General features: G+C 43.3%; 6 protein-coding genes across 7 annotated transcripts; 4 read left to right on the top strand and 2 right to left on the bottom strand.

Moving 5' to 3' along the window:
• Positions 1 to 43020: 43020 nt before the first annotated feature.
• frk (fyn-related Src family tyrosine kinase) lies at positions 43021 to 52509 on the bottom strand. The gene is made up of 8 exons (XM_070849398.1): positions 52084 to 52509; positions 50007 to 50128; positions 47692 to 47855; positions 47372 to 47540; positions 46426 to 46584; positions 44658 to 44839; positions 43637 to 43802; positions 43021 to 43450 (listed from the first exon to the last, which is right to left on the bottom strand). The coding sequence occupies exons 1-8, from the start codon at positions 52479 to 52481 to the stop codon at positions 43242 to 43244; spliced, it is 1569 nt and encodes a 522-aa protein (XP_070705499.1). The 5' UTR covers positions 52482 to 52509; the 3' UTR covers positions 43021 to 43241.
• Positions 52510 to 54216: 1707 nt separating this feature from the next.
• Positions 54217 to 105709, top strand: nt5dc1 (5'-nucleotidase domain containing 1). The gene is made up of 12 exons (XM_070849399.1): positions 54217 to 54576; positions 55893 to 55984; positions 56129 to 56200; positions 56325 to 56434; positions 56565 to 56644; positions 56727 to 56808; positions 81191 to 81365; positions 85398 to 85495; positions 91595 to 91716; positions 97084 to 97257; positions 100310 to 100478; positions 103182 to 105709. Exons 1-12 carry the CDS (start codon positions 54484 to 54486, stop codon positions 103292 to 103294), a joined length of 1380 nt encoding a protein of 459 aa, XP_070705500.1. The 5' UTR covers positions 54217 to 54483; the 3' UTR covers positions 103295 to 105709.
• On the bottom strand, positions 56916 to 63003 carry col10a1b (collagen, type X, alpha 1b). The gene is made up of 3 exons (XM_070849397.1): positions 62917 to 63003; positions 62264 to 62393; positions 56916 to 59351 (listed from the first exon to the last, which is right to left on the bottom strand). Exons 2-3 carry the CDS (start codon positions 62376 to 62378, stop codon positions 57496 to 57498), a joined length of 1971 nt encoding a protein of 656 aa, XP_070705498.1. The 5' UTR covers positions 62379 to 62393; positions 62917 to 63003; the 3' UTR covers positions 56916 to 57495.
• A 4162-nt stretch (positions 105710 to 109871) lies between the features above and the next one.
• On the top strand, positions 109872 to 128584 carry dse (dermatan sulfate epimerase). The gene is made up of 5 exons (XM_070849754.1): positions 109872 to 110344; positions 116892 to 117145; positions 122542 to 122781; positions 125540 to 125747; positions 126523 to 128584. The coding sequence occupies exons 1-5, from the start codon at positions 109917 to 109919 to the stop codon at positions 128267 to 128269; spliced, it is 2877 nt and encodes a 958-aa protein (XP_070705855.1). The 5' UTR covers positions 109872 to 109916; the 3' UTR covers positions 128270 to 128584.
• Positions 128585 to 132336: 3752 nt separating this feature from the next.
• ndufaf4 (NADH:ubiquinone oxidoreductase complex assembly factor 4) lies at positions 132337 to 135584 on the top strand. 2 transcript variants are annotated; one of them, XM_070849491.1, is made up of 4 exons: positions 132337 to 132481; positions 132576 to 132664; positions 133497 to 133819; positions 135270 to 135584. In XM_070849491.1, exons 1-3 carry the CDS (start codon positions 132346 to 132348, stop codon positions 133800 to 133802), a joined length of 531 nt encoding a protein of 176 aa, XP_070705592.1. In that variant the 5' UTR covers positions 132337 to 132345; the 3' UTR covers positions 133803 to 133819; positions 135270 to 135584. The 2 variants fall into 2 exon arrangements, with proteins under 2 accessions (XP_070705592.1, XP_070705591.1); XM_070849490.1 differs by having other exon boundaries at positions 133497 to 135584.
• A 1205-nt stretch (positions 135585 to 136789) lies between these two features.
• Positions 136790 to 142858, top strand: gpr63 (G protein-coupled receptor 63). The gene is made up of 2 exons (XM_070849587.1): positions 136790 to 136964; positions 141436 to 142858. Exon 2 carries the CDS (start codon positions 141551 to 141553, stop codon positions 142781 to 142783), a length of 1233 nt encoding a protein of 410 aa, XP_070705688.1. The 5' UTR covers positions 136790 to 136964; positions 141436 to 141550; the 3' UTR covers positions 142784 to 142858.
• Positions 142859 to 144179: the final 1321 nt, after the last annotated feature.

Here is a 144179-nt window from a genome sequence, read left to right as displayed (position 1 = left end):
ATATAACACATAATGAGGACTCATTAAAAAAGTTGATGCTGTCCTGTTATTCGCTTGAAATTCCAGAAGACAGTGTTCTTCCACTGTTAAACTAGTAGAAGTGTGGAAAAGGTCTGTCATTCTACTGATTAACGCTGCTCATCATAATTATTTTCTGAGGTGGAAAAGCTTCTCGGTCACAAGAAATAAAAACCTCGTAGGCTCGACTACATGTCAACATAGGCTATGGTTGTGGAAATATTAACTTCTTAGAATAAATCTTCTCACATGGCTACAGATACCAGCCACTAGCTGCCTACAATTACCCAATAGCCATATGATCACTTAATTTATGATGAGACATATCTGTCTAAATGGAATGGTCCAACCATCAAGAAGTATCAATCGTTGACCAAAGTAAATTTGCTCTGATGTATCCTGGTTTTCCATCACTATTGGACAAAATTGTAAAATTGGCTATATAATTTACAGCCACATTGACAATACAAGAGAAGAGAAGTATGCTTGGATCTCATCTGTTCGGCACCTCAGGGTGCACACTGAAACACCAAGGCCACTGGGTATTTACTGCACCGGCGTTTCTATTGTGCTCTACTTGTCAACTTGACAATGGAAAATAAATACTTGCACGTAGCAGTGAAAGAATCTAAGGGCAAATATTCAATGCCAGGATATTAAGCGTAATCTCTGGTGCCTTTTGTCACGTTCTAACAACCTTCAGGGTCGTCAGCTCTTGCTTCACGGCCTCATCCATGTCTGTGGAGTATTGCACATGCTCAACCTAATGCTAGAAATACCAGGGTAAGCACAGGGGTTCTCAAGCCCCAAAATGCTGCTACTCTATTATATAATAATATAATCATAGCCAAAAATACCAACAACTCTCTGGTTCATCTTTTCTTAGCAAAGATCATTTAAAACCACCTATATTTGTATTATGGAAAGTATAGGAACTTATGGAAACTGGGCTTTTTCGTGTGATATGAAAATCTGCAGTGAGGAAGCAACACAAAAGTCCATTTTGAGGACAAAAGTGAAAGCTCTATTTCCATTTCTAAGATGTTGTTACAAACATTACACAAACATTGGTAATTGATTTTCATCTCAGAACAGGAAATGGATTAAAATGAGAGTACAAGGATTCAGAAGTAGGTTCCCATACTGAATACTGCATTTTTTGTAACCACATTGTTTTTTGGTAAGATGTTACCAAGGTCAACTAGTAGCGCATGAGGTTTGTTTGGTGGCCATCTTGAATAGATTGGCAAACAAACACAGATTTCTCCTAAACCGGGCAACATTTCAATATAAATGAAACCACTTTACTTATTACCTTGACAGCGGGAGTCAAATGGAGAGGTCAGTGACGTGGGAGAACCACTCTTTATTGGTGAAAAGTAGACAAATGACAAATTTTAGGCTCTCAACAATATAACTTTATTTTATTTTATTTTGCGATAGTTTCCAGCAAAGGCCAAATGCAGGTAGTTTATTCTCTTAACCCTTTCTTACATAGAGGTCACTACAGTGTACAGCTATTCAAAAGCTGTTTTCTTGTATTATGCATGAGTTTTGATGCCATAGTTGTACATCAGCCACTACAGTGGATGTTATAGCACCATCTCATACACTGACTGCTACCCAGTGGGAAGCCACTGCAAGTGAAAAAAAAAAGAGTGAAACCAAGATGGTTGACAGACAGACAGAAACACCAAGTTGCTCATTTCTTTCTGTTCAAACCTTCTATAAAAAGATAGAAAGAAAAATATGGTGACATCAAGTAACATGTAAGGAGTCATGCAATTGCTAAATTTTCCAAGTATTGATTTTATATTAGGAGGAAATTACGATTAACCACATGTCTACTGAAGTGTACATCATGCATCACTGGCTATATTTCAACTACTGGACATGTAAATATATCTTTATAAAATATGGGTTGAAAAAAAATAAAGTTCAAACTTTGTTTTTCGTGTGTAAAGATGAAGAAAAACACTTCTGACTTCCTGGTTATCATGACTCATGCATGAAAGGGTTAATAATTGTTGGTTATCAGCAATCACGCCAACTGACTTAGATAGTGATCTGATAATACTAGCTAACTGAGTCATCTAAATCCTGCTTCACTGATCATCATCCATCTCATCACCAATCTCTGCGTCATCCTCTTCCTCTTGCTGCTCCCTCCCCAGCCCTCATCACTGTAACTGACCACGCTACAGTCCACCTGCTGGATGTGGGGGATGAGTGAGCCATGGCCGGCTGCAGACGGTTTGTCTACCCCCACAGTCTTCTTGAGTATCGCGATTGACCGACAGTCTTTCTGATTTGTCAGTGTTTTGGGCGTATGTGCCGAGTCTACATGACCACAGCACACATCTACCTGGTGTTGTTTTGTTTTTGTCATCTACTAGGACTGCCAATCATTTTTTCAACTGATCGTTTGGTCTAAAAAATATCTAGATTCAAGATATTATATATTTAATATCTTTCATCTTTAATAGCTTTAATTGTCTTCTGTTGTCTGTTTACAATCCAAGAACAAATACATTTTAAATATATTTTCTATCAAAGAACTCAAAAACAGCAAATTCTCACATTCGACAAGCCTACCTTCACAAAGGCACGAATGATCAAAATGACAGCATGATTACAAACGTATCGCATTGGTAGCAACTACACGACCCCACTTGTCCTCTCCACTTTCAAATATATTCAACAATTTTAAATGAAAAATTGAACAAGAAAAAAAAGTATTCTCCTCTTTTCATTCAGGCTCCTTATCATCATGTTATTTGACTATAGAGGCTCCTTCACAGCTGTGAGCAATAAGTGAGAGCACAGTGCACAGTCTTGTACTCTGCTTTGACTGCATACAGGGGTCCATAAATAAAAAGAACAGACAATAGACCTTGGAGCGTACCGCGAAGATTATATTGTGAACATATACAATGGCGAGAGTGCAAACCTCCACCAAGGCCAAACATTTCACCGAGTTGCTCTTACAGGAAAAGACTGTCTTCCTCCAACCAACACTTCAGTCGCTTTCTAATGGATTTCTTTGCTCCGCATGCAGCCGGCGTTCTGTGACCTGTCAGATCCTGTGACCTGCAGCAGTGCAACACCCACTTCACCTTCAGGTAACGGTAAGCGCGTCATGCGTGCACGCAAATCTGCCGAGTTGACATTTGATGAGTGATACAGTAGAATTAGTGTTATTTCCAGTGTGTTGCTTTTAAGTACTAAAAACCCAACCATTCCACCCATCCGCCCTTGCAAGTCCACCAAGGTAAATAAATGTAATGTTTCATTCACTCAAAGACACATTGTATGTGAGCATAGACCAGAACATTATCTGGATACTGAGTGAAATGAGAACAGTACATAGAGAGGACGAGTAGAGAGATCTCTTCATTCCACTCCAAACTACCCTCATCTCTCATTGACCTGTTGGCTGCTGGCATCTGTGATGATGATGAGGTGGACATTAACGACGAGATGGATGATGATGAAGAAACTTCGAGCTGCCATTGAGGACATTTTCTTACATTTCGCCTCTTAATTATGGAAGTAAATGTCTGTAATCAGCAAAAAAAAAAAAAAATACTATCTAATTCAGCATTTTTCTGACCCGTAATCTTCAGACTTGCGGAGGATTTCCATGCATCATCAGGCTAAATAAGGCCTGGGCAGGCTACAGTTTTATTAGCAGCAACAGCAATAACCAATATTGCTGGGAGCACACCTCACCTACCAGTAAATACATCAGGCCGAATAGCAGCAGTGTGTTTAAACTGAGAGGAAGAGAGAAGAATTGTGTTGAAGGGGAGGTGGATGCAGCGAGGAAGAGAAGCAAGGCAGCTCCATTTATAGTCTCATTACTGAGAGTGAGTCTCTGCTACGCTCTCAGAGATGGCTGGAAATGGCTCTCTGCACTCACTGTGCACTGGAGCGTGGTGGCGCAGCTGACTGCAGCCGACGTGTCGACGCAGAGGAATGACAAAGCTTTGTTCACTCGTGAAGTTTGGATGCCACACGAGTAAGAGAAAGGAAGGAAGTTTATGAGAGCTAGAGGGGCTTACAAAGCACCGTTGATGGTTGCCAGGTTGCTTCCTCTATTGTTCAGTTATCACTGACAATATTCTGCTGCTGAAACAGAAGAAGATGGAGAGGAGAGGAGAGGGGAGGGGGGGGGGCAGCCACCACACATCAATATGAGAAAAGCAGATGAATAGATTTCCAATTCAAACACTCCCACAGTAGCTCTACTAATGACCCGGAGGGCTGTAATCCAAGGTGTTGGACATGGGAATGCACTCAGAGGGCTAGGTGCCATGATCAAATCATAGCCGAGGTGTCCTCCTGTCCCACATTCTCCAGAAACATCTTAAACAGACATTAATCTCATCTCCACGACTGACAGGACATTTCCTCTTTTTCCTCATCATGGGAGGTGATTCTGCAGTAACTGCCTTAGTTTTACAGGGAAGACAACGTGGTTTCTATTGTCTACATAAGATTCATTTCATTTCTCTGAGGAAACCTTCTACCCAGTCTTCCCTGCTGTGGTATGTGAATGTCACGCTCCTTGCTTATGAGTAGAGTTTTGCCCATGAATATAATCAAGGAAGCAATCAATTAACAATTTCCCCCAAACACGCATCAAGTAATGCAAATTAGTTATGAGTTCATTGATGATGTAATGTGTAGGAGCTATGGCCTCCAGCCAAAGCCAAAGAAAGCAATAACTTCAATTGACAAAAAGATTCTCCTCTACTACTTACTTAACTAAGATTATTCCATCCAGAAGTGTCTCCCTGTAGCACTTTCTGCAGCTTACAGCCCTGCTACAAACTCTGAGTCTATGGTTGCACTGTGTATGCGTTGTATGTATCAACTTAAATATTGTCAAGATTTGTGTTGATGCAGATTCTTCTTGAACAGTTTTTTGCTTTGGTTATGACCTTAAGGTTTCTTTTCTGTATGAAACCTATTGGTTGTAATTCCACTGTTTGTAGACCGCTCTCTGCACACAATAACGTTTGTAAAAAAGAAAAGAGAATGAGAGATGTTTGATTTTCCACTTTGCTACGCCTCCCATTCAACCCTGGAGAACGCAGAAAAAATGTTGAAGAAATCTGCAGAAGCCAGATTCTGTGGTCTCTCAGCATGATAGCACCCAGCTGAGTTTCTCCAAAGTACCTTCTTCCCCTTTACCTTCCCCTTATTTCATCCCTTGTCTTGTACTCTCTTTGCTCCTGGCCCACCCTAAAGCCTAACCAACAATAAGCAATAGGCTAATGTGGCACTGTGGTAATAAAATAAAGTAGGTGTAATAAATCCTCACCCAGTCAGTCATTTGTTGATTTGAAGGTCATCTATGGTCAAAGGGAGCAAAATGTGGTTATAACATTTACATATCATGGTGCACATGACCATTGTCCACTATTGCTTCACATTTTATTAGGAGTGGATCGACACTGACTTTAATTCATTAAAAGCTGAGTTGTTTATGGAGGGTCTCTGGAGCCGAATGGTTCCAACACATGTCACATCACGTCTCCTTCTCCCCCCCCCCCCCCACTGCTTGTCTGCCTCTTCACTGTCACTGTCTGAAAAACAGGTCATATAAAAGGTAAAAACTGCCAGAGAAATTCACTTGAAGAAGACAAAGTGCTGCTCTTTCTACGTAACCCTGCAGATCTAAATCGTCTTGATGTCTTTTAACTAATAAATCACCAGATCAGTGTCTTTAGCGCAGATAAACTGTACAATGGAAATGAAGACGTGTTGTTAATTCCATTGAATGTTTCACAAGAAAAAATGATTCTGATTTCTTACATTATGGGTTTATTTTCATAATTGTAACCATCCTTTCTGTTCATGTTAACACTGTATACGTCACAGTAATTGTCTGAGAGTAATGTGGAGTCAGATGGTCAGACAGGTTGTGAACAAGACAACTGTTTATTTGGATTATCTAAACCGAAATGAATAAAAATAGAAATAATTAAAAAAAAAAAGGGGGTGAGTTGTAATTAACAGGAATACTCTTTTAATTAATGGAAGGATAAGAGGTACATATTAATGATGGGTAAGACGCTCTCTGACACTGCTTATGTCTCAGCTGTCTGTACCTCAGACTTACGCGTTACACTACACAGATTAATGCCAACGAATTAGGAGTTAGTTCAAATCGTTCACACTTGCCTTTTTGAAAAGGTTAACAGAGAACAAGCAACAGCTGACTCACAATAATGACACAGGTGTTGCTTGTCGAGAGCAAGCCCAGTGGTGGAAGTCGTATTCAGATCTTTTATTTAAGTCAAAGCTATGAAAAGACAGCATGGCTGCTGACCCTGTGCTTTTGTCTTTCCACACAAACAATCATCTTCCATCAGTATATGCTCAAAGGAAACATTCCTCCGTAAGCTGGAGCATCACACTGATACGCATGATGATCTGCTGTACTCAGATTGACTATGTATGAGAATCATGTCATGGGCTCTCACCGTGTGCAAGGGAAGGAAGAGACTTATCAGAAGTGATTATATCAGAGCTGAGTGGGCAATTATTAGAATATCAAAAGGCCACGAGCACAGGAGAAAAGCAAAGTCAAGACATACTGTGAACAATTGATCGTTCAATCAGTCAGTCAATCAGTTTTAATAATTTATATATCATCCGTTCATAACAAATGTTATGAACAAAACTCCCCTTTAACAGGAAGAAACCTTGAACAGAACCAGGCTCAGAGATGGGGGGGGGCTTACTGTCTGTTGGGTGTGGATTGGACAGAGAGAGAGAGAGAGAGAGAGAGAGAGAGTATATTACTGATGAGGGGAATATGACTACAAATGAGCAGTATTGTAGCAGTGAATAACACGATGATAATGAAAATATGAATATAATAACATGACTATCTTTATTTGATCGTAAAGTTATTTGATATATTTGCATTGTGATATTTAAGACAATACACTCAATAGAAGACAAGAAGTAGTTAGTAGTAGGTAGTGAATGTGAAAGCAGCACTGTTAAAGTATAATCATATAAATGGTAAGTGATAAAGTATGGCAGTCGAAAAAACAATTAAGGATCCTTATTTTCCACTTTTCCCCTCAAAATAACGCTAAACTACCTTCATAATTCACAATAACCCTAATCATAGCTGAAACCTTTCATCTTGATGGGTTACTGTGTTATATTCCCGGCAAATAAATGTTTGCTATTGATTTAGAACACCTATAGTGTGACATTTACTATTTATGCAGAACACAATCAATCCTTGCCAAGATGCAATCCTTTGAGTATTATTAAATGGGCCTCGAGTTGCACGGCATCTTTATTCCTTCGCAGGTTGTGAAGGCTGTCACAGGTAGGGTTATTTAGGCTTTGATTTAAAGGTAATCCAGGCTTCTTGCCGCTGAATGTGTGAAAAGTCCCACCGTGAGGAAACACAGCATCGAAAACAGGTGAATGTCCTGCGGCATTCTTGAGAGGAAGAATATCGGCGCTAAAGCAACCTTGACCTTTTTGCTGACACTCTCTAATTTGGTCTGAGAGGTAATTGGACGGATGATGGATGTTTTGCTCTTTTATTATGTTGATTCATCCACTGGATCTCAAACTGTCTGTCACAGCTTCTTTTTATAATCCTTTATCATGGGCACTTTGAGTGCTAACAATCTATTTTAGTGGCTTTAATCGATGCCTGGAGGAGGCACTTTTTTGTGGGAGAAGCTGTTAAAGTTGTTTCTCTGCGTGCCATGTGATATTCATCACATAAAGGTGCCTAATTATTTGTTTTATAACATCGAATCAAAGAAGATCTAACATAGTAAAAGCAGCTTTTAGATTAATTACCATTATAAAACACAAAAGAATTGCTTGCATGTATTGGCCGGCTTTAAAGGATAACTCCTGTACTTTTAAAGCTGGACCCTATTTTTACATGTCGACTAGTAGGTACAAAAACTTTTGGAACTGATCCAGTCGAAGCTTCCAACGGCAGCCAAGAGCAGGCGGTGAATGAGCTACAGTTGCTGTAATGTAATCAGTCATGGCAATTTCTCTCGATCAAAATCACTAAAAGTGTTATCAGGTTGTCTGATAGCATTACAGGAAGGATCCCTACAGAGACATACAGAGATGTCCTTTTTGTTTGACTGGAAATAGCTTTTATATGGTTGGGTTCAAAGCCACTAGTAAAACAGTCATTTTACACGGGAGGTGCTGGTTCCCCCTGTCTCAATTAATTAGTTTGCTTGTGTGACTTTACTGTTTCAAAGGGTTTGTTCAAATGCAGCACGACATTTGTGTAACTCACAATACAGAATTCAAGGCAGAATCAAGGCAGCAGTGGTCAAGCCACTCCCAGCGTCCTCCATCAATGTTCTGCGAGGTAAAATGATTATTTTTGTAATGGAGTCTGTTGGGATTGAACAGCACAATACAATGTGGCTGTTACTGGTGAAACAAACAGGAGCTTGCAGGTCTGTCTCTGTAGGGATTCTTTGTTTAACATCGTTAGACTCATACATGAATAACAACCTGAGTCTGTCAGTGGCAAAACAAGACCTCTTAGATGACATACTTTGATTGGGCGCAATTGCTCTGCAGGATTGTGTTTCAGCTATGAGCTGCAGCCTCGTCATCACTTAGTCTCAGCTATCAGTGGAGGTGATATGTTGGTCCAATTCCCAAAGTTTTTGTACCTACTAATAATTTCAAACCCTAAACATGTAAAAAATAAGGCCCAAGTTTAAAAATACTTGAGTTATCCTTATAAATCACACATACACACATAGTTACTGCTGTAACTGATCAACTGACAGTTTTTAGAAGTCACATTATTCAAACACAGATCGCCTGTGTGTAGGAGTAGGGGGTTCCAGTTCATTGCAGAGTGACAGGTAACCTCTAACAACAACCACTTAATGGCTGGCATATGGTTAACCCATAGGTAGATGGAGCTCATTTCAGGTAGTGTTGAGTTCCTGTCCTGACAAACTTAATGCTGACAGGCTGACTTAAGATGGATCTTCCCTGTCCTCTTAACCCTCCTGTTGTCCTTAGGGTCAAAAATGACCCGCCACCATGTGGCAGCAGAGAAAACCCCCTAATCGCTCTGAGATGACTTGTGTTGTGATATATACAAATAAAATTGAATTGAATTGACTTGAATTGATGAATATCAGGTTGTTTCATCATGTAAACTAGATTTGGGCTTTATAATTCAATTAAGCTGCTTTATTTTAGGGGTTTAGTGAAGGGGGGTCATCTTTTACCCTTAGGGCGAGGGGAATATACAGAATGTTAAGACATCACAAGGGTTAACTTTGTGCTTTAACTTAAAGACCTGACAGTTTTTGTGTTTGAACTGTATTTTATGCTGGTTGTCTGTTTTCTTAATCATTTCCTGTAGTGAACAGTTTTTGTGACTGGTCTAGGAGCAGGTGCAGTGCACTGTCTTGTGGAGTTTTTACAGTAGTCAGGTAAACTTTTTGATACAATCACTGTATTTTTGAAGGATTGTCGGTTTTCATCGATTACACCCATAGATTAAAATTCTTTGTTATTGCAGGAAACCTGCTGCTGTTTTGTCCGGCTGTTTTATTTCTTCCATGCAGGACCGTTTGTATGCTTCTGGTGTTAATTCTGCAGGGCAGCCAAACTTCTCTCTCTCTCTTGAACTCTTTTGAACCGTTTCTCTCTGGCTGGACTGCAGCATAACAAAAGTCTGTTCCTGACTTACTGGGTGATTTACTGAGTGATGGAGTTACACCATTGGTCAGCTGAGTGTTGGAGTTTCCCCCAAAGTGACAGCCTTGAATTATGTACTGAGGCGGCTTTTAAAGTGAAGTGCAAACAGTCCTTAATTAAGTTTTTTTTTTTTTTGTGCTCACGTGAGAATGCGGAGTGGGCCAAGGCAGATGGTGCATGAGCTATGAGCACAAAGGGGAGTTTATGCTCAGTGTGCTACTGGTTTTCCACAACAATAGAGGGCGTACAAACAAAAGAAGAACACCACAGACCAAACATGGATATCACGTCAAAACCTCCACCATAATAATGAAGCACCTCCACAAGAAAGTGATTGAAAATCATAGGTCACAGCATGGATAGAAGTTCATTTCCAAGTCTCTGAACATCCCTCATAGTCTAATGAAATCCATGAAAGCGTGCAAAAAAGAGACAAGGGAGAAAAGGACTCCAAGAGACCTATGAAGTGCTTCACCAATCACAGCTTTATTGGATAGTAGCAAAGAGACATGTGAGATACTCTGAAGCTCTGGTGCCAGTTTTGGTCAATGGTCAGTGCTTCTTTAGCTAAGTTAGAGAGGATTATTCTATCAAACACATTCACAGTTTGGGTTCAGTATCTTATCCAAGGTCTTGGAGGAACCGGGGATCCAACCCACAATCTTCCCATTCCCAGTATTCACCTTTTTGGTATTTTACATTTGTAATTGATGATGATTGTAGATCACTTTGTAGAGATCTGTTATATACAGCATGAAAACCACCAAGGGGGTGGAAGTTTTTATAGGGACTGTAGATTTTCCATTAAAAGAACACATGGAAAAAAGGATGAATGAGGGCTTTCATTTGTAACAGCCCATCTTCAGGTGTGACTCACTGGCCCATTACAGCCCACTGTAATCCTGCCTATAACAGAAAGCACTACATTCAATTTCCCATACAGAGATAGGCTCTGCAGCCCAGAAACTCAATAACAGATGACAGTGTCCAGTTTCCAGCAGTGTGGAAAATGAAGACTGCCTGTGGAAGTAAGAAAAATCCGCTGGCTGTCCCCTGAGCGCACTGAGCCGGGCTGGGAGGGTAGTATCACTGTGGCGCCTCATAGCTGCTGCAGCATTAGCATAGCGACAGGTTCCTCTGTGGGTCTGCCTCGCTGTCTGTCTCCTCTGTGTCTGTCAGTCTGTGTCTGCCCTCTGAGACAGCGGGTCGTGGCCTCCTCCAAGGTTGGACAGGAGAAGATGGAGCTGACAGATGTGACCCTGCTGCTCTGGCAGGGTTGTTTTTTTTGCAGATTTCTGAAATGTCGCTGAGATGCATGGTGCTGCCAGCCACTATGATTGAGAGAGCAACTGGGCTCTGCCTTTCTGTGTAAATGAGCTGAATTTATTTCTATCCCCAGCTCGACTTATGTGTCCTTTAAAAGATGAACAGACAAGTGACCCCTGCATAAACTCTCAGAAGAGGAGTGAGGTCAGTTTCACTGAAGGGGAGGAAGAGCACCGTCAAGGTCAAACGCTCTCCTCCATCTTGTCTGGCAGAGTTCACGAGATATCTGGAATGGCCCAAGTGTCCTTTTTGCAGTGTGGGCTCAAAGACTCTCATATTACCAGGGGAAGGACTAATAGGTGGCTGTTTAGTGTAAGTACGGTGACACTGACATTCAAGTCATCAGGACATACAGACTAAATTGAGTTGGCATATAGACAGGATTAATCATCGATGGACTACTGAACAGGCCTATTTGGCACAGGCACAGTGGCCCCAAAGGGTCAGGGGGCCCCCAGGGCCAGAAGCTCAGTTTGAAGTGATTTAACATTTGTTGTCGGAAAGTCATAAAGCTCGATTAAAAGTAGGGATGGCCTCCACAAAACCGATGCAAAATTGCTAAAAGGAGTCAAAACAACTTCAATGATGTGCAAAATTACTACAAAGACAACAGCAAAGAGAAAAAACTACCACAAAGAGACACAAAATCACTGCAATGATAAAAAAACAAAACAGGGAGACATAAAAAAACGACCACAAAAACGCAGAATTACTACAGAGACATGCAATTACAACAAAGAGACTTAAAAAAGACAACAATGGGACAAAAAAAGAGTGATGACAACTATACAGAGATAGAATTACCACTAAGAGACACACAATTACTCCAAAGCACTAAAATGACCACAAAGAGATGCAGAAGAGATAAAACAGCTACAAAGACAAAATACTAGTGGTCCAGCTCCTATATATAGGAGGTTTTGGGGCCTCTTACATGTCTGTGGTCAGGGGTCCATTGTCTCAACCAGGGCATTAATTGTGCATGAAGAATCCTCATTATGGTTTAAGCATGGATGATTATGCTCTCTTCCTGCCAGCATGGGGTACATAGGGAAAAAAAATGTGATGACGCTGCTTAGTCACTTCTGAACGATCAGGTGACAATGAACTGGTTGGGAACATTGCACTGCAAACACTGCATACACCCTGAGCGGTCACCCATCTGCTACTTCCACTTGCCCAGCCGGGCAGAGCCTCCCCACCGATTCCAGTGTGTCAATCAAACCCCAACATGAAGACGGAGAGGCTTGCTTTCAGTATCACAGTACAGTCCCACCCTGCCCCTAGATGCCTAATTACAGCAGGTCCCATTAACATATGGTTCTGTCAGGATTCGTTTTCCACGTGTCTTCTCTCTACATGAACTAACTTCAATGTTTCTCTGACAGATCAGAAGCCCACATTGCAACTTCATGCAGGTTTCCCAACGCTGACGAGTAGAAACACCTGTGTTTATTGGTTTCATAGAAACTCTCTCAGCACTGTGAGGTCAAAGCGAAGGTCAGGTGGGTCAGTTATTCCGTCACAGATCCATAGCTACTCTGTTTGTGCCGCTCCGATCCTCAGCAGCCCTTTCTCCTACAATCGATTTTCATGCATCAATATGTAATCCAGAATACCTTTTATAGGAATCATAATGGCGGCTTGATTATGTTCTTTTCCAACATAACGAGGAAATGGTGGTGGGTAAATTAAGTAAAGTGTATAGCAAATAGATTTAGACAGATATAGACTTCGGACACAGCCTAGACTTGTTCATTGTTGTCCGCTCAAAGCACTTTGACACCACATTTGCATTCACACATCATTGATACACTGATGGCAAGCTGCCAGTCTTCCATCAGGAGAAAGCTAATCATTCACACGCAATTGAGAATTCAGTGTCTTGCCCAAGGACATGTAGACAATAGAACCCCCAATCTTCTGATTGGTGGATGACTTACTCTACCTCTGAGCCACAGCTGCCATTAGTTTCACAGTTGGTGATTTTTTTTTAATGGCAAGCCCATGCATCTCACCAATGTACTGTTCTTTTTTTAGAGGGACAGCGAGACTGAGCACGGGGAGCACCGGTGTAATGAGGCCAGCAGGATGGAAAGCTTTGGTAAGATCCTAGCACAGAAACAAAGGGTACGCAAAGAAATGAGTACACAAACTAAATTCATGTACAGGTGGCTGAGTATGGTTCACTTTTAGTTGTTCAGACAGTCTGGTGACACACTAGATCAGTGCCAGGTGTTCTTTTTGTCAGAATGGTTTCACTTTCCATGCTAAAAAAATTAGCCTCATAATATCTTTAAAAATTGAATTAGCCCCTCGGTATGCAATCATTCAGCCGGCAATTTTGACCACATTAAATATTCCTCTGGCATTTACATGAGAATATGAAGAAGTGAAGTCAGCACAGCCTTATCAACTCTTCGGGCCTGTGCCAAACGGACCATCAGTTGTAGTGGCAGCAGCCCAGTGCTCTCAAACACTCCAGCCTGTTCAGTCCACACACACTTCCTGTTAAAGATATTGCACACCTCAGCTGGCTGACTAATGAGGAAGCACTCCGACTAGCTTGGACAGCAGAGATGTGCAGAGTGTGAGACAGGAGGAGATTGGACGTTTGAGGGTTTTTTTTAGCCACACACAAGGAGGGTGGGGGGGGCTGCGAACAGATTTGTTCTTTTGTGGTAAATCGTTTTAAGACAACGTGTTGCATTCACCAGTTTTCTCGTAATTAGATTCTTCACTCGAGCATGAACAAAATTTCATATTGGTCTTGAACTGTGGTACCGGTTATGTACAAATACACTGTCTTTCATTAAACTGTACAATAAATTTAAAGTGGCAATCTAGAAGATTTCTGTGTGTGCAGCTGTAGTAACCAGAAACTATCAGAGACTGGAGACAACAGTGGGACACTCCCACCTACCCTCTCTGGGGGACCAACTACAGCTAGATGATGGACACCACTTGTGGTTTTTCTTGGGAATGTTGCCACCAACACTCAGTTTGTCATATCAAAGAAAACTGCAAATGCAAAGGCTTTCATCATTGGGCCATTGGGTTGTCATTCAATGATGACGGCTTAACAGACAATCATTAAACACTTTTTTCATATTTACAATGGACCAAATGACTATAAGTAATGAGTGAAAGGGAAGAAACTGAATGAATGGATGGATCTGCAGTTCCACTCAGCTTTAGCATCTTTTAACTCACAGTTTTGGTTTTACAGCTCGTAACTTTACTGCTCTGGTTCAGTCTCAGAGCTCTCATCAACCCTATGTTCTGCCGCAGCTCACAGTTATAGTAGAAACTAGCTGGTTAACATTTAGCAGCTCTTGGGTGACAGTTTTGTGAATGAGACTTGCTCACAATCGTAGCAATTGGGTGAAATAAATTCTGCTAATGCAAATTTTTTTTACAAACGCACACTGACTCATGTATAGTGTATGATTCTAAATGAGAAAGTTATGACAAATTTAAGAGTTTTTTTTCTAGTCTGATTTGGACTACTTGTGTGAGCAAATAATTCTTAAGTCAGAAGTGTTTGAAATGGCTACACTCAAAGGGGGGAAACACCTGCTGTTACAAGGGGGGCAAGAAGGCAAACCATGAATTGTACCAGCTAGGATAAAAGCCCACAGTTTCATCTCTTTGTGAGGTATGCAACAATGCTCAAAGTAGTTGTTTGAAATAACAGTTCCAAACCCGCCTGCTTTCTTACGCTGCACACCTGGCTAATTGCTGCATGAAGTGGGTGAAGTTGTCGAAGTGCTAGTTTTGAGAAGTTCCAACTGCGCTGGGGGGTGGGGAGTTTCAGACACTGTTCAACTAACCATCAAGTACTTCATTTGAAGCACGCGGATGCCTTTAAAATACAAATACAATAGAAAAATGTTCCTGCATAAGCCTCAGTATGTTGGAATTATAATTCTGGAAATATGCAACTGCACAAGGCAAATCTAAGCTATGCCCTGATCTCATGTTTCAATTCAATCCCCCCTCTCAGCTAAAGTGTATTGGCACTGGCATTTATTGTACAAACAAACAAGATCTGAAATCATAGATACGGCGCCTTAGATACAGCGTCAGTATGTGACATACCTCCCCCTCCCCTGCTCTGCTAGTGTTAACTGCAGGGTGTCTGCTGCCATTTGGGCAATCTCATTCCTCAACCAATCAACACTTGAGCAGATGGACGTGAGGAGTGGCCACTCTGCTCCATCTCTATAGATTGGACACATAATGGACCTCAGCAAAGGGTGGAATTAAGGAGGACATTGTCACCCTATGGAGGTATTTGTATTCAGACGTGGTGTCTGTTTTATATACATATACATACATTTGTTGACATCTTGTGCAGCTTCTGATCATTTGTCTTACTGATGTGTAAAGGTGGAAAGGATCCAGCTTGCTGGCACTTTGCAATTCACTGTATTGAAGTAAATAGGAGTACCTTGCAGGCAATCTGCATTCCACTCTTCCAGTAATAAATCATACCCTGAAAGACTCTCTTTTTTTATTGTCAGTAGCCGGTGAGATATGACTATGGGGTGGGAGAATGTTATTTATTCCTGTGGCATTGTCAGTGTCTTTCCCCTCCACCAATCTCCAGTTGAAAAAGCTTTTCTTACAAGTCCCATTCAGGCAGAACAAAGCAAGCACTAATCATTCAGAAACAGCTCGCGCTGTCCTCGGGGATCTGACGGGGCTCAATGCAAAATCTGTTAAAAGAAATAGTTTTGGAGACTCCGCCAAAGGTCAAGTAGATGGATTAAGTGATAAAAGTCTGATGAGATAGAAGTCAACGACACAAAAGCAATATACTTGGGGTGGAGGCCTTGTCTCCTCGCAACCTTTTCGGAGTCCCTCAAGAGGACAGAGAGGCACCAAAATGAGTACAATTCAGTGTGACCTTAACCAAAGTATTCTGCTAAGTATTCCACTCGGAGCTTATCAGCGGCAAAGTAGATGATCTCATAGGTCAGCTGATAAGACTTTTGATTCTCTGAGGGGGTTGAGAGCATCTATGAATAACAGCCTCCCTGCTCTGTCACACAGGTAAGCAGCCGGAACCCTTTGCTCGCCTCTTACTGCTGAGATCTTTAAAAGCTCCTTACATCAAGAGCACTCTTAAAGCACGTCACGTTGGCAATTAGCACATTTTTTTTACACGATGGACCCAGATTTCCCTGCTCCAAAATATGTGACACTAACTGTTCAACACACTGTAGGGGGCATGGAAAAACTTTCTTTTTAATTCTTTCTTTTCAATCTTTGGTTAAATTGTCGATTGTCGAAGGAATCTTCATTTCGGAGTTATGCCCATTACTTTCATTCACAGACACCTTACATCCCAATACAATCAGGCACTGCAGCTAACAGACATAAAGCCTGACCGGTGGCTTCACTGTCTCACACTAAATAGATACTGTCTACTTTGAGACCTGCACTCATTTTTGTTGTCTCAGATTAGTTTTCAAATGTATCGTCGTCCCTAAAAAAATAAATCCAAATAGTAAGTGATTATATGATGAGTAATTTGAAAAATAATATGGTTGCTTTTTTTTAACGATAATTATCAGTATGACTTTTTCATAGCATCATTTTACACAGAAAAACACAGGTTATACAGTGTTGCAAGCACGGCTCTGTCTTAAAATGATATACCTGCAAACCTAACTATGATAAAAATACATAGAGGAGTGGTGGAATTCTCTTAAAACAAGTGCAAAGCAGAGCAGAGACATTGTTCCTCAACCTTTCCCTTGTTGGCTTCATGTATTACTATCCTACTATATGCATGGCTGTTATCACAACTATGAAACTAAGACCCAAATTGTGTTAAAACAGGAACAACAATACTTGCAATACTGCATTTGGAGCAGGTGCTTTATTTGAAGCTCCTGTTCTACTCCTGCTCGCACTGCTTCACCTTCGACCTGACGGATCTAATCCACAGCTGAATCCAACAAGCATGTCTGCAACACAGCGTTGACCTGCAGTGTATGTTTCCCTGCTTGTCACCCATTGCACGCTGGGATAGCCTCCACAACAATCCCACTGAATCCTTATGTAGCGCTGATATGTCTCCTTATAAAGGATTCTACAACAGCTGTGGATTTTACTCTTCCTGCTCCTTCTGTCTGCATCTCTGGCTATAACAGCAGAACTCTTATTTAGATTCTGCACAACAGCACCAGCACCGTTTCAGAGTGTGTGTGTGTGTGTGTGTGTGTGTGAGAGTGTGTGTGAGTGTGTGGGGGTGTGAACACATGCACATCCTCTCCCTCGGCGTCTCCCGTTTCCCACTCTTGTCTGCTAATGAATACTGGTGGAATGAGGAGCTCTAATGGAATTACACTTTAATGATGTTTGCTGTTTTTACGACGGTAATTAATTAGATCAGTGTAATCTCCGTCTCCCAAAAATCTTCCCACACGTAAACCATAAGCACTGCACCGCGCGGCCCACCGGTCCCCCAGCACATCATAAACAGCAGTAATGGCATACTCCCTGGACAATGTTCTCTCCCTAAATGAAGGCGGAACAGACTCAGAGAATTCTCAGCTGCTGAAAATGTTCGCAGACCAATTACCCCCGATGTCTCCATATGCATTTTAATTTAAATTCTCTACTCACCGCTCCAGAGCCAGCCTGCTTACTGCATCCCAAAGCACCTCTTGAGTTTGAGTACTGCACACAAATCCACATTCAAATGAGGTCTCATCAAGCTTTTACTGTAGCATCATGTTGTATGTTGTTCACTGCCAAAACCTCATGCGAAAGACATTTGATTTTATGAAAGAATGCATTGGTAGTAGTAGGTAAGGAACAAGAAAAAGGAGAGGAGAAACAGGAAATCAGTCCTAAATGGACAAAAATTCTCAGAGAGGCACATTTGCTCCTACTTCATCAAGCAACAGGGAATGACTCCTATCTTGGCCAATGTTTTAGAAAGCTTGAGAGCGGATCCAACTTCTATTGAGAGACTCAGCATGAAGTTGTGCATTCACACAGATCATGAAAGAATATAGAATGTAGAAAGTTGCCCCTCTGAGTATTATACTACTACATAGTCTGCTACTGGATTATAATTACTGATGAATCAATGTGTAAGTAGCACTTCGCTGTGCTAGTTGGTCACGGTGGAGCTAATTTTAACTTAATATACTGTTGGGTATCATCATTTATTACATGCATTACATTTTATAAGCTAATCATATTTTTTATGTAAAGGCTTAATGTGCAAAGTAACTAGTAACAACCACTGTCAGATAAATGTAGTCAAGTAAAAGTGCAAATATAGTGAAGTGGAAGTTTGGAAGTACCATAAGTACTTCAAATTTGTACTTGAGCAAATGTTACATCACTTACATTCCTCAGAGGAGGAGCTCATGAGGCATTTTATACTGTAAAAAAACAGGTAATACTGCTACAGATAAGCAGTATTGTATGGGTACAGATGACAGTGGCAATGGCTTCACTGTCAGAGACAATTCCCTTCAACTTCGATGTCTTATTTTTATCTTCCTGCATTATTTGTCCTGTTTATGAAACTCTTCCCGGATAAATCTAAGTTGCTTTCAACTGCCGGCTCATCAGATAGTACAGAGCAAATATGATAAAAGGATTGATATAGCAGCTTTCTTGGCGCTGAAACAGATAGTGACTCTTGCCATCCATACACAAATAGAGTATGTGCATACTGATTCATGGTCTCCTGTTTTCAATTTGCATTTACAATGCAGCCGTCAAGTAGATGGTCACCCTGGAAAGTGAAATATCTGCCCCTTGTTCATGCAATTGACATTGCGAGCACCGCGCCAAGGCAAGTGGAAACAAACACTGCAAATGAGCCAGTCACATGGTAAGAACGACCTTGCTTTATGACTTAAGTGCTTCCCGCCTTCTCCTGTCTGATCTGCCACTTCCATCTATCAATCTAATGATGTGGCAAAGGGCCAGGTTAATCAAGCTCAATTACTTTTGCTCTCAGTTGAGACTGACAGTGATCCAGCACCGTGCCAGCTGCAGCAGGTTTGGGACCGGACAGGCTTCGCTGTCAGGATGTTGGACAGATAAACTGTTTTCAGGAGTCGGGAGATTTAGCATATCCTAAAGGAAGCCAAAAAAGCAAATGACGCATGTGACTTCAGATGCTTTAAAGATTTTTTCCTGATAGAATTACATTTGGCTTCCTGAAAAAAACTGAAAAAAAGACGATGGCCAACATCTCAATGCATTTCAACTGTGGCTCAGAGGCAGAGTACAAAACACCAACAGCCAGCAGAGGACTGGCTCCTCCAGTCTGCATGATGACGCGCCCTTGGGCAAGACACTGAACCCCAACTTGCTGCCCACACAGAGCTTTGGACTGTGAACGTGTGACTTTCTAGAATGTAGTGTAAAAGGGCTTTGAGTGGTTGGAAATACTAAAAACGAAGGCACACCATTTATAGGGCTGCACAAATGATTTTCATTGAGCACTAATCTGACTCTGTAGTCTATGAAATGTCAGAGAAAGGTGAAAATTGCTGATAACAATTTCCCAGAGACCATGATGATGCTTTCATTGTGTTTTGTGCTAAAATCTATTGAGTTCACAGTAATATAAAACTTTAAAAGGCAAGGGAGCAGGAGCACAAATACCTGGCTTTTTTCTTTGACAATTGACCTTAAAAAATACTCCACTGAACTTGAAGCAGTTCAAAAAAGAATGGTCAAAGTCCAAAGACTGAAATATGGGCTTTAGACCATAGTATGGCTCAAGCTCCAGCAATGCTTGATCCTACATTTCCCATAATTCATCTCATTTGTATCTCCCTCCATACATGATAGATGCCCACATCTTGCACACCCTGTAATGCTTCCTATTAAAAATGGTCTCAAGTTCAAGCTGAGATGACATCTGCTGCTGACATCATCAGGGTGGTTTTTCTCAGAGAACACTGAGTGGTACAATAATGACCTGAGCTTAATGCCAAGTTCACGCTTTAGCCCTGATTTTACACTCACCAACAGTTTTAACCCTTTAACCTTCTGCTCAACCATATGGTAGAGCACATTTTGACTCACTATATCTTATTGAAAACATGTTTTACTTACGTTTGGTAGAGGCCAATATTTCAAAAAATGTGGGGTCTGTTCATAAAAAAACATTGATTTTTGTAATTAGTGCCCCAAGGAAATAAAATATATAAAGAATACATTTTTCCATCACTTTTTTCTTGGTGCGGACCTTAAAGGGTTAAGAAATCGCTGATAGCTTGGTGTTCACTTGAGTGTTCAAACACACGACACACTGCAGCCGAAGCCAGAAACCACATCTTACACGACGATCACAAAACACAAAACACAACCACAAATCAGAGAACAGACGACTCGGACTACTTGCTTTTTGCAGATTATCATTTTGAAGGAAAACATCCTGCTCCGCCCATCACATAATTTCCCATAAAATGTTTCGTAACGTGTGACCCCTGTCGCACTCATGTAGTGTGCAAAAAAAACCTGAGTTAGAAACTGGAGGTGTGGAGTGTTTGCCAGGCAGGAAGAATGGAATAACAAATACTATCAGTACTGTTGCATTATGGTAAATGTAAGGCTTAACCCATGCAGGGACTAAATGTCAGGTTATCTTGGCCTTTAGTGAGTCCCCCAACTTACCTGCTATCTTAAGATTCCTTTTCCAGCACTGTGCAAGTGGTTAAGGCTGCCATGACTAAAGCATCTGACAGAATAAGACACTTTGCTATGTTCCATATTTGACTTATTCCATATTTAGATTATTTCCAGCTGGAAATATAATACAATATAAGATATATATATTTATTATATATATATATATATATATTATTCATGTGGTTATCTCGTATTGAATCACCTGCTATCTTTGTTCTCCTACTTTCACCTCTTTTTTTTTTTTTTTGTTCTCTTTCCTTCGTCCCTGGACAATATGACCTCATTAGTTAACTGGTGACCCTCCTAATTTGTGTTTTGCCGCCACAGTCTGCAAGCAGAGAGCACCCTGAGGGCCCTGTCAGCTGGCCTGATCATTAGCAAGAGGCTCCTGTCTTCCGGCCTGCACACATCAAAACATCTCTGCCTCTGTCCTTGAGGAAGGCGAAACAAGGGAAGCATAAGGTTCAATAAATATTGCATTGCACTGTAGGCCTGCGTCAAAACAGAAGCATATTGAGTTGTAAGCACCGGCGGTGGTAAACAGATGTTAGTACATCTTAAAAGCTGTGCCTCAGACACTGGAAATAACAATGATTTCTGATTTCTTTTACTGTGATGTTTTGTATTAAGTTTTGTGGCCAAAAACAAAGTTGGTCACGTCTATTTTTACTTCTTACTTGATAAGAGGGCAGAGCAGACGTGGGCTTTTTTTCTATACAGGCCTACAAAGTTAAAAGTCATGTAGAAGGGTTGTGCATCAGCCGTCATGGAAACTGTTGCACCTTTAAACAATGTGTTTTCCTTTCGACCCTGTGATTTCCATTACCGGCATACTTACATTTGCCCTCCAGTATCTCGCAACGAAACGAAGGCAAATCATACTCCGCTGCAAGACTGTATGGATATGCTTGCGCTGCGATATCATTAGTGCAATATCTTGTGTGAACAAGCTCTTGAGACAGGGCAGGTAACAGTTCCAAGTGATGCATAAGTCATTCTTTGTGAATTCATCCTTCAGTGCCAAAGTAAAGGTTAGGATGTGGGAATCAGGGCGTGTAGTGTGTCCATCAAAGTTTATTTACCATAACCATGTACTTTCCCAAACCTGAGCCATTCCATATGTGCAATTTGCAGATCTGCCGGCATTAATGATCTTGAAGTTTATTGTACGTGCGTTTGATGAAGGGGGCATTATTTACAAAGTATTGCTTGAGGACATGAAACCTGGCAGAACACAGGACCGGATCATTTAACATGTCTACATGGCTGCAAAGGGAAGTTCAGTGTGTTCTTCAGACTGCTGTGGTGCCGGACCTTCACATCAGCTAATTGCATGTATTTAAATTCAATTATATGCATACATTGACCCCTTTCTATGCCAGTGAGCCGTCGTTCTAGAAGCATTCAGACTGCTGTGGTGCCGGACCTTGCTGTGTGTGTGTGTTGGTTGACTCTCGTGGGCTCCCGGAGGACTGAATGCCAAGGAAGAGTCCTGTCCTGTGACATAAAAAACAAGCCCTGAATATGGATCCTTCTCTTGGTCTGCTGCCAGTGTCTCCCAAACTTCACAAACATGGACTGTGAAGTGTTGGCCTGCAGGCTAAATCATGTCTAAATAGAGCCACATGAATCAGGAACTGCTCCTTTAATGTGCAGCTGACTTACTCAGTGGACTGAAGCACAGGTAGCCACTGCTGTATATCTTGTGGTTGGTCATCCTTCTCATCTTGTCAGGAAGAGGTATTTCCTCTTTGTCCTGGGAAAAGCCCAGAAAAGAGTGTACTTCCTCAGAAAACTGAAGCAGGTTCACCTTCCTCAACACCTGACGGTCAGGTTTAACCAGGCCACCATTGAGAGTCTCCTGTCCTGCTGCTGCACAGCAGAAGACAGGAGGACCATACGGCGGGTGGTGAGAGCAGCAGAGAGGGTGATTGGAACCACATTACCCCCCATCTGTCTGAGATCTACGCCGGCAGACTTCACAAGAAAGCCAGCTGCATCTCCAAAGACCCCACCCACCCTGGACACGAACTGTTTACCCCCCTCCCCTCTGGAAGGAGACACAGGACATTGAGAGCACACACAAACAGACTGCGGAACAGTTTCTACCCACAGGCTGTCAAATGTGTAGAACCTCCTCCACAAATGCTCTCACCACAATAATCTATTATGCACCTTATCCTACATAGAGTAAGTCTGTCTATGTACTGCTTGCTGTTTGCACCACGCTGCTGAGAGAGATGCTGCGAAATTGTTTCTCATTGTCCCTGTAACACTGACAATAAAGCTGCTATTCTATTCTATTATTCTTTTCTATTCCCCCGATTTGTATTGAAGTTTATTACTAGGTTACTTTCTAGTTAGAAACTCTAACCCTCCTTTTTCATCCACAGCGAACTACAGCAACTCAGATGGTGTAGTAAGACAAAGGAAGACAAGACATGGTTAATAAAGAAAATCTTCAAATGACTAGATCAGTGATACTTTGTGGATAAAAAGTGTCTATTCCACACATTATTTGCTCTGTCTTTATAATAAAGGGCTTGCTGTTACAAGCCATGAAGCTCATACTCACCTTTTTGTCCAGTGAACAGCAGCAACAGGTGGTGGAGTAAGATGGGAGCAGAAAAGAGGTAAGAAGTAAGTTAGTAAACCTAAATAATCTTTGAAATACTCAGTGAGGTGAGGTGTTAGTAGTAGTAGCTGTGCCATCAGCAGCCTGAAGTACGGCCTGTTGGTTTAGAAACAGGAACACAGTCTCCTAGGGATGGTGATCAGGAGAAAAATGAACCTCAACATGAACCACTGTGGATATAAATATTGAAAACTGCGTCACCCCGTTGTGTAAATGACAAATCTGATACAAAAACCTCGGTCAGTAAACCACATGTGTACATTCACACGAACAGGAGGTCATCCAGAGGACTGGTGATACACCGTGGCGGAGACTGTAAACATTAGTGAAACTGAGTGTCTTGCACTATCCGTGCATAAAAATACGTACAAGCACCTGATGCCCCTGTCAGGATACAGTAAAGTGTGGGTGGGATGTTCATCCTGATGATCAGACGGAGAAAACAGAGGCGGTAGAATTATTGTGATTTCTAAAAATACTCTATTACATATTTCACTTCCTGCATTCAAGATCCTACTTCAGTAAAGTTCAATAGTAAGTATTAAACTAATTAAACATATTTTAGGTATAAAAGGGAACCTGCATATAACACAGCACCACGGCCCATGTGAGTGATATATTATGGCATGTTATTGGATTATCACTATTGATGTATTTTGGTAAAATGGCTGCACTTCTATCAGCTTTGAGTAGTTTAATGTGGAGCATTTTGTAACCTGATCACATGTGTGTAAAATGTGCATGTGTGAAATAACTTCTAATCATCTTCTTATTATCAGTAAATATAGTGATCACATAAATGTAGTGGACAATACACAGGTTATATCACTGAACAAAACTGTGCAGCAGTTCAGAGTTCTTGAGTCCTTGATTAAATCATGCTCTCCTGACAACAGAGCTTCTCCAACATAACCATGCAAAGTCAGTGATTCGTGTCACAGATTGAGCTGTGAAAGAATGTTGCTGGCATCCTGGATGCACGACACGCATAGTCACTGCATGACAAACTGTTGTCCCCTCCTCTACCCCCAAACTCAAACCCCAAATCACTTCACTACATAATGAAAATGATGAAAATAGGAAGTAGAAGCTGTGAGAGTGATGATTGGACACAACAGCAGCGGCTGTAGGTGCAGTAACAGTAACAGACACTCGTAGGTTCATGAAGTTCAGGGTCACAACAACACTGAGCTGCGGCAGTTTATTCACTTTCTAAACTTTATTGTATCAATATAAAAACAAAAAGTGCAAGAATAAGCAAGACAAGCAACGCCTGATCGTGGCAATGCCTCAAAGGAGTAGCTGGAAATGTTGGGACAAACACTATATATACACTATATGTATACTTATGCTGAGTGTTACATGAGAAGATTATTAGCAGCAAGTGATTCGTCCCACAAGGTTGAATTCTTCCTGTGAAAACCACAGGCAAGCCTGAGGACAAATAACACGTTTCCTTAAAAAACACAAGTTGCAGCACAAAGAGGAACATAAGCATTTAGTAAAAACTGCTACCACCTCAGTTATATTATTGCCTTACCATAAAATGAAACTACAACGCTCTTATGTGTGAGTCAGAGTGTCGGTAAGGTGTCAAAGAGCAGGAGTGCCGAATGAATTAAGATGCAGAGGTAAGACATTTATTGCTTCCGAAGCCATTAACATCACCTTAGGTAATCAGTGTTCCTCCCACTCTACCTGCTGCAATATGCTAATAATTAGCATTAATGAAGTAACCCACAGACCGGCCAACTGCATCACCTGACACACATCATCATTTGATAAGGGATAGGATGAAGCCAAAGTGTCACAGAGATACCGAGCAGCTGATTCCACCACACATTCCACACTTCCTGTTCTTGTCCTCATGTAGTTTGGGTGGCGGAATTTACACCCTAATCATGAAGAGGTTGCCCGCGTCACATATTGCATCCAGCGGGGTCATCTGACACTGAAAAGACAGGTGTAATATGGCCACAGAGACGGGGCGATGCCTTCATTACCCTGTTGTCTGCCTCCCCTCTCTCCCTCATTTCTGGATGGGGTCAGAAATGATTTCATGCTTATTTCAGCTAAGCCCCTTTTCCACCAATTATTTGAAATACATCAAGTTAAGCCTCTTTCAATGGCAACAAAAAAAAATCTCTGTTGAAATGTTTAAGCGGTTGTAACAAAAATAAATGAAGTTCATTAAAAATGGAAATCTTGCCGAGGATTAGTGAGGGAGAGCTGCTTGGCGCTGGCGGGACGTCTCTATGAAAACCCTGCTGCTCAGGATCAACACACAAAATGGTGTCAATGCTGTTAATTGCCCCCAAGTCCTTGTCCCACAGTGCGGCTCTCAGCTGCCTCTCAGCTCTGTCTGACTAATCTGCGCATGGTGTTAATCAATGCCGCTGCGATTTCCATAACAAGGCAAACTCTGTAACTGCCTTTGCAAAGAGGATTTTACATTCCCCCCACTGCTCCGTCTGCTGGTCGTGTGTCTGCTGATGCACATTTGCTGTGACTCCGGAGGAGCAGTTGTTCCATGTTGTCAGTGACGAACCTAAATTCAGCAAATCCAGTTGTTGTGTTGGGACCACAGGCAGCGAAAACAAGAAACAGGTCTGTCATCCACTTTTGCTTTGCAGACTCAAACCTGGGACCTTCTTGCTATGAGGCAACAGTGCTGACCACTGCACCACCGTCCAACGTCCAAAATACACATCTAGGTGTTATGTCTCGTCGTATGTGTTAGTTTGTCTATGTTCACTTGTGTCTAGTCTCGTCTCTCACTTCCTGTTTTATGTTGAAACCCTTAAACTCTCCTCTCGTTTCAGGTTGTGACTTCCTGCCCTTGTGTGTTTTCCCGCCTCGGTGATTGTCTGCCCCGCCCTGATCGTTTCCACCTGTTCCCCATCACCTTGTGTATAAATAGTCTGCGTCTCCCCTTGTCTTGTCCGAGCATCATAGGTCACTTGTGTTTTTGCAAACCAAGCCATAGATTGTCATGCCATGTAATTAGTCAGTACCTTGTCCATGTAAGTATTGTATTGTATTAAAGAGTTTGTCACCAGATTAAATGTGTCTTGCTTCGTGCATTTGGGTCCACCCTGCCTCTGAGCCCTGTGTGTAATACTAGGTGTTTTATTTCACTTCACTTTTTCTTTTTTTTTTCACCTGTATGGAATTTTACAGTTCACATCTGCACGGCTGTTTTCTCAAAATAAGTTTTGTTTCTCAAACTAAAACCTCCACTACAGAGATTTTATGCTATATTTTGAAGGTTTTATATTCTGAAGGTTTTAACAAACAGATTTGTGCACATATCATAGCCTGATTAATATCATGTTTTAATGTTTTAAAAAAACATGGCAAATTTTGTTTTTTTTTTATGGCTCTTGACAGTAATTTCTGATTTATGAAGAGATAAAAATAATATATCTAAAGTTTTCTCTGTAAAAAATCTTCAGTTCTAATGTCAACAAAATGAAACAAGAGTTTTGAACCTGGCTGTGTCCAATGTTCTGATTTCTGTTCTGCAAATGTATCCAAATGAGTGCGTATTCAGTTAGATAATGCATCATTTAAACACAACAATTCAGAAAACTTGAGCACTTGTTGAACATTTATGATGTCTTCTTGCACCACCCACGGCAACACATCACCAACACTTACAACCTCATTTTTATTTCTATTTCCACACAAAACAAAGCAAAGTGTCGCTAGACAGCTTTGTAGCTCTAGGTGGACAAATGTGCTCATGTTTGATGGAGCTCGGCTAGCAGCCGTCGCCTGTTTCCACTCTTTCTGCTACGATAGGATAAAACAACAAAGTCCCATCTTTGTGCTGCACATAAAATGTTTCAATGTTAACTGCTCATTGTTCCATTTCTACTTCAATTTCTATTAAAAAAAAATATGTAAGGTGTAACTAAGACAGCTGGGGAGTTGTTGGGAACATTTTTCTCTTTTCATTGATAGTGTCCTTTTTTTGATTGTGTGTAAAACAAATGTTAAACTTCCTTTCATGATCAGATGAATCCAGTAATTAGTAGTGTAATTTATGTACCAGGGAATGTCCAAGAAGCTTACATTAGCACTACCCCTGGTCATTTGACGACGGGCCTGTAGGTGTACTCCTCGTTTGCTCCAGCTAAGTGTTACGGGCCAGAGAGAAACAGCTCTGCTTGTCACCATAACATGAAGCAGGGGGAAAGGCATGACGAGGGTGCTCGTCTGAAAGGAAGCCTCTGCAATAATCCTGAAGTCAAATAATTCATCCGATCCAGCCCAAGTCATTTGTCTGTGTCAGAGTTTGTGCGATGCTCCCAAACACTTTGCCTAGCCCCCCAACTTTCTTGTCTCCCATCCTTGAAAGCCAAATCAATCAAGCTTCCCCATGCAGGAAAGTGCCGAAATAAAAAGACAATGAAGTGGAATGAGCAAAAGCAGGATTGATAGCATTAAGAGGATTTGGGACAGATTGTGAGGAATTTTCCGGGCTGCAGTTTTTTGGGGTGGGGTTGCACACTCCAGTCCACACTGCTGAATAGGAGGTATGCAGATAAATGGAGTCAAAGCAGTGTAATCATATATTCAGGCTCTGGGAAGCAGTTGCTGGCGCTGCTCTGATGGACGATTGCCTATCTTCATTTCTAGGAGCTGGAGAGACAAAGGTCCGCTGCATAACATAATCAATCATTTTCCTCTCTGTCCTTAGGGCACGGGGGAGGCTCTGACTATCCCTGAATACAGATTATTGGATGTTTCTTTTTTTAATCCCACTCGGGGTGAAGATTACTTGAACTGAATTGTTCAGTCCTTTCAAATGCAGACAGGAAAATATCAGATGTTGGTGTTGTCGTGACAAACTTTCGTCTCGGCAGTGCTGTGATATCTCTCGCTCAAAAGCCAAACAAGTTACAAAGCTACAACGTTTCATTTCATTTTAGATTTAGTCCGTTTGTGTTCCTGCAGAGCATTTCTGATGCAGAAACCTCCACTGTTTATGACAAACTGTAATGCCACTTGTAATGTTCATTAGCCGTGTAAACAGCTTAGCAGGAATAATGCCTTTACACAAAAAACGGAATATATTGTGCATGTAAACATAGTCCCTGTCTCACTGGCTGACTGTATCTTATGTGCGTCCACCAGGTAGCACAGTTTCACTGTGGAAATATAATATTCCTGTGAACATGACACCGCCAGATTATTAATTTTACATTAAAGCAAAAACAGATGATTTGAAACGGCAGATATCCACCCCAGCCTCTGACAAAGCTATGTCCTGCTCATTCCAGCAGAAGAGGACATCCAAGATGAAGGGCAAGCTCTTAATATTCAAAGTCACAGAGACCCACGGCAGATTAGAAAACCCGAGTGCGATCTTGGCCAGCTTTGCCAATGATCATGGCAGTCCTGGAACACCATTTGATAGACTTGGACATCTGGACCAATGTCAAAGAGTACTTGGCGAGGCATATACTTTATTGTCCAGAGGTGAAAAGGGACATTCCTGGCTGTTGTTCAGGTATTTAATTGCTAAGAGAAACACAAGCATCTGTTGTCAAGTTAATTTTTCAAAATGGAAGAAGCTCATTAGCACTTTGCGGAGAGCTGGTGCAGTCGAAGCTCCATGGGGATGCAGTGATGCTCTGTCAGGCTTTGAGAGTTTCGGCCAAGATTTGCTTCAGTAACGTTAAGAATTTCTTTGAAGATAATCACAAAGAAGAGAAGAAAATCAGACTTTGAAGTCGATGGTGGCAAGAATTAAAATTATTTCACACCGTTTTCTCCATTTTATGCCCAATCTGGGCTTCTGACAAAACAAAGCTCGGCTATCATCTGTCTCTTGCTCGATACTAATCGACTTTTATCTGCAGGACTTTTTGCCTTTGATCTCAAACAGTTAGCAGCAGACTTCTCCTCAACGTGATCCTCTGACAAAATGGGGGAAGCATATGGTAACACAGTGGGATTCTGGGTAATTTAGGCCCCTTCACAACGATCGCTCTGCATGAGCGAGAAGCCTTGACAGAGGAGATGAGGAAAATGGGCTCAGTTCAAACTTGCGCTACTCGAACATGGCCTTCATTGAGCCCTACAACACCGTGGGCGTCTGTGAACACACTGAGCATGTCTCTGATTACCCCATGCAATTGACATATTTATCTATGTGGCTGCTATCATGTCAAAAAAATCCAAACTAATATAATTTTGTTATTTTACCTTAAGCTAAAGTCTTCATTCGTGGAGCCTCCGCTACCGTGAGGTCGCTGCAGCCTTACTTTATCAAACTTCTGCCATCTATCAATGATTTTCTTTTTTTTGACGAGGGACGAGGGTGTTGGATCCAAAATATTTTGTACGCGTCTTCCTAGATGGTTTGGTATCTGATCTGACGGCATGCTAAGTGGGCATTGTAGGACGCATAAGGCACGACCTTTGTAACACATGAAATGAAAAGTTCTATATTGTGTTTTTCCCCCAAGCTTAAATGGTAGCTACAACAAAAGGTGATAGCCTTGTTAGAAAGCGGTGTACGACATAACGGGGGTTAAAGACTCATTACTCTTTGTTAGCGTTCTAACAGTGAGAAACAAAAGCTTTAACCAAAGACAAAAATCCCGACTTCCCAACAGACCGTGACTGTCCAAACGCCCGCCCTGTGGAAGTCAGTGGCCCATGGATGGAGCAGGTGGCCACTGTCACACACCGAGGTAACAGCTTGACTCCTTTCTCAGGACCTGGGCAAGTGTCACCAGGTCTGGACAAATTACACCTCACTGCTCAACCACAATGTCATCGGCCCCATTTAGCTGGAGTGTCATTCGGACACATTTGCACCGAGATGAATGCTGTTTTCAAATTATGGATAAAATTTTAATGACACGAGGCGGTGAATGGGCTAATAAAATTCCAATTAAAATGCAAAGATTTTGATCTTTAATTGAGGACAGCAGTGAAAGGGACGGATGCTCTAAATGTTTAAATAGGGGAGGGATTTTGTGAGGGGGAGGAATTATGGAAAAAATAAAATGAGACTTTGAGCTTATTACTTCTGTGTCTACATTCATCAATCAGAGTATGAATCTTTAAAGCTTTGCTTAAATCACAAAGCACGGCTGTGCAACAGAAAGAGTGCAGAGGGAGTGTGTGTGTGTGTGTCACTGTCACAAAGTGGAAAGTAACTACATAAGTACACAAGTTCTCTATGAACGTAGACTTTTGATGTACTGTTATCCATCAGCTCACTACATTTTAGAGGGAAATATTGTTCTCTGTAGTTACTAGTTACTTTTCACATTTCTGGTACATTCAAGCAGCTCGTAAATGATGATGCATCGTATAAACTAAACCGCCCAACGGTGTTTGGACTCAAATTTGAGGCTTACTCAGTCGTGGACGTGGCCGGCATCAGGGAAGCACAGCGGATAGTGGAGGCGAAACGTTTCCGAAATATGCACAGGCAGGCAGGAGGACAGCACGCACAGGCGGGCAAACAAGAGCAGCTACTGCACCGCTATGACTGTGACAGATGCATGCTGGGAGGCAGATCACGGGCAGCGAGGGGCAGGTGTGCAGGCGAGTGGAAATCGGGTTCCTGAGGAATGAGTGGGACCATCATTTTAGTTAAACATACATCAACTTTTATTTAGTCTGCCTTTTGTGTAGTGTTTTATTAAGCTCATTTTATCATAATCTGTGTCATCTTATTTTGTTAACATTTTAGTATTTCCCTTATTCATTTTGTGTGGTATTAGTAAACTAGGTTTGTTATTATCATACATATTTTCATACCTTTCATCAACTATCTTTTGTTGTTGTCTTGATTTTTTAGTTGCTTTGGTCTGCATTAGTCCCATTTTTAAATCCTACATATTGTCAATTACTTGTAAAACACGTTCAGTTACATTCGATTTGTTTGTGAGGTGCAGTATAGATAAAGTTTGATTGATTGATTGATTGATCAGCATATGTTCTTTATTCTTGATTAAATGTGTATACTTAAAATAGACATTTCCAGCCACAATAAATGCTGCTATGGCACCATACGTCAATAATAATAATAATAGTCTAACACTATCATGCTGTAGTGATAAACCTCAACCTTATAGCAAACTTTTATGTAAAGCTGCACTCATTCATTCTTTTATTTCTTACATTTTTTTATGTTTTTTATGGCTATTAACAGAGCATTGACATATTATCACTTTCTAAAGTTGTTACGACAAACATGTTTCCTTTTAGCTTTGTTTTGGTCTCAACACCCGAGTGTTACTAAACGCTCCACTATCTTCACCAGTTGGTTGCTAAGTCTGTCTTTGCTGTTTGAAGTTGGTCTACAAGAGCTTTATCAGAGCTTTTTTTACTGAAAACTGCAGCCTGAAACCAGATGCATGAAAACACAGTTAGCAGGCCAAAAAACCAAAACAATTAGTTAGAAGAGGCTAAAATGTTCCATAGACCTGGGGGGGGGGGTCATTTGGTCATTTGATCCTTTGTAAAAAATATGCATTTGTTCAAGCTAAGTTAAGTTCGTCCTCCACCACTGACTGAGCCGTTGTTAGCCTTCCATGAAATATTTCTTCTGTAAAGTTCCAGGCAAACCCCAGCCCAGGACATCAGAACCCAGACGCCCAGCAGTCTTCATTTGTACCTTTTGATCACACCAGACCCTGCCGTCTACTGTGTTTCTGGTTTGACCTTTACAAAATGCAACACGTGCTTTAATTCTGTAATTCTGCACCCCTACAGAGTGGAGATGGTTAGATATAGAGGTAGAGCCAAAGCTGTTGTGGCTTTGCTAATGAATTCCAGGTTTCTGCGAGAAAACAGCTTGCTCCGTTGTCCACACTCATCCAACGGCAACTGCTGCAAAGCATTTATTGCTGCTGCCAATCGATGATGCGTGATGAAGACTCAGGACTTCAGGTTCGGGTCATTCATCTCTGAGAAGATGCTCCCATACCCCCATTAGAGTTTGAGGGATCAATGTGCGTAGCCGAGGAGGAGTCCATCCGTCATGTCACACTCACAGCAGCATTCTCCAACCCCAAAGGAGTCAGCTTCCTTAACCTGAACACCACAAATATAATTACACTCGGTTTCAGGCTGCTTACACTAAAGCGACCCTACGGACATCCTCATCTGCCAGCCAGCGGGGTTCCAGCTATGTTCACAGGTTTCCCCACAAGGATAAGCGAAGGAGAGCTGAAGACTTGGAATGGTAAGAACGGTAACCATAGAGCTGACTGTAGTGCCTGTTTTCAACAATTAAAAAGCTCTTTCAGGTCAGTGGTTGATGCACACCCATAGACCCCTCAGCTGAACTCTAGTACTCTAACGCTAACGCTCTAATGCTACTCTAACGCTACTTTAACGCTATTGATTACTTAAAAGCAGATATTGTTACAATATTTTGGGACCTAATTGAAGTGTATTTTGGGGGCGGCTGTGGCTCAGTGGTAGAGTGGGTCGTCCCTCAATCAGAAGGTCGGGGGTTCGATCCCCAGCTCCTATGGGTCAACAGTGTCCTTGGGCAAGACACTGAACCCCAACTTGCTCCTGAAGCAGCTTCAGTGTGTGAATGAGTGTGAAAGAATAGTCTCCTCCTAATTACATTCCTCCTGTATGAATAATGTGTGAATGGGTGAATGAGGATGTGATGTAAAGCGCTTTGAGTAGTTGAAATAACTAGAAAGGAGCTCTACAAATACAGACCATTTACCATTTTATTTCACTTACTGTATCAACTATGGAAGCCTATAGGGGACCACATACATCAAAATGATAACTTGAAAAAGAAAATGTAATTTCACATTAGCATTATAATTTCGTCTGTATGTTATTTGAGTAAAAATGGAAAAAATACGATATAATGACATGATTCAAAAATACTTGTGTGGGCATTCTATGATAATATTAGAAAACTGAAAGGTCTGTTTGACAGACCTTTCAGCTGCACAGTGGACGACATTTAAATATGAAATATTTGAAATATTTAAATATGGAAATCCAATATGAACAATGTAACCTGATTTTCCTTCCTAATATTCAAATCACAGTTAAACTGAAAATGCAATTTTCAAACAATTTGAAAACAAAAAATTGCATTTAACATTTCATTTTCAAAGAATTAACCAGCTGTAAAGTGAAAAATATTGCAACATCCAGTCTATTGGATTCACATGTCACCACAGTGTTTTAGTGTCAAAATGATAAGCATCACACAGCAGTCAATCTTCAAGACAGAAACATTGTGCAGATTATAATGCTGTAGTGGAATCATATTTTCATTTTCAAGTTTATACTATCATGTTAATACAGATCCCCTTAGGATTGTATAATAATAATAAACAATTTACCAAGTTTAGCCAACTTGTTCCACCATTTATAGCAGGGGTGTCCAAACTGCGGCCCGCAGGAAATTCTAAAAATGTATTGGAACACAGCCCACACATGGAACCTGCGCTGGACTGTGTTGTACTTCTTAGTCTCACCACTAGGCGGAGTAACTGTCTTGAACGAGGCAGTGGGGGGGGGCGCTGGCTAAATCGTGGCTGTTTTATTCCCTGAGATCAGAAATGGATCAGTTTTGAAGAGACAAGGAGCTCTTCATGAGCTCAGTGACCCTCTCTGGTTGGCATGTTTAGTGGATCTCACTGATCACCTGAACACACTGAACCAGAGCCTACAAGGCAAAGAGCAGCTTGGACCACAACTACTAAATGAAAGGCCACTAATGGAAAGGAAAGGTTGTTTTTTGTCTTGAGTTGAGTTTTCAAACAGAATTTACCTCCATTTGATTGATTTTGCCAACTTTAACCCACTAGAGGGGAGGAGATAGACATGACCTCTGGTGGATTAAAGTGAGCAATATAGCTCCCTGCTAGTGAGCGGCCCAGCGCTTTGGATATTTTTCTGTATGTGGCCCTCAGTGAATAAAGTTTGGACACCCCTGATTTATAGATTACTTTTAATCATGTATGTCAACCATTTATCCATCGATTTTTTTCCATTGCAAGCGGTTGGGAGTCATCGCTTTATACTGGCACAAACAAAACAATTGTAATAATCCAAAAGCTTTGTCGCCCGCTGATTGTTCCCGAGGCTGACGTGATGGAGTCAGCATCCGACCGCACAGAGCCATCTCCAACTCGATCAGCGTCTGGATGTTAGATTAGGTATTGACCTGCACATTTACTGAGTACAGGACAGCTAAGGACTGTGACTCATGATGATAGATTTCCACCGTATGTCAACAACACCTGTGATTTCTACCACAGTGCAAAAGCTTGCTGGAATTTCAAGAGAGCACGAGTTACAAACTGCACACGCCACTCAAAGTGCATTAGAGCTACACAACTTTTTTTTATTTTTTTTTATCGCAAGACATCTTTTACTCTGAAGATGCAACACTTACTTTTAAATGTGCATCTTTGACGGTGAGCATGGAGAAATGGCTTTTTTCGCGCTGATGGGATGGTCAGGTTTTGACTGTTTCTCTTTCGGAGATGCCTTGATGCACTGTGGCATTCACACATACGGTCAGCTTGTAAGTGACTGATTGATCTACATAAAAGGCAGCAATTTCAGAGACTGTTGGTTGATCACAGAACTGAAAGCCTGCCGCTGTCTCAGGGTTTGCTTGTCTCATTCAAAGCTTGGCCAAACTGAATAGCTATGATTTTGATTTTGATCAAGTCAAAAGCACGAGCTTGAGCACATAAAATCAGAAGTGTACAGTTAATTATGACTCCCGGGGTGCACTTCAGTAAGAAACATCTAATCAGAGAGCTTAAAATGATGTTACTTGCACCACGGATGTTGTCTGTGAATCCCCCGTGTACACGACTAAATGTTGCTGGACACTTTCATTTGAATTGTAATTGGTGCAGTCAGCGGTATATAAACAGGATTTTTCCTCACGTCACCTGTGTCTGGTCCAAAAAGTTGCCCCTGAACACGCCACAGGGACTACAGCCAATGGCCAGCTGTCACATATGTTGTGCACCTGCGTGAGAGGGAATCATTTTGGATACCACAGGCGGCTGTAATCTGTATTAGTCATTCAAAAAGGGAAACCAGCCTACGGATAAACAAACCGTAAACATAGCGGCGTTTTGCTCACCGTGTTCTACTCTCACTCAGCACAGACGGTCTGGTAGTATAGCTACTGATGAAGAATACGTTTGAGAAGCAAAAGGCACCGGTCGTCTCCTTGTGCATGACACACCCCAGAAACTAGGAACACAGACGCTCCCTGAGTGAGGGTCTTATACCAAGTCATGTTCACTAAGCCAGAGTTCAAACAGAGAGCAGCTCTTTTCAAATGGCAAAAGTAAAAAGCAATCCGTCATTTTGATGACGTAAAAAAACACCCCAGTGAAAGGTAATCTTGACTTCAGTACGGTTTTATTGTCTCTCACAAAGCTTTTATGACATAGAGGCGTCATAATGCCGACGCACGACATGTAAATCTCACAGTTTGAATTAAACAGCGTACTCCACGCTGCTCCAAACACACTCCACGCTGCTCGCACAGAGGAGTGTAGTCACAGTCAATCACACGGCTGTGTCTGCGGACACGAGGAAGAGGAGGAGAAGCACGGCCGGTGTTTTGACACGTCTCTGTGAATAACAGAATCAACTCTGTGCTCATAAAATATGTTGGCCGCAAGAAGAATTACCCGTCCCATTCTAGGCAGCCCCGTCTTTTTTCGAAACCCTCCTTTTCTCTATGCAAACACGAGCAAATTCATTTGAATAATTCTCACTAAACCTGTCTCATCCACTTGTTTTCCCTTTGAGAGGCAATCACCCGTTGTCTGCTTGTAATTTATGACCACAGGCAAATCTGCTGTGGTTTTACAGGCTCGCATTAGAGCACACTCTTGTTATTGTGAGGCATTATGGTAAATGGGGAAAAATCCACTTTTTAATGGAAAAAGACAGGTGCTTTCCAAGGTGGATCCTCAGCCTTATGTGTTTCTGAGACACTAAAAGGAAGATGGATTATTTGCACTGCTACTTATTCATTATCCAAATTATGCAAATAGTTTATCACTGTCAAATGTTTTTTTTAAAAGCTTTTGAACAGTACCAGCACAGCCTCTCCGCCGAATTAAGATGCACCGAGGCTTGTGTTTGTCGTGCTGTGGCTCTCTGAACAACTTTATCAAGTTAGTGAGCTTACAGTGCCGCATGTGTTTAGCCTTGTGACATTATAAGGCCTGTGGCAACAATCACTTTCAAACTGTTTGAGGGAGAACCAGACCTGAATTAACAGTCAGTATTTGCAAGCGTAACTCAAATGTAGTCTCTTTTTATTTTCATCCAGCTTTGTGTGCATGTTTTTCTGCAACAGGTGGATTCTTGAAAGCTGTTTAAAAATTGATGTCAGTCAGAGACACTAAATGACACCAAAGTGGCCAGAAGACAAACGTGAACGCGTCGCTTAGAGGAACTAAAAGCAAATTTAATGGATGTGCTTGTTATATTGTCAGTATGCTGTATCTTCATCCTCAAACAACTAGTTCTGCAATTATACAACCTTCTTGATAGGAACACTCTCGAGGTGTTGATGGGAATCAGGCTGATATTTAACACAATGTGTATTACGAACATACTGCATGACGGACCAGAGGGTCTGTTGTTTGCTTCCTCTTTATGTGTAAAAACCGTTTTGGACCAAATCAGCATATTTGGAAGCCATTGAACACACAAACAGTACACACACATGTACTGATTAGCAATATGTGTGTTTTTTTTATTTGTCTTTTAACAATAGGCGATTGCAGTTTTAGCATTACAGCATTATGGATTCTGTGTATTGTGGGTTTTTCCCCCGGACAAAGCAGAGTTCCAATTATGGGGAAGCCAGGGGGACTTAATTATTTTGTGTGGATTCTAAAGTTTTAATGAAGCGATGAAGTATAGGACGCTGACAAATGAATGAGTGGAAGTGGGAAAGGGGATGAACGTTGGGGAGGAAGTTTGAGTCTGAGAGGAATGTGTTGGAGGCCAGGGGGGAGGAGACTCAGCGTGGGGGGGATCTGTCTCTTAAGACACTCGAGGTGACCAAGGCTTGGTTCCAGACTGTACCTGGAGAAGGAGAGATGGGAGAGGGATGCACGGGACTGAATAAGAGAGGATGAAAGGAGGAAGAGAGAGTGGATGGAGGAGAATAGGGATGGGCGGGACGAGAGGTGTGGTAAGCAGCTGAGGGGAGAGAAAGGGGGGAGAAACGGGGCAGGATGGGTTGACCAGGCATAAGTAGGCTTGACAGGTGACTAGAGGTTAGAAGTTCACTTAATCCCACTTGCAAGGACCCTGGTGCAACATTTTAAAGTTGTAATAAACGGAGGAAGTATAGGATGCTGAGGACGGATGGCTAGATGAATGGATGTGAGAAAGGGGGGATTAGCGGCGTAAGCAGAACTGGTTATTTATTCAGTGACTCATAGGGGCTGAGGGAAGGACGGGTGACAGAGAGGTGACTTTGGGGTGAACACAGAGCATTACAGAGAGAAGAACATGGATCGTAGAGTTATACAGGGTTCACAAAAAGTTAGGGATATTCGACTTTCAGGTGACATTTATGGAAAATATAAAAAGTTAATGCTACAGTGATATTATATCATGAAAGTAGGACATTTAAGTATCAGCATGCACTGGTAGTTTCTTCATTTTAAACAATTTATTGAAAGAAAATCTACCAACAGTGGAGGGTAAACGAGGGTAAACGTAAAATTGGGATGTGGCCAAAGGACGTCCACTCCTCTCCTTTCTGTGACTCTTCCAGTCTCTGTATCACTGTTCCAACCTCCTGATGACACTCTGTGACCCTCTAAGCTCAGTGAACACCTCCGTCTGAGGACTTCCTGTTTGAAGCCTCCAGTGTTGAGGTGCTGCTGATCAACTGTTAGGTGTCGTCTTGGTCTCATGATGTCAGAATGTGAACAGCAGGATGAGGAGGACTGTTTAAATACCAATTCTAACTGAAGCAGGAAATGTATTGGTGGTGCTTCATCCTGAAATTTCACCTGAAAGCCAAATATCCCTAACTTTTTGTGAGTAGTGTAAGTCAACCAGCGGGGATGAGCAGCCTGTGAAAGTAGACCGTGGGTTTGTGTTTTTACAAACCTTCAGCCCTTTTTGGCAGCGCGGGGGGGGGGGGTTCTGAGGAGCATGGAAATGTGGGAATGGGAGGTAGAGGGACAGTGGCTGCTGGGAAACGGTTTGATGACAAGCTAATTCCACATTTTGAGAATGGAATAAGCGTGGGTGATAAAACTGCAGATAGACGTGCCATCCAGAGAGGGGTAGGGCAGAACGCTCTGTATCTGTATATCACCTTTCTAGTCACTTCAACCACTCAGAGCACTTTTCCATCACATCCTCATTCACACGTCGTTCATTCAGGAGGAATCTAAGCTGGAGGAGACTGTTCTTTCACACACTGAAGCTGCTTCAGGAGCAGGTTGGGGTTCAGCGTCTTGCCCAAGGATCGAACCACCGACCTTCTGATTGGCCCACTCTACCGCTGAGCCACATCTTGAGTTTCCAGGTGGTCAGGATGGCTTCCTGTGAGGCATTCTACGGGTTTTCCCTCCATTCTTTTGGTTTCGTTTGTATGTGTCACAAAGAGCACACCAGGGAAGAGAGCAGCTTTCGTTCTATTGACGATTTGCTCCGAACAATCCATTTACACTTTGGCTCCTATGCAGCTACAAACGGGGTTTAGTCCAATAAACATCACACGTGAACAGTAAAAGATTAGCTGAAAACATTGGGGCCTTAAGCCCCCTAAACCGAGCCCTGCTGCCACCTAGGGTCTGCAGCTCTCTCTTCTCCTTCTTCACATAACTATTTCTGTCACTTTTTATGTGAACAACAGAGTGCAACACTGCAAATGTCTTCCAGGAGAGACGTCTGAAAATGTGTGTTATCTATGCACAGTATCGCACCTCCAGCTGACTTTTCACTCCACCGTCAGGAACAACTGAAAACACACCGGATTTCTTGGTGTTGTCGTACAACACGTCCTGTGAACAAGTTCTTGTCCATTATATAAAAGTCTGCAGAGTTGCAGACTAATAGAAAGTAAATGGCTTAAAGGGCCAACTGGAGAGCCCTCAGACACGTGGGCTTTTACAGCGAGAGAATCTTGAAACCCTCAAAGACTTCGTAGGAGGGCGTGTTAAAGTTTGAGCGCGTTGGAGAAGCACGAATGAAACTGATGCCAGTCAGTTATTGCAAGTGCACTTGCAGTGATTGACCTGATCCAGCACTATGAGCTGCTTCTTGAACACAGATATCAGCTCCACACAGTTCACACAGCTGACAGATTCATTCTTTACACTGGTCAGATGATTCGTGAGTTACCTATTTCATTGGTATGATCAGGACTGGTGGTGCTCTCAGTAAGTATACTTCTAAATGATCAACATTAGGATGACAGGGACAGCTGTAGAAGACATTATACTTAATTACATGCTAAATATTTGCACGTTAACATGCCAACATCTGTCAGCGCAGAGCGAAGCCTTTCCAAAGCCTCGTGTCCTTTGTGTTCTGAACACAGCAGGCCGACAACGCAGTGATTGGCCGGGCGTGCAGAGGTGAGAGAGCAGGCTCCAAGCTCTTTGTCATTACTCACACAACTACATGTCACCATGAATACCTTTGAGGTAAGACAGTGAGACAGTGAAAGTGAGCACTGTCCTCATTTTTACAGTTCATCTGCCCCCCCCCCTTTGACAGCAGGCTTTCTGCCCAGACTTCAAGTGTCCAGTTACAGCAGATATAAAACACTTTTACCTCAGATTCAGCCTTTCCTCTGGTGCCCCTCTGGTGGTGAGGCTCTCAGATCAGTAAAAGTGCCATCCATGTTTTATCTACCTCACAATTCTCATATCATCTCATCTCATATATATTTTAGATACAATTACTTGAGATCGAAGGACATTTTTGTTTTTTTATATCCACTTTTCCCACACAGTGTCAAGAGGACAAGAAAGGTCCAGACACTATTGTAGCAATGTCTTGGATTGTAATCAATCAACCAAGTTATTCATGGGAACACCCCTGAGGTCGCCTGGGTCACAGCTTCCTGCTCAGCTGATTTCATTCTGCTCACATGCCCCTCTCTGACCGAGAAGGGAAGAAGGAATACATATCAGGCACTAAAAAAGTAACGGTAACACTGGTACGACGGGACGGGGGTTAAGCTGTCATACACAGCTGGTTTTAGTTTAGGGAAAGTCAACTGGGTGTGCTGGCTACGGTCAGATATGAGGAGGACTAGAGGTATGAGGAGTGTCAGCACCACTGTGTGGTCTGATTGGGAAACTGCAGGAAGGCTGTCTGATCTGGTCCAGTGACTACAGCTACCGTTTGTCATCTTTTTCAAGAGAACCAGAGTGTTTTGAATAAAGCCAATGGCAGCTTATGTGAATTTTCAAACAGTGACAGGTCCTCCGATTTAGAACTTAGATTGTACTTAGATTTAGAACAGAAATCTCAGGAAGAGCAACAGATTGGGGACAGAGGGACATGCAGACGCTGAATGACAAGATTAGGCGAACATTAGGTGAAAGACCTGTACCGCGAGGATGAAACAATCATCTGTGGGTGCCAGCAGGTATGGGGGGGGGCAGCCGAGAAGCCATGAGAGCAGGTGCTTTGTTGAAGTCTAAGGTGAGACAATGCCTCCACAGGCTGATGTCAGCGGGGAGATTGTTCCACAGAAAGACGGCATGATGGGAAAAAACTCTGCAGCCCATTAAGCCTCTTGAAGCTGATATTTGCAGATCATTTCGGTCCTCATCTCGTGTACTCAGTCTGTGCATGACTCACTTCTTCTGATGGATCTTAATGAAGTTTTACAATAGCAGTTTAGCTTCAAATCAAAACCAACAACCCAGCCAAGATGTAGGATGTAAAGTCATTTAATAAAAGATCATTTATGTTAGAATACAGAATGATTATACAAACACTGGCACGGTTAAAATGTACAATTAATAAAATTTTGTTCATGACACTAAAAATATCCAAAATCAGAGCACGAGATAATCCATCAGGTTCTCCCTTAAACACGGCAAGCGTCTAATTCGGCCTCTCAGCCGTCTCTTCAAAGGTTTGGCTGCTGATGGTCAGAAAGAATTTGACCACAGATCTGAGAGCAGCTCTTTTAGCAAAAATAATTAAAAATGACGGATTACGTCGCGTGTCACATTGTTCAGTCATTGAGCCATTACACTGTAAGTCCCACAGGAGGAAGACAAAACAAAAAAAACATTCAACTACATGTATGAAAGGAGATCTGGAGCAGTGGTACAGTGTAGCTACCAGGGCAGACTGGAAGATTTGGATGCACTAAAAAAAATTTAAAAAAAAAGACATGGAAGTGTATAAAGAAGAAAAAACTATTTCCAATGTGTACTCAAAAATAATCCTTCCTGCTTTCAAATGCCCCAATTTGTCATTAATAGAACAGAACATGAATCTGACATCACTTACATGTACATTAAAGACAACACAACAAAGTTAAACAGGCAAAATCGGATCAAATCAAAACCACAGCCTGAAACTCTGACTGCTCGTTATGCACTTACATTCCATCAGGTTGCACAGCGGTGCGAGTCATTCTAAAGCTGTGATGTCACCAGAGAGTAGGAGACGCCTTCACACACATCCAGACCGTCACACGGACCTTAGCAGACGGAAGTGTAAGCCAGGCTTAACTGATGGCAACCAAAGCTATCAATGGGTTACAGCTGGAATGATGTACAGTGGAGTATCACAGCAAGGGTGGAGGGGCCAGGGAACCTGTACTGAATATGATAACCTAACAACATTAATTGGAAGGAATACGTTTAGTATTCAGAATACATTAGGTGGCAAAACACACCAATGTATGCAGCTTTTAGTGGCTGTTAAACCGTGGTCATTTAAAATCATTTACTGTTATTTGTGTGCTCAATTTATTCATTTTCATGCACAAATTAGGTAATTTGAGTCATTTAATTAGTTTGCCCCCCCCACCCCACCAACCAGCAGGGCTCTATAGAAACTTGACTGTTTTTTTGTTTTTTTTAAGATCTCTTGCAGCACGAGTTTCAGTGACACATGGAGAAAAGCCTGAGGTGAAACCATGTGATTGGGTAATGGAGGGCGTGGGCTCGTTCTGAACACAAAAAGAGCAGCGGCCGTTTGTTAATCAGGAGATAAAGTCACGGTGCTGTGGTTAGTGGGCCCCTCTGGCAGCCAGGCAGAAGACGGTCACCTGCCGTCAAACACAGCTCAAATCACCGCTGGCTGCTACGTTTGCCGACGACGGCGCCTGCCTGAGACTCACAGCCAAAACGGACCAAGCTTGTGAGCGAACATAACTCGTAAATCCTCTCAGCTACTTTCTTGTAATAGTTGGGCAGGCAGCCAGTGGAAAGAATGCGAGTTATGCCGAGCGCGAGAAGGACCGGTTCGTCGAGACAGACGTTGGGTGGCTTTCTGTCTCTGCCTCTTCAGTCTAGTATGCGCTAAGACTCCGGCTCGCCACACGAACAGCCCAAGCGTGCATTCAGTTGTCAAACAAAAGCGAGAGCGGGAGTGTCACAACCAAGTGCTGCTGTCGTCAAAAGCTTCCTCACAGTGCGTCTGTTACAGTCACAGTATTTGATCACACATTTTAGGTCCTTCATTTGATCGCAATTTCAAATGACATTTGAATCTGTTACTTCATAAAAGCTTCACTATTTGTTCACGATTCAGGTGATTAAGGTTTCGCAGCCCTGCAGGGAGAGCTTTCTTTCTTTCCACGCGTCACGGCCTGGTCAGTGAACTAGTAGCGGCCGGCGTCGTCGTAGGATGTCACGTCCAGATCGAAGAAGTCCTCCAGCCTCCACTGCAGGGTCTCGAACGTGGGCCGATCCTGTTCGTCCTGCTTCCAGCAGTCCATCATGATGTCGTACATGACTTTGGGGCAGTTTGGGGGGCATGGCATCCTGTAACCCTGGGGAACCCTTTGGACCACCTGGTAGTTCGTCATGGCTGCGAGAATCACAGAAAGGCATTAGAACCTCTCTAGCAGGAGACAATAATTCTGCATCAAGTGTTTATTTAAAAGGTTTACAGGCTTTTTAATAGAAAATCTCAGAATAATCACAAGCTCTTTTTCACTTCCACTTTTGGTAAACCTCCGTGTTCACAGATTGATGAGGTCGATCAAAGTCTCACCTTGGTAAGGCATCTGCCCGAATGTCATGATCTCATACAGCAAGACTCCAAAGGACCAAACGTCAGATTTGATGCTGAACTTGTTGTCGTGGATGGCCTCTGGTGCCGTCCACTTTACGGGGAATTTGCTTCCTTCTTTGGCTTCATACACGTTTTCATTCTCTTTCTAGAGACAGAACACAGCACAAAGCACAGATTTCTTTTTTAAGGATCAACATTGCAGGACTAAACAGGATTTCAGGGGTGTTTTATGCTTCAGGCCATCATTGTTGAACACAAAACACTCGGGCTACACAATATTGGAAAAAACTGACAGGATATCTTTTTTTAATAAACTTTGCAATTGGACTTGTGTGTAGCAGTTGTGTTACTTAACACCTCCAATAACATTTGTGACTGTGTTAGTGTGATAGTGGGAATACTTATTCTCTTCATTGTTTTGTATGAGACAATGCAAAACAGAGTGCAAAGGGCAGTAACATGCTACAGATTTATTGCCTACAGGATTTCTAACCAAGGATGATTTGCCAACCCTGTCCCTCGTTACGCCTCACGTAACTGAACGCTGGTTAAGTCAGACTATTCGGACTACGTTACGCAGACTTTTGGTCATGGAAAACGACGACCTTGCCAGTTTTCCTTTCCGCATCAAACAGCAAAACATTTGTAACATGACACGTTTGAGTTCATCTGTCTTGCTTGACACGGAGCATCCTGCAAGGTGGCTACTGCGCCTGCACACATGGCGACGTCCATGTTATTTATTAGGCTGTAAAACATGTCAGCAGGCTCAGGTGTTGGCAGAAGGTGACGAACTGTGCACGCCAATAAATAAGTGCATCATGTATAATTATTGGAGAATGCAGGTAAGCTTTAGTTTCACTTCAAGGCATCTGTTCAAGGCATGAAATGCTCAGCAAGTTCAGGCCCAACACCTACCGAGTCCATTTAGCAAAGTATTTCTTTAGTGTCATGTGCATTTATAGCTTTATTAGGGAGAAGATCGAAATGTCCAACCCACCATGAAGACCCTGGCGAGTCCAAAGTCAGCCACCTTGCAGATGTTGTTCTCGCCCACCAGCACATTCCTGGCTGCCAGGTCTCTGTGGATGTAGTTCTGTAACTCCAGGAAAGCCATTCCTGATGCCACCTGAGCAGCCATCTCTATCTGGTCAGGGACGCACAGCGTGGTGCCCATGTCCTCTGTAATCAAAGCAGAGAGGCACATAATCAGTCGGGCAGGTTCTACTGATTGGAAAGCAAATTAAACTCCTTAAAAACCACATGGTAGATATACGTGTTCATGTTTCTGGGCAAAATCTAAAATGTTATTCTGTTGCATGCTGGTGTCTGCGATATTAAGCGTTATTCTGATCACTCAGAAGAACTGAAACCTGGAAACTTTAGGGATGACTAGAAAAGCCTCATCGACAGCAGCTACAGTTAAGGTTATGCGTTACCCTTGGGTGACTTTGAACATGTCCTAGCCACGAGCTGCTACAGTAGCAGGTGCATCATGAGTTATGGTTGACGGCTCGTGATGCAGAATGTCTCAGGGCTGGAGACATCAATTCCACATGAGCGAGTGACCCTCGTCCTAAGTGGAAGTGGCGCAACATCTGTCACGCCACAGCTCAGCATGCCTGTCTAAGAGGTGAGCGCCACGCATGTCCCTGCAAGTACAAAGTCCCAAATGAAGCAACGGAAAGGTCTTTTGTCCAAATACGAGCTGATTTATTCAACGGCACGAAAATAAGAGAAGTGGCATTTTAGTGGACCCTCAGATGATGAAGCAGGTTGTGCTTTAGGACGAGACTACCTTCTGGCTAATCAATCCATTTCACTCTAAACGGGTCGATAATTTACTAAATGATCATATTGTGTTGAAGACTTAAAACTACCGACTGAGACCATGAGTGCCGAAGCAGGTTTAAGGCTCTTCAGCATTGGCTTCACTTTTCAGACCACTTCTTTTGTGCAGTTTATGGTTATTAGCAGGTCATGGATGTACAGAAAACTAGATCACTGTGATTAAGAAAACGTGACTCCTCTCAGCCACATTGCAGTAAGGAGCGTGTTTTTCTATGATTTCTAGGTGGAAATGTGGATGTTAATTTGTGATGGACATGGGACATAATGGTAGATTATATATTTCTGAAAGGTTGAGTCACTCTTAATCAAAAATTGTGTGCATCATATCAGTGTGTTCAGATTTGACTGAGTTATGACACAGAAGAAGTACGTTGTGTGATGCAAATGGAGGCAATCAGGCATTAAGTGTTTTAAAGTGCCTTAATCGCCCCCATGAGTAATGCACCTGTCCTGTCCTGTCCTTATCCCGCTCTCCCTCTGCACATTTCAGGCATAATAATACCAAAGAACAGAATACAATGTCTGCCACAAAGCAGTGACCGCCTGGTGTGCCTAACAGGTCATGGTTTTTATAGCGGCCTTTCTGTGTCAAATTCAAGATATAATGTTTGTTTATCAAGCTTGAAGTTAATGAACACACATACATTCAACTTTTTATGGTGAAAACACACACTAATTTAAGATTGCTTAGTGGCTTCACTTTCATTTACAGCAAATTAGTCTCTCTTCCTCAAGATAGGCTCAGCCTGTCATGCCATGCTGGTTTCCTTGTCTTCTCACATCAGAGCAGAGCAGTCTGACAGAAACCAGTCCTGCAGAGCCTTGGATTAAATTCAGCAGCAGGATCGGACTGTGATCCCGTCATAAGCAGCAGCGGCTCATAATCGCATGTGTAGATGACAGTGAGGTCGGCTTACTCTGGAGATACTCCAGCAGGCTGCCGTTCTTCATCAGCTCTGTGATGATGTAGATGGGCTCCTCCATGGTGCAGACGGCATACAGCTGGATCAGCTTGGCGTGCCGCAGCCTCTTCATGATCTGAGCCTCCCTCAGGAAGTCCTCGGGGTCCATGGTACCTGTGGGAGGGGGTCAGTGATGAGGAGTAACACTGTGACATGCAGATGTTTTGAACTGTAGTAGTTAGTAGTGATCCTCGCTCTTACTCTGGTGTTGTGTGTTTTGTTGTTGTGTGTTGGTCTGGTTAGACATGGAGGCTAGCGCTACGCGTGCTCACTATCGAGCTCATTTTTCCAGACAGTGGCTGCTTTCAGTTGCCAGATGCTCTTAATACATCATTTTACTTAAACTCCGACAGTGACAATGACGTCACACGGAATAAAAAGGCTGTATAAAAACAATCATTGCCCACAATACTGAGTGGGAGCCCAGAGCATGCCTTTGTTCAGTTCCCATCTTAATCACACACCACTCAATGGGAAATTTAAACTGAGGTCCCTCAGGACCCTGACTTGGGTATCTTTTCCTTTCAAAAGCTCTTTCTTGGTATTATCATGAACAGACACGTTTACTCCTTCCAATGAAATGCAAGATTTCTGATTCCTTCTGCACCATATGGCATCTGTATGACCTCTGTTGTCCGGCTTCTTGCATTAAACTTGTGTAGAGAAAGCCAGGAGTGCTGTGCGTTAGTTTACTTGGGTTTAGTGCTTCAGTACAGTCCTGCTTTCCAGCTCAAAATCGTTATACAGTTTCTAATTTTTTATTTTTTTTTAAATCTCTTTCAGCTGTGGTCGTGACCATGCCAACAAAGAGTGGGCTTTTGAATTCATGATCAGATTTCACTGATCACATACTATATACTGTTAGCACGTTCGGTCAGAGAGGGACAAGGCAGAAGTGTACCAGGTTTGAGAGTCTTCACCGCTACTGCTGTGGTTTCGTTCCACAGGCCCTCGAACACTTCTCCAAACTGACCAGCTCCCAGCTTCCTCAGCAGCTTGACGGAGCTGCGGTCAATCTCCCAGTGGTCCACAGTGTTGTACGACAGACCGTGAGTCTGTGGGGCCTCAATCTGCACAGACGGGAAGTGTCACCGCTTACTGAGAGGACAATGTGAATTCAAACTGTACAGAAAAGTGAACTTAGCGAATAGGAGCAAGACAACAACGACATTTTAAAACAACACGTATTGGGTTAATGTTGTGCGGTACAGCGTGTTTTACCTTTTTGCATGGTGCATCCAGACGCACACACAGGCCGTCAGCCTGTCCGGAGTAATGTTCCACTAACTCATTCAGTGTTTGGAAGGATCTGGTCCTTGACACAAAGTAGTGACCGTTGTCCAGTTTTTTCAGCTTGTAGTGCTTCACTTTCCCATTGTCCAGCACTGAAAGGCAAGTCATCAACTGTGTGAGTAAGGTCTCCTCATGGTGAAGCAGGCCTGAAGTTCTTCAAATGTGTCATCGTCTTGTGTCCATGACCAGCATGAGACACTCCAGCAGGCTTTATGTGCATGGAAAATATATCTTTAATATTCCTTTGATGTTATTATAGCATGTGGTAAGGATAGAAATGCATTTGCATTAAGTGTAAAAACTGTAGTTTTAAGTAGCACTTCTTGATTTTTTTTGGTTATTTGGAGGCAACAAAAAAAAAAAAAAAAAAGCTATGAACACAACACTCCATGTTGTTCCACTGTTTGCCTGTGAGCCGCCATCTTGGTCTGTGAATTAAAACCAAAACAAAGAGCTTCAAAAAGGAAGCTGAAACACTTGGTCTCTCTTAATTGGTGTGAAAATTAGGTTTGTGCAAAGTTCTAGTTTCCCGTTAAGTTTCTATGCAGACGTCAATAAGGAAACCTGGATGGAAAAGTTGGTCAACTTGGCACCGTTACAACTACAGGTCATTTCCTTAATCAGCCATGCTCCTATCACCAGTTACCAGCAGGCTATCACAGATACAGAATCAAAGGCTGGAGTTTAATAGGCAAATATGACAATTAATAACTGACTATTAACATATACAAATAAAGCAAATGCACACATACAATTTTGCCAGACTAACCTGCTTCACACACACAATCAGTGATTTAACCTGCGTGGCTGTGAAATTAATTAGGTCATCAAATGGTTTCATGAATGACAATGGAGAGAATTTAGTCACAATGGAAAGAGTGGAATGACAGATAAGAAAAGAGAGAGATAAAGTAATCCCACTGCTTTTATGGGAGCAGAGATCTTATTCAACTTGATGACCCTGACTCAATTAATCATTTGAGTCAAGCAACAATGCCGGCGTGTTTGGAAATGTGTGCGCACAGACAGCAGAACGCTACCTAGTGTGACTTCACCTGAGAAAATAATATTGATCAAGTGGAATAATGATACACCTGAACGACTGAAATGCGTTGGCTGTAGGAATGTTATTCAGACAAACAACCAAACAGGTCCTTCAGCCAGTGCAGGTTAATAATCATTCAGGTACACAAGTACAATGCTCTACTGTTAGCTGTAGGGACTGGGGGTCAAAACAACCGGGTTGGTGAACACTAGAATATTTACGATGTTTGCCTTCACACTACATTAATAACCCTCTCACAGAACATAGTTCCATTTCCATCATGTCATGTAATTTTTTCATTTATTTCATTTACTTATTTTTCACTGTTGTCTCAAGTATTCTATTTATTCATTTAATTTTCCCGATATCCAGTGTTCTCCCCATTCTCCTCCGCTTTAGTTATTCATCTTTGCCCACTTTCACTTTCTCTCCGACTCCTTCCACTTTTTGTCCACCTCTGTCAGTCCATCCTGCCTATTCATCCGACTGTCTGACCACCTGTCTGTCTATTACCGACCATGTCTGTACGAAGATGTGCAACAGTCATTAATGGTTTTGGAGGGTGGGAAGGTGGGGGGGGGTGAGGGTGGTAAGGCAATACAGGGAGGTCAGAGCATTGACCTGTATCTGTAACGTGTGCAAGAACTTCAGTTAAAAAAAAAAAGATGACTTTTGCTAAACAGTGGCCACAATGTGTTAATAATGAGTTCATGCTGAGTGCTAAAATGAAGATGAACAAGTGTCATAAAATCAGAACACTAAGCAACGTCAGCTAAACAGCAATATAGTTTGCCAATATTGGCCACTGGCCATATCACACTTTACAAGGCTGTGGCAGCAAAACCTCAATAATAAAGGGCAATTCCAGTACTTTCGGAACCTGGACCCTCTTCAAAGCTCTTTAACACGCTGTTGGGATCCTTTCCATAATGACGCCAGAACTTAGAACAACAATCTGAGCCCGTCAGTGGCCCGTTAGTGGACGTACTTTGAGCACTGCACACTGCAGCCAGTTTCAAAGCACCAGCTCAAGTGATCTGCTGGACCAAGTCTGTGCCCACCAGCCATCTATGTCAAAATAAGACCCTGGGTTAATAACACCAGAATTACCCTTTAATGTGCATTTCTTTTCAACTTAAAATAATTCACCTGAATGAGTGTTGATGAACATGTATGTATTCACAGCTTCTTAGCTCACCTGACAGGGACAGCTCCCCTTTCTGACTTTCACAGTTTCTGATGAGGAAGGCGCCATGCTGGTTCCCCCCTGCCAACAGCATCTTCTCTGCATCCAGCCTCTTGGTCTCAGGAAAATACCATCTGCAAAAGGAAAATATAAGCAAAGAAGCAGAGCTTGTCAGACATAAAACAATGTATGAATATAAATGACTATTTTAAAAATACATCAACCATCAGCAGGCCCAAGGGTTTACTTTGTTCACTGGTAACTGGACTGACTGCAAATTGACACACTGATACTGTCAATGTGTCCACCAACACACCACTAACACACACTTCATTTTTCTCCATCCAAGGATTTTTGAACTGATTAGATACTGTAGATTTTTCTTGGTCCCTAGTTCACTAAATGGATCCCACTAACAAATACTGTGTGTGAAAGTCTGACACATGTTCTTCCTCTGTGCCACGCAGCTTCATGGTTATCCAGAAATCCCATCAGTCAAAATCAGATCAGACCGCTGCACTCCGTGACCATGTCCATTCACTGCCATGAACACGCAGGAGTTGCTGCCTTGCTAGGTTGGTTTGCCTCGGTTACTGTGTGAACTGTGGTGTTTTAAAGGGTTAGTTCAAAACACCACATGGTTCGTCGATGGAGGCAGCGGTAGCCCAGAGTATTCCCATGTTCTGCAAGGTCAAATAAAACTGCTTTTTGTCAGTGGGTCAAAGAGAAAGAGGGCAGCTTCAGCTCCATCAGAACAGAATGTCTGATAGCAATCTGACGCTGTGAAAATATAGTAAATATAGCGTACACTTACACCGGAGGTATTTTTTAGGGTGGGCCTTTTATCTTTAGGTGGCCAACATCCATTTTTCTGCTGTCAGCTGTCATCTACTGTACACAATACACAGACTATGGATAAATTGCCTCACACACACACACACACTTCCTTCCCTTTAATGTACTCCATGTATTTGCTGTGTACGCCTTGTATTATGAGCCTGCATGATTTCTACAGTGCCATAATACAATGGTTTTCTGTATGATGTTTTTCCATCACTGCTCTTCCTGTTTAGGCTTCATCTCAGCACTACTTTGTAATCTTAATGATTTTTTTATGGACTTTGTAACATCTGTCCAGGAACCACAGGTGAAAAATGGCCTCTTGGCTGACTTTGATGTATTTACAGCAACGATCGCTAACGTGTACAGTCCCCTAAATCAATAGACAGATCATAACAGAGAGTTAAGGGCCCATAACATTTCATTTTATCTCCAGTTCCCGCTACAGGTTAATATGGCCTCGGTTAACCTGACGATACAACCAGAAGGGAGTGATCCATGTTGCGGTCATCAGCCCAGGTAAAGAAGAAACAAAGGCCTGTTCTTTATCATTCCACACAGTCCCACACTCACAGCATGACTTTCTGCCAGCGTGTTACGGGACTAATTCCTCTCCATCTCGTCTCACAGCAGGTCCATCGAGTTCATGGTTTAGTCAAACTGAGACCTAAACCATGAACTCGACTGATCCAGGGACACAGAACTATTTTTATCTCTGCAAACAAAGCTGGGGAAAAAAAAGGAGTACAGCAGAGGAGAAACAGGTTTCACAGACATGCGGGGCAGATCGAATATACATCACAAGGAGAGGCTGAGCTTCTCCCACACATGGCTCTGAAGACAATAGTGTAATAGTTTACTGGTACAATCAGGTCAAAGCCAGTGGAACAGTGACAGTGATGTGATGTGGTCTGAACTACCCATGGAGTGGCAGAGAGGGCATGTTAAAGCTCTGCTCAGGTTCTTGTGTTTCTGAATCTTTTTTTCCATGAGAATAATTAACCCATAAGACCAAATTTCCTGGTCACACACACACAATCATTAACCAGTTGAAGCCATGACTTCCCTGTGCAGAAAACAAGCCGTGCCATCCCAGGCTGGTGTTTCCAGTGAGCCCGGGTCACACTGCGCTACTTCAGCCAGTCCAAAGGTTTGAAGTGACTTAAACTACGATGTTGGACACTGGAGAGTGAAATGACATATATTCCAGATATGACAGCAAGGAGGAGGGTGATGAGGTTCTACTCACGGTTCCGCATCGATGCTCTCCACAGGTGCCACATAGTTGGCCGGGATGTACCCCCGTTTGGAAGCCGAGACCCCGGTGAGCGCCTTGGCAAACCACCACTCCCCCGTGCTCTTGTCCAGAGCCTCCAAGGTGTCCCCGGCGTTGAAGCTCAGGTCCTCCTCGGTGCGGGCGGAGTAGTCATACTGGGCGACGTAGTAGAGCCCGGCTTTCTCCCCCGGGAGCGACGGGAGGCGTCTTCTGGAGTGGAAGTCCGCCTCGGTGAGCTTCTCCGCTCCGGGGTTCTCAAACACCGTGGCGGGCCGCTCCCCTAGCCGGGTGTCGCCCCCAGCTTGGCTCGGCTTTTTAAAACACGCCAAACAGCTCTGCCAGCACGAAGAAAGCCTCTTCTGGATCTCCATGGTGTGGCCCCGTCAATCACAGCAGCTCATTCTGGGTCGGGAGTGAAGACGGAAACAGTCCGGGGAGTCCCGTCTCCTCCTGACTCATGATCCACATTCCATAAAACTAATCATCCCGGCTGGGACACACAGAGGTGCTCTTTGGCCACACACACACACACACACACACACACACACACACACACACACACACACACACACACACAGTGCCAATCACCTGCACCTGCTGACGCACGGGGAGCGGCTCACGTACACTGACGTCATCTCCCCCTGGCGGCCATGTTGAACGACAAAACATCTGATAGAACACACACATATGTATGTATATATGTGTGTGTGTGTGTGTGTGTGTGTGTATATATATATATATATATATGTATGCATATATAGATAGATATAAATATATAAACTGTTGCCCATAAAGTTGGAATAATTGTTCAATACCCCCAATTTAGTTAAACCACAATGAACCTTTGCAAACTGTGTATTCAGGCTTTAAGTTTCACTGTGATATGTTTGGAAGAGTTTGATCAATAAAGTTGAGAAGATATAAAGTTTATTTATCAAGAATAAATCACATTGTCACAATCATTTCATGAGAAGAGGTAGAAAACATTTGATTCCAACTTTATGGGCAACAGTGTATATACACACACACACATATATATACAGTTCTTGTTTTGCCTGACAAAAATAATCACACTAAGTCACAATTATGGGACACTAAGCAGGCTAAAGGCTAAAAAACAAATTATGCAATCCTTAGTATGTCACAGTTATGAGATGACGAATCAAAACGATGAGATAAGGATTTAAAATCATGTCCAGATGAATTCATTAGAAGTCGAAGGGGTGAACACAGGAGACAGAACAGGGTCCACTTTTGTGGATGGTGTGCTTTATACTCAGATTACATTAATGAATGAAATTAGTCAAATTAGAAAAGAGGAAATGACACTAGGTCATTGTGTAACTGAAGGACATCTGGGAATCTTGGGGGGTGTGGGGCTCTGGCAGGTGCCCATGTTACAAGGTCATTATAGCTGACTGGAATTCAACTAAAACCTGAAAATAGATCTGAAAAAGATACTTTAGTTAACTGAAACAAAAAGAAAAACTAGACTTAACAAGAATGAAAACCAACTGAAATTATGTTGTGTACTTACAAAATGAACTGAAAAAATAAATGAAATTATACAAGAAATGTCTTTTTTATACATTCTTTTGTATACTTTTGGGCTAGTTTTTGTCAATTTGTCAACACAGCAAGCCTGAGAGGTTTTGGAGCATGTGTGTACTCAGACTGGGTTATCTCTCTAAGTGTTTGTGTTGTAATACAAATTCTGAACTGACAATTAGACCGAATATAATAACAAAAACCCTAAAAACATTTGTGGAACTAGTAAAACACTAAACTAAAGCTAAACATAAGTTTCTGTTATTATAGTAATTATTGTATTAAAAGGCACTTTAGGGTTTCGTTATTTCGTATTTTATCCATAATTAGAGCACATTTTCAAACGATATCATTTTATAATTTAAAATGATATATTCATATACTGAGGAGGGCCAGGATCTCGTACAGGATCGTAGGTGCCCCTGTTCCAGCCCTAAAAAAAATTGAATGCGCTTTCCAAAATCATCTCGCGCCTTTACGCCGTGTGTTACGGTTTCGTTCAACACCCGGAAGCACTGCACGCTCCCGCTCCCACAGTTGTCTCTCTGCCGCCTTCTCCTGGCACGCTGGAGTTCAACTCCTGGCCCCAAACAGGGGACTTCCATTTAGCGTTCACTGAGAATCGATTCGGCGTCAAGAAAAACGGGCCTGGTGAACCGTTTTTAGCGGGGCACCGTGAGAAAAGACCGAGCGGCGCGTGCACAGAGCAGCGGCACTGACTCATCCGCGGTGTGGATGTGTGGACAGTGACGCTCGGCTTCGGAGCGCTTTCCCCGTAGTCCCCCCTAACCCGCCCACCCTTCCACCCCCCCAGCTTCAGCCACCATGAGCGAATACTTCAGCCTGTCGGACTGCGATGTTATCGGCTTCGACCTGGACCACACGCTGTGCCGCTACCATCTGAAGGAGACCTCCAGGGTGAGTGAGTGCGCGTGCGGCTCGCTCCCAAAATAACCGCTCGTCTGGCGGCGGTGACGCTCCGATTCGCCGCACATCTGGATTCTAAATAGCACGGGGCTGTCAATACGCATTCATCCACTGTCACTGATCAATGCCGCCTGCTAACCGGTGCTGTTCAGATGCCCGTCGGTGCGGGTACCAAACGGCGGTGTGTGAGGTGGAGCGTGAGGTGATGCGGTGCTCCTGATGCTGCAGTTGCTCTGCGTGACTCACAGGTTGAGCGTCGGCGGTGATGATCACACATGTCTTTAAATGTCCTCTGTGAGTGAGGCCTGTCGGCAACAGCGTCTTCTCACGTCACAACGTATTAGCCAGCGTCCGGGGCTACAGTCACACACAGTACACGGCAGGACTCCGTCACACCTGGTGGCAAAATAGATATGTTGAATCCCAGACTATAATTTTGGCTTGGATTGTCATGTATGCCCCCCCCCCCCTCCGCCCCCCTCGTTCTTTGCATGTCACATGTGTGTTAGCTGATCCTGTCAGGGCAGCAGACTTGGATGTCAGTTGACTAACACTGTTCCAATGCAATGCATGCAAAATATTTATCTTAAAATCCAGTGTGTATTGAAGATCACTGCATACTGCAGAATGAGCACGACTATGACGACAGAGATGCTAACTTCTCAGTTAATGACTGAATTAACTAGATTAAACTTAAAGCTATACTAATCAATATTTTTGATATTCGCAATGGATCAAATGACCGATGTGTGATCTCACAGGTGTCACTTAAGACAAACCGACCCTAGTTACTAGTAGTTACTTGTTTTTAAACCAGACTCTCCTCTGTTCAGACTGTTCAGGGAAAAAGCTCTGATAAAGTCATTTTTTGCTACCTGGCCAGCACCAAACAGCAGACGGACACAATAGCAGGTGAACATAGTGGAACAGTTGTTTTACGGAGATGTATTTTTCTCAGGAGTTGGAGCCAAAAAGACCTACACAGAATTTTGGACAAACATTCTTCAGATATGACTCCGAGCGAATGTTGATGTTTTTGTGTGTCTGTTGGGCGTGTGAATTAATCTCTGTATCTGTGCATGAATGCAGACTCTATCTGCAAGAGACAAGGTCTTGGTATCAGAAGCATTCTGGTATCAGCTTTTAATCAGTTTGTAGTCTGTAGTATTATCCAATCACGTTGGACACGAGGCGCAAAACAGGTTGAACACATTGGTCGAAATGCAATCTTGGAACGAATTAACTGATGTCTGATAATGACTTGCTTTTAATTACCTTTTTAAAAAATGTCTTCATTGTTTTTGCAGCTGATCTATGAGAGCTTTGCCAGGTATCTGGTGGAGCATAAAGGCTATGACAAGGACCTGCTGAACCTAACGCCTGCTAATTGGGATTTCTGGTGAGTTAGCAGCAGCATTAACCCCCCCAGCCCAGGGGCTACCATGACAAAAAGTCTTGTAGTTAGAAGGCAAACAAGTAAGCAAGTAAATATTAACATGACTTGTTTGTACTGTAGTTACAACAGACTGAATTTTGTGTCTAGTTTTAAAGGGTTGGTGGTAGATCTGGAGGATGGAAACCTTGTGAAACTGGCCGAAGATGGAACTGTCCTGCGGTATGCTCTTGCTGCGTGAAATGTATTTGATCTGCTGTACTAAGTTCCTTTGTCAAAGTCCTAATTTTTTTCACAGACCTTTTAAAGTGGAATAATGCAAAAGTCTTATTTCTTGCTTGATCAGAGCGACACATGGAAGCAATGACCTTAGCACAGAAGAGATCATCAAATATTATGGTCCAAAAAGGGAGTGGAAGCACTTCAACAGCCTCAGTACCTCCTTCACAAGATCTGGTATAATGTTGATATTCATCTTTATTACCTAATACCTGTACGCTACTGGCACTTAAGTAGGAAAATTTGCATTATGTGGGATTTTTTCAGATTTCATTGATTTACTTATCTTTTTGTTCGGTCTTTGCAGCAAAATACTACTTCTATGACAACTACTTTGATCTGCCCGGGGCTCTCCTCTGTGGAAGAGTTGTGGACATGTTGCACAAGGTAATTCTTGCTAAGGTACGGTTTCATATTAATGTTTGAGATTGAAAAACATTGTAATGTAACTTTTTGTTTTTGTGAATAGCGAGGACATGAGGTGAATTCCGACTTTTGGAAAGACATGGTTGCTGCCATCGACCACAATTACAACACATCTGCATTCAAAGGTATGCCTTTTATTCCAAAGTAGCACACATTTTAGTTTACTGCTTATGTCAAATGTCAAGGATATATACTGTAAAGAACAACACACACACACAATACACAGAGGATATTTTCTTTTTCAAACTAGAACTTTTATTCTGTATTTTGGTCAGTAATTGGTACATAACTTAAGACATCCAATGGGACATAGTTGTTGCAGTTTGAATTTGTCATTCTGTGTTGTTGCTGATCACAATGCTTGTGAGAATGTGGTGATCTCTAATAACATACAGTATAACAGTTTTGCGTGTCTTTTGTATGTATATTACAGGACAATTCTTAAACAACAGACATTAATAAAAACAAACACAAATAAAAGACATGCTGTAAATGTTACAGGCAGTTCTGAAGCACCACTTAAAATATCTTCCAATATTGTTTCATGTTTCTTAAAATTGCAAAGGCACGCACATGGTGAACTGGGGAAAGGGATCAATTTGAAGCCATATATTTAAAAATGTTACTAGTTATTAATACCTCAAGATGAAGGCTTTTTGAGTATTGCTAAGATTCAAATGAGGCAACTTGTACAATTTACAACTGTATTTTTCTTTAATCTACAATTTCAATCAGGGTTTTTGTAAACTGATCTGTATCTCGAAGTAGTTCAATATTTTGTATGATTTTGAGGTTTACTTGGATTTGTGAAATCACGTTGAGGCAATCAAGAACCCAGAGAATGCACAGTGAACATTATCTGCTGCAAATATACCATTACTCTCCTCATCAGGGACCTGGACATAGACTCTGTCACCAGGATGCAGCATAAGAACAGTGCTGCCTGACATCTGATCCAGGAAGCCCTTGTTGTACTCATCATAAGTGAAAAGAACTGGCTCCTCATTTTTGTAGAGGGCCACCAGTGCATTGGCACCATTGACATGTACATGATAGCTGAAATAGTAGAGGCCTGGGATCTGGCAGGTAAACACACCACTGTGGGGGTCATAGTGGTTCTCCCCATTGTACAGAACCAGGTCGAACTGAACAGGGTTTGCAGCTTGAGGGTAGGCCCTGGTCAGCACAGCACTGAAGGCAGACATGGGGGCCTTCATCATTTCATGAGACATTACAACCTCATGGGACTTGATTGGCATGCTCTTCTCATGGTGGTAAACCACCTCTCCTGGGGGGCCTGGTGGACCAGGAGGACCAGAAGCGCCTGGAAGACCATCATGACCTCTAGCACCTGGAATTCCAGGTGGACCCTGAGGACCAGAAATTCCCTTGGCTGTGATGCCAGCTGGGCCAGGTGGGCCTGGAAGACCTGGATGGCCCTTAAGCCCAGAGGGACCTGTTGGACCGGGGGGTCCACTTGGTCCCATGGGTCCTGGCCTTCCGTTTTCACCACTTTTTCCTGGTGCTCCTCCGGGGCCTGTGTGTCCTTTTGGTCCTGGGGCGCCATTTGAACCTGGAAGTCCTGAAGCACCAGTATGGCCTGGTGCACCCTTTGCACCCTGAGCACCATTATGACCTGGAAGTCCTGCGGGACCTACTGCGCCAGGGACACCTGGTTTCCCAGTGAAACCCTGAGCTCCCTGCTCACCTTTAGCTCCCCTTGGGCCTGGTGCACCTACCATACCTATGTCGCCTTTGGGGCCTACTGGGCCTCCCTCACCCTGGAATCCTCTTGCACCCTGTGGACCAGCTGGGCCAATAGGACCTGGAGCACCTGGTTGACCAGTAAAACCAGTTGGGCCTGGCTCTCCTTTCTGACCAGTGGTCCCAGGAGTACCAGGGGCTCCTCTGCTACCTGGTATTCCAGGTTCACCTGTTTTGCCAACGCCTGGCATGCCAGGAGAGCCTGGCTGACCAGCAGGACCCTGTGGACCTTTAGCCCCCATAGGCCCATGCATACCTGGGGTACCATTCTGGCCTGGTTTCCCTGGTGATCCTGTGCCTGTAGCCCCTGTGTGACCCTTTGGCCCTGTCATACCCATTGGCCCAGGAGCACCATCTCTTCCTGGCATGCCACTCTTACCAGGTTCTCCAGGATAGCCAGTAGCACCGGGTTTACCAACTCCAGGTTTGCCTGGCATACCAGCTGGGCCCATTGGTCCAACTGGGCCTGATGGCCCTTGAACACCAGGAACTCCAATACCTCTCTCTCCTTTCATGCCAGGAATACCAGGAATACCAGGATGTCCCTTTAAACCAGACTCTCCTCTTGGTCCCATTGGTCCAGGGATGCCAGGTCCTCCAGGTTTTCCAGCAGAAGAAAATCCAGCAGGTCCAGGTGCTCCAGGTGTACCATGTTGACCCCTGGCACCCATTGGTCCAGTTGCACCAGGTGCACCTCTCTCACCAGGGAGACCAGGGCTACCTGGTTTTCCAGGGCCACCTGGGGAACCAGGTTTACCTGCCTGAGAATAGCCAGGGGATCCAGGAGCTCCTGGTGGGCCTTGTGGTCCAGTATGTCCTACACCACCCTTTCCAGGAGGTCCCGCTGGTCCCATTGGTCCTGGTTCACCTGGAGGACCTTGGGGACCTGGCTGGCCTACAACGGCTAGGAAATACAGATACAGGTGGTGTAATTATTCATGTAATATGATGCATATGTCATGATGTCATAATGTCACTAGTATCTTTGTTAGATCAATTTGGCGCGGTTAGATGTCGATTGCTGATTTAGTTTGAACATGCAACCATTTAATAGACAAAATCATATCCTTGATTGGGAAGTGGAAATGACAAATGCTTTAAAATGAAGCCATATGCACTCCATTTTAGTTTGTCTCCACAGTCCTTTACTTATTGTGGCCTTTGAATGGATTGAGTAAGATGCTTCCTTGGTCCTTGAATAACCCAGAGTTGGGTATTCTCCATAAGACCACAGCCTGAACACTACTCCCTATGATTGTAGGGTGGGTTGTGGAGAGAGCACTCTCTTTTTTCCCAGGATAGTCTTCACAGGACCACTGGTCTGAGGTGATGTTCTCACCAAGCTTATGTCTGCTGGCGCAGGACCCAACTCACCAACTGCTGTGCATCTCAGTTCAAATTGCCCGCACTGTACTGCACCCTTTAATTTCCTGCACTCATCATAGCCATGAATGTATAGTTAGTGGTCTGCAAGTTGTCAACATTACTCTGATGCATTTCCTGCCACACAGTGTTTATGGGCAAGGTCAGTGAGTGTATGTATGCAGTAAATTAATGTATAACATCAGTCTGTTATTTTAGTGAAAGTTATTGCTCACTATATTTATCATTAAAGTCAGCATTCGAGTAAATCTACTCCGTAAGACCAACATTTGGCATTGGAAGGCTTGTCTTTTCTGTGTTTTTTTGTCTTGTGCTTTTATTGCTATTTGACAGTAGAGAGATGGCAGGAAATGAGAGGACAAAGAGATTGGGAATAACACTCAATAAAGTTCCCTGGCTGGAGTCCAGGAAACTCAGTGCCTTAACCCCTAGGCCAAAAGGGCATCCAGTTGTTTTCACTCTTGAAGTGTTTGTCAGGATTTTATTGTACTCTATTTGTGAGGGATGGCCTCCAAAATTAAACATACATGTTGCCATTTGATGGCTAACTAGATGACTGACTCGTTAGTTTAGTTTAATTTACACAGCACAAGTGTAAAATTAGATATATCTTTAATTTGTTACAATGGAATACTTAGATATTATATTTCTAAGCCTATACATAAATTATAATTAGAATAATTACAATAAGAATATAGGTACCAAACAGATATTGCAATAAAAGTATGAGCCCAAAAACCCTTTCTCATCTACCAGGGCTTTAAAATTAAAAAGAAAAGAACAATCTTATATTTTTTAACTGTGCATCTCCAATAGCATTGATAGTGCTCTCCTTCATACACCATAATTCTGGACACTTCATTGCCAAAAGAGAAGTGCGACCTGTCAGAGAATCAGATCCAATGCTGTTGGTCTCTCTTTTGAAATATTTGTTGTGTTTTGAGGGGAAATGTTCTGACAAGGCTGTCATTTTCGAGCCACATAGCCACAGCCATGCCTGAAATCCCACAGGGGATGTTTGTGCCAGAAGTGGACTTTTTGGCAGCGAGAGACACCACAAACTGGAGGTGATGATACTGGCCACAGTAGCTGACCCAGGAGCCACACCACATCTGACCTGCAAAGTATCATTCTGCTTAGAGTCAGCATACTTTCTATATACATTGCCAATTTTGTTGCCTTCAATCAACACCCCCTTAGTTGGAGTACTCTGTAATTCTTTTCTTACTCACTGTCCTTTATAGTGGAAAAACTGGCTCCATTACCTCACTACAGAGTGAACCCTCAGTAAATTTGCTTTGGTTTCTTTGTTAGATTCAGTTTTTGAGCTTGTGATCATTTGTCTGCACATTTTGTGTTGTTTTTTTTTTCTTTTCAGTCTAATTGCGTGGTGTGATTTCAATACCATAAAAGTAGTTTGTTAGGGTGTGCCTGCGACGTGGTAACAACATCTGGTTTGGAGATTTGTCAAATTTCAACTCTCATTGTCAGCTAGCTTTTCTATTTTTATGTGGAGGCACACAGTCAAACCACATCAGAACGTCTTCAAAAACAAAAGACTGGAGACATAAATTCTTAACTGTTGAACACAAAATTTGAATCACTGTTTAGTTGGAATATGAAATATAGTTACATCGTGACCACTGCTTTGGTGGGTTTTTATGACACATGCAAAAATGACCGTTTTCTTCTTCAGCCTTTATTTATTCAGAGCACAAGTGCTCTTTTACAGCTGTACCCCACCTCACACTTATACACATTCACAGCAGCTCAGCCCGTTCAACCTCAGCCTGCTGCTCTCAGCCAATGAGACGTTGCGCTGAACCCGCTGGGTATGCACCTTAATGAAGGAGGGTGGCATTTTGGCAGTCTTATTCACTGATATCCATGAGCCAACAGTCTGCCAGGTTGCATAAGAGGGGCTTGTAGTAGTGTCGACAGTAATGACATTTAGGATAATGACTGGAATTAAGAAATGTGTCTTATTTGTCACTAATATTTCACTATGCTCCTGCTTTGTAGCTTTTTAGCATCTTGTGTTATAATTCAAAGTCTGTAGCATACGTCACATAAATTCCACCCTAGGTGTAACTTGTCATCTGGCGCTACTTTGCAGTTTAATTTGTCGAAGTGTGTTTTTAATAGTTTGGATTACGGCGCTGACACAGTCTCACAGCAGTTTCACTGTGCAGCCTGCAGGGAATCGAAATAAACAATGGTTTGGCTGGAGTGGATTATACTAAACATAGATGCAGGCAATTTTTCTATTCCTGCTAATTTCCCCAAGATGAATTTGAACCATATGCATTCATGTAAAATGCAGAATATCCTCCCATCACCACGTTGTCATTATTGTTATTATAGTAAAAAGTTTTTACACGACCAGTGCTGGTGAGAGAGAGAGAGAGAGAGAGCATACAGTTTGTGACTTACCATGACTCTTGACGGGGTAAGGAGCCTTGCTCACTTTTTGCACGTGGTACCTCTGAGGGGTGGCCTCAGCCAAAGCTAGGAGGACGAGGAAAACGCTTGTTACCCTCAGATCCATCTTGTGAAGCTAAACCTGCAAAGACAGAATCCATGAATGAGTACAAGCATTGGTGCTCCTTTTGTCTCTAGTGACGAGCGGCTGCCAAAAGACCATGATGATCTAACGATCAGTGGCATGGCACCTGTGTAGCTGCTCCTCGCTGACACCCAACAGTGAAAGTGAAGTGTGGTTGGTGCATCAGTTAATTTCAGAGTCAGGGTGATGTAATAGCTGCAAATGTGTGTCCGAATCTTTCTTTTCTAAATGGGCACCATCTTACTTTTCTGTTGTGAAACCTTAAAAAGATTTTTTTTAAATCTAAAACCAATTTTTTCTGAAGCAAAAATAAATAAAAAAACTCTCTTTATATCTAAATAAAATCAGTCTCGGGCACAAAATCTCTCCCAGTGTAAACCCAGCCATGGCACATGGCTCATTACACTTGAAATGCCAGCAACCATCAGAGCTGCGGCAGCAACCGTCCTCTCAGTGGGAGCCAGGCTGCAGTTGGGTATCCCCTATACACTAACCTGGAATTGGAAAAAAGCCACCTTACCGGGAAGGTTTACGCTCCAAGGAAACAGTGGGGGGTCAGGAGGCTGCTGTCCCAGTGCGGCGCTGTTATATCCTTAGTTGTGGAGTCCGTTTGTCTGAGTGGCAGCTGCTGCTTTCCAGGGCACTCAGCTCAAGGTATTTATACCGAGCCAGTCTCCAGCAATCATGGAGGATCTACCTCGCGTGGTAGGCCCTCCCTGCTCTGATGTCATTTTTAATGACGGGTGCCATGTCCTCAGGAGGCCTGCCACTTCAGGGTGACTGTCCTCCCTCTTCTCCCTGTCTCCTCTTTTCTTCTGGCTCTCTCTGTCTGTATGGAGCAGCATTGAGGGGGTTTCTGTCAAACTTCCTTTGGGTGACAAATTACTTTTTTGATTCATCATTCTTGAGTGATCTGCAGTTCAACGTGTAGCAAGTGGTTGTGCAGCTCTGTATTTGCACTTTTATGTTTTTATTAAACTTGTCCTTTTTAACTGGTCCTTTTTTAGCCCGAATTAGCATAATAACTGCACAAACACCGGTGTTTATTGCTAAAAACATCAAATTACTGACCAAGTGGCTCGTGACAGGGTGTTTGTCTGGAAAAGTAAAGATTGTGCAAGTCTAACAATATTTTCCTCCAGTCTGAAGACTCTGTACTTGTGAGGCTGTGGTAGACAGTGTGTACCAGACAGCTATTTTCTGTCAATTTTGGTTCAATCCTAAATTACACTCAGGTTTTAATGAATGCTTCTTTCTTTTTTATCTGTAATTTCTGGGTTTGGGTTTGAAAATCAACGGGCAACTTTCAGTAACTTAGACGCATTTCTTAACTCACCACTAACTTGATTTATGTTCACGTTTAAATTTCACATAGTAAAGCCTATCGTGATGCTGGCAAGTTTATGTCTGAACGTCGTCTCTGTGAGTTTTACCAAAGGGTGTGTGGCTTGCTGAGGACGTCCACAGTGCAGCTTGGGGGCACCAGGAGGCAGAAGTGAGTTGCTACCTGTTTCGTCCTCTGAGGAGCCTCTGGTGTTCAGCTGTAAATGTACCGGAGGGCTCACAGTTGGGAATGTGTGCGTATATGTCGTCCCTTTTCAAGGGTTTAATCATAATGATAATTTTTTTTAATACATACTTTACATGAGACAGAGACACTGCTATGGGGCATTCAACATGAAATAATAATATGAAAAAGAAGAAAATAAGACAATAACAAAACTAATAAAGTATATAGCAGTCCTGACTGGTTCAGTCTAATACATCAGTGTTTTGGAAAAGCCTCTCTCTCCCTGTGCCTGTATCATCTAAACTGCCAGCGTCTCAGTGACCGCAGATGAGCGCTCAGTGAGCCGTGGGCATCTTTGGTAAACTCTTTGAGTTAAATGACAGAGCAGTGTGGGGGTGGAGTTGACATTTAACAACTTTCTAAGCTGCAGATATGCCACTACATCTCACCATGAAAGTGGCTGCTACCGCAGTGAGGCATGGCTGCTTTTTATTTCACTTGGAACTTTTTTTTTTTTTTTTGGGATCATTTTTTTTTCTTTGCCAGAATTAATGCCTCCCCGTCTAAATCAGGCCACTGTGAGGTTTAATGTAAAGGCGTACTTAGAATCACATCCTGTTTCTGGGTAAGCCTGCACTGTGCAGTGGCAGTGCATAAACATGTAATTAGATTTGGAGATGTACTGTATGGAAAGCAGCACAGCCCGACCATGGTATGGAGCCTTCTCTGTGTTTTCAGTCACCTCCTCGTGGCAGGGTGGGTGGTATTTGTGGGGAGGGTCTGCTGCTGTAACCATTGTTTTGACCCTCCTCACATCTTAACATTCTGCTGCTGTGCTCCAGACGTGACTCAATGCTCCTGCAGTGGCTTTAATTAACTCTGCTGATGACAGGGGTTGTCCCCCTGCATGCACAGCCTCTGTTTTCCACATCATTCTGAAACAATGCACAGTATATGCTTTACATGAGTGTGTCTACGTGGATCTGAAGAGATGTATTTTGCATCTTGGTCATCCTTGGGGAGAAGATCCCACATGGCTTACTGTTTTAAATAATGTGTTTTTCATTTTTTGAATACTTGCTTTTAATGAATGGGTTATTTTGCTCCTCTTTGGCAGGGCTGGTAGTTTAATAGTTTTATAACACAGATTGTACTAAAGGAGTGAGCGTAGCCTCTGTTACACCTGGCCTAGGAAAAGCGAAACCAATGCTGAGGAGCCTTAAATGTGCATTCTTTTTAATGGCCAGCAGGGGGCAATTCTACTTTTTTCTAAAGCAGCTCCAACTGCATCGAATGAGAAAATGACCCTAGTCTCACTTGATTTCTAACCTCAGTAAGCATTTTCCTAATGTGTTAACAGTCTCAGTCTGAGTTTTAAGCCTTCTTTAACACACCGTGATGTTCATTTAGTAAATTATGGTCCTGTTAAGAGTAGAATCGATGATAAAGCTTTAGGCTATAGGTGTGCTTTAGGCTACCGTGTGACTAACCAGTCGTGACGAGTCATGCCTAAATCTAACCAATCAGAGGCACATTACTCCTAAATCTTTGGAAATCAGAGACAGGTCTTTGTGAAATGCAGGTGGGAAAAAAGCACTCCTGTGTCACTTCTGGTTGTAAAAATCCAATGTTTTTGAGGCCTCAAGAAGGTAGTCCACAAATCAGTGGGTACATCCACTACAGTCTGTGTTTGAGGCTAGTAATTATTTAGTACCTGAGTTTTGGTACCAATACTAAAACTATTTGAGTATGTCACTTTGTCATTTAGAAAAAAATAAACGCTTAAGAGAAACATTTTTGTTAGGATCCATTAAACCTACATGGTGGTCATTTTTTTGACCATTTGGAGCTGTAACACCCACCCCACCCCCCCACAAAGGCAACAGTAGCATATTAGGACCAGCATCGTGTTTGTGTCAACCTGATGAATACAGCTCCAATGTTCCCTGTCCTTTTAGCTCTGTTTTGGTCACCAACAGAAGATATCTGTCTCTTCAGCTTCTAAATGTTCCACTCTGTTCACTACTGTGTACAGTAGTTTATCAGAGCCTTCAGAGTGGAAACAGCAGCCTGCTGCTGGACAGAAGACTGAAGAGAACTGAGACTGTCTCAGCCTGGTTAACGACCTGAAAGATGCTGAAGAGACACTTTTCACATTACATTATTGCAACTTTTAAATTTGGTTATTACAGAAATTTGACCAAGATATGAACTGAGCAGGACATGTTACAAATTACAAATGAAAAATATATTACAAATTGAAAAAAGTGTTTCTGTTTCTACGAGAAAACTCTGCTTCTAAATCACCTTAAACATATCTAATAACATCCAGATTAACACATTTCTCACAGTAACCGCATAATTTCTGATGTCATGGTTTTGTTCCTGGCATGGCTGTACAGTATAGAGTTTGTAATCCATTTACACTTTATTTGTCTGTTTTTAGGCTGGTTTGTCTCCATTTGGTGCCAGAGATTTAAGGATATCATGGTGCCTGAGAAAAAGAAGAAAATAATTGCAGGTTGATGTGTCTATGCCAGATGGCAAGAGTGGAAAGCAGTAGCTAAAGATAGAGTGTTTGAGCTGGGAAGTGACGGTGCTCAGATTTAACGTTTTAATAAACCAAATATGCCACTAAGAGGCACTTGGAGCTTTATGAATGGAAGGACTGAAGCTGGACCTCCTGGCTGAGTGTTAGCTGCAATTACAGGGACCCAAAGACAAAAATCATGGTTGGAAGTTTGACCAGACTGAGGCTGACAGCAATTGAGAATAGCAACCAAAAGCCGTCCCTGCGTCCTTCTGGATTTTCTTCTTTTCCTCATCTTGACAAAATCTTGCCCAAGTCATTAAGAAATTATGGAAAGGTTGGTCTCATGAGAAAGAAGAATTAAAGCCAGAGACGTAGAATTTCTTGGTTACCAAATCAGATTTTGTTCTCGTTTTAGGATTTATTTTAGGAGCAGGTAATGGGTTATTTTAAAGCCAATTATCTCAATCAAAGCCGGGTAAGTGCCATAATGACCAGTGCTTTTCATTGTTACTGTGCTTCCCACACCAGCTCATAATCAGCAGCTTTTACTGGAGTGGTGTTGCAATCTGTCAGTCCCAGCAGCTAGGATCTGTAACGCTCTTACACAATCGTATAACTTGGTTTGATGCATTATGTTGTATATTTCATCTTTTCTTTTTTCTTTTTTTTTTACTGCATGCTCTTATGAGAATCTAGAACCTGTTCTGCAATTGGAAACGGGTCTGTGCTTCTATGGTTCCTGCACTGGGAACGTGTTCATTTTACAGTCCACTGAAGCTCAATGGGACAGTGTCACTTTCTACTGCTGCTGTGATTCAACCATTTCTGTTAGACGCCTGTTGTTTGTTGCATCAGACATTTGCACTCGTACTATTTCTAGTCATGGTGTAGTCACCTCACATTCCTTCCTCATGTCCTCCAGTCCTTTGGGTGGCAGAAGACTCAGGCCTGCAGGCTGACTGACTGACTGGGAGGTGGTGTTAGTGGTGGGAAAAGGTGTTTGAAGCCAAACCCGACATCTTAAACAGATCCAATGCTATTATGTTTATGTTTTTCTGGAAGAAGCATCTGTATTTACCAAATTTAGCTCAAAATAGCTATGGTGCACAAAGACAAAAATGGAAAGGGCTCTTTCAGACACCGTATTTAAGAGTCCTCTGTACATTTTGTATTGATTTTGAGACGCTATAGAGATTTAAAAAGAGGCACAGAAGGGGAAAATGTGATTGGAGTTTCTGGTTGAAGGGTGGAGCTGTACTGACCCATCATCGAAGGGTCAGTCATTTGACAGTGCCGTTGTGTTGTTTTTGGATTCCTTTTACATTCCTTTCACACTCCTCCTTGATTCTCTCGACCGAATCAAAGGTGATCACTCCGAAACATGTTGTTAGCTAAAAAGTCCACTGTCCCCAAACCTTTCTCTGAATTGAAATGAACATAGAATTGGTGAAGACAAACGGATCATCAGCCCCGTATCACAAAAGTACACTCCTCGTTAAGATTAATAAAAAATCTATACATTTACTGTGTACAAGTATCTCATCCACAAAGCACTGGAGGTTTATATGCATCACAGCTGAAAGCGCAGAGCTCACAGCAAGCTCGTATTCATTGCAGCAATAATTATCAAATTCAGGACAAAGTCATTTTAAAGATTCAACTGAATTAGATTTTCCTTTTTGTTGGACTAATGAAGGTGAAATTCATATAACTGCAGCTAAAACAGAGTTGGTAAAGGTTAAGCCCATTTTGTGCATTCTTCTTATTCAAGCAAAACCTAACCCTTTATTTAGGAAATCTGTACTTTTCAAACTTGTAAACAGGTGTAGTAGTGTGTAGTGTTTAGTAGTGTGAGTTTTATACATTCATATCTGTCTGTCCACGCACATGTTGACACATGAACTAGTGTTATGTCATTCACATTGCTGTGTTTAGGCACAGTCTCCGCTGGTTGCAAGGCCAAAGGCCAAAGCAACCAACCACAAACCGCTGCTGTATGTATCCTCACATGGTGCCATAATAAACCTTTTTGAAACTGGACTTCAATGGCTTATGCTACAATAATCTAATAGAGCATCAGTGAAATAGGGAAAAGTAGCCCCAAAAGAATTCCCAGTAAATGTTTGTTGATTTTGTAGTGGGAGCATTCATCATTTCAGGAAGACTGAGAACTGCTTATTTCAAGGATAAACATTTGGATGAAAGCAGAATAAACAGACAGGGATATCTTGTTCTGTATCTGTTTCTGACAAAGTCACTGACTATATTCAGGTTTAACATGTCATGAACTTCACAGTTTTCCAAAAAACACAATCTCAAACCTAGAGATTATCTTCTGGCCAGAAATGTTGATTGTTTTGGGAGCGATGGATCCGCTGTTCTGTCTTTTCCCCTGCGCTGTCTGTGACGCATTTGACCACATTTCTTTTGTAGCATAAACGCTAATGCATCCTGATGCGTCCTCAGCGAGGATGTAACCTCGTCAATGCAGGACGAGATGATTGTTTTGATGGCAGCGTGCCAAGGCCCAAAATGGAGAGGAGAACTGATGTGCAAGGTTGGAGCCGAGTAAAACCAGATGCCTAATCTCAGTTTATATCAGTTCTGAAATGTTCTGGGTTTATTTTAGCTAGGACATACAGAACAGATCTGTCACTTCACTGGCAGCAGAATGAGTATTAATAACACCTTTGCAATAACTGTGCCGAGGGCATAAGTGGTACAGGTAGTAACCAAATCTGAACACAAGTGGTTAGCTGGACACCTTCATGTGCTGGGGGGAGTGGCTTTGGAGGGAGACCTAAAGGGAGGAGGGCGGGTTATATTTTTGGTTGCATACTTTTTAAAACCTAGCTGCTCTTGCTAGTTCCTCCATTGCCAAAGACCCCCCCCCCTTTAACACCCTGTCTACAACAGAAGCATCTCACACTCACCTTTTCTAATCCCGTAATCTTCCGATGGCAGTGGATGGTCAGGACAGAATGTGGGCTTGGCAGGATTTCTTTTACAAAGTTTTTCCAAATATCCGATTATCCGAACGGAGGGTCTCAGATTGTAAAGCCCTCTGAGATTCATTAGTAACTCTGGACTTTATGAGCAAAATTTACTTGACTTGACATTTATTGTGGCAGCAAGGAATCCTTTTAATATCAGACTGGACCTTCTCATAGCCATAAATAGTCTCTCCCAAACCCTGTTGTTTAGAACTTACCATGACTCCACCAGTGAACTCAGGTCCTGATGTATGTATACTGTAATGCTTGAGGAAGTCTTTACGGTACTGTGAACCCAGTGCTTGTCAGCCCCGGTGGCCTGTGTCCTAAAAATACTGGAATATACTGGAATCTGGGTGGATTCTCTTCACCAGGCTGCTCTCCTAGCTCAGGTCTGTTGTTGTTTTTGTCGGTTTAGATTTTATTTTAGGTGTTGGGCTGGGAAGGATCCCTGAGAACCATTCTTAGTATGGTGGGAAGAATGCGTAAGGAAGTTCAGAAGGCCTTGGCTGTTTTTTTTTTTTCTACTCCCAGTATCCCTCAGTGGAAATGAGTAAGGAGTAAGTCACGAATAGCATTTATCGCACAAGTAAAAATATCTCTGGTTTGATTTTACCACAGTTGATGAATAGATAGTGCAAATGGTTGTGAATTTGGAAGTAGTAAAAGCTATTATACCCATTATAGTGGCTTAAATAAGACTCCCAGGGTAAGCATTTTAATCTGTAATATAAAAATGTCATTTTGACTAGTGCAAAAGTTGCTGAATGGTGTTTGTCTTTATATGAATGGCCCAGCATCACAGAAAAAGCAACATCTGGATTCATATCAGCATCTAAATGGATCTAGTTTATCAGCATAGTCATGAAACATTTCACAGCTCCGTACTTCCTCTGTAGCTTTTGGCTGCAGCCAGTTAAAAAAAAAAAAAACCCATCAAAGTATGTGTTGTTTATAGGAACACAGTGAGACTGTGGAAGAATGACACAAAGCTCCGGCACCGCTGTCTTTCAGCAGTGCTGAGACATGTAAACACAGTCTGAAGGTTCCTGCTCTTCCCAAAATGGGGGCTTCAAGTTTCCAAAAGTTACTGCTGGACAGTTTTATGTCCCTCAATCTTAACCTGTTGATACCAACACTGACTGGTATGATTTACAGATTTACTCTGTGCTTCACTTGTGTGGATGGAAAGATGGAAATCTGATTGATTAAGCAAAAAAATGCTAATCAGTGGAGACTTTTTTAGCTGTAGAACCAAGACAAAGGAAGAACCTGAAAGGGTTCAGTTTGCTTGCCATGAACTAGAATACACAATGCGTTGTCAGACCTGTAAAGACAAGGGGCCACACTTCAAGGTGAAAAGCTGGCCATCATTGCTTCCTCCTGACTCCACCACACTGCCTCCTCAATCTCTCTCCAAAAACTCTGTGTACCATCATGTCTGTAGACTCAATGCAATGAATTTTACAGATGGTGATAAGGGCACACACTTTCAGATACCCGTTCTTTAAAGGGGCTCATGGTTTTGCACATGGTTTTTAACTTTTAAACTTAAAAAACAGGGCCCAGATTTGAAAATATCTGGGCCATGAATGACCCTTTAAGGGCCCAGGCACAGCAGGATTTATAAAAGCTAAATTTTACCACAGTTTGTGAATTAGCTCACCTGTGTTTTATAACTTGCATTTTAGATCAGGTGTGCACTGTTGAAACATGTCTGAGTGGACAAAATGTGTACAATTAACCAGCCTGCATACTGTCAGAGCCAGGAACTGATTTTACACTGAGTACTTTTTAAAACCACTGGATTTGGTTTGGTTGCAAACATGAAAAATATAAAAGCATTTTATTAGCAATATGCACATGTGTGTTTCAGCTGTTAGTTTGAAGTCAGTGATCATCAGAGCAACTGAGGAAAAGCAACGCCTTATTTTCTCACTAAACTAGGGGACAACTTTGGTGAAGGGACATGTGCGCTGGTTTTATGGTAATCCAGCAAATCCAAAATAAGATGGCTTTAAAGTCAGCAGTTTCATTTCAAACATGGTATTAAGCTGCAAAAATACCAAAATGCTCTCATCAAATCCACCACATCTCCTACCACTCATTCACCTCAGCGTCCACTGCTAAATTGACTGCTGAATTTGTTTAGCTCCACATAGAGTAAAGGCTCTGACCTTCCTATGTCTGATAGCCGTGGAGGATGCTCCTTTGACCATAAAGCTGTGGTTTGCTGCTTGATTCTCCTCCTGCACAATGAAATCCCTTTGCAATTTAGCAAGGTTTTCCCTAAATCCCTGTCTTTTAGGCAACCCGCTTTTGTAAAAACAGGTTACCGACCGGTAGTCTACATTGTCACTGCCCATTATGGAAATCTTCATCTCATTTGAAACTTGCATCTCCATGGTGATTCTACTTTTGTCACAGCAGATGTTTTTCTATACGTTAAAGACACGACTGTCTTAAATGACCTTGTCAGGAAGGGAGTTTGTACATGTGTCACTTGAATGTTGACATAGCAACTGTATCCATGTTTTTACAGCTTCATGAAGATTTAACTTAGTAGATGAAGTCATCCATTCCACAAGCCTTTGACCTAAATTAGTGCAGAAAGTGGTAGTTAATTTGATGTCTTTGTTTGTATTTTAAATGTCCCACACCACTGGCTTCATGAGGTCTGCGTATAAAGGGATGAATAATGGCTGTTGTGTAGAAATGGTATTGTCTGAGATGATTTAGTTGTTAGTTGTTTGACAGTGAGTGAGTGAAATGAAGGGCTGCCCTTCTTTTCATCAACTAGCACCAAAAATAGGCTCGCATGATTAAATCTTCTCTGATACTCCCCTACAGACCGGTCTAACAGATGATATACTGTACTTTTAGAAGTATATCATAAATATTTTTGCTGTAACTCTGGCAAAACTGAGCTGACTTCCCTATTACAAGAGTCAATGAAAACGAGGTCGACTAAGATTCTTCTCATCAACTAACGGTTTGGTCGACTATTTGGGGGCAGCTCTAGAAAAAAAGGACCAAAATGGTACCAGAAGCTGTTATGTCCAAGCAGTTTTAATTTTATTAGTCCAGGCTTTGAGTTGCCTGTCTGGACTTGCTGCTTGTCTCCTAAAGGGGTGGGGCAGTAACATGCGACATAGATGCAGGAAATGACTCTATATGTACACCATGTCACTAACAGAGAAGTTAAACAAGCTGTTCTTCAAACACACGGGCCAGACGTGACAATGATACAGCCAGCGGGGGTCTGGCACCGTGTAGCTCCGAGAACACCTCCTTCATTTGTCTAATTTGGGTGAATCAACCCTTTAAGCCCTTAGGGTGAAGGCTTAAAGGGAGATCGGTTTGATGGTTGGTGGGACATGATGGAGATAGATGTTTCTCTCTTTACATTTTGCTGCTGCTGTCTGTGTGTTCAGGAAAGGCAACATTTACCTTCACCCCTCCCGTCTCTGCCTCCTGTCTCTGAGGACAGGGCAACACGTAAACACCACGAATCCACAAGTGATATTTGAATGCCACTTTTCCTCTGTCGGGATGAGTGGCAGCCTATTTTCACGTATCAAATGATCTGTTTGCTATTCGAGTCTCTTTGTTACTCCTTCACAGCTTTGGAACAAATGCATATGCTCCACGTTCAGATGTCACACATCAGGGCGGCGACGTACACTGTTATGTCTGACTCTCTAAATGATGTCGTCGCAACGCCAGTGCTTTGATCTGGCCAATGTTTGCCATCAGATAAGCTGCATTTCTGTTTTGCATGCAGCAATTACACTTTGAGCGTGTTTGTACAGTATCAGATAAACATGAAGTGGTAGCTGGGGTTACATCAGGTTCGCCCAGTGGTGTATATGGATGGCACTGCTGTTTCACACACAAGGATAGTCGGACACGCAGCGCCAATGAATTATATGGTTGGATGTTGGAGGTTGATCTGTAGATTTCAGTCTTCAGGAGTAAGGAACATTGTATTTACCGCATATGAAAGGTCATTTTTGTTCTAACACAGGGAAAACATTGACTTTTTTAACGTAAAACCATCAGCTGATCACATCTTGTCGCATTGTCCCAGTTAAACTTTCAGCGTTAGCATTCATGAAGACATCCGACAGAGTACATGAGATGGGTGAGGCACATGCTCTCCATGTTCATCTCTGGATTGCTGTAGTTTTTGGTCATTGTTTTGTGAGTTCTATTTGTATTTGAGTTCTGTATTATTATTTTGAACAGTTAGAATAAATCTAAGTTGGACCAGTTGCATGAAATTTGTACTTGGCAGTTGTGTCATTTAGATGGATCTCAGTAGGGGCTCAAACTTGGTATCAGGATCAGGGCCAAAACAAAATGGCTTTTTTGGTTGGGCCATCTAAAATCTGGAGATGCAGCATGAGAGCTGTGTCACTTTTCAACAGCTGCTAAAATAAAGCAAAAGCTTCCAAAAAAGCACTTCATCTTTTCGGACCAGCATTTGCAAACCAATACAGTACCATCAATAAGACTTTCTGGAAGTTACTCCACATGCAGCATGTGAGAGCGCTGCCACCGCTCCACCACATGGCCTACAGCAAGCCCAGTCTGCAGCAGCATCCTACATCACACAAACAAACTCGGTAACTGTGACCATGAGACGGCTGTAAACTGCCCGAACAAAAGCCATTTTTCAAAAAGCAAGTCAAAAAGCAAAATATAGAACAAAAAGGATGGTAATTCTTCTAAGATCCAATTTTTTGACGAGTGTGCAGGTGGGATACACTTGTGAATTAACTGACGAGGCTAAAAACAATCCAGGGCAGTTGAAAAGTGGATCTAAAAGTCGTCGTCTCCCCACATGTATTGTCTGCTAAGACTCCTGTGTAAAGATGACTCTCAGCATGCTGCTGGTGGCCTGATGGTAAGCTATTGTTTATGGAGATTGCACCTTGAGATGGGAGGATCACGCATCACCGAAGTACCATAAAGCCCCTATGATTAAAAGGAACCTGGCCAGACTTGCTCAGGGTTTTTACACATTCTGCTTTCAGTGCTTTCTTTATTCTTCTGTGAGAATCAGCCAAGATGGACATATCTAGATATTTGAGTTGAAGGGCCATTTAACTTCTGGGTTTAACTATGCTTGAAATGTGCTGGGGTATTTTCAGATCAGGCGTTTGTTTTTCCATATATTTTTGGTTGTTTCTCCATGCATTAAGGTGCAGAAGTGAATAGGGTTCTGTGAGGGTTCAGACTTCAAGATATGAACCTAAGATCAGACCTTGATGTATGAATCCTCACAGTTTTCTTAAGATAGCTCTGGCTAAATATAGCTCTGGTTTGGTATAATGACAGATTGCAGTGTCCTTCACGTTTGCTCTGAGGGGAGAGTGACTGTGCAACTGGCGTCACTGTCCCCCACAGTGATCTACACACGGGTGCACAAAAACCACCATCCCTTTTTTTTTTCTCAGCTACCATTGTTCTTTGTGTCGTCTTTTCTCTCTGCTTCAGAAGCATTTTTTTCCACACAGTAGGAAACCTTTGAAAATAGAAATCCTTTAGATAAAGTTTGCCATCTAATCAAAGTTTTAATAGTCTCAGTCACTTATCAAGATATTTCACCATCTCAAGCAGAGATAGCATAAGTGGAATTTCAGTGCTTTTGGTCAATAATGGAATTACTTTTGCAGTGACTAGTAAGAAAGAAGTCATTTGAAGTCATTTTTCCAACAGCTCACTACTTAAATAACCATTTAATATTGCACTTTAACATTCCAATCTACCTATGAACTGCCAAAGAGAGCAGCAAACCGTGCATACTGTATATTCCACCTATATGAATATGAAAATGTCCCACTTTGTGCTCATTCTGATATCATAGCACAACCATTGCACAGAACTAGAATGTCCCCTTTGGTTTGTTTTTAGTTTTGTGCCATTTTTGTTATCACCTCAAGATTCTCCTCCTCTGTCACAGACCAAAAGCATAAATGAAGGACATGATGCAGCAATTTGCGGTCGGCCTGCTAAAAATGGCAAGTCCACAGACAAAATGGCCAGGCCAGTGTTTTCCACGTGGTTCCAACAGGTGCTGGAAAACACAGTTTGTCTAGAGGCCTTTTTAAGAGAAAACACTTGGGATTATAGCTTCCCTTTAGAGGTCCTCTCCGTGTGCCTTATACACACAGAGCTTGATGCTCATTAAGTATAATGAGAAAATGGATAAATGTATATTTTTCCATATTTGTTTTGATAGCCTTTACCTTCCCTGCTCATTAACCGGACGATGAAGAGAGCGAACGAGCCTCTGGATTCGGTCGCCTCATGTCTGGTGTGGCTGTTTGTGAAACGCTCCTGTGCTCTGCCCTAATTTGCACAGCAACTGTTGATTTGTGTATCCTGTCAGGCCCCTTTGATGTGTGAGAGAGATTGAGCTGCTGCCGGCCGCGGTTCACCCTCTGACGCTAGGCAGCTCTCCAGCACACCAGGCCCATAATACAGCCCGCACGGCACATCGCCCAGCCACAGGCCTGCGGGCCCTCGGGGCTCTTCAGTCCTACATTCACAGCCAGGGCCTACAGACACACATTTTACTCCACCACACACACGCTGTAGTAAGCTGGCACCAGTGATGGCCCAAGCAGAGTTTATATATGGGACTCTCTGGGACTTGTAGAATGACCACATGTTATTCGGTCCCAAAATGCACCGCGGCTTTAGCCCGGCCTCTCTAGCCTAATGCCAGACAGGTGACACGACAACATTCGTGCAAATAGGAACTTCTCTTTGGGAGGTTACACCGAGGCCTCATTTGGAGTCACCCAAACCAAACAAACTTCACAAAGTTAGATGGCGCTACCAACTGAAATCAAACATGTTTAACATCCGTTTTGGATGGATCAGGGTTTTACCACCTGTCGCCGCCTAAGCAGTCACTGGATCCAGAAATCTTAATGCAGGTACATGGAGAGCCAAAGTCTGATGTCAGTCCCATTTTAGCCACTGCTCTGTAACTCAGTGCCACTAAGGGGTTTCACACATTGAACTTTGAAACCTATTCCTTTATCTGTATTCTAAAATGATTGAATATCTACAGTAACACAACATGTACCGCTAAAAAAAAACCCTGCAAAGACCTGATTTTGGTACTGAAAGCTCACCAGCAATGGTAAAACAAGGGTTTCACAATACATTCAACCCACGGTCAACGCCAGGTTATGTTTAAAACAAGCTAGTTTGTACTAAGTGTCATCTCAACATGTCCGAAGGCAAACGTTTTCATACCTTTGCCAAGCGGCCATCCTTGAAGGCAGGGCAAAAAGCCAAACAAACTAACTACCTACTCTTATACCAATGGGAATAATTGGCACAGTCTGTCCTCAACCATAGTAGTTGTGTGAAGCACGAAGGAAGAGAGCACAGAGACTTGCACACAAGTAACGTCGTGTTTTATTCAGTGATTCTCTGTCCTTTTATCAGCCAGGGGCTTCTGCTAGTTTCATCCTGCAGCTGCCAGCACATACTGTGTGTGATGTCTATTCCCAGAGCGACTACGGTCGTTATATTTTATGTGCAAAAATAAATTTTTTCTCTCCTGCTAAGTACAGAAATATAATTAGTATAGATAATATAGACAAAGGGCCGAGCAAGGTTATGTTCCAAGGTATTCTTTGTTCTGGCACAGAACCAGTTTATCTGTTAATGAAGCTGATGGTAAAGGGAAGTTAGGCTGAGAGACCTTCCCAATGAGAGGCACACTTTGAGGTGTCCTGCTAGACTAGTGGTCTGTTTCTTATCAGTCTCTACTGTCACCTATGCACAATACAAGCAATACTTTTATTTATGCCTTAGTTTACACAATTATTAATCAATCAACAGCAAGACGCAAATTAGATTAAGAAATCTACAATTATTAAGTGAAGGGCATTGGGTGATTTTTAGTGCTAAAACTGAGGAGAGTTGCTGCACTTCAAAGATTTGGAGGGTATGATTCCTTTTCTGTGGCAACCTTTATCCTTCTTGTGTTTCTTGGTTTGGTATTTGGTAACTTGAAACAAAATCCTTCTCTGATGCAGTACAAGCAGAGTAGACCCTCTCCCTGGCCGCTGCTTCAGCTGTATACTTGGGTGGTAAATTTCTGGTCCGTGGGGAATAAAATAGCTTCTCTCTCCAGCCTGGTATTTGATCAAATGTAACACAAATGATGGTGCCGAGGTCAGTTGTTGTTGCTCTTACACACACACACACACACACACACACACACACACACACAAGTGCGACATGGGATTTTGCTGGCAGGGGAGCTCTCGTGACCTCCCTCAGCTGACCTCCCTGGCTGTGGGTAATGAGGCAGGACAGGCGCTCTGCTGCAGAGTCCCAGAGGAGGAGCAGCCCCACAAACTGAGGGCCAAAATGCTGATGTGTCAACCTGCTGTTTCTGCTTAAGTGAAGGCGTACTGCTCTGTGGATAAAGTTGAAGCTTCTGAAGAAATTTGTTGAAAATCAGAGCCAGATGTCTCAGTCTGGGACTTCTTTCAAAGGTGTGAAAATGATGGATGTCTGATTGAGCTGCCTGCAAACTGCTTGTTTGTGCCTGTCGTCATCTCGTGGTTAGAATGCTCTACTGCCTTCTCAGAGCCCAAAAGAGCTTTTTCCTTCCTCCTGTGTTCCCCCACAGGAGGGCAGCATGTCCAAACATTTTGAACTCTCACTGCAGCGTTTTCATGAGCTGTTTAAATCCACCATCCACATCTCAGGCTCACACAAGAACTGAGTAGTTGTTATTAAGCAAATTTCAGAGGATGCTGTCATTTCTGATGTCATAGGATTTGAAGGCATAGAGCGCAGCTCCAGAAAAAGGAAAACAGACACAACAAGCCTCTAAGTTTCTCTGTGCTGTGCCTGTCACTGCTGCCCTTTTTACTTATTTCATATTTAAGGGTCTACCACAAAGTCAGAAAGCTTGAGGCGCCATAAGATAGAATCCCACTAATGGACAACCAATGCAAACTCCAGAAAACCTCAAACTCTATAGGATTACTTGGATGTTGAGGGAGAGGTCAGAGTCGCTCGGGTCAAGTTCAAGTTTTCCACATGAAGTTAGGGCACCGTGGTTAATCTCATTTTCGTCTCATGTTTAACAGACAAAGAGGTTTTAAGGATTAAAGAGAAATAGGTGTGTTTACTTTGCCCTTTAAGAAACAACAGGTGACATCATAGATGCTATGTCTATATTTTTCTACACGTTCAGGATGTCGCCCACATTGTGTGACCATGCAAGCTGGCAGCTAGGTTGTTACAACCTGCCGTGTAACAACCGGTACTGACTCTTTTACCTCAATTCTGAATACGTTTTAGAAAGCCAGACTTTACAGTCGGTAACAGCTGGTGACAGTTGGTGACAAAATGGGAAGAGAGGGAAGACCTCCCACTCTTATGACTCGAACGCCTTGGTCAGACAGATCCTGAACACGTATTAGCTCGCTTGCTGCAGGCTGTAATGTGTGCATACTAGCAACAGTCACACAGTAAGATATCTTAACAACTAGTTGGTGATGATGCTGTGAAATGTGGTGTGAATATTCATGGTCTCCCCTGAAGGCTTCCCAGTGACTTTGGGTGAACTCCTGACATCGTTTCTAGTTCCACCATCAGATCAGTCACGTCTTTCGTTAGCTTGGAGTCCAAATACCATATTGGTGCATTTTTCCTTTTCGTTGACACTAAGACTCTGTCATGTCTCAAAGTTTGACCCCACAACACGTGAACTTTCTATTAAACAACGCACCTTGGGCTGATCGCGTTATCTTCCCCACACCCACCTTTGATAGGTCTACGGAAATTTCTTCTTCTTGTTGTCGCTGGCCTTGGCATTAAAGTGTTCACGATCTGTTTTTTCTTCTTTCATGCACTTAGACAGACTAGTGGCTCCGCCCATTTCCTGAACAAACATAATTTATTATGCTGATTCCGTTGTCATACTGCTTATTACAAATGCAATAGAATTTGGATTCAGCACTGTCAGTGCAGGTTTTCATGTCACTCCACTGTGAGAAAACACTTCATGTGTCAAGCAAAAAACAGAAGAAGGACACTTTAGGCCGCAGTGTAAACAGAGTCTGACTGTGTCTGTGTGGCTCTGAGGGCCCAGTGATGCTCCTGAGAGGCTGACGTTCTCTGCCAGGGTAAACACCTCAGCTCATGAATACACACCACTCATCTGAACCCTGTCCTGTTTTCCTAAGCCTTCTTTTCTCCTGCTCGTGAAAGAAGCAACGCCACTTCTCACTCCTTGGTTACCTCCTTCAGCTTGAAAGCAAATGTCACGTATAGGTCGCCTAATTTGTCTGTTTTGATGAAGTCGCACGTGTTTAAGGTTGAATTCAAGTTTTGTTCACATCATTAGACCATGCAGTTTCAAAGATACTGCATAGCAGCTCCGCTTTTCAGTGTAACAGGATCACAAAAAAAGTCTTTCCTGTATAAACCCTCAAGATACAATCTTATCTTATTCCCCTCATTACCCAGAAACATTTCACTATTTCGTAACCTAGTATTCACACATGGACAAACATTATGTGTTGCTCAGTATCAAGTGCTCTGTTCCTTACAGTTTATGCTTTATTCATGGGGTTTTTATATTCACGAGGCTTTGCCAAGGACGTTAGTTCAAGAGTTACATTCTGTGATGGACTGGGATTGTGTAACCCAGATCAGAGCACTGAGTGCTGCCATATTTAGCTCTGTACAGTATGCTGACAGGAAGGGCAGATGGGGGCCATCAAAGTGAGGAAAGCCCATCGACAGTGCCTCAGAAGTGGGAAACATGACCCTGAGCTCCCCCTTTACCCCTGTGAATACAAATATGATGGATTAAGCAGAACAACTGCTAAGAAAACACACTCAGCTATTTTACATAATGTGAAACATCTACTGTTAAGTCATTCATTTAGAAGATGCGTTATTGTTTTGTGGTGTCATTTATTACTTTTACTTCTCCTTTCTGTACGCTCTGTTTCCGTCGGACTGATTATATACGTGTATTGGTTCATCTTAACAGCTTGGCCCCACCTGGTTGTGAACGTCACACGTTTGCCAAAGCAGAAGTTAACACCAATCATTTCCGTACATTCACTTAATCACAGATCTGCACTGCGGTGATTGTACTGCAAAAGACAGATTTTGCTCTGAGAGGTTCACAGTTCACAAATGCGGGTGTGACTGGGCCGTAAGGCTATTGGTTGGTCGAGTGTTGGAACTTCCCCGCTGGCCATTGTTCTTTCAAAATAAATAGGCCTGTGGGGACCTGGCAGTGAAGGTGAGATGAACAGGGCAGCACCCGTCGGATGCAAACCTAGCCCAGACATTTCATACGAGGACATTCCACTGATTAAACTCCTAAACTCCTGCAGTTTATGTGGAATACTGCAGAAATGAACATTTATTTCTCTTATTATTTCTCACATTGTAGGCCACTGACTACCACTGACTATCTGTGTAACAATGCGGCCATGATTTAGGGCAATGACTATACACTGTCCAACCATTAGCTGTACTCCACATGCTTGGTAGTGTTTTGGAATTCCTCTGGAGGGATGAATTCTCCCAAACAATATTCTCCCAATTGGTGTTTGCTGATGGTGGAGAGTGATGTCAGACAAAGTTGAACTGTGTTGAGATCATGGTGATTCCAAAGATAGCATATGATTCATTTGTTATACACGTTACAGACCAATAAGGTTTCATCTGTGTTTGTGTCCCCGTGCAGAGGATGCAGGGACGTACTTCCCCAGTGTGAAGAGGGACCCAGGCCGGTACCTGCAGCCCTGCTCTGACTCTGTCAAGACCTGGCTACGCAGCATGAAGAACGCCGGGAAGGTCCTCCTCCTCATCACCAGCTCCCACAGCGACTACTGCAGGCTTATCTGTGAACACATCCTGGGGTAAGACTGCCCACACATGGACCGCAGACCGGCACCTCTCTTTAACAAGACCAGGACCCGGTCTGCAGCGCTGACCATAACAGCCCCCACAGGATTTATAACCGTAACCGTCTCAGTCCAAAGCTGGCAGTTTTTGGTTTTCCCTCAACTCACAACACTCCTCACAGCCCTCTCCATGCCTTCGGTCCTTCTTTGATATGATGCTGTCTCATACGATCGTACATATCCCAGCAGCCTTCAGCAGCCAGTACAGGACATTAATGCTACTTCTTTTTCTCTTTTCCTCTGACTTGATTTGAAAAAGTGCCCATACTTGTCATCAATGATGCTTCATTTATCAAATATAAAATGTAAAAAAAAGAGGAAAAAGCAGTAGTCAGTTTAGTTCTTGGCGGGACCTTGATTTAAGAGTATTTAGAGTTGGGCAGCAGTTTTTCAGTTTTCTCTGGAGTTAGTGGAGACCAAAGCTGAACTACAGGGAGAGTGAGTTCATGACAAACTACTCCAAATGCTGCTGGATGTGTGAGTGGACGGAAGTGACCCTTAACAACTTTATAAGGTAATGATATATCAGATGTTTTTGATTTGTTCTGCTGCAGCCATCTTGCTAAAAAAGAATCAATTAATACAGCTTTAAAAAGTATCATGAACCGCCAGTGGGTCTGCCAATTAAACGCATTTCAGTCAAATATCCTTATTTGGCATGCTATATAATAATAGTAGACTTCATTTATTTAGCACCTTTCAAAACAGACTAAAAACAAATCCAGCTAGAAAAGTGCCCTCATTAGAGTGCAGATCTCCAGCAGGTGATCTCTGCTTGGCCTAACCCAAATCTATAACTACTGTAAGCTTTACAAGATGTTTATTTCACTTTTTATTAAATTAAAATGTATATGTTTGTAAGTTGTTAAAAAAAAAACATATAGTCAAGATGGCGAAAATCAGAAAACAGAAAAACAGGGATTTATTAAAATTCATGTGGTATCGTTTTGGGTATGGAATTTATCTGCAGATGTTCTGGCTCAAAACAAAACCTTTCTATGGATGAGCCGTAACAAAGACAAAGAGCTTTTAAACCTGGCCGAACGCCTTAAAAGTCATCCTCTGGTTTCAAACTAACACAGTTCTTGATCACATGAGGCTCCTACCTGAGGCCAGTTAAGGGGAATGAGGAGTCAGCAGTCAATGACAGTATAGCGCACGCAATAAGATGAATCACCAGCCAAAAATTAAGCTGATCGGTCCAGTATTTTTTGGAGATTAGCCGTGAACAGACAGACAGACAGACACATGCACACACACGATCAAACACATGATCTCCTCCAGACTCACGCCTGGTGGAGATAATTAAAACTCAGAGTGATTCAAATGAGTTAAAAACCACTGAAAATGCACGCATTGTAAGGTACAAAGTTAAAAGATTCAAATGATAAATATGAAATTAAAAACAAATAGAATCAGGTAAATAAGCGGGCAGCTAAAGTAAAACCAGGAAATGCTGTCCCATAAAAGTGCATTTTAAGGAGTGACTTGAAAGAAGACACAGACTCAGACACATCCACATGCTCACAGTTAATCATTGTATAGTTGTATGTGTGCAGCAGCAAAAGGAGTTATTGTCTTGAAAGCTTTTTGCAGTTGAACACTGGCTTTGTTCATTACCGGCCTCCCTCTGGGTGCAGTGCACACTGTGCTTAAGGCTTATGTTTGTAGCCTAAGCCCTGTTATACACTCCATCAAGCAGCAAGAGAGCCTTGAAAAAACCCAGTGTCCATGTTGCTGCTGCGCTTCAACAAATGTAAGCCCTTCTTTTTCTATGGAAGATGTTGTTATCTTGCGCCGCGCTCGCCTGGTTAGGTGGTCTGCCTTTCCACTTTCCGTGCTCAGAGCTGATTGTTCTCTGCAGTCCAGCAGAGGGGCAACAAGCAGGTCGAGGTAAATCTGTTTGGCTCTCGATGCCAGCTTGTCTCACGGGGCCTCTGTGGCCCAGGCCCCGCTCCACCCCTCCTCACCATTTCCTGTTAAGCTTACTAGCAGCCCCGCACCCACCCACCAATCCCACTGTTTCACTGCCCCCCCGCCCCCTCCTTCCCTCCTGTGTCTGTGACCTCCAGCACCACAGCGTGTGTCGCCTCCGGAGTAGAGCAGCCAGAGCCCCAGCTGTGCACAATTGTGTGTGCTCAAAATCATGTTCAAGTCACTGCTTTACAAGGTCGGGGGCTGCAGATTTATGTTGTGATAGCTACAAGAGGAAGTCAGGCCAGCTTCGTTTTCTCAGATTTTGTGTGCTTTATTGACACACTGGGTTACCCTTTACTCCCACAGCTAGTGGACCTACCTTCTCTCCAAACTTAAAGTGTGGGCAGCACAGGACCAAAAACTGACTCTCTCGCTCTCTCTCACTCTCCCTCCTACTGCTGAGAAACCAATTTGTTGTGAAAGACTTCCACTTCTGCGTCACTATGCAGTACATCCTTTTCCAGAGAACACCGTCACTGGCTTCCAGCCACTTCACTGTGTTGGGCCGGCCAGAGGCCAGTGACAGTCAGCTGTCAGAAGTAGCACAACAAGGTCAGAGCTGTCTTACAGGAGTCTGCTAGTCAAAACCCAGGAGGCTGGCCAGAGGAGCCGCTGTTAATATTTAGCGCGACTAGATAAAGGCTCGAGTGCCGCATAGTTTATTGATTTGTTAGTTGCTAAGTCCTCTGATGTGTTGAGCTTCTTTTCTGGCTTAAATGAAGGGATAACATTCCAGAAAGAGCCAAGGATCTCCTGCAACTGTGTGAAATTAGCTCCAACATGTCGTAACAATCGGAAAAGTAAGACAGATGATTCACATCTGTACCAGTCAAAATACTGTTTCCTCTCCTGTATAATGATCCATAGATGCAACCAGTCCAAATGTCTGCTTCAGACTACTAATAACTATATTCAGCAGATCTTGACTTCAATTGGGACTCATCATAAGTCCATATATGCATGCAACTCCAAGATTGAACTTAGACTTAGACTTAGACTCAATTTTGATCCAACAAAGCTCCCCGGCTGAACATGAATCAGGGACATTGTGTCTCACGGTCAGAGCCCAAACCCCGTAGCTACCAGGGCTCCCTGACAAGTCCTTCTCTTCTTCTTAGATGCATACAACCATCTATATAGATATTGTTAAAGAATTCAACACCCTGTTTTAGCTTCAACATGCACAATATGGATTGAAATCCTGACACACTTCACTGCCAGGCTATTTAAGTATTTTAACACAGCTTTAAAATATGTAGCCACATTAAATCATTTGTATGCAAATGTTTTGTATGTGACATCTCAACGTCTCAGTTCTCCGATGAGCAGTAATTGCAAGTTTACTCACAAATAGATGGTAAAACATTTACACAAACATTTGTAATAAAAGTTAGAACTTTTAGATTAAATACAAGAAAAAGCAAGCAAAAGCAAGTTAATGGCAAATGTGGTCATACAGGGCATAATATAATGACAGAACTCCAAATGAGCTTTATGGCCTGTCATGAACAAATTGTAACATCATTAATATGATAAATATATCCAGTAAAACAGCTCAACGTGCTCATAAACACCGTCACCGTCGAAAACTGATTGGTTTACATGTTCAGAGCTTCCCAGTTTGAAGTCCTTCCTGTTTCATAAGGCTGTAGTTTCTTCACCTTATATGGAAGATTCTATAGAGTCTCCTTACATGTATGCTGTACAGATACGTGCAGTACTCGGGTCTCCTTGGAGACACCATCCAGCTCTCAACATGCTCCCTATCACTTCGTGGCCGTAGCACTGTGGGAGTGTATGCTGCCCTCACACAGTGTTTACTTTATTACACTCTACAGCACTGTGTGTATACACTGTTTATTGCGCCATGGTTCCCGTCATCTGTACAGAGTGTTTGTTTTCTGTGTGTGCTTGTGTAACTGTGTATTTGGATGCCGTCCAGGCATTGTCGCTCACGCAGTGGCCGGGCGTCCATCACGGAGGTTAATGTTGTTTCTCTGGCTGTCACAGGAAGGATTTCGAAGAGCTGTTTGACGTAATCATCACAAACGCCCTGAAGCCCGGTTTCTTCTCCTTGGTGCCCCAGCAGAGGCCCTTTAGGACCCTTGGTGAGTACTGGCCTGTAGCCCTCACGCCCCACTGGACTCTATCTATTGTTTGATAAATCATATAATCTTTAAAATGTCAACTCATAATGAAAAACATCCGTCGCAGAGTTGCGTGCTTCCTCTCTGGAAGTGTGATTCAGAGCTCCAGTGTAGAGCTGGAGTCAGGACATGTTTACGACATATCAGCCTTTCTCTGTCCAAACTTGTTTGTTAAGAGCTTTTAGCCACACTAACTAAATTCACCTCTAATGGCACTGAGGTAGAAGAAGAAATCTCTCAGACAGATATCTTAAAACCTGGGCACATAAAAGTAATATCATATGGGTTTTTTTTGTAATTTGGGTAAACTGACCCTTTAACATAGCAATGCTTTTCAGACGCTTGCAATATCGTTCATCCCGTGAATTATTCTGGGAGCGTATTGTAAGGAATCAGTCCATCTGTAATCTCCCCAAACTCTAAATTTAATGTGGAAATTTCAAACAGCTGTTTGTTGTGTCAGCGAGGTTAATATCAGCTGCCAACATTTCATTGGCTCAGGTCCTCGTCATCAGTGGCCCACATAACTCCGGTTACCTTCCCGGGCTGTCCTCCCTCTCTCATTAGCCCAGGAATCCGATCGGGGGTGCTCATGTTGAAGGTGTGCACTGGCAGGGCACACGGCCCGCTGGAATGCTGCCCTCATCTGGTTTGTCTCTCTGCCAGCAATAACACTGGGGATGCATTATGTGTGAAGACAGGATGATCCTCTCTCTCAAATATTCTCCCTCTCTCTCTCTCTCTCTCTCTCCCTCCCTCATTCTTCCTGTGTTTTGCCACGTTGGCAGAAAAAGCATCAGCATCTGCTCTTACTCTAGCCACTCCTTTTTTAGTTGGAGACATCACTTGTTATTCTGCACTCTTAAACTTCTCTTTTGTATTTATTAGCTCATAAGTTTTATTTAGAAGAAGAATGTGACATCGAAAGTTTCGAGCTGATGATTTAAACAGTTCCCAAGCATTTGTAGAGATGACATGCAGTGTGTGTACAGCTTATAAGCTTATATATCAGCTCAGAAGTGATTAAGGAAAACTTCCACTCCTTGTATTCACTGATTCATGACCTGTTGCCTTTTCTGTACATGTTCTGTCTGGACATGTGTGGGTCTTCCTCCCACTGTCCAAAGACATGCAGGCCAGGCCAGGTGATTCTAAATAGCCTATATGTGAATGTATTAGCCCTACGTTACACTGGCAATAAGCACAATGCATGCTGGGATAATAATAATAATAACTTTATTTATATAGCACCTAGTTCAAGTTACAAAGTGTTTTACAATAAAAATAAACAGCTAACAATAAAATAAGTAGAAATAGCAGCTAAAATATGTACATGTACACACATATACATGCATATGTACATGGACCCATAAAAGCACAACATTCATTAATAGTTAAGAAAAAAACAGTAAAAGTGAGTCTTATGAAGAGCTTTAAAAGAGGAGTTTGAGTGTGCTTGCCTGCAGGCAGGGAGGTCCACAGCTGACCTTTAGTGATGAGTTGAGTTCGTTGGAACCATCAGTAGGGCCCTGCTGGAATTGGTGCGATGTGGTCACTTCTCTTTGTACATGTTAAAAGCCTGGCAGCAGCGTTTCGTACCAACTGAAGTCTATGGATGTTTTGCCTGCTGATTCCTGATTAAAATGTGTTACAATAGTCGGGAAGAGATGAAAGCATGGAAGACCTTTTCTACGTCTGCGGGGGAGAGGAAGGACCTGATATCAGTGAGTCCTGATCAAGATAAGCAGCTATGAAGTCAAAAATGGCAAAGTGAAAACTTCAGTCTTTCCTCATTATAGTGACTTTTAATGTCACATATATGTAGTGAAATAGCACTCGTCTCTAGACCGGCTGTGTCTTGTTATGGTTGCTAAGCAACGACGGGACAAGGGGTTTAGCTGATGGTCACTTGAAAGTTCAAACTTCTTGAAGCCCACAGCAGGGCTATCCCTGAAGCCACGTGAAGCTGCAAACATGCTGCTTCCTGTGGAAGGAGACCATGTGATGTGGAAACACGTCTGGTCAATCTTCACCTATATGAATAAACACTTTCATTAGTCATTAGCTCCTCTGAGCGACCTAGTCTAAACTGGAGAATCCAGTCTCCACCCTGCACATCAAGCAATAACAACAAGGACAGTGTGGGACCACTCTCACAAGCCTGGCAGAGCAGGTGAAAGGCCAGGGTCAGTTAACCATTCCTGTGGATCCTGGTCCTTCCTGTGGATCCTGGTCCTGGTTCTGCTGATGTGGTTCCCTGGTTCCTATGGATCCTGGTCCTGGCCCCGCTGATGTGGTTCTCCACCAGCCAATGGATGTGCGTCTGTCCAAGGCTACAGCCTGTCCGTCCTTGGGAGCTGGATCTCTCCTTCACTGTGGTGCTCCCGGAGGTTTCTCTTTTCCCACTGGGTTTTTTGAGTTTTTCCTTCCCGAAGAAGGAGGGTCATAAAGGGCAGGTGATGCCTCGGACTGATCCACCGGACTGATCCATTGACCTCATCGACTGCTGGACTCTTTATTAGATTGTTTGTTCGCTTACACTATTTCAGTGAACTCTGTAAAGCACTGTGAGACACCCTGTTGTGATATTGGGCTATACAAATAAATTGAATTGAAAATTGAATTGAACCATGACAATACATTCCCTTAACTGCTCATTCAGCGTGCACACTGAATGTGGAGATGCCAAATTTGCTCATCAAACGGTCGATTGTTTCTGAAAAATCATCTGATTTATTATTCTTATTCTTGTTTTTTTGGTTGAATCCTTTCTCAAACTAGACAACCTACATCATAATGAAAACACAGACTCTCACAGGAGATCCCAGTGTCACTGCTCCAACAATGGCTCATTGTGTGAGAGGAGGGCCTACAGAACAGAAGAGTAAGAATATTTGAAAAAAGGCATCGTTCCCAGGTGAGATCAGGTTCATGGGTGTAATTCGAGGGCTTCTTTATCTTCTGTGCACAAATGATCATTTTGTGCCCACAACAAACAAAAGTGTCATCTATCTTGGTCTTGACTGTGCTTAAAAAACTGGAAGCTTGTTGTGCGAGCGAGTCCAGCCTTTTAAGAACACAGCGTTAATTATCATTTAGGTGATGACTGAAGCGGCAGAATACTTCTGTTCTGTTGCACTTCACCGTCTTCTTTTATTCCAGTGAAAATGCCACAGGATGTCTTCAAAGCTGCTGCTCAGTGGAGCTGCACAGTTAGCACTTCTCTGAGGTCCAGGCTGCACACCACTTATTCCTCTTTCTGTCAAAGTCCAGGGTCCTCACAGCTGTCACCGTGTGTGTGTGTGTGTGTGTGTGTGTGTGTGTGTGTGTGTGTGTGTGTGTACACTCCCACATGTGCAGGTGCTCATCCTTGTTCTTTCACTCTCTCCTGTCACAATATTTATAGGATATTTAACCTCAGTTTGAACCTGTGGTGGCCTATACTCTACAGACCACCATGCTATTCTCAGTGAGGGGATAGAGGATCTTCTCTAAACCTGCTGCTGCTGCTGCTGCTGCTCTTTAACACAAGTCAGTCAACTTAAAGAGCATCGCCTGTCCACAAGAGCAGTTACTTCAAAGAAGGCTGTCTGTTGATTCCTAGATAACAGTCAAGGAAAGCATAGCACATTTAAAAGGCTCTGCATTACTTTCACATTGTGAGCAACAATGACTATATTCAAACTTCCCTGGCGTCATACCTGTTTCATAATGACTTTCAGCCCACATGTCATTATTCATCAGACTTCACTAGGATTGTCTCATGTTGTTGGAGAGAGAGCGCTGGCTAAAATGGAAGCACAGTACCAACACAAAAAAGAAAGACAGAGAACTGTAAGGGCCTCTCCAGCTGTTTGACATTGCACCTCCATGAACTTGCTGGAGAGAAATAAAAACACGAGTGATCAAAATTGAAGCTGCAGAGGCAGAGATGTCATCACTTCTAGTCTCTAGTTAGGACCAGACTCTCAGATCACCAGATATTACATTTCCCATAGTCCAAATGAATAGTTTAAGCTTGATGACATCACTATGACGTCATCAGGGGGTTATTCATCTCATTAGAGCCACAGAGGACACTATACATTATACGGTTTTCTCAGAGCGAGTAGTACTCATGTACTCATCCAGACGAGTAAACTGATCCTCGTGAGGAGAATCAACAGAGTGTGCCCTTAAAATACAGCATTTCCATAAAACGTCCAAAAAATCTTCAAATGATTTGAAATGATATCAAACACAATTGAATAAGAAGCCACGTTGGGCGGTGACAAAGATAAAACCATTATGTTTTTGGAAAGTAATCTAAGTAAGTAAGTCTAAGTAAAAATCTAAGTAAGCTTGAGTGAAATCAGAACCAAACCTTTGTGTCCAGTTTCCATTGTAATTATGGTAATTACCTGTGGAATTGCATTACAGATTTCACGCTCCTCTTAGACATGCCTTTTGAAATCAGCTGCAGTTGTTGCCGAAAGCAACAGCACTCATTGCACGTTCCTGCACGTCATCCCTTCACTGACTCCAGGTTATAAAGGACAACACCAAGTAAACAACCGCAAAATCTCAGGAGAGAAAGTTTCAGTGGGCTTTAATTAGAAATAGCCCAATAACAGCCTGATTGTTGTCTGTGTTGATAAGTTGATTATCTGTCTAGAGCTCCAGTCCACGGCTCAACTCTGTCTGTTTAGAAGTTTAGCATGTCAGCTGGCCATATGGTAAAAGGTCTGTGTTTGTAGAGCACTGACTGCATCCTGCTGAACATCTCCAACATGTTTTTTTTACGTATGGGCCAGTCAGCCTGCGGGGAAAAGCAGCTTGTGTTACAGCTGTTAGAGGGCTTGTGATGCACGACTCTATCAGCACATCATTGACACATGTCTGTCAATAGGATGGTATCCAGACCTCCTCACGCTAAATCTGCCACCCTCTGTTCATGGAAGTCATTTTTAGAAAGTGTGCAGCACACATGACCTCTTCTGCACCCTGCGGTGTTCCAAGCACTAATTAATATTTGTATATTATTGCTATATTTCCTGAAATGTAAGGCCCCCAAATGGATGAATCAGTTCAGTAATCACCTGAACTTTCATCTAGCACCACCAGCAGGTCACATTTTCAGTTGGTCCAGTACTTTGGTTTATGACCAAATACCTGCAAAACTAATTACATTCCCATCAGCATCAGTTGTGCTTTGTGTTTAATGCTAATTAGCAAAGGTTAGTATGCTAACACACTAAATAAGAATATAAACACAGCAGTCACTATGATAGATTATATGGGGGTTAAGGTGATTAGATATTTCTATTTTTACTGTGAGCATGTTAGCACTACCAAGAAGTACCACTGTGCCCATGCACAGCCTGACATCTTTTCACTTTGTAACTTTTTTTAAATTAATTTCTAATTTTATGATCTAGTTTTATTACACTATATCGCTTCAGTGTTAAACCGCAACGCCAGAAGAAATTCCTTTTTTTTTCCTCAGATCTCTGAATTCCTTTTTCTTCTAAGCAAACCTAAAACTTGTGGCCAAAAAGTAGAAAATCCTTATTCATGAGCTCCTTGAGCTCACAATGGCTGGATGTCTTGCATGGCTGAACGCACGGCTACCACATTTCCAAGGGGGGGGTAAATGTGAAGTTTTGGAAGTGGCATGGCTGGATCTGAAGGGACCAGTTACTGTTTCACTCAACCTTGTTCCCTGGTTGATTTCCTTCTTGTTCAGCCTTCAATAACTTTAAATCTGGAACAGGAATGAGCATTAGAATGAAATACTGAATGTTTAAATTATCCAGTGATTCACAAGATGATGCGAAGATTAGAGCTGTCAGAAACAAAAGATGTTGTGTTATGTTACAAAAATGAGAGGCCCTGTCCCCGAGGCAGGGAACCGCTGCTTAGTAGGACTACTGGAAGCAGCTTCACAGTCCATATGATTGTTTCCTTGTGGGTGGGTGCTGTGATGAGGTTTAGCTGATGATGTTTGGTGCTAGAGGACCAGAGGCACTGTTGCCATGTAGCAGCTGGCCGTTTGATCTGATTCTCTTTCCTCTCATCCAGTGAACGACGTGGAGGAGAGCGAGGGGCTGCCGTCGTTGGAGAAACCTGGCTGGTACTCCCAGGGCAACTGGCCGCACCTCCACGAGCTGCTCAAGACCATGACGGGGAAACCAGAGCCCAAGGTAGGCCGGCCGCCCGGCGATGCGCCATGTGACAAGAGCGAGGCAGTTAGACCTCTGGCTCGACAACGTCTCGGCCTCGCTTTGAGGTTGACTCCAACTCTGGTTTTTGGCTGAGGCTGAAAGAGATGAGGACTTCATGATAAATCAACAAGGGAGATTCACACTGGTGTGATGGAGAGGAGGAACACGGCCCCTTGGCATGACCGTCGACAAGGCCGCTGTGTGCCAGCATGCTGAGAGATAGAGAGCAGCCACCTCCCCTCATGCTCCTTACTATATATACAATACAGCCTGTTCTGTAGGAATATGTCTACACAGGTGCCTCTCTGGGGATATGAAGACCTGCACGTGGAGATACACCTTTCCTTGAGTCCTGTTCAACATGTGCTCATGTTTAAACGACTTATCGCGTTATTCTATTACACTTCCACTGGAAACAGCATCACAATAAAGTTCAGATATCAGGGCCGGGGAGCAGCACTGCAGAGTATGAATAGAAGGACAAAAGCCGTCACATTGAATAGACTTGCTGAATCATCGCAGCCCTCAGCAGTCTGAATTTGAGCCAGCCACAAAAACTTGCATTAGACAGTCGAGTGAAAGCTACTTGGCACATGGCATTTTATGGAAGAGGGGGGGGCCTCGCTGTCCCACACTGAAATGCCACATCTGTGGGGAAAAAAAGAATCTACCGGACTGCTTCCAGAGTAAGCTCGAAAGGAGCGTGCTAATGTGTGTGAAAGGTTTGGAAACCAGTGATCCGAGCCACTGTTTTTGAAATGAAAATGAACGACTGTGTCTGTCAGATGACGCAAATGTTAGAATTTCATGCGACAGCCCCGAATATGAAAGTGCCTACTGATTTGTAATACTTCACTCCTGCCCACAGTCCCAGAGGAATGACATCATGTCTGACTTAGAAGGCATCAGTCACTGATACAAAGTCATGAGTTGGTTCATTTTACAGGCACAATCCTCATTTATCAACACAAACACGGGACGCTGACTTAGGACAGGCTTTTATTTTTTATTATTTTTCATTTAGGCGTGTGTGTGTGTGTATGTATATATATGTATTCATTTATTTATGAATGATTGAAAGACTGACTGAATGAATTATACTTTTTTTGGAGCATCTTAGCCTTTACAAGAAAAGGTGACAGTGAAGAAGCAGACCCCAAACAGGCGGAGAGAGAGGGGGGGGGGGGGGGGGGAGGAGGGGGCTAGGACATACAACAAAGTTTGCCTGCGAGAGTCAAACCGGTGATGTTGCGGTTATGTAGCCACCAAGGCGCTTGAGTAATTCATTTCAAAGCAGCCACTCTTAATGTCCTGAACAGTAACTCATCTCTGTTGCCCACGTTTCTGTCTGCGTTTTCATCAGCAGTACAGTTCTCACTATAAACTCTGAACCATAGCTCCATTTCTTTGAGCTTGCCTTCCTAGAAGGGCTTGAGCTCTGGGACATGTTTCTGCACAGCCCTGCCAACATCTAGCTGCTCCTGATCACATTGCACGGTATAATGAAATAATGAACCCGGATTTTCAATGTTTATTCTCCTCAAAAATTAGAAATGGCTTCACATATACCTTCAGTTATTTCCAAATGGGTTTTTTGCTGTGTACTGAGCCAAGAAGTTGCCACGAATGTTACTTCACTTAGCAAAGGTTTGCATCAGTGTAAAGCTTGTGGGTATTGTAGTGTCCCACAGGATAAAATGATAAAAGAAGGAAATGCAACAGTTAAACGTTACAGATCAGACACAGGCTGTCATTCAGTTCTGGTCATCGTCCACATCTCTAGCTCCTCTCCCACCCCCCTCCTTCCTGCCCTCTGCTCAATGCCCCCTCTGTTCCCCAGCCACGTAGAGAAAGCTCTCGCGGAATTCAGTGTCAACCTGCACTTATAGCCGCTTTAAACACTCCTCCGGGGTGACCTGAGGCACTCTGTGTTTTCACTTCTCTCCACTTTCACCTGACACGACTTAATGCAGGTGGGCTGAATGGAGGCATTCAGGGAAGATTACAATTCCCTCTCAGCACAGCGCTGAACCTGGTGGGGTCACGGTGCAGCTGTTGGGACACAATCGTAAAGATTCGGGCCTGAAAAAGGTGGTTGGGCTCATTTCTAGGTGTCATTTTTTTTAGTATCGATCCTCCTTTTTCGTAAACCAAGTCAACAGAAGTCATAACAAAACTGAACCTGTTTTAATGCCAATAATTAGAAAGGGAGATGTGCCTTCTCCTGCTTGGTCTCCACTGCATTGAAAACACGTGCAATGACCACATTATGTTGGCAGAATGTTTTCACTGAAGAGTAATATTACATTTTGGGACTGAATATGTTTTTTCCCTGCTGTCTTGTCGTGCCCCTCCCCCTCCCGGGCTTCCTGGGCCCCACACGGTGTCCAGTACAATGGGCTCATTAAGGCTCCTCTGCATGCCTGCAGCTCTGTTTACCTGGACCCAGCCCCAGCTTTAACTGCTCCTCTGAGTGATGGGTTGATAAGAGACGGGGGTCCACAGCCCACCGCTATGTGTGCCTTAAAGCTGCAGTAAGCTGTTTCTGATGGTAAGGAATGGACTCTGAAACAAACTGCAGTATCAGCAGTCTGTCAAAACTCCATTTCTTTGCGCAGCACTTCTGTTTTATCGATTCCCTTTGTTTAACAATGTTTAAAGGTGAGTAAGCCGTTTCTTACTGGAAAAGCACTCCTGATCCGGCAGCACACCGGCAGATATAATCAATACATACATATATTGTCATTTCAGACTATGTGAAGATTGATCATAGTTAAAAAAAAATGGCTCAACACTATGACAGCTGGTTGCTCCTTCAAAGTATTTATGCTGAATGATAAACAATAAACCATACGTATGTCTGATTTAATGTTCTGCAGCATGGAGGTTCAATGATGAACCTTCCGAAAAGCAATGCACAGGTATTATTTGGTTAGTTGGCCTTAACTTCCTGTTATGGATTAGTCAGACTGGCTTCAGTGGCTAGGCTGACAAAAGCTATGTTAGCTAAGGCATGGATATATGAAATGAGCAGCTACAGATATAGATGAGAGAAACTTCCACCTTCCTTAGTTGACGGTGCTTTGGTGCGACGGTCTAGTTCAGTGCTGAGCAGAGCTGTCGAACGTCTCAAGATCATTAAAACAGGTAAAGTTAAGACACGATCTTGAAGGTCAAGCACAAGTCCAGTCCGAAGTGTTTTATGTCATAGAATGCAGACAATTAAAATGGCGGAATTTAACAAGGCGGTATTGAATCTGTTTGCAGTATAAATGGCACCAAGTACTTCAAATGCAGAGGCATGTCCATGCACGTCCTGCCACTCTTTTATTCTCTATTCGTCCTGGTTTTTTCAAAGTTAAAAAGTCTTTAGGGAGTCAAGTCTTAAGCAAGCCATGTCCTTCAATAGAGGAGTCCAATTGGAAGTCCTTGTTTTGGGGACCTCTATAGTCTATAGCCCTTTGAGTTCATTCTAAAGTACAATAAAGTACAAATGTAGAAATCTTGGAAAGAGACAGACGGACCCTAATCCAAGATAGTTTCTCTTTACAGCAGTAAATTGACTTTTGGAAGAAGAACAATGGTGGTAATTCCAGATAATAAAAAATGAATGAGATGTCTCTGTTCTTAAACTGTGAACCAAAGCACTATACTGTGTATTATATTGGAATTGATTGGACTCCATTCATTAAATGGCCGCACACTTTTTTATTCTTACGTTGTCTTTGTGTTGAGAAAGTCTTGATAACAACACTCAGTAAATGCCGATAGAAGCTGCTCTGTGGAAAGCAGGTCCTGTTCAGGGTCAAGGATGAAATACAGCAACTTGAGGCTGCGTTTGACAGAGAATCTTTTTTATAGTATGTTGCCTTTGTGCTGGAATCCTCGGCCTCTGTAAATATTTATCATAGTGATCCCATGACTCTGGCAGCGGCAGTGCTGCTCAGCAATGAGAGGCGTGGGGCTTTTCGGGGTACGCCGACCAGCTGTGGGCAGTCTGGGAAAGTCTGACGGAAATGTGGCTCCTGCAGCCCCCTCTGCACAGGCCGGGCCCACAGCAGCCCCGATTAGCCCGTCTGTTTGTTTACATGTGGAAGGACGGGCCTGAGACACAGCACAGCTCTGTGAGGGAGGGGGGGGACGCAGCTACTGGAATGCTTTACCATCCTCTTTATGGCCCTCTGACTCAGGGGTGTGTACTATCCCTATTTGAGAAGGCTAGAAAGAGTTTACATGATGAAGTTTGCTTTAAACTTTGAGTTTTTCTGTTATCAGTTTCATCTTAAGGTTTTCAAGTGACAATACAGACCATGATTTTTCATTGGATGGCTCATTAGAGAGCCTAACCGTATAACTCAGGTCTTCGGATTTCATTAAGAACGTGGAGTGCTGTTTAAAATGCTAATGTTCATCTATTTGAATTTTACTTGGTTTTACCTGTTTACATTTCTTTTACTTTCTTCAACTTGGGGGCTCAACCTTCAGAGTCAGCGAACTTATTTTGTTACTGAACACTATGGATGGAAACCGGTGGGTACCTTGAATGATCAGAAAATCTAAAACTGAACAGAACGCACTGACAAGTGGACAGTATGCAGGATTTGTAGATAATGGTTCTCTGCAGATATGAGGGAGAAGTGATCATGTTCTGTGGTCTCATCATTATGAGCAACATTTTCATGTTACACACACTCATTTGATTAATGGGATTAACACAGTGTGCCTTCTTCTTCTTCTTCTTAAAACTTGCAAAACCCCAGAATGGTCCTTTAAAGGCACTGCATGTGATAGTGCTTTTTTCCATGTGGTCCTGTGAAGCAGTGCTGCCCCAATGCCAGTAATGACACGTACTGTCAATAACCAGCTCATTTGTTGATCCCTTGCACTTGCATGTGGATTCACTTCGAAGCATTTGCATAAATATTCCAAACTGTGTTGTAACTGTTCAGTATTCCAGTGACTTCAGACTCCTGTGTCCTGTCATTTTACTCTCCAGCATTCCCCACTCCTCCACTTTCTCCCCCTGTTTGAAGGAACAGAAAGAAGTGGTGGTTGAATTGGGGTTTAAAGCTTCGAGCAGTCTGAACTTCAGTTTTGGAATGCATCTCAGTCATGCCTGCCTCGGCTTGCTTTTCTTTCCAGATGTGGAGGACAAAAGAGATGTGATGGTCAAGAGGTTGTGATGGGTTTTGCAGACCTGCCGTGTCTGGTCTAGCTCACCCTGGGGGGCCATAAGACACATGCCAGCTGACTTTGACAAAGAGAAGGCTTCACTTTACACTTTACTCTACTGAGTAGCTGTTGAAAGTAAACGAGCTGTCCTCTCTTTCTTTCCTCACCCTGCAGGTAGTATATTTTGGAGATAGCATGAGGTCGGACATGTTCCCTGCCAGCAGCTTCGGGAAGTGGGAGACAGTGATGATCGTGGAGGAAATGGAGGGGGAGGGCGTCCTGAAGAGCAACGCAGCAATGTCCAATGAGGCCCAAGTGGAGCCGCTGGAGAAAAAGGGAAAGTTTGAGGTAAGTTCACTGAAGCAGCTGTTTCCGTTTAGCAGCCATTCTGCCACCCCAACCCAACCTCCACTCTCTAATCCCCAAACCCCTCCCCCAACTCTGTGAGCCTCTCCCCCCTTCCTCTGGCCTAATGCCACCATATAGCCTTTGTGTTAGTCGATACATGAACTTAAAGTTCTTTTTCGTCACAGTTTTTAAATGTATGTTGGTTTCCTAAAAGCATTATGGCTAAATGTTGATGCTATCACATTTGATGGAGAAACATGTAGAATCAGGCATGCTGCCACGGGTTTATGGAAAAGATGGAGGGTGGAAGGCAGTTCATTTTTATCAATTTACAAAATGCAAAGTGAGTGAACAGAGGAAAAATCACGCTGAAGATAGTTCCTGATGACATTGGCTGTATGTTTGGGGTCATTGTCCTGCTGCAGAATCAATTTGGGGCCAATCAGACGCCTCCCTGATGGTACTGATGATGGATTAGTATTTCTCAGCATTAAGGACACCATTAACTCTGACCAAATCCCCAACTCCATTTGCAGAAATGCAGCCCCAAACTTGCACTGAACCTCCAGCAGCTTCACTGCTGTCTGCAGACACTCAGTATTGTTCTGCTCTCCAGCCCTTCAGTGAACAAACTGTCTTCTGCTGCAGCCAAATATTTAGAATTTTCACTCATCGGTCCAGAGCACCTGCTGCCATTTTTCTGCACCTGAGTTCCTGTTTTCGTACATAGTTGAATCTCTTGGCCATGTTTCCACGTCAGAGGTTTGGCTTTTTGGCTGCACTTCTTCCATGTCCACTTCTGGACAGTAGATGGTGTACCTGGTCCCACTGGTTTCTGCTGGTTCTGAACTGATGGCACTGCTTTGAAGGGAAGTAAGAATAATGTGCCTTTCATCTGCTGCACTAAGGTTCCTCGGCCGACCGCTGTGTCTACGGTCCTCAACGTTTCCCGTTTCTTTGTGCTTCTTCAGAAGAGCTTGAACATCCTGAAACCCCAGTGTGCTCTGAAATCTCTGCCTGGGGGAGACCTTGCTGATGCAGTAGAACCACCTGGTGTCTTGTTGCTGTGCTCAGTCTGAACATGATGACCTGTGACATCAAACTGTCTTCACCAGCCTCACCTTGGTAGCAGAGTTTGGCTGTTCCTCCCCCAGTTTTAATCCTCCTACAGCTGTTGGATGATTGATCTAGAGTTTTCTAAATTGATAAAAAAAATAAGCAAAATACTGTATATATACTTTATATACTATATATAGAATATATACTATACATACATACACTCATATATACATATGTATGACTGGCTGCCATCCTAATCTCTTATTTTGGACCAGACCATGTTTAAGTTAGAAACAATAATGCACCCACTCACTTTTCTGATCAACTCGCTGTCATTTCTGTAGATTCATACCAAATGGGATGTGGCTCTCAGTTCTTCTAACAATGTCCACTAGTGTTATCGCATTCTACATTACAGAATAATAGACACTGGTTAAGTCAGAGAAATTTCATACTGAGCTCATTTTTGAGCAAAAAGAAGGGATGTCAACATCCGTCCATTGTCTAAACTGCTTATCTGTAAGGGTCACGGGGGGCTGGAGCCAATCCCAGCTCCCACTGGGCCAGAGACGGGCTACGTTCTGGCCTAGTCAACTGTCAATCACAGGACCAACACACAGAATCAACTATTCACGCTCACATCGCAGCAAACCTACGGGCAATTTAGAGTCACCAATTAGCCTGCATGTCTTTGCACTGTGGGAGGAAGCCGAAGTACCCGGAAACAAGCTGCCAACCTGCAGGCCGGTGAATTTGAACCTGGAACCTTGTGGCTGTGAGGCAGCAGTGAGAACTTAACATAAAGAGGTCAAATAGATTGCAAAAATAAGTTTGAAAATTGACTTTGTATCAGTGTTAAAACAACCAAGGCTCCTGGTGGCAGTGGCAGCAGATTCTCTCAGCTGTAGCTCGCTACTTGGCTAATGAGTTTAAAAGGCCATCTTTTAACTTGGTGTTTCCAGCTGTCTAGTAATAAAGCAAGAGCTGTAAAGAGGTCTTAAATGTGCATTTGATGACTAATGATGAGAACAACATGGCTGACAGATGAAATGTTGATGGTGATGGGAAGGATGACTTCCACTTCCTGTGGTTGGCCCTTTTTTCATTTGTCGACATTATCTCAGATACCAAACTGATGGTGCGTGTCAGTGATGCTGCAGAAGTCTAAAGCCCATTCGTGGTAGGTCGGCAGACATCCAAGCAATATATCTGTGACTTCACTTAAGGGCTGTTCGGTATCTTTTGGGATGAGTTTGATCCCTGTCATCTGTGTTGAACTATATCAGAGGTTTCTGCCTCAGCATGTGGAAGTCTTCACAATCAGAGCCCATCTTCAGAAACACTTCCGACAGTCCTACATTGTTCCATTTTTTTCAACACTTCACTTGGTTGAAGAATAGAAAATTAGAGTTTTGTTTTTGTCACAATGTTTTTATGGTCAAGGGTCAGTTTTACCCACATATGAGCAAGGTTTTTTTGCAGCCATTGCATCTCATTTCAATTTTATGCTACTACCAATTCCACTTCCTGCTTTACCTTAAGTCCACTGATGTTAAAATCCTGAAATTACAACAATGGTCGCCATCAATATTTAGATTTAGTGCAAATCTCCATGACAGCATGACGTTAACAGATCTTTTTATCGTCTCTTACACAATGCACTCATTTATCACTTTAGTTTGTATCTTATTACATCCTACTTTTAAACACCACATCCTGCTGTCATGATAATCGCTGCTCACCAGCTCTTTCTGCTTCTGAGGTGTATTGATGTTCTTTGACTCATTCTGAGAAAGAGCGAAATGGGGGATTTCTCAGAATCAATGATTCATGCAGTAGTCAAAATAACCCTCAAAGCTGCTTGGGTGAAACCCAGGTTGGTGTCTCACTATATTCCCCCATCCCTTCTCCTTTTATCAGGTCTGCACATGTCTGAAAATGAGTCTTAACACTCACTTGCATACTTTGGCTTGTGTGTCGACTGTCTCCACAGGAGCAGGGCATGAAGGCTCCCTCTGCTGTGTCCAATCAGTGGGGCTCCTACTTTGTCGACGTACATAATAGCGGAGGAGGAGACGAGGAGAGCCAGAAGCTGACCTGGTGCTGCCACTGCATTCACAAATACAGCACTATGGCCATCCCTAGTGTGGAGCACATAGCAGGTATGTGGAAGGAGGAGACAAAAGCCTGGATGAAACTGCACCGCAAGTGTTACAGATCTGCAGTTTTTGGATGGAGATAAGAAAAAAACAAAAAAATAAGAGACCACAATAAATGTATAATTGAATACAGAAGAAAAACAAGACCAGCTTAAATCCAGACCACTGACATGATTGATGATGAGAAAGTAGAATCAGACTGGCTTAATTGGTGAGGCAACAGTTGTTTTGCCACAAAGTAATCCAAAACAGAACAGAATGGAAAAATGGATAAAGAATGTTGAAGATGTTGAAATGAACTCCTGTGTCACTGCTGCGCAGCACTTCCTGCCTGGTAGCAGTCGCCTGTGTAACGTGGAGCTGAATGACCTGAATTTAGGTGAACCGCTCCCACTTCCTTCTAACCCAGTTGTTGTGCTTTCATCTTTATGAACTGTTGCTGCAGTACTTGTGCCTGGTGTTTGGCCCAAACTGGAGGTGTTTTACACAGCGGTTGCCAGGAAATCTCAGTTTTGATGTCTTAGATTCTTTGGTAGAAGTGGTAGAAGTGTTAGTGGTGAGAAGACCACTACTGATAGACTAGACTGATGTGTTCACGATGTTGCTGCAGGAGTACGGATTTCATTGACTGCACGAAACCACAGCACTGTTTGACTGGATCTCATGTCACACAGCTTCAAACTAACTAGGTCCGAGGCAAACGTTTTTATACCTGTTGAATTATTCGCTTTTTTTTGCCACCAATGTAAATTCATATTTCGATGTAGAACCATATTGTACAGTGCATGTCATGAATAGGTTGTGATCCTCCAAATCTTCCAATTCTCTCCATCTGTTGAATGAGTGACCAAAGTCAATCAGTGTTGTCACCCGTGCTCTATCAAGGCCCCTTTTAGGTTTTCTTTTTCTTTTTTTCCTTCCTTCCTTTTCTTTGCTGATCCTGCCCCTGTATCAGCCATAACAACAAAATATGAAACAACAAAATCAGCTCCAGCTTCCTTTTCACTGCCAAACTATTGCCTGGGAAAATGTAAACGTAAGATATTCCATCTGTGCTTATGAGAAGTTGCTTATGCAGGCAGTCATACAGAGGCTGGGAATGACAAAAGAGACCCTAAGAGAGAACTTCAGATATGGGCTACTTTCACGCCTGCTGACATCTGGTTAATTGCAGCAGGAAGTAAGACAAAAATAGTTTGAAGATCCAGTAAGCTGAACGTTTTAATGTAATGAGACTTTTCTTCAACTTGTACAGTTCCTAAATCTAAATCTGGGATCAGAAAAAGAACCACATTTTTTTTTTTAGCTCACAGATTTGGACTGAAATGTCAATGTGAAAACTCCCTGCTTTAGGTTCCATTTCCTCATTTTTGGTTTGGCAAAGCTGTTGAAAGGTTCAAGGAGAAAAAGCTTTGAGTAATCAACCACTGACACACATTGCAGATACTCTGCGTTAATCATGTGTATTTTGCCGTTAAAGGAATACACTTTGTCACTGCAGCAGAGTTGCACAACAGAATGTCCGTGTGCAGATAGTTTTACATCCGCAATGTCAAACTAGAGGAGAACTCTGGTATTTTTAAAACCGGGCCCCTATTTGGGGCGTCTAGATGACTCATAGTCTTGAATGAATTGGAATTGGTCCAATAGATCACCTCAGCCAGCAGACGCTAAACTGCCTGCAATGGCTGCAACGGCTTCCTGAAGGCAACTGCACCTGATCACGGTAGGTCCACTGGAAGTGCTTGTCTAAGCCACTGACAGGCTCAGGTTGCTCTCTTCAAAGCCACCAGACTCCACTGACAAAAACATTCAGTCATTTTACGTTGCAGAACATCGGACTTTATGCAACTTTGGTGTTTAAGAGAGCAAAAAAAAAACAGCGGTTGCTGGTGAGAGAAGACGGATCTTACTCTACAAATAGGTCTCTCTGTGTAGGGATCCTTTCCATAATGCTGTCAGACACTAAGAATAACAATCTGAGCCTGTCAGTGGATCAAACGAGCACTTTGAGTGGACATGCCTAACTTTGAGAGCCATAATGGTACTGGACTCATCTGTACATGGGAGAAGAGATGGAAGTAGCTGTGTGAAGAGTCTTAGCTACGCATACCTAGCCAGTCACTGCATGAAGTGGGTGTGCATATGTCGGGTTTAGCATCGGAAAGGTGTGTGTGTGGGGGGGGGGAGATCTTCAGATGCTCTTTGGCCTAAAAGCCCCTTGTTTGAGGCATACTGACCCCTGTGTACTGCCAGCCTTCCTGGCAAAAGGGGTTAAAGAAGGCACATGGCCTAATACAGAATCACTCTGTGCTGGTCTGCACAAGAGAGCGGATGTGTTGGCGAGCCCCGTGCCACTATCACACTCTCCTTTCTCTGAAAATGAGTTTGCCAGAGGTTGTGTTTCAGAACACTTGAGTTTGCAGGCCTGTAGTTGATGACTGTGTTTTGTCAGACTTGTCTCTCGGGAGACAAAAGTTCAAGCACAAATAAGTCCAACATTCTCTGGCCTGCGTGACTACCGATTACAGCCTGCCCTTAAGAACAACAAGTGCCTTTGCACATTTTTCCAATAATGAATCATTACTCTTGAACATTTGCAGTCGCTTCTTTAGCAGCAGTGGTGTGTTAAAAGTACTGGTGGCCACGTGCGCATGCAGTGGTTCACTTGAAGTTGACTTTCCTGTTTGATTTCACCCTTTCCAGATCTTCCTCTGGATTACAAGTTCCTCAGGTTTTCTCCCGACAAGCCCTGCACCACCGGCTACTACCCCAGGCCCCCGGATTCTTTGCTGAAGAGGTGCGAGAGTCTGTCATAAAAAGGAAGGAAAAAAAAAAGGAAAATGGAAAAAAAAAAAGAAAAAACGTCCTCCCTTACCCCTCTGCCTCAGGAGAGGAATGTGCCTCCATTTTTGCCTGTAGTTCCCCACCTGACCCCGCCGCCGTCTGTGGAGCACAGGAAGCATACACTCCTCACCCATCCAGAGAAACCATGTGAATGTAAGCCACAGTATCTCTCTGTAATCGCGCCAACATTTGAACATCGTTTCGTGGTTTAGTGTACCGTACACGTGGAAATACGAAAAAAAATTAAGTGTGTGCGTGTGTGTCTGCATACAATAATAATAAGAAATGTAGTGTTTTTATCGTTTCATGTGTGAGGCCCGTTTTCTTTTGATGGTAGATTATTTGAAAATCCGAATTCTTCTTCTAACTTTTTCCGAAATGAAGTGAACGTTTTACCGTCTCTTTATCCTGAAGTGATTACCTCAAGAATGTTATGTTCCGTAAGTTGTATCCAGCTGGCCACAGTGTGTTTGTCCCCTAAACCTCCTTTGGAATCATTGTGTCAGTATTTCTGTATAACACTGTTATTGTGAAGTCTCCTTTTTGAACATATACTTTTACTGTATGCATTTTAGCAACCTTAACAATGGTCCAAGGACTGATGTTTCCCCTGTGTCATTTTCGTAGCGTGTTAATCTTCAGGTCATTGTTGCTGAAGAACTGGCACAATGCTGTCCTTTGTGTTGGCTCTTTCACTTTGGGGAACACTTAATAATAACAATAATGATAATAATAATAATGGATGATGATGAAGACTATGCTAGATGTTCTCTGTATTCTTTTTGGTGCAACAGTGACATGTGCTCTTTGAGTGATTGTGTAAAAATGTGGACTACTTGTGCTTCATTTATATGCAGTACTGGACTGAGATATGCTTTAATCGACATCTGAATGGTTGTTTCGTCAGTGTGCGTAGACAAAGTTGTGCCATAATACTGTAGGAACCCTCGGTTTGGGAGAAATCTGTTGCCGCCATGTCGCAGAAGATTGACATCAGGTTTATCTTTGTGCGTCCACTAAGTGCTTGGCCTAGCTTAGAGCTAATCCTGGAGCACAGCAAGACTTTTAGCGTCAGTCCAGCATGGATAAATACACTGCACTCCAAAACTGTCATCTTGACAGCTAGCAAACGTGTCAGAAGTACAAGAGGTCTGATTAACAGCAAGGTTAAGACTATGTGCAAACTAGAAGCCTTCACTGGTCCGCTTGGCTCATAGTAACTGAGAATGAACTGGGACCTGAGTTGTGCCAGGTCCAGATTAGATTGTGTCGAACTAGTCCTGCCATAGGCTGTATATATATATAAGAGGTGGGTGTATCCAGTGTGACATCGTCCTTTGGCTTGTGTACTACCATTTTGAATGCCACCATCTTGGTTTTGGAACCAGAAGTCGTGTTAATCCAACAAAGCCCCCCCACGTCTGATTGTTTAGGTTTAGGCACCACCACTGATTGGTTTATCACAAGGCCCGCCCTAAAGCATATGCTGCTTTATCATCTATTTTAGTTTCACTTCCAAATGAGCATGAGCATGCTCTACGGAAGAAGACTTCAAAATTCTAATTAACTGAGATAATAAATCAGTTGAGAAGTAGGGGGATTTTCTTTTTACTTCCTCAGAATCAGACTTCTCTTTAGAAACAGTGGACTTTTTTTTTGCTATGTCCTTTTCAGACGGTTTAAGCCACCACTTCCACTTCTCTGTCATATACCCAATCGGATAGCTATCATCTATTTTGGTCGGCCACACTGTGCGCTTCGGTCTTATCACCCATAAGCCTGAATGTCCTCGGGTCTCTTATTTTGAAAATGTGTTTGCACGCGCCAGGTTCTGGTCAGATTGATCCCAAAATGTTAGTTGGCGTAAACCTGGCGACAAAACAGGGAGAGGGCAGCTTGAGATGCTACATGCTAGAACAAGTCAACGTCAAACAAATGATAACCAACAAGTAATTAGTTTTAGTCATTAGAGTCATTAGTCATTAGACATTAGACACCCAAACTGTCTCCATGCCGGCCTCACATAGATGATACAGGTTTCAATCTTCTCTTCTGGCTCTGAATAAGTCATCAAACAAGAGGGTTTCCCAAACGTCAAAGTGTTCCTTTTTAGATGACCAGCTTCTCACAAACGAAGAGGATATTTTGACGACGAGCAGCACATAAGCTGTCGACGTGCGTGTTACATCCAAAGTGAATTATTACTTGTGCTGTGTGTGCAGGTGTTTTCTGCATACAGCTGTTGTGATTGTACTCCTGTTTTCTCATCCGACTTTGGAAAATTTGACATGCGCATTTGCCTTATGTTGGATTCATTTGTGGTCTTAAGTTGTTTAAAACACGGGGGGGGGGGGGGAGTTTGACTCTGTGTTCCAGTGTGGAAGTACCGTCGATGAAATAAAACAACTTTTCTTACATAGCGTCTGCTCGTCTTTCTTTCCAACCGTTGGCGAACAAATCCCTGAGCTGTGACTATGTGGAGTCGAACAGTTTCATTATGAATTAGTCATCGAATGGAAGAGAGTTTTTTCGTCTTGTTTTTGAGAGTTCAGCAAACCGACAAGCATGTGGGGACAGAGCATGCTGACTCATTAGATTTCATGTTTTGTGATTGTGGCTCCACAGAGAGTCCCGTTAATCGTGTGCAACAAAGCTGTCGGAATAACTCATACCAGAGCTGAGAGCTTTAGTGTCTCAGAGGCTCGTTTAAGGGGGATTTTATTCCTTAAATACGCTTTTGCCCTTTTATTAGGTACACCTTGCTAAAAAAAACAGTACAGCACAACCTTTATATCTTTAGTCTACACCTGTTGATATAAATGGGGTGCACAGAATATTGGTAATTTACTGCAGGGCTGTCGTATTGGACAACATTAGTTTAGTTTAGTGGACCTAATAAACGGAGTATATATCCTGCTCTATTCTGTATATAAGGATTAAAAGGAGTGATCATGTGAAATGGGACCATGTATCTCTGAAGGAACCGCTAGTAGCCTAGCATTGAGAGCTACGTAGCGCTGGTGAAGATGTCGGACAACATTTCCCAACTCTCTGTGTACAAGTTGAGACTACTTTTTGCCGTTTGTAACAAATTATGGGATGCCGGTAAATGCTAACAGTAGAACGAGTTGTCAGTATAAGTTAAACAGCAAAATGTTAGCGAACGTTAGCCAGCAGCTAACATTAGTCACACTGTACTGAAGTGACTAAACAGTGTTTGATTATAACTGACTTTTAATGTATGGGGGGGGGTGTTACACTGACTGGGTTTAAGGGTTTAGTAAATGTCTTAAAAGCATTTAAAGTGTTTCCAAGTGACCTGCTGCTGTTTTCATCACGTTACTACAAATAACTACATGAAAGGACAAAATGGTTCCTGTGTTTCAGTTAAAGTGCTGATTGTGTTTGACACAATGAGACACTTTACTCAGGCTAACATGCAGCCTGGTGCTGGAGGGGGGGGGGCTGTGACGCAGTCTGAGGTTCGGAGACGGTGCCCCCCCCCCCCCCTCTCTCTCTCCCTCCCTCCAGCATGCTGCCTGTCTGACTGCTCGGAGCTTCTCTACCTGCGGACCTGTCTGGGAGGGAGGGGGGCGGCCACTTAGCTAATTCATTAGGTCCCCTTTAAGCCTCCCTCCCCTGCCGCCCCTCCTCATTCGCCAGCATGACGCTCCCTCCGTCCTCACCCCCACCCCCCCCCCTCCGCTCTCTAACGCCGTGTCGCCCTTAAAACTAACTTTTCTACCACATTAGCAACATTTGCTAAAACCGCCCGCTGCGGCGGCAGGATATGAGCGCGGAGACGACGGGACGGCGGCTCCGGCAGCAGCAGCAGCAGCAGCAGCAGCAGCAGCAGCGGCGGCGGCGGCAGCAGCTCCCTGCTCTCAGGTACCGGACACTTTCCCTTCTAACAAGGCTGCTTTTGTCTTACTTACAGTCGGACCATCAATACCATCGATTACCGCTGTTACTGGCTAAACCCACCTTGGTGTTCGGGTCGGGGGGGGGGGCTGCTTTGATGGAGCTGAAGTACTTGAGGAGGGAAAAGTTAGCTGTGAGTGTGGAAAGGTAAATGGAGGGTCTTATTCCCCGTTAGAGCCGTCAGTACTGGGGGAGGAATGCCTTTTATGGCCTGGGATCATTACACTTTGTGGTGAAACCTGCTGGTGAAGCTTCCTGTGACGGTGGAACAGTGAGGCTGCCACATATTGATCACTTCTAAGTGTTCACTGGGGCACAGCAGCCTTTGGCTCTGGCTCGCTGACTGTCATGTGGCCACACATTTACAGTTAGTAGTCCTGGTGCTTGTTCTGTGTTCCCTGTAATGTCCTCATCCACCAAAGAAGAAGAGACTGCAGGCAGTGGTGCAGTACAACCCAAGAAGCTCCATCAGGTGAGTAATGTCTGAGGAGACGGGCCGAGGTTACTGAAGTTAGGCCAAACTAAAACTAAACCAAAAACTAAAAGCCGTCCGAGTTAAAGCAACAAGAATAAAAAATAGTGAAATGATATCGTATCCTCACAAAATAAAAAATTTCTTGTCAGAGGTATGAGGAGGCGTCGAGCCTGAGCCCCTTACAGATATGTTACAATATTATAATAAAAACCTAACTAATTCAAATGTGTTTAAACAATTAAAACTAACCTGAAACCAGCAAACGCACCCCGGAGACTAACCGACACTAAACCGAGCAGGAAAAATGAAAATCAAAACGAATGAAACATACAACAGTATAATAAGTGAGTAATAATAACTGTGCAGACGCACCTGAAGCAGGGAAACGGGATTCCAGTTTGTTTGCTCAATAAACTTAAATGTGATCAGATCATTAAATTGATCAGATAAATAACCAGTTTGGGGGGGGGGGGGTATTAATGTCAGTCCATATACAACACCTTGTTTTATTTGACTTTGTGTTTTTATAGAGGTATCACAACAGGATAGTCTGAAGTCAGAAACATTTCCTGACGTAAACCTTGAAATTCCTCATCAGCAAACACAACAGAAGTTGAGGAAAAGCGTCAGACACATGACAGCCGGCGCTGTGGCTGCCAGAAAGTTTTTTTTTGATCCTCGGCCATGTGAAGGACTTGTTTTCAGGGGATGGCTCTAAGAAACCATGCACAGCTTCATTTTGAGAAATATCAGTTTGGATTTTCATTCCCCACTAATCTATTCTATCCATTGTGTTTCCTACTGATTAACTGATCACTTGTCCGTGGCCGTGCCTTCGGATGTCTGCTTTTGTTGGATCAACAATCTGAACCCCAGATATTCGGTTTACAATGATATAAAACAAGAGACAAGCAGTGAATCCTCCGCTTTGAGAATGTGACACAGATATACAGTCATATACGGGTCTGTATGTTTGTTAAACTATTGAAGAAAATGAAGCTCTCTGTTTGATATTGACTTGTCAAAAGACAAACCGATTAAATGGCTTACAGTTGGCAGGGAGCCTCAGTATTTCTAAAAGTCTAGAATACTCCAAACAATACCTCACAGTGATGCTGTAGTAGATCAAAATGTCTACGTGTTGAGTGCTGAGTGTCATGAGGTCAATTCAAAATCCCTTTTGAGCAGCAAAGGCCAACCGTGAGTCCCAACCAAAATATTTTCCATTCCATTTAGAGAAACCGTCCAAAGAGGGGAAGTTTTCAGTCTGTCTCATTCAGGCCTACAGGTGTCCTCGGCACAAACGGGTCCTGTGGTCCCGCTTTAGTGGGATACATTAGTCCAGAGACGCCTTGATGGTTTTCTCTTGGCCCCCATCCTCATGTTCGCCACAGAGGAATGCGGCTCCTTTTAAGATCACATGTCGCGAGTAGCTTCAGCAGAGGCAGCATTTTATGTACCAACGTGAGCTTCCCTAGTTTACTAAACACATCACAGAACGCATGCCCGCCCCTGGACAGCCCACTGCGTTAGAAAGGACTTCAGTCTAGACGCCGTTGAAATCACTACCAAAGGGTTTTCCACCAGGACTTTGCCAAGAGCTCTACTAAGGTCATGGAATTTACTCTCATGTTCAGAAAAGAGACGGTGGGCCAACTCTTGTTTTTCTGTGAAGCGCAGCAGTTTGGTTTCAGGGGTTGTTTCAGTAGACCAGAGTAATGTTACTGCAGTAATGGGCCATTTATGACCTTCAGGCCTGCTCGTCTGGCCATCTGGGCGTGCATGACTAGACGTGTCTGACAATAGCGACTTGGAAATAAATCTTTGGAAGTGAATATGAGGTAACGCTGCGTGCAGAGGTGTACCACAACCTCCAGATCTGGCTGTTGCAGTAAATGAAGGTTTTACAGCAGAAGGGTATTATTGTGTTCTTGGGAAGAAATGAGAATGTGGAGGAAATGTAAACTCTCTGAGTTATCGGACAGCGCTGTTATTAGGTCTTAAGTGGCCTACATCAGTATGGAAAGCCTGTATCATCAGGACTACAGCTGTATCTAATTATTCAAGGAATGCAGGGCTTTTGTAAGAAAAGGCTGTGCAGAATATGGGCTGGCTCTCTCAAATCCTTCTCTTCCCCCCACTTCTCCCTCTCAGCTGAACTCCTTCGGCTATGCCACAGTCCCCCCTCTGATGAGACGATGAGAACGCACACCCGCGGGGCCCCCACAGTCTTCTTCATAAGTCTGCTGTGGCCCCTACTTGGCCCGGCGGTGGCGGCAGCAGCGGATGTGGACCCCAGTGAAGGAATCCCCTTCATGGGAGGCAACTACGACGGTCATCCCATGCTGTACTTCAGCCGAGGGGATGTGGAGGAGCTGCAGTATGCGGCCACGGGGACCCATCGGGACATGGCGAGGAGGATCCGCGAGGCTGGCGAAACAATGCTGGAGCACCCCGAGGAGTACCTGCCCCCCTGGAGCCCCGCAGAGTTCAGTGCCCGCTGGAACGAGTTGTATGGAAACAACCTGGGTGTACTGTCCATGTTCTGCCTACTGTACCCACACAGGACCGGGGCGCTCGACCTGGCCAAGGACTACATGGAGAGGATGGCAGCTCAGCCTAGTTGGTATATTTTCTGTTTTTTTATTATTTCATCAATTTCATTTGACACTCTACAACAGTCTGCTCATTGAGAAGGTGTTTGAACCCCCCTCCTTGTAGGATTTCTTTTCCTTTGCGTCTTTCCGTTTGCGTTTTTGTTTAGTTTACAAAGAATAGAATTTAGAGTTTACCGATGATACCCGATACCTGTTTCCACCACCATGTGTGCATGAAGTGGTTCCTGCTAAATCCTCCCCTGCAGAGGCGTTCAAGTCAGGGCCATCTCCAGAGCGTGCTCATTTTTCTCTGTGGGCAGAGCTCTGGTAAAGATACATGGTGGTGTGATAAGTCTGTGGTCCAGGAAATATGTTTAACAGCTGTCTGCCGAACATGCCCCCCCCCTCCCCCGTATGAGAGGAAATGAAATGTTCAGATGTGAGCTGAATAGCCCACTGCTGTGGCCTGGGCTGAGACTGGAGCTCAGGGTCCAGGTGACCAGACAGGGATCGAATCTACTCGGCTGTGACAGTGAAAGTTCTGTAACCCAGGGTTCATAGGATGTATTTCTTTGTGAAAAAAGTAAGATATGCTTACACCCAATGCTTTTGTACATTTCTCAGTGTCACTTTTCAAATCTGGGAGCAGCATAAACAAAACTTGGCTCACTTTTATGAAGGAAGCAGTGGCAGAAACCTCAGAACCTGGACAAGTGGAATATCTGCGTGGCCGCTGCATCTCCCACAAGAGAAAATATCTTTATGAACGAGCCCTTAACAGGAGTAGGTTTCCATTACCTGTTGTGGGTTGAAAATCCTGTAACTCCAGTTTTCAGATGGCAGACTAAACCATTTGGCAGTTTTTAAAAGGGAACTTCAATATTTTTAAACCTGGCACCGTTTCTGCAAAATTTGCTGTCTCAGTGTTTTGGGAAAAAAAGTTTTGGAATTGGTCTAGTAGATTGCCTCAGCTGGCAAAATGTGCTGCAATGACAGCACCCAATCAAAGTACATCCACTAAACGTCTTTGTTTTTGACACTGACAGGCTCCGGTTCTTATTAACCCCTTACTGTCTGACTTTATTTACAATTATATAAAAAAAATAAATGATTTGTGTTTTTGCATTCAAGCAGATGCTAAATTAAGTGGAGATTGTTAATTTGAATATAGCATAGCATAGAATAGTACAATATAATAATAGTATAATATAATATATATGTATACAGCGGTCCCTCGTTTACTGCGGGGGTTACGTTCTAAACATAACCCACAATAGGCGAAATCCGCGAAGTAGTCAGCTTTATTTTTTACAGTTATTCTATATATTTTAAGGCTGTAAAACCCCTCACCATACAGTTTAGACACTTTTCTCAGACAGACATTAACATTTTCTCACATTTATCTCTTGTTTGACTTGTTTGTTTGTCTCGCAAACAGGCAGCACTTCAAAGTCACACTGCTAGCGATTGAACATTTCTGTAAATTTGGCAAGCCGAACGCATTCTGTACTGTACAGAGACACTGCACGGAGGAGATTGATTGACATTGGTCTACAGTCCCTTAGCCAATCAGGACGCAGAACACAATGCGCGTTCATACACTGTAAAAAAAAAGCATGCAAAATTGCACTAAAAAAATCTGCAAGGCCGCGAAAGATGAACCGCATTATAGCGAGGGACTACTGTATACGCATAGAATATATATATATTTATGTATGTGTGTATGCATCTATGTATATATAATGTATACATAGAATATGTATCAACCGGCATTAGTGGGATACAGAGGCCACCTGAGCTGCATCAAGACCGGAAGAGGTTTGAGGCGAATTCGCGACAACAGTCAACAAGGGGTTAAGGAAAAGATCCCTACAAAGATAGACCTGTAAGAGCCTTTTTGATGAACCAGAACCAACACCAGAACAGTAGTTTTACCTGATGGAACACAAGAGTTGCTGGTCTACTTCTAGCTTCATCAGTGTGTTATTTTGTGACTTCTCGTGTTCTGCATGGTAAAATGACGTAAAACGACCGTTTTTGTCAATGGAGTCTGGTGGCTTTGCAGACAGCGAAAAGGCGTCTCCGCAGGGTTGCGTCCTCATGTTGTCAGCGGCAAAAACAAGCACTTTTGGTGGACGTGCTTTGATCTGGTGCACTCGCCCTCAAAGATGACTTTCCAAAACTTTTTTTTTTTACATATTACTTATGGGGACACGAAAATCTGTAAAAATAGGGCCCAGGTTTTAAAAGGTTTCCCTTAAATGAATGTGTTGCTAACGTTAGCTTCATTCATATGAAACGTGTGGGTCTGCTGACGAAGCAAGATGTTGTGGAGCTATGATTGGCATCCCGATGTGATCAAAACATTCAAATCCCCATATATCTGAGCACTTCAGGAATTCACATCGGCCTTGTAAAAGTTCATTCCCGACTTTCGAAACATTTGTTTCCAATCAATTCTTCATTCTCAACCAGTGAGTTTGTGCGTCCGAGCACATGTTAGGCTTAGTGTGCAAGTGGTCGGACACAGCTGCGAAACAACTGACAACAAAATTGTTCTTGTTTCAAAACCAGTGTATGGTTTGAGTTTTCCCCACATCTTAACACCATAATGAGGAACAAAAAAAAGTACATAGGCTCAACTGTAGTTTCAGATGTGGGAAATCTCCACAACTTAAATTGGGAGCACCAATGAGTCATGAACATGGTCAGACTGACTCTGTGTGAGGGTCTTGTTATCAGCCCTCTAAAGCTCAACACAGTAAACACTACAGTTCCATCGATTTCAATCACAGATGAAAAAAACACGTTTCTGCAGGAACCAGCAGCAACAAAACATCCACACTTTCAAGTCAGCAGAAGTAATCCACTCAGCCCACGGTTGGCTGAGTCCTCAGGCTCATGGTTCAACATCATGCGGTCGTCAGTGATCAATAGCGCAGAGTGGCTGAGAAGTGGATTACAGCCACTCACCACTTCCCAGGTCTGCACAGCGTTTATTCCAAGCACTGAAGGACTGAAGGTGTCAGAAATGAGATCCGGCGGTTCCATCCAGTGACCTTCTACCGTTCATTCACAAAAAGTTCACAGCCAACAAACGTTTTGTAAAGTTTTCATTTTTATTTCGGTGTGGTACATCTCTACGTATGAGGAGCCAAAGGTCCTCAGAGACGGAGCGGCTGGACACAAGCTGTCCAATATAAACTAGATGTTTATTTAACCTCCAGATAGACAAATGAGGGAGGAACAAGTATCAATTGTTGGAACTCTCAGGCCAAAGTTTATCTTGCAAAAGGAATTACATAATGAATTCAGAGTGCAGCAGAGACATGAGGGCCACCGGTGAGCAGTAAGTCTGTTCTCCCTAAAATGAAGGCGGATGCTGACCTGCTGGACTTCTCAGGAGTCAAGGCCGCCTGCTGCAGACACCACGAGTCCTCGCCTTTCTCACGTCACGGCACGCTTTCAGCCAATGGCAGTTTGAATCTATGGCCTGCCTGGTCTAGATCCAGAGGGTTACGTTGGAACTGAAGCCTGGAACAAAGCTGTCAGAAAAAGACAGCGTCACAAATTTAGTTTAGTGAGGAAAGAAATGCACTCAGCAGGGTTCTCACACCTCAGGATTACACATTTGGTGGGAATGTAAATACAAGAACCAGAGAAATGTGCTCTGTTCAAACTGATTACATCCATTATCATGTTTGGCATGGCTCGGATTTTCTTTGCCGATGACACATATTTAATGTGAGACTGTCAGATCTGAAATCTTCCACTACAAGTTCATTCCTGATGTGCTAATCTTAGAAAACTCAACAAGGATGTGACACTGCTGAGACAGCGCTTTGCTTTTACAGGTCTTGCTACTGCTACACTATATTTTAGCATTCACCATTGTCCTTTAATAATTACATGTGCTCCATGCCAGGCCCTATTTTATGAGATTTAATCCAACAATAAGAGATGTCCATACTCCTGTACATCGTTTGATATACTGCAGGGTTCTAATCAGATGTGTTTCGGAGCCACAGAATGAGTTATAACACGCATGTCAGACTGATTAGCACAGCAGAAGAGGGACAGATGAGTCCGTTCATCTTGACGTGAATCTCAGGTACTAAATGAACTCTTGAACAACCCCCCCCCTCTTCTACCCCCTTCATCCTTTATGTATTGAGAGAGGGAGGGCTCAGGGTCTAGCAGCCTAATCCTTCTCATTTTGCTGCACGGCTGCTGTGTTGCCTCTAGCCATTGAGCAGGAGGTAGGGGATTTTCCAGCTGCTCATTTCTTGGGGGGTTTAGAACGTGGGGTATTAGTGCAATTTGCAGGGCATTTTCCACAACATCAGTATGTGTGCCACAGTGCAGAGACGAGAAGCCAGCGAGCATGTGTTTTCACATCTTAAGAACACGCTGTGAGCTTTTTTCCCTTGGCCACACTTTTATTATGGTCACTGAACCTCTGAGGGTTTGTGCAGAGTGGCTCCAGGAATCACTCAGCTGTGGTATTCATGACCTTCAATTATGTCTCTGACAACTCTAGGAAGCATGTTCTGATGGAGAGGCCGTGCTTTGTGGCACACTAGTGCCTGCTTCTTTTTTTTCTTTTTACTCAGATTGTGCAAATACACAGAAGGGAGACTTGGTGTGCTTTGGCGTTAGTCAATATACAATCTGACAGCGATTTGGCATTCACGTTAATATAGTCTTCCTTTTTGCCATATGAGCAAACTGCAACATAAAGGAGCTCTTTAATCCATCTGGTGTTCATTTTTATGACCGGACAGAAAGTGATTTTTGAATAAACCTCAGCTTATTTCCACTTAGCACGTGGAAACCATGTATTGTTCCCAACACGTCATGTTTTTGGGCTCATAAATGTTAATATCCAAAATGATACAGGCGATGCACTATACAGAGAGAACTGAAAAGAGTGAACATTTAACGTGAAGTCATCTTAAAATCTTTTTTAAGAATGTTTTAGTATTAGTATGTTTTTAGTATGAAATGGCACTGATAACATTTTGATAACATTGTAACGTGTGAAAGGGATGACAAAGAAAAACCGCACCAACAAGTCAGATTCAATAAACTGTTTATTCTGCTCCACATTAACATAAGAGTTACGGAGAAGCACGTAGTGTCAGCAGGAAGTTAAGAGCTGTGTTCCTGTTCGCTTACAGTAATATATTCAGACCACTCTGTAGTGCAAAATGAACAGTTAAAGTGTTCAGGCCACCATTGAAGTCCCTTACAGGATAACTTTGATATTTTTAAACCTGAGTCCGATTTGTCGTTCAAAATGACTGGTAGGCACAACAAGTGCTGGAAGTGTTGGCACAAAAGGCTCCGGGGAAGATACCAAGGTAGTGACGACATTACAGGGACATGAAGCATAAGGATGGAGAGGAAGAGGAGGAGAGAGGAGCCCAGTGCATCATGGGAGTCCCCCGGCAGTCTGAGCCTATAGCAGCATAACTAGGGGCTCCTGCAAGGCCTGAGCCAGCCCTAAACTATAAGCTTGATCAAAAAGGAAAGTTTTAAGCCTATTCTTCAATGTAGAGAGGGTGCCCCCACCCCACCCCCCCAAACTGGATTTTGTATTTAGAGACTGGGAGTTAGAGTTGGGTGTCAGTCACGACATTTCTCCTCCATTTTATAACATTAAATGACCAAACTGATCAGATAAATGAACACTTCAACTGTGATAAGAAACATGAACTCCATTTCCCATGAGCCCGAGGCAGTTTCGTGCTAAAAGTCTCTAGCCAAACAAACAGAAGCCAGTCGAGCGGTGAGCTAAGAGAATGGACAGGGAGGGTTGAGTGGTGTCTCCATACATGGTGTCAGACACATTGCTGCACTACTTCATTTTCATGGAAGATGTAGTTTTTTTTATTTTTATTTATTAGGGTCATGAAGATTTCAACCTCTAATATGAAGCAGATACTAATAGTAAACCCCAAGAACATGTTTCACTCTTTCCTAATCTTTCCTAATCCTCAGTGAGCAGCGTCCAGACTGGAGGTGACGTCACGACTCGGTTAGACTCCTACAGACTCTTTGTGCATATCTCAGCATGACACACGAGTCAACTGGTGGCGTAAGACAAGAGCGCCTGGCTCCATCACCACAGCTGAACTTCTTTCCTGTCTGATTAAAGTGTGCAGAATGATACAGATGCAGATCCTCTTTCCCCTTCCTTCAACACTCTGAACTCCTGAAGTTCACAGAAGTCAGCATTCTCAGATCCTAGTGCCTGTTAACCATGGAGAATTTGCACATGCCACACTTTGAATTTATAAGTCTCTTTATTGGTAAACGATGGTGCAGCTGTAATTGTGGCGTAAAATGCTACTCAGCATCTTTTATTTTTTGCTTTCAAAGTGAATGTTTTACTGCTGCGTAAAGGATAATTAAAAGGCTTTGCAAACAAAAGGGCTTTTGTCTGTGACAAACCATTTGCCAGGACGCCGGGGGAAATTTCACACCTGCTTACCGCCGAACGTTTATTTTCCAGGTGCCCCGCATATGTCTGCCATCTGGCCTTAACCCCTTGTGTTGTTGTTTGTATTGTAGGTTGGTCAAAGACGCCCCCTGGGATGAGGTTCCTTTGGCGCACTCTTTGGTCGGGTTCGCCACCGCGTACGACTTCCTGTACGAGTACTTGAACAAGGGCCAACAGGAGCGTTTCCTCCAGGTGATAGGCAACGCTTCGCGCCTGATGTACGAGAAGTCCTACGTCCGAGGCTGGGGGTTCCAGTACCTGCACAACCACCAGCCCACCAACTGTGTGGCTCTGCTCACGGGAAGCCTGGTGTACATGACCCAAGGTTCGTGGATAGGGATGCATGCCTTTGTCATATGGATGTGTTTTTGCCCTTGTGGTGACGGGGTCTACAGACGGGGATGTTGGTCGGGCTCACTAGAAGAGTTTTAGAGATTGAGTTTAGTCAGTGTGTGAATAATCAGCACTTGGCCACCATGTTTCCTCTGAGGTCACAACAAGTGGCTGATACTTTAGTTTTCTTGGTCTGTCAGCTGTAACTGTATAAAGGATTTTTGACCTCCTTCACTAAGCCAGCAAACATTCCAGGGCTTAAAGTTTAAGGGTTAGAAACCTGCCTTGCTCAGCATTAAGAAGCTTCAACTCCACTAAAGAGAGTTGCCACTCCTGCAGCTGAGGTCAGATTTATCTCACTGTGACTGTGGCTTTCTGAGGCTTGTTCTTAACCATTTGATTTGAACGTTTAACTTGATTTTATTTAATATCGTACTTAGAAGAGTTTACTAGTTTTTTTATGATGTGTTCAAAGTTAAGGAGATTTTACAGTTCATGCAACAGGCTCCATAAAAGGTTTGTGGAATTTCTGGGAGATTTAGATGGTTGATTCAGAAGGGAGCTGAATAAGTTGTGCTACGCAGAGGTTAACCCCTTTAAAATGCAAAAGTCACACAATAACATGAACTAACTAACTGACTGGAGCAGAGACAGACCAGCAACTCCTGTTCTCTGAGAGGTAAAATAGCTGTTTTTGTCAATGGAGTCTGGGAGCTTTGAAGAGAGCGATATAACGTCTGTTTCTGGTTAAACTAGAAGGATCTTAGATCTTACAAGTCTTATCTCTGTAGGGTTCTTTTACATAATATTACTGCATGTTTCGCAGTTGCCAGCTGAGGCGATCTACTGCAGTCCCCAAACTGTACTGAACAAAATGTATTTTTTAAAAAAGAGGGTCAACGTTTAAGAATGCAGAGGTTACCCTATAAGGGTGTTAGGTCTGCAACTAATGCTGAATTTAATCTGTTAATCTGTCTTTAAAAATGTCAGAAATGAGTGAAAAGTGTCCATCACAATTTCTCAGAGCCAAAATTGACAGATTCAAATCATAACTGGAATTTTTTATTGTCCTTTTTTTTTAGCAAAATGATGAATTTCTTTTTTGATTAATTGATAATATAATATAATACAATATAATATAATATAATATAATATAATATAAATACAATACAATATAATATAATATGATAGAGGTTAGTTGCAGCTCTAATTTCCAGCTATATTGAACCTTAGATGTCCCTTAGATTTAGTGCATCAGAGATTTGCCAACTGCATTTTGCTGAAGAGAGAAACTTTGGCTTGAATTTCAGAACACAGCCTGCCTCAGGTTTTCTGTCAGAACTACAATTAATCCTTTGTGATTGTTCTCCGGATCAGGTTCTCCACATAACTCTGTCACGTTCTGTATTGAGATTTGGTCGGCATTTCCTTTGTGAGACCTGACATGATTATTCCCCGATTAATTTTCCGTTTTTCTCCAATATCCTGCACTAAATCTGCTGTGTAGCAGCAGAAAAAGGCCGTCAGAAGGTGAACGCCTGTAGTGCAGCTTACTTTGCTTACAGGGATTTGATTTCTGGTACAAAAAATCCAGTCCTGATGTGATCTCAATGACAGCAGGCTTACAGAGAACCGCTGTGGTCACAGTGGTTTTACTTGAGGCTTTTTGGTAAAGGGCAACAACAGGCGCAAAGCTTTGTGAATACTCAGGAGAGTTATGGCCCGAGCTCTTTTTGCCTCATTTCATTTGTTTGAAGCCCAGGAAAAAGTAGGTTTGCTCCAGCTCTTGCCTGTCTGTGTTACCTGGGGAAGGGATTTTGCTCGGCCACTGCAGCCCTCATGTGGATATGCTAGTTTCATACCGAGCACGTCCAACACCGTACAGAGGCCCGACTGCATTCCATCATCGTATACAGTATCATTCATTTCCTGTGTGAAGGGAGGACATTCCGTTCAAATATTCTGTCAGAATGCCTGTGAATAAATGGAAAGTTTCCAATAAGCAAAGGAAGAACAAATTGCGTTCTCTTCACTGCTTATCCGACTCTGACTGCAGACCCGCGGCTGACATTCTGGACTAACTTGTTAGTTTTTCATTATTTTGTGCCCTAAAGTGACATAACATTCTCTGACAGGGAACAATTCATGTGCCACTCACTGAAATTAGAAACGCTGTCATCATGCTGTCAGTGAGTTGGACAGGCTTTGGTTCAGATAAGCGGATAAGAAGGCAGCAGCGGCTCAGAGAAGTGCATTCCAGATACATGCATTTGCTTGTTGGCGCCTTTGTAGCTGGTAGTTTGATTGAGCAGAGCTGTGTGCCGTTTCCCTGCACTGCATATGTAGTGAAGCCCGTCTCCTCTTACATCCCTCCCACTTGCCGCCTACTACCTGAGTGACCCATGACTTTCTATGAATGTCGCACACAGTGCTGCAGGCTTAGGCAGAACTCCCCTAGTGCTGCTTTTTATTTACAGGAAGACGGTGTAACTTCTGAGGAAAATGTTGTTAACACTCTCTATGATGCCCAGTCTATAATTATAGCACTGTCAAATTACAGGCAAGCACTCCTAAATATTCATAATTATAAGTATCATTCATAAGTAAGACTGTGGCAGTAAATGGGGTATGACCAGTGCCGTATGGTGCCTAAGGCTAACTTTAGATAGATATTGCTGCTTTTTAGCATTTCCCCTTATCCTATAGTTATCACCTGAAACCATAGTGGCCTCGGGACAATCAAACAAAACATGGACATTATCAAGGTTCACAATGAACTGGTAATGGCAAACTTTGTAATTTTAGTAATGGCAAATGTCTGCTGTAAATCTATACCGCACCACATGGATGGACCGCCCCCACCCCCTCCCCCACCCATGAGCTGTCAGCCTGTGGAAAACACTGTATTTCATTGCTGACTCTGTCCCACCCATGAATTAAAGGAGACAATAATTAGCAGCTCCCTGGTCGGCGTTATTGGAAGTAACAAATCCCTCGACCTTTCACAGGGGGGGGGGTGCGATGTCTAGCACTTAAAGCGTGGAGGCAAACGTGCTGATAGAGGGATCTGGGTGTCCATACCCAGCTGGAGCATGAGAGAGCCCCCCGCCTGACGGCAGCATTATCCCCTCTGCTAGTCATTAGGAAAAGTACTGTAGCCGCACTATTCGACTTTGGGACACAGAGGAAGTTAGAGCTGAAATTAGAGAGTTAGTGTTCACTATATACATGTGATGTAGGTTTTCTGGTATGTTGCTTTCCTTTTAATGTGGCTTCATGTGACGATTTTCTTTTTGTTGATGTCTTTGGTTTTAAACAAATGGCTGTGGTGTGAGTTCATGCTCAGCACTGTGTCACCAGTTGGATTTAGAGGTGATCATATTTTCAGTACATGGTATGTCTTTTACGTTTACTTTTGTTTGCTGATGCTACTGCTGAAATCACAAATCAATCATTGAGAATGTATCCCTGGAAAGATACTACTACTTTACCCAGAGTTATGTTAAGTTGTGGTTTTCTCATTTTTAACATCTGGCAGTAAAAGAAAACACTGACTCTAAACACTCCACTAATTAATCCCACAGAAAATGATCATCAGATATGCAGTTAGCATCGGCTCTGTGCAGCTTTTTAGCCTCTTTTAACGCGTTGTTTTGGTTTTCCAGCCACCCAGACTCTGTTCTCATCCCTCTTGGTTTGAGCAGCACCAGAGAGGTCTGATAGAAAAGGTTTTTTTTTTTCCCACAAAGCTGCCATAAGAATTTAACAGCATCTGTTTACATGTTCCTATAATGTTTTTAAGTGACTGTGGCCTTAAAGCGTGAGCACTGGTGAAGCTCTCTGTGTAAATATGGCCTCTGTGCGTACTTTCAGTTCCTGTTTGATGGTAAATACCTCCTCTGTGTAGGCCCGCGGTCCCCAAGCTCAAACCAAACACTGTTGAGGATGGCTCCTGTGGGTGGACTGGGGCGGCCGGGCGGGTGCCAGCCGGTTGCCGCCGATGGCCCAGGGATTTCTCAATGAACTGTGGCTGGAGTGTTCATGCGGTCACTCGTTCTCATAGTGAACTATGTGTGTGATCCAGTGTGTGAGAGAGAGAGAGTACACATGATGTAGTGTACCGTAGTGGTGTCATGCTTTCCATCGCCGCAGCTAAATGTTGTGTGTGGAAGCTTTCTTTAAAGTAACAGACTCAAACAGTGTTGTTTGCTGCAATGCTGTGTTTCATTAATTGCATTAGCGACATAACACACACACACACTCTTCTATACTCTAAAACAGCCCCGGGGGTTTTGCAATGCCGTGGTCATTCAAAGTCCTTGTACTTATCCTAAATAAGCTTTGCACTTTCATGGCCCCTGCTTGCAAAGCGGATTACTGCTCTCCCATTTAATACAACACAGTGGGAATCTATTATTCATCACATTTGCAGCAACCATGCGCAACACTGTCTGATTTCTACACTACAACACACAGTGTACTATGTGCTGGCCATTTTAAAGCATGTCGTGTTCTAATAAGTGATCGCTGGCACAGATTAATAGTTTAAGGTAGAAACTCTGTCTCTGCTGTCTATAGTTTTTGAAACTTTTTGTCACAAGAAAATGACAATTAGGATACATCAGGAACCCTCAATGACTGTATATGCTACAGACACTTACAGGACATATGTTCTCAGTGGTTGTATGTTTCTTAAATTCAAAAGTAAGATCACTCACGCCACCATGAGGCTTGCAATAGTCACCTTACACTTTGCTTATAAACCTCTGGAAATGTAAGCTGATTCTTTTTTCAGTGGATTCTTTGGATGTTGCCGTATTCTACTGCTACGGCATCACTGCTGTGTGACTTAAAGTCCAGTGCATTTGAGATATTAGACATTTAATCAGAAATGTCATTTAATGGCCTAACAATCAGCCACTCAGGTTTCAGCATTAATTCCATGATTACCAAAGATCTGTCTGGAACACAGCATGTGAAAATGTGGAGCTAAATACGCCACCAGACGGCAGTGAAGCATGTCGCTGTTGAAACTGTGTGATGTTTAGCTATTATTCACTTTTGGTTAGACGATTGGTTTGAAAATATTCATATGTTTATATCTCATTATTATATTGCCAACACCGATTCTTTGAAAGCTGCCCTCTGCAAGTTTGTATTCGTAACACACTGAAATGAACTAAGGTCTGCCAGAGAGGTAGAAAAACACATCCAACACAACAAGTTCTGGAAAATGGTTGTCAGCGATGTGCAACATTGTCGTATATATGGGCCAAAACATCCATGAACACTGGTGCAACCCTTTGAGCAAACAAAGGAAACAATGGAGGGACGGGGGCATCAGACTGTGTTTAACTTGTCAAACCATCCCATCTTACTGTTTTCCAGGTTACCTCCAGGAAGCCTACCTGTGGACCAAGCAGGTCCTGTCCATCATGGAGAAGTCCATGATCCTTCTGCAGGATGTGACCGATGGCACCCTGTATGAAGGAGTGGCCTATGGGACCTACACCACCCGCTCCCTGTTTCAGTACATGTTCCTGGTGCAGCGCCACTTCGCCATCAGCCACTTCGACCACCCCTGGCTCCGTAAACACTTTGCCTTCCTGTACAGGACCATCCTGCCCGGTAACTGTCACTTCACCAGCCGTAGCCAGCGCACGTGTTTACTTTTTGAAAAGCTGTGAAATTTATGTGATACACTTTTCACTGCGATGGATATATTCAGGCAGTTAAACACATAGCAGGTCAGCTATCCGTATGTAAGTGTTTACTCAGCTATGAATGGCTGACACATCCAGTTAGTCCTTACTAGAATGCTCCATCCCAAAAGTAGGATATATTAGATTAGATGTGAAAATAACCTGAGGCTGCCACATTGGAGAGCAGCTTCTCCTCTGAGCTGATATGGGGTATGCATGCGTGCAGTTATTACCTTCCTGGATGCCTGTCAAGGCTGAGCTGAGACCTGCAGGGATCTGTGGTGTCCTGGAAGTTTCATCTGAAGGTCAGGGGGAGGGCAGCAGCGGAGGAGGGGCCCTAGGTCAGGCTTGGACATTTCACAGCTCCCTGCCAACAGTTTCTGTATTGTGGCTGAGCAGCACTGCTGCACTCAGAAAGCACCTCTAATTGCATCAGCCTTGGATGCAGTAGCAGCTTTCTCCCCCACAGACAGGAAGGCAAGGCCAGATTATCTTAAACTGCTTCCTTAGCCGCCCAGATGATTGCTGCCCCTTCACTGTCTGTGTGTTTTTTTTGGTTGTGTTTGCAGTTGACAGAAACTAAATGGTAATGAGAGTCTAAGTAACACCAGAAAACTCAGAAACTGCAGGAAATCTGGGACACGTTTTTACATTATTTGGGTTTGAAATGACTGGTAGATACAAAGGAGTTTTGGAGATGGTCCAGTAGATCACCTCAGCCTTCAGGGTTTAGTACGTGTCTTACTGTGGGAACCGAGACCTCAGAGCCTGCTGCCACCAAGTCTTACTGCAGGACTTCTGCAGTCACTCAAGGGTTTTTGGTCCTCCTGCCTCCTCAGAAATCTGGTGGCTTCCTCTCTCTGCCACGTCCAAGTAGTCATGTCCAGAACTCTGCTTCCAACAGTATCTCTGGGAACATTCAGTGCCTGTGCTGTCTTTTTGTATCCGTGTCCTTGTTTGTGTCAGGCAGTGATCTCCTCTCTTAACTTTTTGGACAATCCTCTTGACTTACCCATATTTCTAGCATGCGCCCAAACGTCACTGCGAACAAACCCCTTGTCAGTCTGGGTATTTGATGTGGTGCATCAGGTGTGCTTGAGACATCGCCTGATTTGCAAATTAGTGCTTATATGAGGGATTCTGCAGTAGTTATTAAAAGTGGCATTTTGTGCTAAATTTGGAGAAACCACCCGTAGTATTAGTTGTGTTGAGCTATTTAAATTGTTCTTGTTTGAGTTGTTTATTGCCAATACACCTAATTCACAATGTGGGTTGAATAATCTTGAGTGCAACTGTATGTCCCCTAAAAGTGCCTGTCTCTGCCACTGATAGGCTCGTGTTGTTATTGAAAGTGTCACACAACATCGTGGAAAGGATCCCCACATAGATAAACCCGTCAGATCCCTTTTGTTTGACCAGAGATAGCCGCTATATGACTCTCTTCAAAGAGAATTGCCGGTCTACCGCTCAAAGCCAACCAATCATGGCACCATAGACCAGCAACTTCTATGTTCCAGGATGGTTACATTAAAAAAAAAATGGTGAGCCAGCAGGAACGGTAGGTGCCAGCGCTGTTGTGTTAAACGTCATGCTGCTTTTGCTTCTAAAATCTCCCAGCGGGGCAGCAATCTGCCGTCCGGTCTGGTTTGGTTCGGTGTAAAAAAACAAAGCTTGCTCAATGGAGAATCTTCTTCACAGCGATACTGTACGATCTTTGTGTAAAGCAGGCTCAGGCTGTGTCAGAGCTGACACGCCACTGGATCTGTGAGTGATTAAAGGGGTTGCCGGTGTCAGTGGAAGTGCTAAAGGAAGTTACTGTCAATTGAAACGACAGCAGTGGAAGTGTCACTTGAAGTCCAATGCCTATGAGCATAGCAGTGGTGCTGACATAGCTGAGGAGCACTGAAAGGAGCTGAGATGTTACCTGACATTCAAGTGATAAAAGAAGCTGGATACGTTAGCGGATGTGCTGCAAAAAGCCACTGTCGCTTCCGCTGAAGGGAGCTTTAAATGTGAGTTGAAGCGTATGAGCCCTTAAAGCAGTGAAGATGTTCAGGACCAAGCACTGAAAGGAGCTGAAGTGGTCGTTGTATGGTTGCTGTGTTAGTTTGTGTGGATCCATACAGCGGACGTGAAGCAAACACTAAAACACGCCCAGCGGGCATCAGCGCAGTTGTTCCACGCTTAACCTGCAACAACATTACCTCACTTCCTGTCCCAAATACCTTGAACAGTGTGTTAATTGTTCGTCCATGCTCATTGGAGTAGCACAGAGACCTGACTCGAGCCGCTGTGATCACACACTGTGGTCACTGAAGCTGGCTTCTAAGAGCCCTCTCTCCACCGGGGGGTGACGTTTTTCTTACATAATTACAGGCAACAAAACGGTGTGAGCAATTTGCCCTTGGTCTGCAACTGAGCTGGGTCACAGCAGAGGGGATTGAGGTTCATTTAGGGGGGGGGGGTTACATATTTGTGACCACGGGGCAAATATTTTGTACTGAGCTCTGGCTGGTCGTGTGTAGGAGTTTACAAAGAATTCACTTCCAGTTTAAAGTGATATTTTTATGCACTGTTGGCGCCATCAGGCAGTACATCAGTGTTTTATTTGTCATGTGTATTGATTATTTACACCCCTGTAAACAGCTGAGCTTGTCCTCTCTCTGTTTTTACTGTCTCACCAGGATTTCAGCGGACTGTAGCCATTGCAGACTCCAACTACAACTGGTTCTACGGGCCAGAGAGCCAGCTGGTCTTCTTGGACCGCTATGTGTTACGTAATGGCAGTGGAAACTGGCTGGCAGATCTGATTCATCAAAACAGGGTGATGGAGGGGCCAGGGCAGGCTGGAAAGGGCCAGCGATGGTGTACCCTCCACACAGAGTTCATCTGGTAATATTTCATTGGAAATATCTGACTGTGTTTTATTATTTCTTAGAGAAATATTATTAAAGGGGGAATCCACCCAATGACCCTTTTATCTGCTGGTAAAATGACCAAGCACTTGTACTCTGAGCAATGATGAGGAAGTTGAATCTAATCTAATCTAGAAAATGCCAGAAAATAGTGAGAGATTCAGATCCCAGAGCCCGAGGGAATGTCTTCAAATCGCAGTGCATTCTCTGGAAAGAGCAAACGTTTGGCATCGTCCTTGAAATGACACAATTTCTTCTTAAAATTGTATTTTATTCATTTCCCACAAATTGATTCCTTGACTGATTCTTTTAGTTGCACTTGAATCAACACATTTCTCTTTGGTTGTTTATTTACATGTTGTGTTTCTGGGGGGTGTGGCGGACTGGACCGTTTTCTTTGCCAGGCCACAGTGATGACAGAACTCTCAGTCACTCTCTCTTGAACTACCAAGAAGTAGTTCCAGCGCGTGACTCCCTGTAAAATCTCAGTTTTATTTCTTTTTTTATCGGACAGACTGAGAGCAGTACTAACTTTGATCTGTGTTATTGATCTGAACTATTCCTTGAAAGCCTCAAGGTCACAGCTGTTCTTTTAGGGTTATCAAAAGGCATTATGGGAAAACACAGGGAATGGTACGTGGAAGTGAGGCAGGCAGACACTTTCTGTCAGCAGTTGCTTTTCTTTGGCTGAATTAGACGTTCATATTCTCATTTTATCCGTCTGATATCCATCCTCTTATGCTGTTCTGCAGGTACGACCCAAGCCTGATTCCCGCGCCTCCATCAGACTTCGGAACGTCCCAGCTCCACTACTTTGAGGACTGGGGGGTGGTGACATACGGCAGCACTTTACCCGCCGACACCAACCGCTCCTTTCTCTCCTTTAAGTCTGGGAAGCTGGGGGGGCGCGCTATCTTCGACATTGTTCACAGGAACAAGTACAAAGAGTGGATCAAAGGCTGGAGGAATTTCAACGCCGGCCATGAGCACCCTGATCAGAACAGTTTCATTTTTGCCCCCAACGGTGTCCCATTCATCACCGAGGCGATGTACGGACCCAAGTACACTCTGCTGAACAATGCAGTGCTGTTTGGCCCGGTCATGTCAGGAAGTTGCTTCAAACCGTGGGCTGGACAGGTTACAGAAGTCTGTGATTCCAAGTGGCTGAAGTACAAGGTGGGGCTGGCGGCTGACGCCCAGGGCAGAGTTCAGGCCGCTATGGAGAGACAGGGAATGGTCTTCATCCGTGGCGAGGGGCGTTCTGCTTATAATCCAGAGCTAAAGATCAGGAACTTCCAGAGAAACTTGCTCCTTCTTCACCCACAGCTCCTGCTCCTGGTGGACCACATCCACCTGGATCCAGACAGCCCAACCAGGGCTATGAGTGCCTTCTTTCACAACACAGAACTTCCATTCCATGGTACAAAGGTAGATGGAGTTCACGGAGCGTTTATATTGCACGGTGAGGATAAATATAAGATGTTCTGGCTGGACGACACAGGCTACAGTAACAAAGGAGTGGTGGGTTACTGGAATTACCCTCGAGGGTACCCGTACAATGGCTCTAACTATGTAAACGTCACAATGCCATTGAGGTACCCTCACACCAGGGTGGCCTACATTTTCTTTGGGCCAGGCGTGGATGTACAGAGCTTCAGCCTGCGTGGCGATGACCAGAGAGTGGACATTTACCTGGCCACCAAGGATCACACCTACACCATCTACCTGCTGACAGGAGAGGTCACCAGCAAGCCCCTGTTTGCCATGGTGCTGCTGGACCACAAGAAGATAGTATTCGAGAAGGCGGCGGCCATGACAGACAGCTCGCCGGAGGAGGTCGAGGAATACGCCAACGTGATGGAAGACAACCTCCAGCACGTCAAGCCCGTTTTCCAGCAGATGGAGAGACACATCCTGGGGCGGGTTCTCAACAGCGCCGGCTTCCGCAAGACTGCAGAGCACCTCCTCCAGTTCTCCGACAAGAAGAAGAGGGAGGAGGTCATTGAGAAGATGTTTGCTATGTCTAAGAAACAGGGCAAGGGCAAAGGGGGGAAGAAGGTGAACCTCGGGGAGAAGCTCTCAGAGAGTCTGCCTGACATTTTTGCACAGATTGAGATGAATGAGAAGAAGGCGAGACAGAGGACTTCAAAGCGTACGTATGAGGACAGTCCAGAGGAGGGAGATGGTGACTCGCGGGCCTTCATGGATTATACAGACAGCCGTAAAAACAGAAAGGGGGCCTTTGTCAAGGGCCGCAAATTCAAGGAGGTTCACATGGTGGCTACAGCGGGGAGCGAGGGCCTCTCCAGCACAGCCTCCTACATCCGACTCTTCCTCCTCCTGAACACAGCCACCTTCTTCTTGCTGCTGGCCATCATACTGACTTGCTTTAAGAGGGGTCGAAGCTTGCACACGCAAAGATGTTTCTACACCATCCTCCTGATCGACTGCCTCATCTTACTGTACCTCTACTCCTCCTGCTCTCACACACAGTGTTAACATCCTGAGCGTGTGAGGGGTCGTCCAGCTACCTAAATGCTCCCCACACCTCAGTCTGAGCCAGATCTTACAGCGAGTATTAGGGCCACTCTTAGAAAAGCGTCAGAGATTTCAACAATGTCCTCACTTTTTGAACAAGTCTTGATTTTTTGGGGGGAATGAAGTCATAATTATACAAGAAAAAAGTCACACTCATTCAAAAAGGTCCTGATATTACAAAATGCTTATTTAAATGTTTAGTTCTACTAATATCTTAGTCATACACTGTGTGTGTTGACTTTTCTCCTAAATGTTCTCCCTAATTATTATTCTCACAATAACATGACTATTTTTTGTAATTTTATGACTTTTTATCCAAATTATTGTACTATTAATATTCAGAATTGTATTGACCTTTATTCTCATAATGATCTGACTTTGTCTAGTTAAGTTTAGTTTAGTTCTGTGTGTACAGCCCTTGTCACAGAACTACTTCACAAGCTTTAAGGATAGTAATCTATAAATTCCAACTTTATTGTGGTAACGTTATGACTTCTTAGAACATTTTCCAACTGTGTTTCTCGTGAATGTAACGACTTCTAGAAATCAGGTCTCTATTCACATAGCATGATCTTTTCTCCCAAATGTTCCGACTTTATTCTTGAAATCTCCAACGGCGTTTTTTTCTAACCCTGGCCCTAAATGCTCCTAAGATCTACCCAAGAGGTGATCAGGAAAAAAAACAACTGATTCCAAATAGGAATTGATGAATTGCCAAGATGAAACCAGACCACCTCTGATATAATAAGCTTCTGTGGAGCTTTAGAACCGAGTCTGTGTGAAGTTTGTCCTTTGTGCTGTCCAGAGGTCCTGCCTTGTATGAAGATCTCAAGGTTAGCCACTATAATACAGTTGCCTCATCTGTACTTGAGATTTGTCCTGTCTACATAGTTGATAGAAATACATTCAAATGTATATATGTGAAAGCAAGATATATTTTTATGGTCTCTTTTTTACCATTTGTAAATAAAATTACTACATGCATATGTGTGCATCCGTGGTGTGTTGTGTCAAGTGAATGTATGAAATCAAACATAAAGGAAAATATATGTGTAGTGCAACGGTCAGGAGAGCTCCACGCACTAACCCCCAGCTAGAACACACGGATAGAGAAGAGATCAGTTCAGCACTTGGACTAGACACAAACTGTGTTCAGCATTTAGGAGCACTTTGCTTCCAGGCCCCCATGTGGAGCATTTACAATCAGAATATAAACACCGACTAAAGTATTTATAGTGTTGTTGTTAACAGGTCCACGTGTTGGAGGCTGATAAACTAATGACACAGTTGTAAGAATATAAGGTATGTCATCAAAGGACCAGGTAGAATTGTCGAAGAGTACTGTGCATAAACAAACAGTGAAAATGTGCTCTTAGCTATGGACAGCCACAGAAAAAGTGTGTGTATCAGCCATTTATCAAGCGTTCGTTGGACTGGTTATGATGCTAAACATTACTTAAATGTGAATCCACGAAAACAAACACAGAATCGCTGCAGAGTGGCATTTATACTAGCAGTAAAAGAAGATAAATGAACGACGGCTGAATCCCATTTAGCTGCTTCAGTTTCAGGGTCCTGGCCGAGTTCATGCTGGCTCCCTGTCACACGTTCATGGCATCAGCAGTGTTATTAGTAACACTGTTAGCAACACTTTTCCTACAAAGACTTTGATTACACTGAAGGAGAGTCTTGGGCTGACCTTGCCGTGCACAGTGTGAACACAGCGTTGGCGTCCCCACATTTTTCTTCCTTGAAGTCAAGTCTCTTCTAACTGTGTTTCTGACTATGTCACCCCCCTCCCTGAGCCTAAACCTAACCAAACAAGGCTGTGATTGGATAAACATTTTGTTCTCATTAACTATTCATGATAAGACTTTGCCAAAAAACAAAAAAAGTGGCCTCCTGTATACTTCGTCATGAGATGAACTCCTGAACCTCAGGTTCGCTTCAGAAACGGACGTTTCTTAGTTCGCATGTGTTTTATTGGTATTGGTATGGTTACTTTGAGTGTTTCTTTCTCGTGCTCTACTTACTTGAAGTGTTTATTTCTAAATGCTTCACACTGTATGTGCTATCACGGCGGTGAGGAGGGTTTCTTCATTTGTGTTTTCCTACGTTGGCATTCTTCTTTATTTTTCTGTCACTGAACAAATCCCATGAAAAGACCCAAATCAACAATGTGTGAGTCTGTCTCTTAATACGTTTCTCCACCTTTCTTGTGCCACTCAGCTCCAAGCCCATGCAGCATGCAAAACACCTTACAAATATATACTTGTCAGTAATTTCCTAAAACAGCTGCCCGGCATCATTCTTATCAAACAAACAGAGGAAAGCGGTGCTTTTCGTGGGGGCTATTTTAAGCGGCAGATGAAACCACATTTGGTGCTCTAGTAGGTTTTTCGGGGGGCAGCGGGACGATGTGTGTGGGTGTGATCAGTGGAGCTGAAATGACAGCACAGAGGAAGAAGACACATGATGACACACACAATGCTTGTTAGAGACATTCATGGTTGTTTTTTAGCATTCATGGGAAAACAGATCATTTCTAAAGGTGTACAAGAAGCTATGAATATGCCCTTAACTTTGTTTGGTACCTGAACTGTGCTGCACTATTAAAAAAGCCTTATTGAAATGTATAAATGTGTTTGCAGACAGACAGACAGACAGACAGTGGAAGCTTTTATGTATTCAGTGAAGCTACTGATACATTTCTGTTGTTACCCCGAGTATCAACACAGTCTAGACGCTGGACTCCTCCTCGCCCTTCAAGCCTCCCTTGGAGCTGTCTTATCTGAGAGGCTCTAAATCCACAGGCTCCATGCAGATCACTCTGGACTGGGCTGATACGCTGTCATCAAAAACACTCCAGTCAGGCGTCAGTATTGTGTTTCATCATCAGTGGAATAAATTCACTTTCGCAGCACTTTGGTGTTTTTCTCCTCTTCTTCTTTTATTCGATAGAAAAACCCTCTCTGTGAGTTTGTGGTGTTGAGGGAGCGCTGTAGCATCTCTGGCCTTTTATTGACGGCGTGACTTTGATCAGCTCCTAACTCAGACGGCGTGCACCAGCGAGAGGGTGAAATGAAAAGAATAGTTTTCCATTCCTCTTGCTCACAAAAATGCCGTGGGCTGTTTTGTTATGATGGAGCAGATAATCACCTCCAGATGTGCTGCGCATGGCCTCCCCTATAGAAGAGGTGACCTCTGTTGTCTGGCCTGGTCAGCACACTGAGGGGATGGATGGAGGTGATAAACCGTCTCACTAACTCTCATTGTGACAAAGAGGTGTGTGTGTGTGTGTGTGTGTGTGTGTGTGTGTGTGTGTGTGTGTGTGTGTTGTTAAATTGATAAAACATGATCTCATTTGTTTAAGATGAAGCCTGTTTTGAATGTGTGAGAATATGAAATGCTGCCATCTGCTGACCCTTCAGACTGCTCATCGTGTTTTAAACTGGAGACCAGAGATATGTGCTTAAGAATGATCTGTTATTACGTAGGTCAAGACCTAAATGTCATGTTTGTAGGTATTTGAATATTATATATTTTAATATTATATAAATTATTAAATGGTTACAGTTAGTTATACATGGAATAAATGGGAATGACAATGATCATTTGGTTTTTGATCATTGTCAAACATTTTATGGACATATATTGTATTTTTGTGTCTTTCAAATCCCAGATATACTGTATTTTTATGCTTTTACTTTAGTTTTGTAACTTATTTTTTTATTTCATGTATTTCTCCTGTTGATTACTTATTGAATATTTTAAAACCATTTTCTACGTCATAAATAGCTCAACTCAAATAACGCAGAACCAAACGGAGCGCGTGAGATCAGCTGCTGTGTGAAATGTGTTTCCAGCTGTTCTTGCACCTTGAGATGGAAGAAAAGACGAATGAACGAACTCTTCCAACCGCATAGTGTCGCTGCTCGTTTCTGTGTTCGCCTTTCCTCTGAAAACTGAACTTTCTCGCTCGCCGTCGACCGTTTGAATAAACTTTATTGTCCGCGGTGTTCGAGGACTTGACGAACATGGGGGCACGGGTCGCGCGTATGTTCAGAAATTTCAACCTAGAAAACCGGGTACACCGAGAAATCTCCAGGGAAAAGCCGCAGGCGGCGCCTCGACACGGAGCCCCCGCCCCGCCTTTGGCCGGCGGCTCTGAAGGTGAGTAAATGGAGCCTCCTCTGACCTGCCGGGGGACGGGGTCATGTCGGCCTCCGGGCTCCGGGCTCACTCCGTGTCCCCCTGTGTGTTTCAGTGGACCCCGTGAACCAGAGGAACGACCCGCTGCTGAGCCTCCTCAGGTCCGTTTATGTGGAGTCTACAGACCCGGCAGCAGCAGCAGAGGTCAGACCGGGACCCGGACTGGGTCCACTTACCGGGGTCCTGTGTGTGTGTGTGTGTGTGTGTGTGTGTGTGTGTGTGTGTGTGTGTGTGTGACAGGCCTACAATGATGTACCACTTGATGATGTAAACCTTGCTAGCAAACACCCTGTTATGTATGTCCTGTTATTTAAAGCTACAGCGCCACCTGGGGGCAGCACTCCACAGCAAAGACAAACTCTGACATATAACAGCCTCAGAAAGCTGATCAGCCAGCATGTTAACAAAGAATCCAGCTGTGGTTGAGCCGTCGAAGAAGAGGCGTCCCAGCAGCTTCTCCTTGACCGTGATGGAATGTGTCAAGAGGTGACAGTTGTTTGGTTGATGTGAAGGAGACTGAAGGGAGCTGAGAGAGTTCACCATGTTCACCAGCTAGACTAACAGTGCTCCCCTGCACTGGGTTTGGCGGAGGCTTCTCGCTCAAAACAGCTGCCTGATTCAGACGGAAACAAGGCTGCTGAGAGAGGGAGGGAGAGGGGGAGAGAGAGGGAGGGAGAGAGAGAGAGAGAGAGGGTTGCATGATCACTCTCTGTGGCTGCATCACTGTCAGTGATGCATTGCACTCTCTGCATGGTTCTCTAACTAACTGTTAAGTTAAAGTAGTGATCGTTGCATGTGTGAAGTTGTCTGAAGCCTGGCACGCCAGACTGAGCGTTGCCAGAAGAACGACTGTGAGCCACTGAGGACCATAAATAGCCAAACTTCTGTGGTAGTCCACTTAATTAGTTTCTGAGATAGCTTCGTGTCCCAAAACGGGCTGTTCTAAGTGTTTTTGGCTCGTTCCGTCTTCCCACAGGCACCAAAGGAAGTGACGGCCGTTGAGGAAACCGAGCGGAGGCCACTGAGGTTCAGTCTACCAGGGGACCCGTATGGCCTGGTGGAGCTCACCGACGTCCCTAAAGGCAAACTGACCATCGCCGAGGCCCTGAAGGCCACGAGCAGCCACCAGCGACAGCCTCAGACGTGGACCCCAGAAAAGATTGCCCAGGATTATTGTCTGGACTTGAAGGACACAAAAGCTCTCCTGGAGTTCTTCATCCCCTTCCAGGTTCAGATCTTACCACCCAAGACTGCAAATGCCAAGCAGATAAAGGCGTCTTAGCGCTGGACTCTGGGAATGTAAGTCGATAAGCTGCATTGGGAGAGTGACCTGTGAGGTTGTTCGACATATAGAAGGGATTATGGGATATGTCAGTGGCTGATATGTTGATATTTGGGGAAACAAACAACAAATATTAAATGAATAAATAACTACATATATTAAATCTAGAAAAACATTGTGTGTTTATAATATCTTTGATGATTCCTCTGTGATATTCAGTACAACACAGACGTATTCAAATTCCCAAGAGTTTTAGGGATCTGAGGTCCGTTCATTGTTGAGAAACTTTAAAATCATAGTTCAACATTTTGGGAAAGACAGTTATTAGCTTTCCTGCTGAGAGTGAGACAGGAAGATGGACGTCTGTGTGTTAAATCCAGAGCCGGAGCCACAGTGTGGTTAGCGTAGCTTAGCATAAAGACTGGAAGGAAGACATGGTTCCAGCCTGTGACTTCCTCTGAAGCTGCAGATGGTCATTTCATTTCAGTTGGTCCAGTTCTGTTCATGCACAGATGAACCTCATGAGGCAGCGTGCTGGTCACTGAGCTTTATGCTGCACCCGTATGGATCCAGGCAGACGGCAGACGGCAAAAACCTGATACTTTTGTGCACCAGAGCAGAATGGTGGGGAATACTGGGAACAGTGGGTGGCTGATCTGCCGTCTTCTGCGATGGAATTTACAGTCAGATGTTGCGTAGCTCCCTCGTACATCAGTCTGAACAATGAGAAGCTAATCATTTTGGAGCAACAACACAACACCTGAAATACAATAGGCATGATGTGTATTTTATAAACCTGCACTTTATAGCGACATGCATTGCTAGAATAATTACATAAAATAGACCCAATTCTTATTGAAAAAAAGTATTTGATTCTTTGTAAACAGTACAGCATCACCATAGCAACATGTTGCCATGCTTGTTTGATTTGGACTGTTCTGTCGGGGTCTACAGACTGCCTGAATCCACATGCAGGCTGCACACAGGTTTATTTTGTCAGTCCTTATGCTAAGCTAGGCTGATCACCTCCAGACTCCAGCTCTGTACTACTGTACTCTTCATGACAAACCAAAAGTGTTCAACCACAGCTGTGTGGAGACGAGGGCTACAGGCTTTGTATTATACGTATGAGTCTGGTGAAATCAGTGTTTTATGTTAAACACAGCCATTTATTTCAATACGATATGTGATGTGATTCTTCAGCATGGTGTGATCTTTCTACTGAGCAGTCTGTTTGTTTGTTGCAGAGGTTTGTCAGATCTCTGATCCAGTCCGTTTTAATATTTGGGTGGATGCAGCACCTGTGGCCCACAAGTGTGAATGTATTATATGAACTGGATAGTGAAGGCAAAGACGGCATCTGTTTGGTTCAATGAGAATTGCTGGCAAGATGCATTATGCCAAAAAAGGGTTATGTGGCCTGCTGAATATGCGCAGAGAAAATGCTTTTTGTTTTTTTTTCTGCAGGAACACTGTACTGTGAGTGACCACCGAGGAAAAATTGGGAGCAAGGCTGATTTGGGGTCTAGTATCCAGTTTTTCTAATTCATCCATGCTTACAACGTATATGAGAACATGTAGCAGAGGGGAGAAATATTCCATCCCACACAGCAGTCCAGCTGTGATGTGGAGCAAGGAACAGCGAGTGGGGAAACTTTGACAGAGCTTTCAGCAGGCAGCAGGTGATGTGTCCCAATGACATGACATGTATATGTGGACGCTGTGGGCGATACTTGCACTGATACGCTGCACATACGCACACTCTTAAAATAAAAGATCTTTGATGCTATTTTAACTGATGCATTCCTAATTTAAAGTGGTTGTGTGAATTAGCACAATGTTGCACCTTCACCTCCTCCGACGGTCCGACATGTTAATATTTCTGTAACCAGTGACCATCTTTGTTGTGTTGAAATCATATTTAACTCATTTCCAAAGCTTAGACGCACAGTAAATACTCAGTGAATAATATTTGATAACACACAGCTTATATATTTATATATTTATATCCATTTGTCATCTTTTTACCACCTACACACACGTGCCCAAAAATAGAACTTCCTCCAACCGAGCCACGCCCCCTTTACCCAGTTTGTCGTTTCTATTGGACGGCGGCGGGAATGGGGCGTGTCCTCTGAAAGTCCGCTTCTGCCCACGCGACTGGCTTCTGCGGGTGTCCGTTATCACTGAATACAAAGATGTGTCAAGCTCACCGGGGAGAGAGCGGATGGTGGCGGAAGCTGCGCCATTTGTCACCAAATTAAGATGCACGTGAACGCGCTCGGTGGAATTATGGCAGTTCACGCAAAGCGGAGCTGCAGTAAGGCCGCAGATATTTGAACAGACATATATGTTGCTGTGTGGTGCATGTGAGTCAGGAACGTAATATCTGTGAAATGCAATTTGTGTCAGTAAAATTCATTTATTTTCTCTAACATTACTCAAACTTCTATGTGCCTGGTACCTCCTGCTCAGCTACACCCCACATTACATGGGCGTGTATTATTTTAAAAATCTCCCTTTAGCTTGAAGCAATGCCATACATTTGCACTTTAAATTTACTAAAAGAGCAATCTTGCATGTAAAATGCACTTTAGATCAGCGTAGGTCAGGAATGGCATTTATTTTGAAAGTCCAGACAGGAAGTGGTGTGTGTCCTTGCTGCGTGAGGACGGTGGAGAGCAGCCGAGCTCGGCACTCATTAACTCGGCTTCCTACGGTACACGAGCCGATTCGTGCGGTGCTGGAGGGTGGGCCGCCCGCACATCACATCTGTATGAAGGCGGAGGACATAAAGAAGCCCGGGGAGCACGAGCTGAACATTTACTTGGTAAAACAAAAAGGCGCACAAAACCCAGTGTTGTCAGTCTGGCGCTGCCGGGGCAACAAAGCGAGTGTAGCCGTGTGACTTCAGCCGGTGTGGAGGTAACGTTAGCGGCATCACCGGCTGTCGGGCTGTTGAGCAAAATAACGCTCTGAAAAAAATCCGCTGGCCTGCTTGTTGTTCGGGAGAGGAACGGCTCTCTGTGTTGACCACGGCGAGGAGGAAGAGGAGGAGGAGGAGGAGGCAGGTTTGGGCGGTGAGATGCACCATTGGGAGCACTGAGCTCCGGCTCTCCCCACGCTTTCACCCCCCAGCTGCACCATGGGAGACAGAAGCAGGTAAATCCAGGGCCGACAGCAACACAGCACACACACCGCCTCTCACGGAGCTGCTGCTCAGCGCCGACACGCAGACGTAAACAGGCTCTCCGGTGCCGCCTCGTCGTCCACACACATGTAAATGTCTCCGTTTGTGGTCTCGACCATTTTGGTGTCAGAACAGCAGAACGGCTGAGACTGAGCCTGAGACCGAACCGGTGTAGCACCAGATAATGTGACCCTCCGCATTCTGTGCCCCACAGGGGGAGCCGAGCCGTGTTCCCGCTGCTCTCTGGAGAGCAGCTGGAAAAAGATGTATGTTTATGGGGTCACACATTCAGATAGCTGTTGGGGGGGAAAGGAGCCTGAGCTGTGTTTAGAAGGAGGGTTCTGCTTGTCATGCTGCATTTGTGGGCCATGGAAATGTCCCATTCTTAGTGGGATTGAAAAGTGAGGGAGTTTCCCCCCTGACTTAGAGTGGGAGCCCAGTGTGTGTCTGTAAATGTTATGTTTCTTATTATATGTAATAATACCACATTGTGAACTGTTGAGTTTCTAGCTACAGCAGTCAAATGTCTGTCTGAACTGTGGTTTGAAATCCTGGCTTTGAAATGTTCCGAATGTACGTTTTGTCATTTCAACAACATGATTTGAAGTGTTTTTGAAAAGGGGGCCACAAATTCAGACATCGATGACGCTTCACTACAATCAGAGGGTCCCACGTTCAGAGCTGCAGCCGTTAATCGACTTGTTGGCGACTATTCGATTAATTTCCGACCATCTTGATAATCGATGAATCAGTTTGAGTGTTGTTTCTTCTCTGTGACTGTATTCTGAATATCTGTGGGACATCTGAGGACGTCATCTTGGGCCTTGGGGAACACTGATGGACATTTTTCTCAATTTTCTGTCGATTTACAGACCAAATAACATGTTGGTTAATCGTGAAAATAATCAATAGATTAATTGATCGGCTAATCATCAGCTGCAGCCCTGATAGAGGTAAAAATGTAGAATGTAAACATTTGACTAGAAAGTCAAGCTAAGTGATAAAATCAGGTAATACTGGATGTATAGAATTTTGACAGTAACATTCAATATTGAAAACTCCTTCGGTGCTGTAAACTGAGTGGTGAGGACGTTCCAGTTATCACTATGAGATGTTTCAGTTCTTGTAATACTACAGTGCATGTGTCAGACAATATATAACGCACCGATTAGTAAGCACTAAGAAATGTGTGCGTTATACTAGAATATATAACAGCATATATAGTAAAAGGGAAAATAGAAAAAAATACAAAATCTTTGCATCTGTGCATAACAGCAGTGTAATAGTGCAGAGAAATGGGAATTCAGAAGTACTATATTCTAGAGTGTACTGTAAACTATTCATGTCTATCAAGTCTTAATTTGGTAGATACACACAAATCTCATGTCATTTAGAGACAGACGCTGGTATTTATGTTGCGCACATCATCAGTGTTTCACAATGCCATCTGGAACAAATAAGCTACACGCTAACAAGATGTCATGGGCCCACTGCACGTCTACGAGGGAACACCCTCTGTAATACTTTTTGTCATTTGTAACGTTACGAGATGTCGCTGAAAATCTCTCAGCATGTTCTCCCTGCAGTTCTTGTGTTGCCACGCAAAGTATTGGAACAATTTCGAGTCTATTTTTAGAGCACGAAGCACCCGATCATCCTTTTTTTTTTTTTACTGCACGTTTACATGATTTCTTCGAGGCTGATGTGGCTATTTTTACATTTTAGGTCACTCCGCCCCTAAAGGAAGGGGAAGGGATGTGGCTTTACCTTCCCTGTAGAGGTGCTGCGGCACGGTGCGCTCACTATTGTGATCACAAGGCCCGTGTCCTGAGAAAATGTGCCGTGCATCAATGTGGAGCAAATGGAGCAGGAAGTAGGCCAAGATTAAACCCGGTTCCCTTTTTTTTGCTGTCAATCACCACGTCTTCATTTTGATACACTGTGTGATTGCAGCAGACAGTGCGCTTGCCATATAGGTGGATAAATAGATGACTTTATTAATCCCCGAAGGGAAATGAAGTTGCCATAGCAGCCAGATATATCTGAATACAATAAGAACAAAAAAAAAACACCTGAATAAAGCAAAGTGCTCCTAGCTCCGCTGTCTGCCGTCGGCCCGTTTATCTCCTTACTCCACTTTCTTCCTCTCTCGGCTGTCGTGGTGACATGTAATAACACTGTCTTGGTGAATGGAAGCAGCATCCAGCCCGTGTGTTAACACAGCTACACAAAAGGCTGACATGCCTTCTCCTCCTGATAATTGCCTATTATTGTATCTGCTTGATTTCTCCACCCAACAGGGCTCAGGATTAATGAAAAAGCTAAACTGGTGTGAGAATGAGTCACTGTAGGTAGTGTACAAATGAACTCCTTTTCTACGACACAACCGTGATGTGGCATTTGTGGCTTAGCCGTTGTAAATGAGACCGGGCGGTCTGAAATGACAGTGTCCCATGTTTATACAAGTGATAAAGGTTTTTATTGCAGTATTTGACTTGTTCCCAGTTGAACACTGGCTGTTGGTTACTGGCAGAGGTTAAGAAAAGCACTTTAACAGGGTTTCTTATCACACGTTAGGCAAACAGAAGATATTCCTTTATTTCCCTTTCAGACAAATGTTTTCCACTTGCATTTCTGTTCATGTTGTGTTTCAACATTTTGGAAAGTACATCCGTTCTTTCTCTCCAAGATGAAATGTAATTTGTTAACCACGGAGCTGTTGTCATGACAGGGTTAGCCTAGCTTAGCATTAAGACCCCAGGCAGGGGGGAAGCAGCCAGCCGGGGCACTGTCCAAAGTTCAGACGCGTGCCTACCAACACCTCCAGAGCTCACTGATTAACATGCTGTATCTCGCTTGTTTGATCTGTAAACAAATGGAAATCTAAATTTTGACGAGCAGCGTTGTATTAATCCGCCAGGCACTTTGGAGCTGTGTCTCTGGCTGCAGCTCGGTTCTGTTCTCTGTACAGGATTGTTAGATCTTTTTCGTCCGGTTCTTATATTGGCAGCTCAAGAACTCAACGGAGGTTTTCAGTCTGGTCTCACAAGCAGTTTATTCTGGTCACAGGTAAAGTACTCGCAGCGCTGGGCTCATGACGGACCCCGAGGGGTCGGTCAGAGGAGCCCCCTCTCATGTGTGTGTGTGTGTGTCCCTCTGGTGTGTCCTGTCCTGTTCTGTTTCTGTTCAAACATCTCATGTTTAAATGTTTGTTGGATATCATAAAGTACGTAACCATTTCTGGTTAACTGTTTAGGTTGGTGCATCACAGATAGCACGTTCCTGTAGTGATGTTATGGTAATCTAACAGTTGGATGTTGGTTGCAAGGCGTGTATCTATAATCTAACTTCAGAATATGTTTTGCACAACAAAAGCACTACAATCAAGGTCTGTCTGGTACATTCTGGAGGTCAGATTGACATATTCTGTTCACTCTCATGAGGAGAGAGTAACTTTATTTGAGAAGGCCTGAAACATTCTATGGTCATATTAAAATCTAATTCAACAGGATCGATGGCATCGAACACAGCAGCCTCACCGTGCAGCTGAGATTCTGGGAGGCCGTGCTCAGCCGCTGCAGCCGGCTGCTGTTCGCTAAGAGAAAGTTCCAGCCTGCAACCCCCGCTAAAACGACACATGTGCCTTTTTCTGCATACAGATTAAACAAACGAGTTTTGAAGTGTAAGTTTAGAGGAGGTGGTTGGCATATTTTTAAACTTTGGAAAAGAAGAGGCGTGCTCACTTTCCCCCCTGCTAACCTAGACTAAACATGTCCTGATTCCAGCTCTACTTAAGGGATAACTCTGGTATTTTAAACCTGGGCCCTACTTTTTTTACATATTCAAGGGTTCGAAATCACCAGAAGATACAGAAAAATTTGAAATATGTGTTCTGCAAGGTAAAATGACTGTTTTTATCAATGGAGTGTGGTGGCTTTGAAGAGATAACAGTGCCTGGTTAAAACTGGACAAGCTGTGATGGGAGAGGTTACCCCAAAGGAAAATGGCTCATTTTAGATTTATTCCTAACGTGCTAATTGAATCTGTCGTGCTTTGGTACATACAAAATTGTAACTAAGTTGAACAAATTGTGATTAGCCTCTATTAAAGGAAGGGGAGCAGTCTGCATGTAAACCAGGTGGAAATGGTTATAATGCAAATTCAAAGACTTTGGTATTTTTAGTATTTTAGCAATGCTTTTTTTTTGTCAGTACTAATAATTTATCTTATTCTGGTAAACCTGACAGGTTTGGGAGAAATCATGTTGGTGTGAGCAAATACAGGCATATAACCCTTTAGTGGATTAGAGGCTCACTGACACTGTCATAACTCCAGTGGGAATTTTGAAAGAAGTAACGCTCATTTAATCTGGTTTCATGATGCCCTGTCATTATAACCCTTTTGAACTACTTGGCACTCACTACATTTTTGTGTACATCTTAGGGTTTCAAAGCCATGAGGACACCGCCACGCTGCGCTGAGCTGGGATTATCTGCGTACATGGTGTCATGTTTAGCGTGAGCTCACCAGCAGCAATGCCGGTTCACCCAGGGGAAGAATGGTTCACTCCTCTACTGTTCCCCTTCCAGAGGCAGGGGACGTTAACGCCAGTCTCTGCTGCCTCATTACGGGGCTGCTGAAGCTTTTCGAGAGGTCGTCGATGGAGAATATCTCCATGGCGAATGTTTCCCTGGGCTCGCGCTCTCCCCCGGAACTGGTCACACCAACAGCAGAGACCCAGGAGAGCCTGCAAGGCGTCGGCCTACCTCTGCAGGTTTTCTTTTGCTTCATCATGGTCGCCATCCTGCTTTTGGCTCTGTTGGGAAACGTCGTGGTGTGCCTGATGGTGTACCAGAGATCTGCCATGCGCTCGGCCATCAACATCCTCCTGGCGAGCCTGGCGTTTGCAGACATGATGCTGGCCATCCTGAACATGCCCTTTGCTCTAATTACCGTCGTGACGACCCAGTGGATTTTTGGAGACGTTTTCTGTCGAGTTTCGGCCATGCTCTTTTGGTTCTTTGTGATGGAGGGCGTGGCTATACTGCTTATAATAAGCATAGATCGTTTTCTTATTATTGTCCAAAAGCAAGATAAGCTGAGCCCACAGAGAGCCAAAGTGCTCATCGTGGTCACATGGGGACTCTCTTTCATTTTATCTTTCCCCCTGGCTGTTGGTTCCCCTCCCTTACAGATCCCTCCCAGGGCCCCTCAGTGTGTCTTTGGCTACAGCGTTGAGCCTGGTTACCATGCCTATGTATTGATACTAATGCTAATCTTCTTCTTCATACCTTTCATGGTAATGCTGTACACGTTCATGGGGATCCTGAACACCATCCGCCACAACGCCATCCGCATCCACAGCCACCCAGACAGCATCTGTCTGAGCCAGGCCAGCAAACTGGGTCTGCTGAGCCTCCAGAGGCCCTTCCAAATGAACATAGACATGAGTTTCAAGACCCGTGCCTTCACCACCATTCTCATCCTCTTCTCCGTGTTTACAGTGTGCTGGGCACCTTTCACTGCCTACAGCCTGGTAACTACCTTCAGTGATAGCTTCTACCACAAAGACAGCTTTTTTCAAATCAGCACATGGGTCCTGTGGTTGTGCTACCTCAAGTCAGCCCTCAACCCTCTTATTTACTACTGGCGGATCAAGAAATTCCGCGACGCCTGCCTTGATCTGATGCCCAAGTACTTCAAGTTTCTTCCTCAGCTGCCAGGCAACACAAAGAGGCGCATACAGCCGAGCGCAGTGTACGTGTGTGGGGAGCATCGCTCTGTGGTTTAAAGGAAAAATCCACCCTCAAAAAAACGTCAACGCTGTTAAAAACACTTCTTTAGATAATGCACCTTGCAGTGCTGGGCCTGCTTTGTTGTTAGGTGACATACTTCTTTTCACAGGTGTTCAGAACGAAAACACACCAGGCAAGAAAACCAGTTCATGTCAAACATGTATGAGTTTTAAGGCTAATCAGATACTACACCTGTGTGATGTCGTTTAAAAGCTTTTGTTTGTAGTTCCCACACTTTCCCTGAGTTTTAGTGCCAAAACAGTACATAAGTAGACAACATTCCAAATTTGAGACAACATTCACTGTCACCCTACGGTACTTTTACAAAAGGTATTGAACGGTTCAATACTCAGCCCAAACCCGGAGGTAAGCATTCTCATTATAGAATAACTTGCCTGTGTGTGGTAGATATTTGATTGGCTGTGCAGTGCATTGCTGGACGACATTGCTTAGCAACGAAAGTCAAGTTAAGGTCAAGTCGCAGGTGACGCTGCAGTGCCGTCCAGTAAAACCCCTGCAATGTTTAATGCAGTGCTAATGTCGATTATCATTTCCCCTGAGGTTCAACAACAAGCAGGGTGTGTACAGAGACTCTCAGTAGGTCATGGGATAACAAATAAAGGCAAAAGGTAAAAGGCAATATCTGGAATATCGTCCCATGAAGATTTAGCGTCTGGGCACAGAGGCTGATGTTTCGGGGCCACTGGTGTAGCCAGAGGATATCTGGATAACAGATGTCCCAGTCAAGACTGCCTCATTCCTTTATTCAACATTTGAGCCAAACTGTATGAACAGATATCTGCATATGAATGCAGATCCATTTTTAAAAGGCTAGTAAAAAAAAGTCAAATCATAGTTGGACGTGCTGATGGGTCGTGACACTGCTTTTCATCCAGAGCGTTCTGCCTCCTGTGCTCTTCACACAAACTGCCGCTCAGCAGTACTGAGACTACAAAGGCAAACCAGAACACTTTCGATACCAAAATCTAGTCCCTTGCTTCTACATTGTGCATCCTTATGGAGATATATGTCTATAGAGATTAGGCAAACTGGATTCATTGTGTGGAAGAGTTTTTGACATTTACTTCCTGTTTTGAGAGCTGGCAAAAACACGGTGGCTGTCGTGAATGTAGTTGCAAGTCTCATGATTCATCTTCTCTGATATATAACTGAGTTACAGCTGGCAGGTCATTTAAACCCATTCCTCATACAGTTGGTGGTTCTGCATGGATCTGCTGGGTTCAGTTGGCTCTCCGTTGATATGACTACACTTGGAAGTCCGGTTGCCTTTTGAATCTGTGAAGATTCTTTCATTCAGGTCATTGTAAAACCAACTCAAAGTTTAGTTTTGTCTCAGTCACAAATATGAGACCAGGACATCAGGTACATTCG

This window comes from Pempheris klunzingeri, chromosome 18, assembly GCF_042242105.1.
Source record: "Pempheris klunzingeri isolate RE-2024b chromosome 18, fPemKlu1.hap1, whole genome shotgun sequence".
NCBI classification, from domain to species: domain Eukaryota; kingdom Metazoa; phylum Chordata; class Actinopteri; order Acropomatiformes; family Pempheridae; genus Pempheris; species Pempheris klunzingeri.
The sequence above is the reverse complement of the archived record's forward strand: the minus strand, read 5'-3'. Positions and strand labels throughout refer to the sequence as shown.

Coding starts and splice junctions, on each gene's coding strand:
- frk (XM_070849398.1), bottom strand. CDS start 52,481: ATGGAGATCCAGAAGAGGCTTTCTTCGTGCTGGCAGAGCTGTTTGGCG. Junction 47,856..50,006: donor AGGGGAGCTGTCCCTGTCAG/GTGAGCTAAGAA, acceptor CTTGCCTTTCAG/TGCTGGACAATGGGAAAGTG. Junction 43,451..43,636: donor CGGGCAGATGCCTTACCAAG/GTGAGACTTTGA, acceptor TGATTCTCGCAG/CCATGACGAACTACCAGGTG.
- gpr63 (XM_070849587.1), top strand. CDS start 141,551: ATGGTTCACTCCTCTACTGTTCCCCTTCCAGAGGCAGGGGACGTTAAC.
- col10a1b (XM_070849397.1), bottom strand. CDS start 62,378: ATGGATCTGAGGGTAACAAGCGTTTTCCTCGTCCTCCTAGCTTTGGCT. Junction 59,352..62,263: donor TTACCCCGTCAAGAGTCATG/GTAAGTCACAAA, acceptor TGTATTTCCTAG/CCGTTGTAGGCCAGCCAGGT.
- dse (XM_070849754.1), top strand. CDS start 109,917: ATGAGAACGCACACCCGCGGGGCCCCCACAGTCTTCTTCATAAGTCTG. Junction 117,146..122,541: donor CCTGGTGTACATGACCCAAG/GTTCGTGGATAG, acceptor ACTGTTTTCCAG/GTTACCTCCAGGAAGCCTAC. Junction 122,782..125,539: donor GTACAGGACCATCCTGCCCG/GTAACTGTCACT, acceptor CTGTCTCACCAG/GATTTCAGCGGACTGTAGCC.
- nt5dc1 (XM_070849399.1), top strand. CDS start 54,484: ATGAGCGAATACTTCAGCCTGTCGGACTGCGATGTTATCGGCTTCGAC. Junction 81,366..85,397: donor ATCTGTGAACACATCCTGGG/GTAAGACTGCCC, acceptor TGGCTGTCACAG/GAAGGATTTCGAAGAGCTGT. Junction 100,479..103,181: donor TAGTGTGGAGCACATAGCAG/GTATGTGGAAGG, acceptor CACCCTTTCCAG/ATCTTCCTCTGGATTACAAG.
- ndufaf4 (XM_070849491.1), top strand. CDS start 132,346: ATGGGGGCACGGGTCGCGCGTATGTTCAGAAATTTCAACCTAGAAAAC. Junction 132,482..132,575: donor TTTGGCCGGCGGCTCTGAAG/GTGAGTAAATGG, acceptor TGTGTGTTTCAG/TGGACCCCGTGAACCAGAGG. Junction 132,665..133,496: donor ACCCGGCAGCAGCAGCAGAG/GTCAGACCGGGA, acceptor GTCTTCCCACAG/GCACCAAAGGAAGTGACGGC.